This window comes from Oncorhynchus gorbuscha, linkage group LG22 (genome assembly GCF_021184085.1).
Source record: "Oncorhynchus gorbuscha isolate QuinsamMale2020 ecotype Even-year linkage group LG22, OgorEven_v1.0, whole genome shotgun sequence".
In the NCBI taxonomy this organism is placed as follows: Eukaryota; Metazoa; Chordata; class Actinopteri; order Salmoniformes; family Salmonidae; genus Oncorhynchus; species Oncorhynchus gorbuscha.
The window spans coordinates 21,858,561-22,002,739 of NC_060194.1; the positions used below are offsets into that span (position 1 = coordinate 21,858,561).

Genomic DNA, 144,179 nt, shown 5'->3' on the forward strand with positions numbered 1-144,179 from the left:
GAATTTAGCAAGAACAAGTTCTGAAATACATTTGTATAAATGCACACTGGAATGTCCTGCGTTTCTAGTATAATTGGTTTGAATGCTTTGTCCTAACATTGGAATAACCACGGTTTGTTTTGCTGTAGTAATAAATAAAAGCAAACTAAACAAAATAGGTGTATAAACAGGTTAATTAAAACTTCAGTGGGTCCCCTGGGTCCCCTGTGGGATGGTTGAGCTAACGTTAATGCGATTAGCATAAGGTTAGAAGTAACAAGAAGATTTCCCAGGATAATAGACATATCTGATATTGGCAGAAAGCTTAAATTCTTGTTAAAATAACTGCACTGTCCAATTTACAGTAGCTATTACAGTGAAATAATACCCTGCTATTATTATAGGAGAGTGCACAGTTTTGAACATGAAAAGTTATTAATAAACAAATTAGGCACATTTGTGCAGACATTTTGAACAGAAATGCAAATGGTTCATTGGATCAGTCTGAAATGTTTCACATACACTGCTGCCATCTAGTATCCAAAATCTAAATTGCACCTGGGCTGGAATAATACATTATGTCCTTTCTCTTGCATTTCAAAGATGATGGTACAAAAAAAAACATTTGTTTTGTCTTTGTATTATCTTTCACCAGATCTAATGTGTTAAATTATCCTACATCCATTTCACATTTCCACAAACTTCAAAGTTTTTCCTTCAAATGGTATCAAGAATATGCATATCCTTGCTTCAGGTCCTGAGCTACAGGTAGTTAGATTTAGGTATGTCATTTTAGGCGAAAATTTAAAAAAAGGTTCTGATCCTGTATCAAAAGTAAAAGTATAAATATTTTCAAATTCCTTATATAAAGCAAAACAGGTGGCACCATTTTCGTGTATTTTAAATGTACGGTTAGCCAGGGGCATGCTCCAACACTCAGACATAATTTACAAACGAGGCATGTGTTTAGTGAGTCTGCCAGATCAGAGGCAGTAGGGATGTTTCTGTCCTGCTAACCATTGAAAATGGAGCGAGTACTGTTGTGTGTCAGGGAAAATGCATGAAGTGAAAAGTACCAAATTTTCTTTAGGAATGTAGTGAAGTAAAAGTAAAAGTAAAGAAAAATATAAATAGTAAATTAAAGCACAGATACCCCAGAAAACTACTTAAGTAGTACTTTCAAGTACTTTACACCACTGAATCTAGGTACAGTAGGAACACATCATGTGATGTGTGTTATGACAGTGAAGAGACTGCTGCTCACTGGTTGAACAGGGCCCCTGCATGCCTAACATTTCTGCAGTGGGCTAGCAACGGGAAGATGGCTGAAGTGGATGCTGAGTTCGAATTAAGCACATCGAGTGAATTTGGTGAAGACGAATGTTCTAAATGGACAACAGTACTATCGAAAACTGGAACAAAAAGGAAGTTGTCTAAAATTGGAGTGGAGAATACATGTATGAATGATAATGAATTGTTTCTTGTTGAGTACATCCCGTATTTATGCTGCAGTAGTTTGTGTCGGGGGGCTAGGGTTATATCTGGAGTATTTCTCCTGTCTTATCCGGTTTGTGAATTTAAGTGTGCTCTCTCTAATTCTCTCTCTCTTTCTCTCTCTCTCTCTCTCTCTCTCTCTCTCTCTCTCTCTCTCTCTCTCTCTCTCTCTCTCTCTCTCTCTCTCTCTCTCTCTCTCTCTCTCTCTCTCTCTCTCTCTCTCTCTCTCTCTCGCCTGCAGCTATAGAACCCTGACCTGTTCACCGGACGTGCCACCTGTCCCAGACCTGCTGTTTTCAACTCTCTAGAGACAGCAGGAGTGGTAGAGATACTCTCAATGATCTGCTATGAAAAGCCAACTGACATTTATTCCTGAGGTGCTGACCTGTTGCACCTTCGACAACCACTGTGACTATTATTATTTGATCCTGCTGGTCATCTATGAACATTTGAACATCTTGGCCATGTTCTGTTATAATCTCCAGCCGGCACAGCCAGAAGAGGACTGGCCACCCCTCATAGCCTGGTTCCTCTCTAGGTTTCTTCCTAGGTTCTGGCCTTTCTCTGGAGTTTTTCCTAACCACCGTGCTTCTATACCTGCATTGCTTGCTGTTTGGGGTTTTAGGCTGGGTTTCTGTACATCACTTTGAGATATCAGCTGATGTAAGAAGGGCTTTATAAATAAATTTGATTTGAGTAATGATGCATATGTGGGAAACCTGTTTGAGGTGTGGAAAATGTGTGGAAAATTATGTAAGAGCTTTCGTCCCCAAACCACTGGAGTGTAAGAATGTAAACGATTGGGCCATGTTTCAAGTGTGTGCAGATGAACAGAGTATACTGAAGAACGATGATTAGAAGGACAACGGTGTTGCAATTGTGGTGGGGATCATGATCCTGAGTTCCTGGAGTTCCCTGTAAGGGTGAAGGAAATTGAGGAGCTAAAAGTTAGAGTGGTCAATTGAATGTCCTATGCAGAGGCAATCATTTTTGGGGGAGAAAATAAGTGATGCTAGTGAAGATAATGGTAGTGGATACACCAGAGCCTGTCGTAAATGTCTGCTGCCAGACAAAAAATAATCTGTGTGTTTAAAAATAAGGTATCGTTGCGTTCATCGCCACAGTTATAAACTGCAGAGCACAAGTCTCAAAGAAGTCGAAGAAACTGGCATTATTGTGGCTGCGGAAGAAAAGTTTTTGGGACTCAAGGATTTTACATCTGAAGACTTGCAAGGGGTACTGTCACCAGAAGACTCTTCTTCTTCTATGACATAATGGAATTCCGCAAACCGATGTTAAAGGTGCATGCCACCACCTCCTGTGCTGGAGTGTGTGGTAATCACAGTTTACAGCATTTCTAAATCCTCCTATTGTAAGGGGTGCGAACTGGCGGCAGGGAAGTCAGACGCAGGAGAGTCATAACTGTGTTTCCAACGGCGCAGTTTATTAACAAAACCCACAGGAAAACAGAACAATAAAATAAATGGGTACATCACCCAAACGCACACCAGGACAGACGTTCACAAGCACTTACAAAAAACAATCACCGACAAGGACATGAGGGGGAACAGAGGGTTAAATACACAACATGTAATTGTTGGGATTGGAACCAGGTATGATGGAAGACAAGACCAAACCAAAGGAAAATGAAAAGAGGATCAGCGATGGCTAGAAAGTCGGTGACTCGGCCGAACGCCGCTCAGACAAGGAGAGGGACCAACTTCGGCTGAAGTCGTGACACCTATGTAACTGAGTACTTCTGGGAAAATAAAAAAGAACCCTACTAACTTCTACTAGACCCTCCCCCATCCCCAAAATCCCTTCCAAACCACCCAAACCCTGTCCAACCTCAATGACCATACACTTCAATCGTTCCCTCTCCTCAACATACTTGCAACAATATAGCAACACATGCTCGACCATTTCATTGACCATACACTCCAGACAAATCATTCATGTGCTTGCCAACCAGACGTAATGACGACTTCAATGTATAATGTCCTAAGTGCAATCGAGCAAACACCACCTCTCCTTCCTAATCTGACTTTTGAATCTTGGTCCACCGACCTTCCTTTTGAGGGGATATAAATACCAGCCCTTGGGCTCAGAGTCCCATCTCTTATGCCACACATCTATCTTATGCCACACATCTATCAAAATGGCTCTGATCTTACATTTGGTCTCACCTCTACACAGTGGAATATTAATATCAATTATATCTTTTAGCTAACTGGTGTATAATGTCATTCCCTTCCACACCTGAATGTGCTGGGACCCAGCAGAATCTCTGTGTCCTTGGATCCATCTGTGAAAAGCAGTAAAAAAGCATAAAAACCTCAACCAATGTAATTGTCAACCAGTTTCCCTTTATCACTGACTTCTAGTGGGTCAATTTCTGCAACAACTTTTTGGTCCTGTAGGTACCACGTTGTAGCAGTGTGAAGCACACTCGTGCACATGCATTGGTCACCGCCTTTCAAGGGTGTTGCATTCTGGGGATTAAAAATAGTTTGACTTGTAGTAGCATTACAAAAATCATGTGATCAAAGGTCAAGAAGTTTTGACTGCAGTCAACTGCAAGTTTCTGCAATTGCTCTTCACCAACTTCATCCTGCAGCCATCGCCTGCATTGTGAGAGGCTCTTTTGTCAACCAATCATATGGTTGTTTTTGTTTGACCCACACAAATGTGACCAAAGACATGACTGAAACAGGAACCAATTTGTCGTGATTAATGTGTACAGTGGATATATACAAATACATTTGATATTTGAGGCTCTCTCTCAGTAACTGATTGTACAACGTGTACACACCTAATATTATATTATGATTTCAGTTTGTGAGTTTGTGATATGGAGTTAGATACAGGTAACTGCCAAAATAATGCAAACACTTGAGTAAATGAAGGATAAAAAGTGTATTGAAAGCAGGTGCTTCCACACAGTTGTGGTTCCTGAGTTCATTAATTAATATCTGTTCATGCTTAGAGTCATGTATAAAAATGCTGGGCAGGCCATTATTTTAGCTATCATGGCTATGCCCCCATAGAATGACAATGTCCCCATCCACAGGGCTTGAGTTGTCATCGACTGGTTTGATGAGCATAAAAATGATGTAAACCATATTCCATGGCTCTCAGTCACCAGATCTTAACCCAATTTAACATGTATGAGAGATTCTGGATCGGTACCTTAGACAGCTTTTCTTGTGGAAGAATGGTGGGGCATCCCTCCAAAAGAGGTCCAGACACTTGCAGAATCTATGCTAAGATGGATTGAAGCTGTTCTGGATCGTGGTGCCCCAACGCCCTATTAAGACACTTTATTTTGGTAGCTACCTGTCCATATTTATTTCAACATTATAAAAAAACATGTATTGTATTTCTTTTCACCTTTATTTATACAGTTAAGTCAATTATGAACAAATTATTATTTAGAATGATGACCTGCCATGTTGATGTGGGCCTTGCTGTTAGAAAACCAGTGTCCGACTTTCGGGTGTCGCAGATGCACCTCCCCCTATTTCACTCCTCGACTTTTATCTACAGTCGGTTGCTTTAGTCTTACCACTCAGACACGCCTTTTGTCTGCGGTGCTGCTCGTGGCAACGTCAACTTGCTGAATCTACCTGTGAATGATAAAGTCAATCTCAATGTGACCCGTCAGATTCAGAATCTTGAAAACCCTATTAGAAAGAAAAGCTTGAAAACCCCTTTTCATATTGGCCCCCCAAAAAACTAAAACCTGACCTGACCTGACCTGGGGGGCTCTGATGTTCCAGAACGAAAAGATTATAACCTTTATAATAAAGTTTGCATGCATTAGCGTCACTTCTGCGTACTGGCATAGAGCAGTAGAGGAGAAGTGTGCACACATGGGTAAAAAGGTTTGTAGCCTATGGTCCAGGCAAATTTAGGCTTTTTATAAACGCATTTCATGCAATTCTACATCCTTTTAGATGACTGGAGACTTTAGACGCATTTTTTTTTAAATACCTCACAAATTATGGAAATTACAGGCAATTGTACACTGACACACTGAGAATCTGTGATCAATAAAAAATGACCTTGTCTTGAATCCATTAATAGCCTAGACCTACAGTAGGTGTGTGTGGAGACACATATTGTACAATACGAGGATGAAATTATAGTGTAAAAAAGCTTCCCAGTTACACTGACTCACCCAATGATGCGCAGCTCATTCACCTGCAATGGCTGATGCCCTTGTGTCAAAAAACCTCTGTCTTGTTTTACTATGGAAAACAATGCTGTTCACTCAATAGGCCTATTTGGAAGTTGATAACATATTTGGTAGCCTACAGGCAGATTTGTTTTCTCTTTTCAGCAGGAGCCATTTGCTTCCCAATCTGTGTTTTCCCGCGATTGCATTTGAAATATTGGCCTGTTTTGGCTGCATGCTGTTTGTTCACTGACAGATTTGCACTGTGTGGCCAACTGTAAGCATGCCTTGTGATTGGGCTACACAGAATCAACAGCTACAATATTTGTTTTTACAAGTTATTGATCCTCTGTGGTTAAATTATAGGCCTACGGCTGGTGTAGTCTTCTGAATTATGTCCTTTATTACTGAACAGACTTAACTTTGGTAAATGTATTTACATTTTTCAGGGGTGCTGCGGCACCTCCAGCAATCTTCTCACAGCTATGATTCTATTTAAGCAATAAGGCCTGAGGGGGTGTGGTATATGGCCAATATACCACGGCTAAGGGCTGTTCTTATCCGCAACACGGAGTGCCTGGACACAGCCTTTAGCCGTGGTATATTGGATATATACCACAAGCCCCCAAGGTGCCTTATTGCGATTATAAACTGGTTACCAATTTTATATTTTGTCTTGCCCATGGTATACATTCTGATATACCACGGCTGTCAACCAATCAGCATTCAGGGCTCGAACCACCCAGTTTTTAAAAGGAAATAAATGAAGTGAAATGCTGGAGAGATGAGAGCTGCAGGCTCATGTCTATCAGAGCAGAGCGAGAAAGGGAATGTCATTCTAGTTCTGTGAGAGATACAGACGAGCACCTCTCTCACCACACCTCTATCTCACCACCGCAATAGCCACATGTTGGTCTATAGGCTACAATGTTGTGCAAACCATAAGCCCGGGCCGGCACAACTCAAATGCATTTTTTTGAATATCAGGCATCTGCCATAGTTCCTGCCCTTGGGATAGAAAGAACATTGCTTACTAACTTCAACCTTCTGCAGAGGCAATAAAGGCAGCAGTATCACTCCATAGGCAACAAAACAATTGTATAACTCCTCTTCCAATGCAGCGCAGTTCTAATCATACCTTCTCTGCACATCTGCCATAGTTCCTGCACTTGGAGTACCAATCTCTGCGTACCTCTCCCACACACAAGGACCAATATGTGAGCACCGCTCCAGATCAGAGTTCTAGAGCAACATCCAGCTTGGATTGCATGGGGTAGGCACTGATGTCTGACTCTGCTTCTCCCTCACAAAACCTTCTCCAAAGTAATAATATCTATTGAGGAAAGTGTTTTATAATATGTGGGTCATTCCACCAATTGAGTACCTTTTTGGGTAGTGCAACTTGGTATTTCACCATATTTTAACATTCTGTCGTAAAGATTACATGGTAATCTTACAAGATTACAATTTAATAAAGAAATATGTTTTCCAATCTCAAGAGGTTAAATACAAAAAAGGGTTGACTGTAAAGGGGGAATGGAAGCTTGTTATGTGCAACAGGGAGGGGCAATTGAATGCAAATTTGAAATTGTCTACCTATCGGTAAAAGGGTTGATGTTATGTTCGACCCGCTCAGTTTTCCACCATAAAACACCAGAAAATGAACAAAGATTAGAACCAGCTCACCTGATTTTACAATAAAGTTCAATGTTTCTTTTGACAAAAAATAAAAGCAATAGTTTCACCATATTAAAATGAGAGTTCAGTTCACGTAACTGTGTTGACCTTGTCATGAGGGACATATGTAAATAAATCACATTAAATAAATCATTGTCACACTCGCTAGCCTCAAACTCCCTGTCAATAATCAACCAAGGCGCAGCGTGCATGTAGTTCCACATCTTTTAATGACAGACAAAAAACCAAAAACAAACAGTTAAACATCAACGACCGTGGCGCAACCGATGTGCCCACAAACACACACGGAAAAATAATTACCTACAAAACACAGGTGGGAAAAGGATACCTAAGTATGGTTCTCAATCAGAGACAACAACAGACAGCTGTCCCTGATTGAGAACCATACCCAGCCAAAAACAAAGAAATACAAAATATAGAAAAAATAACATAGAATGCCCAACCTAGTCACACCCTGGCCTAACCAAAATAGAGAATAAAAAGCCTCTCTATGGCCAGGACGTGACAATAATAATCTTGAATTGGGGTTCAGTGGGTTAAAATCTTCCTAGAAATCACAGAGGGTGCACTGAGGGACGTAAGCAAGTCTTTATTTATATATATAATCAGATGTATTGAATTTTACATGTGGTTTATATTAAAGATAGAATCCGCAGTAGGGGAAATAGAGCCACTGTCAGTCCCACCGCCATTGTTATTGTTGACGAAGTGGAGGTGAGCGTCGTGCAACGTGGTGTTCTATCACTTGTGCAATGATGTCTGAGGGGAAAAACTGTTTGTTGATGCAGTAACATCTTTGTTGTTGTTCTATTGCAAAACGGACGAGGAATTCTCACCGTTAAGGATTCCAACTTCAAAGGAAACTTAATTTAATATAACAGGCTTTTAAAACTCAATATTGGTGCACATGACAGTCATGTGACAGTATTTACATATACGTGTGGAGATACTCAAAGGGTGTCCTAGCCTGTGGAATAGGGAGTGTGTATTGCGGGCGAATCTGCCTGACACTTGTCCTCTGTAGGCAGGTAACCAGTCTCTGAAGGAGGACTTGAACAAGGAGACTGCAAAGTCCAGGCACAGTGAGAGCAGTGAAAAGAAGAGGAAGTAACAAGCTGCACGCACAGTAGTAAAATGTTAATGTGTATTAACAGAAATGCTGAGAAATGGACTGGTGAAGCAAGAGTGGGCAGATTTACATCAAGGCTAACACAAGCAAAGATCTTTAGCGCGTTGCCCGGCTCTCACCCAAACTAGGGCTCTATTCAATCTATACTGTTGTGTCAGTATGAATACTGTTGTGTCAGTATGAATACTGTTGGGTCAGTATGAATACTGTTGTATCAGTGTGAATACTGTTGTGTCAGTATGAATACTGTTGGGTCAGTATGAATACTGTTGAATACTGTTGTGTCAGTATGAATACTGTTGTGTCAGTATGAATGTAGGAATCTGTTGTATGTGAATACTGTTGTGTCAGTATGAATACTGTTGTGTCAGTATGAATACTGTTGTGTCAGTATGAATACTGTTGTGTCAGTATGAATACTGTTAGGTCAGTAGGAATACTGTTGTATCAGTGTGAATACTGTTGGGTCAGTATGAATACTGTTAGGTCAGTATGAATACTGTTGTGTCAGTATGAATACTGTTGGGTCAGTATGAATACTGTTGTGTCAGTATGAATATTGTTGTATCAGTATGAATACTGTTGTATCAGTATGAATACTGTTGTATCAGTGTGAATACTGTTGGGTCAGTATGAATACTGTTAGGTCAGTATGAATACTGTTGTGTCAGTATGAATATTGTTGTATCAGTGTGAAAACTGTTGTGTCAGTATGTCAGTAGGAATACTGTTGTATATGAATACTGTTGGGTCAATATGAATACTGTTAGGTCAGTATATGAATACTGTTTGTCAGTATGAATACTGTTAGGTCAGTATGAATACTGTTGTGTCAATATGAATACTGTTAGGTCAGTCGTGTCAGTGAATAGGTCAGTATGAAATATGAATACTGTTGTGTCTGAATTGTTGTCAGTATGAATACTATTGTGTCAGTATGAATAATGCTGTATCAGTATGAATACTGTTGTGTCAGTATGAATACTGTTGTGTCAGTATGAATACTGTTGTGTCAGTATGAATACTGTTGTGTCAGTGTGAATACTGTTGTGTCAGTATGAATACTGTTAGGTCAGTATGAATACTGTTGTGTTAGTATGAATACTGTTGGGTCAGTATGAATACTGTTAGGTCAGTATGAATACTGTTGTGTCAATATGAATACTGTTAGGTCAGTATGAATACTGTTGTGTCAGTATGAATACTGTTAGGTCAGTATGAATACGGTCGTGTCAGTATGAATACTGTTGTGTCAGTGTGAATACTGTATGAATACTGTTAGGTCGGTATGAATACTGTTGTGTCAGTATGAATAATGTTGTGTCAGTATGAATACTGTTAGGTCAGTATGAATACTGTTGTGTCAGTATGAATACTGTTGTGTCAGTATGCATACTGTTGTGTCAGTATGAATACTGTTGTGTCAGTATGAATACTGTTGTGTCAGTATGAATACTGTTAGGTCAGTATGAATACTGTTGTGTCAGTATGAATACTGTTGTGTCAGTATGAATACTGTTGGGTCAGTGCATTCGGAAAGTGTTTAGACCCTTTACTTTTTCCAAATGTTATTACATTACAGCCTTATTATAAAATTGATTAAATTAATTTTTTCCTTATCAATCTACACACAATACACCATAATGACAAAGCAAAAACTGTTTTTTAGAAAAACAGAAATACCTCATTTACATAACTATTTAGAGCCTCTGCTACGAGACTCGAAATTGAGCTCAGGTGCAGCCTGTTTTCATTGATCATCCTCAAGATGTTTCTACAAATTTAATGGAGTCCAGCTGTGGTAAATTCAATTGATTGGACATGATTTGGAAAGGTACACAGTAAAGCAAATCGTAGCCTACTATAGGAAACAAAATGCCACATCTGCAGTAACCAAGCTTTCCAGCCACTATCTTCCTATGAGCCAGTTTCTATTAATATGAGTCTATTGATGCATCTTCATAAAAATCTGTCAGTTTTAGCTAGAGATACATTTTTTTTTGTTGTTGCATGGGCTGCATCTCAATCCACCGGATCCGCCTATCAAATCAAATCAAATGTTATTGATCACATACATATTTAGCAGATGTTATTGCGGGCGTAGTGAAATGCTTGTGTTCCAACAGTGCAGTAGTATTTAACAATACACAACAATACATACAAAGCTAAAATTAAAAGAATGGAATTAAGAAATATATAAACATTAGGACAAGCAATGTCGGAGTGGCATTGACTAAAATAGAATACAGTTTATAAATATGAGATGAGTAAAGCAGTATATAACATTATTAAAGTGCCTAGTATTCCATTATTAAAGTGGCATGTGATTCCATGTCTATGTATATAGGACAGCAGCCTCTAAGGTGCAGGGTTGAGTAACCAGGTGGTAGCCGGCTAGTGATGGCTATTTAACAGTCTGATGGCCTTGAGATAGAAGCTGTTTTTCAGTCTCTCGGTCCCAGCCTTGCTGTATCTATGTAGGCCTTCCGCATCTGCTGTAGAAGGTGGCTGAGCTACAGTGGTGTTTGTCAGACCATGAGACATCCCGAAAATCGGTCTTCTCATGAAAACATCTGTGAGTGTCCAAACGTTTTGGCGTACAAATGAATATGACCACTCTATGAAAGATGATATTTTTATGAACAGATTTTTGCAGTTTTGCTACATCCCCCACAAGTGTCATGGGACTCCTCTGAAGGTAACCCTGAACTGGTAGAAAGAAAAAAAATGAATGGAAGTATGGAGGTAATTTGGTGCCAACAAATAAAATAGTGTTAAATATTTGTCCAAAAAAACTTCTGAGCTTTCTTATATATCCCAGATATAGGACAGACACATCAACGTCTTGTTCCTTATGAAACACTTTTTGACTGTCTGTTTTGCCATTCATGAATCCATCATTCAATGTGTTTCTATGGGCAATAGTAGTAAAGGCCAAAATCAAAGTCAAATAGAATGTTTTGGGACAGAAAACCTGCAGCTAGGGTAGGATTATAGGCTAACCTGCACTGGCTCCTCTCTTCCAAGATGGTCAGGAACAGTCAGTGGAGGGGGCTGTGGATCCATTATCCTGGCAGCACTTGTTGAAGGGTGGGTAAGCTTAACACGTAGAGCTAGCTGCTGGGCTTGGCATCACTAGCCGGCTACCACCTGGTTACTCAACCCTGCACCTTAGAGGCTGCTGCCCTATATACATAGACATGGAATCACATGGGCTTGCTGCGGCTGCTCATCGCTCCCCTTCTCCCTTTGGCCTTGTATGGGTACTTTGTCAAAGCCAATTTCTGATTGAGATTATTGAAGTAAGCATATTGTTAGCTTAGCACAATTACTGGAAGTCTCCCACAGACATTCTAACTACTACAAAGCTGGGTGGGGTGGTTAGTCATTTATAGTCTTACAAGGCAATACATAGTCATCTAGATTGTATATATTTGTTTATTTTACTGATAATCATAAGAAACAAGATTTTATCCAATTTGTCATTCACTTTGCCGTTGGCGTCACAACATTGTGTTTGTTTCATTATGGCGTCTGTAAGCGCACCATTGAGACAGATGCAATCTGCTGGCTACTGTACCAGGAGACTTCCAACAATTGTGCTAAGCTAACGATATGCTAACTCCAATCATCTCCAAACTGCACACAGAGAAATAAAAATGGTATTCATGAGTTCATTTGACTCTGGGTATGTAGAAAAACAACCTAAATCTCGCAGAATCCCAGTGTTATTTGACCTGTGTCTTTTTTGACACGCAAAAGACACAAACGGCGTTCCATGAATTTGCTAGCTAACATAAGCTGACTCCTGACCTTCTTCTGCTTCAAAAAGTCCCGTGGTTGATGACGTTTCCCATTTCAACCAAGCTATTGTTTATTTATTTTTAAACACATTTTAGTGTCAACTTAACCCCATTAGCATCAGCTGATTGATGCTAGAGACAAAACCATTTGAACCAAAACACTTAATCAAAGATTTTAGATTTCATTAGAATAAATCCCTCCATAAGGCAGACATATTCAGGTCATACAAGCTAAAGGAAATAAACATCCACAAAGAAGATAAAGAACACAGATCACACACACACTCCTTTTCATGTTTGTGTATTTGGCACATCTTTGCTATTAGGGGACAGTGTGTATGAGTCTGTATTGTCACAACGTAGGCCAATAGTTTATCCACAAATCACCTCAGTAATTCATTATTTTCTGTCTTTTGTAATATTGCTATTCAGACTTTCATTAATTGGGCACACCATCCAAATGGTTATTCATGTTTGCTCTTCATCTCTTAAAGTCAGGGAGGCAGTTAGGTTTAAATTAGATCAGCAGGAAGAGTCTGCATCTCTGGAAAACATTCCCAAAACAACCATTTGGCAATGTGAGCCATGCAGCCACCCAACTAACAAAAATGATCTAGTATGTACTCCAATAAGCTTTGTTCATCTGTGTCTGCAGATGTGTAAACTTTTTCTTTCTCCTTTGAGTGGATATAAATTATGTTGATGTGCCAGGGTGAGCTTTCTGTAGAGACAAATGCCCATGTCTCTCTCCAAAATGTGAAATTTGACATAATTCAATAATCATCTCTACCTGACCAACTTAGAGCATTGCTCTTCAAACTATCACTGATGTCTGGCGAGGCAAAGGCTGTGTTTAGACAAGGCCAAAGGTAGTCATGCACAATCTGCAGTGCTGGGTTGAGTGGAAGGGGTCCTTCCCCAATCGCAGCATCATACAGATCGTCACATCAGAAATCATATTTTTTTTTAAATGACCTTTTGTGTGATGCAATATTTACAGTATAGGCAATAAGAATGATGCACTGCTTTACTACAACTGTGAAATGTTATTGAATTGTAATCATGTGTTCAACCCTATAATTTCACAAGAAACTTAACTCATGTAATGGCCATTGTTAACTGTAATAGTTCATCTTCCAGAGTAATCCAAGGTTACGCATTTTCAAACAAGTAGACCAAAAGAAATGCAAATGATGACATAACGCTTCTTTAATTTAGAGAAGGCACAATAGTTAAACACGTGTTTAGTAAGTACATACATTCTTAGTCAATCACATTCTTTTGAAATATCAACCACTGGATTAAAGATTCACAAATAGTACCAATCAAAATTCACAGCACTGGCACTTTGGTTATCACTTGTCTATTTTTGCTTAATTGTCTTCGACTCTTAAAACTTAAGCATTTGAAATAAGATGTGCAGTGGAGCTGCAGATTTCCAAGTACAGATTTATACATGTGTAACATTACAGTAGAATCACAAAAACATAAGTGCCACAGACTTTTGAGAAACATTAATTAGTGTGCTTTCAATGCTGGATCAAGTGTCGCTTTTTTATTTGCACTGTTGAATCCTTCATGCAGTTGGTCAGGAAATCCAGGCATCTCTTGGAGTACTCCTCTGGAAAGTCACGGAAATGGCTCACGTGGGCAGGGGTTTTGAAGTCAAAACTTTCCACAGACACCCCTTTCTCCTTTAGAGTCTTGACCATGAGCTCAACATCACTGTACCGAATCACTCGATCAGCTCTGGAGTACAGGTACAGCTGGGGCCAGGTAGGAGGGTGCTCCCGGATGGCATCGTAGTGGTTCTTGTGGATGTACTTGGTTATGGGGTACAGAACCACCCTAAGCAGGAAAACAGTTACAGCAAACAGTGCCAAGAGAACACACCTCAACATCACATTGATTTTGGGTCCCAGAGTGGCTGTAAGAGCCCGTAATGCCCCCCTCACATTTCCACTGCCTGGGGCACTGTCCACCACAGTCCCAACTATACATAGGGTACTGAACTGTTTATGACTGTGCAAGAGCTCAACAATGTAGCGGTACAGCATGAATCCCCCGTTGCTGAACACGTGGAAAAATATAGGGCTGTTTTCCACCTCGTAATCATAGAGTATCTCAAGTAGTTTGTGGGCAGTATTACTCAGCTCCTTGTAGCCAAATGATTCAGAGACGAATACTGTCTTCAAGGGCGCAGTATAACAAATAGTGACACAACCCTGGAACAAAGAGAGGGGGAAAGGTAAGTCACACATGAATAATGAAGTGGAATAATAATTTATTGAAATGACAGGAGACATTTACCACCACAATAATAGTTTTTACGCCAACCTGTTCGTTATAAATGGAGCTGTACTTGGCAAGATGTTTGTCTCTGCAACCAGCCCATCCCAGCAGTATGACAACTGGTTCCTTTGTTCCATGCCAGTGTCTTTCTAAAAGGAGAAAAACAAATCAGTTATCTGTTAAGTAAACTAACTGCAAAACCAGGAAAACGAATTTAGCTAGCTAGCAAGCAGTCTTTGAGTCAGTCCAATTCAGCTATAATTGAATTATGGATAAACCTGCCAGTGCCCACGTTAACGTTGTCTAAATAGCTCATGGGTCTGTCTGACAGCTAACGTTAGCTAGATTAGTGTTGTTAGCTAGCCTAATCAAGGCTAGATAAAGTGCTCACCCGAGATCAATGCATCTGGAAACACAATGTTATAGTCCATGCCATCATCTTCCATTCTGTAGCCGATTATATTACAGAACAATGAGCCCTTTTGCTATACGATTCATTTGGCTGATGCGCTGAACCTCAACGTTCTCGCAGGTTCGCTAGTCGCTACGGAAGTCAAGAGTTGTTCGTTCATTGTTTCTGATTGGTTCGTTTTCCCTTCACTATACATTCCAGTTCCATGTTCCTCCACCAGATGACAGCCAATGTCCATATTTGAGTTTTCAAGCTACAGTAGAAAACTAATCGAATATTTCACTCAGAATAACATGGGAATTATTTGACAACATTATGTAATCTGTGGAATAACAATTTTGTAATTTATTTCGTTTGACCAAAATATATTTAGAGGTGTACCCTGTACCACATTATGTGATGAGTGTTGTAAAATTAGTAGTGTGAAATGTGAAATAACTGTAGACTTCTAGAGTCAATGCATAGTAGAGGTAAATTAGTATTCACAGCTGGTGAAATTATTATATACGTTCAAACTACCATCAATATTCGAGTTAACACAGTCAAATATTGTACATTACACACACCCCATCAAAAACAAAAACATTCGTGTGTTGCATTCTTGTCCCTGAATGGAAGCCTCGGCTGTCAATCTGGACGTGAAAAAGGGGATCGCAGTTTAGAGGGAGTGTTAAAGGCGGTACATGGTCAATCGGCTGTCTGCACTGACCGTGCAGCATTACGGTGATATGGCCATTCATACCTCTTGCGCTTCGCAGATAGGCGCAGAGCTGTTGTGAAGGAAGTTGTCAAGAAAGTGAGTTTATGTTTAGGTTATACAGGACCTCCCGCCTTCACCGACCGTCAACCAATCATGTCCATGCGGAGCCATCCACAATGTTAAAACATTTAAGAGGCGCACAGCGATGCGGCACAGAGCTCAATATGTGCTTCTGTGTGTCTCTGGGTGCTCCGCAAAATTGCGTCACACCATCCGACCACATTTTCGGATCAAGCATAAATTGGCTCTTAGGGGAGCCAGTCAACACTGCGTAGCAGAGCTGTCAAACGACTGAACTGTCTTTAACCACTGCGATTGTGTTTTAATGAGAAAACAAATGCCACATAAGGTGTACCGCGAGTTTACATTTCGATTTGAGGTAAGCTATAATTCGTGTAGTTAAGAGTTACTTCGGCGTTGGCTGCGTAACTTCTCGTTTGTTCGCAAAGTGGAGTGGCTACCGTTAACTAGCTTCTCATCTTCTCTTGTTGACAAACTAAACTAAACGTTACCGAGACCAGCTAACTACAAGCAAGTTAACCAACTGGCCGCTACTAGCTCGTGCATGATGAGTAGACCGACTGGCCTGCAAACTATTGCAATGAGATGGAAGTAACTGGGTTTGGCCTGTCATTTCATCAAGCTGTTGTTGAAGAGTCCAACATCTCACCATCTTCATGACAAACGACAAGGTAGGAACTCTGGCTAGCTCTGCCAGCATGCGAAGTTTGCTTGCTAGGTAACGTTAACGTTGGCGGATGAAGCCTGCCACTCAGTATGTGTCCGTTTCGTAACTCATGTTGACGTGAGCTAGTTATAGTCAGCTAGTTTAGCAAGCTAAAATAAGCTAACTAACGTAATCACGGAAAGTAAAACGCGTGGGGTAAACAGACCAACATTTGTTGCAAGTAGTAGCTAGGTACCAGTAACAACAAAGTTACTTTAATTAAATAGTTTCAACGTTGTAGCTAATGCAGTAACTCGTTGTTTATAATGGAATATTGCACTGAACTAATCAAACGGCACGTGTTCAGATAATGCAGGCCAGGTGTTTGATTAACGTATTGTAGGTTATAAACAGATGTTATCAGATCAGAAGAAACTGGTCCCTCCCCTATGAACAAGACTGGGTCCACTGGGTCATTAATTTAACATGTCAGGTATGCGGTTGCTGCCTCGGATACCCATCCTTTACAGCTGACTGGGCTCTGATAGTATATATAGAATATAATCCATTGACTATTTCACAGCAGAATAGAAACCTAACTAAATGTTCTACCCTCAAACACTGAGCATCCCTCTTTTTCATGGTGATTCTTGATCTTGCGTTTCATCATAACCAGATGACCCTCGTGTTGGCGATTTAACAATAAACATATTTTATTGTAGCACATTTGAACAGCTGGATAGAGCACAAATACCTGGTGTCAGGCGAACACCGGGATGTCTAGGGCTTGACATTCAGGTAAAGATGCCAATGGCACACCGGACAAGTGCCAACCGAAAGCTACTGGCCCAAATAAAATGAACAAAATATTGTCCCGGGTCAGGATCTGTCAGGGAAGCAAATGATGCGCGCATAATTTAAATTGTAGGTTATTTTCTTTCATTTGGGCTGAGCAAGTAGCATACAAATTCAAGGTCTTTCAAATACTTTTTCATGCACTTAATTGTCATTTTTATTTGACTACAGTTTATATCTAATTGTTATAATAGCCAATATAAAAAACATCTGCATTAACACTTAGAGAATAATGCATGTTTTACCGCAACAGACTAGCGCAACACCCGAAACAAATGAAAGCGGCTACATCTCATAAACATTTATCAGAAATTAAATCACAGAATAATTATTTTGAGCAGTAGAACTTCTAAATCGGTTACCATAACTTCAAGGGCTTTAATTAAGGACCAAATAGCCTCGAGGAAATGTAAAGTTAGGCTATTTCATGAGTGAATTGCGCATGGCAAATATTCAACCATCAACTAAAACTGAACTTTTTATAGCTGGTTTGCATACCCATTCTTGATTATTGCCTTAGTATTTACTAGTATATATCATAACTTGGAACATCTTTCCCACCGCTGTTGGTGTCCTATCGAGTTGCTGCAATCTCAAATGAGGTTTTATTTGTGCGGCGCTCGTGTGATAAATCATCGACATGACGAACTAACAGTTTAATGAATTAATCCGTTTTTTTATCAGTTATATAGCCTAGATTTAAAAATAGCATTATTACAATATTTTGTCCAAGCGGGCCACTGACAGGGATGAGCAACTTGCCAGGAGGGTTCCCGGGCAAGTCGAGCCCTGATGTCCCATGGGCATTTCCATCGAAAAGGACCCATGAGCACAAACGTGACGTTCATAGGACCATATATCAAATTGGGTGTCAAATGGAAGCTTAGTCTATGCTTTTGGGAAATGAAGGCATAAAGATATTTTTCAACCATTTTCCGTTAAATAAAAATAAAATAAGTAAACTCTTTAATTTCTGGATTAACAGATGAAAAAGGTGTTTTAGCAAGAATCTACTAGAAAGCTCTGAAAAGGTATTCATCAAAACACAATGTTTACGTAGTCCCCTGCCAACTAACATCAACACTTCCAATGCATTCGGAAAGTATTCAGACCCCTTCCCCTTTTCTGCATTTTGTTACATTTTGATTTATTTCTTTACATTACAGCCGTACTGTAAAATGGATTAAAAATATAATACTAATCAATCTACACACACTACCCCATAATGACAAAGTGAAAACAGGGTTTTAGAAATGTTTATCCTATTTACTTAAGTATTCAGACCCTTTGATATGAGACTCGAAATTGAGTTCCGGTGCATCCTGTTTCCATTGATCATCATTGAGATGTTTCTACAACTTGAAGTCCACCTGTGGTAAATTAAATTGATTGGACGTGCTTTGGAATGACAAACACTTGTCTATATAAGGTCCCATAGTTGACGGTGCATGTCAGAGCAAAAACCAAGCCATGAGGTCAAAGGAAAAGACCGTAAAGCTACAAGACAGGATTGTTTCGAGGCACAGATCTGGGGAAAGATACCAAAATATTTCTACAGCATTGAAGGTCCCCAAGAACACAGTGGCCTCAATCATTCTTAAATGGAAGAAGTTTGGATCCACCAAGACTCTTCCTAGAGCTGGCCGCATGACCAAGCTGAGCAATCGGGGGAGAGGTGACAAAGATCCTGATTGTCACTCTGACAGAGCTCTAGAGTTCCTCTGTGGAGATGGGTGAACTTCCCAGAAGGACAACCATCTCTGCAGCACTCCACCAATCAGGCCTTTATGGTAGAGTGGCTGGACAGAAGCCACTCCTCAGTAAAAGGCACATTACAGCCCACTTGGGTCTCTGGTCTGATGAAACCAAGATTGAACTATTTGGCCTGAATGCCAAGCGTCATGTCTGGAGACAATCTGGCACTATCCTTACCATGAAGCATGGTGGTGGCAGCCTCCTGCTATGGGGATGTTTTTCAGCGGCAAGGACTGGGAGACGAGTCAGGATCGAGGGAAAGATGAACTGAGCAAAGTACAGAGAGATCCTTGAAGAACCTGTTCAGGACCTCAGATTGGGGCAGGTTCACCTTCCAACAGGACAATGTCCCGAAGCACAAAGCCAAGACAATGCACGAGTGGGTTTAGGACAAGTCTCTGAATGTCTTTGTGGCCTGGACTTGAACCTGATCGAACATCTCTGGAGAGACCTGAAAATATCTGTGCAGTGAGGCTCCCCATCCAACCTGACGGAGCTTGAGAAAAGTATTCAGTGCCAAGTGTTCAGACCCTTTGATATGAGACTCGAAATTGAGCTCATTTTCGCATCGTACCCAACAAGACTCGAAGCTGTAATCGCTGCCAAAGGTGCTTCACCAAAGTACTGAGTAAAGGGTCTGAATACTTATGTAAAATGTGATATTAGTGTTTGTTTTTTTCTAAACCTGTTTTTGCCTTGTCATTATGGGGTATTGTATGTAGATTGAGGATGTTTTAAAATTTAAAAAATAAATTATATGTATGTATGTATGTGTGTGTGTGTGTGTGTGTGTATATACATATATACGTATGTGTATGCTTTTGGTAATGGAATTACAAGGCACATATACATATCTTTAAGATCTTTAATCATTTCGCTCCCTGATGTGGAGGGAGGATAATAAATGTTCACAGAAGTAACAAGTAATGGTAGACCTGATTTAGTTAGTGATTTTACTGATATCAATTTTGTTTATGAATTATTAAGTGATTTAAAACAAATTGGTAACAGAATTACCAAAATATCCGTAACGGAATTAAATCAAATCAAATTTATTTATATAGCCCTTCGTACATCAGCTGATATCTCAAAGTGCTGTACAGAAACCCAGCCTAAAACCCCAAACAGCAAGCAATGCAGGTGTAGAAGCACGGTAGCTAGGAAAAACTCCCTAGAAAGGCCAAAACCTAGGAAGAAACCTAGAGAGGAACCAGGCTATGTGGGGTGGCCAGTCCTCTTCTGGCTGTGCCGGGTGGAGATTATAACAGAACATGGCCAAAATGTTCAAATGTTCATAAATGACCAGCATGGTCGAATAATAATAATAAGGCGGAACAGTTGAAACTGGAGCAGCAGCACAGTCAGGTGGACTAGGGACAGCAAAGAGTCATGTTTTTTATTTAATTTTTTATTTTACCTTTTATTTTACTAGGCAAGTCAGTTAAGAACAAATTCTTATTTTCAATGACTGCCTAGGAACAGTGGGTTAACTGCCTGTTCAGGGGCAGAACGACAGATTTGTACCTTGTCAGCTCGGGGATTCGAACTTGCAACCTTTCGGTTACTAGTCCAACACTCAAACCACTAGACTACCCTGCCAGATAGTCCTGGGGCATGGTCCTAGGGCTCAGGTCCTCCGAGAGAGAGAAAGAAAGAGAGGAGGAGAGAATTAGAGAACGCACACTTAGATTCACACAGGACACCGAATAGGACAGGAGAAGTACTCCAGATATAACAAACTGACCCTAGCCCCCTGACACATAAACTACTGCAGCATAAATACTGGAGGCTGAGACAGGAGGGGTTAGGAGACACTGTGGCCCCATCCAAGGACACTTACACTTACAATTACTGCAACTGAATTGGCTACAATGGGAAATCATAGTCACAAACCACAGTTGGGTCACCTGCTACTCTCCTCCCATCCACTGGCATACTGTGACGTTCAGCTCATTACGGTTTTCTTTCTTTCTATTGTCTGGTGGTCAAACTACGATTCACCGCACACAGTCGGAGTCTGGACAACCCTTCCCTCTACCTCTCTCTTTCCAGTTAATGTCAACTCTCACAGCTCTTAGTGACACCTACCCATGAGCCCCCTCTCTCTTTCCAGTTAATGTCAACTCTCACAGCTCTTAGTGACACCTACCCATGAGCCCCCCCTCTCTTTCCAGTTACTGTAACCAGCATCCTCACCCACTGAGAACCGGATGTCATTTACATTACATTTACATTTAAGTCATTTAGCAGACGCTCTTATCCAGAGCGACTTGCATATAATATACTACAGTGTATTAAACATGGCAGTAACTCAGTAGTAATATAATAGTGTATTAAACATGGCAGTAACTCAGTAGTAATATAACATACTACAGTGTATTAAACATACTGCAGTAACTCAGTAGTAATATAATATACTACAGTGTATTAAACACAGCAGTAACTCAGTAGTAATATAATATACTACAGTGTATTAAACACGACAGTAACTCAGTAGTAATATAATATACTACAGTAACTCAGTAGTAATATAATATACTACAGTGTATTAAACACGGCAGTAACTCAGTAGTAATATAATAGTGTATTAAACATACACTATTATATTACTACTGAGTTACTGCAGGATGTTATATTACTACTGAGTTACTGCCATGCTCAACACACCACCATATTACCACTGAGCCACTGCAGTATTAAACATGGCAGTAACTCAGTAGTAATATAACATCCTGCAGTAACTCAGTAGTAATATAATATACTACAGTGTATTAAACACGGCAGTAACTCAGTAGTAATATAACAGTGTACCAAACATGGCAGCAACTCAGCAGCAATATAATAGTGTATTAAACATGGCAGTAACTCAGTAGTAATATAATAGTGTATTAAACATGGCAGTAACTCAGTAGTAATATAATAGTGTATTAAACATGGCAGTAACTCAGTAGTAATATAACATACTACAGTGTATTAAACATACTGCAGTAACTCAGTAGTAATATAATAGTGTATTAAACATGGCAGTAACTCAGTAGTAATATAATAGTGTATTAAACATGGCAGTAACTCAGTAGTAATATAACATACTACAGTGTATTAAACACGGCAGTAACTCAGTAGTAATATAATAGTGTATTAAACACGGCAGTAACTCAGTAGTAATATAACATACTACAGTGTATTAAACACGGCAGTAACTCAGTAGTAATATAATATACTACAGTGTATTAAACACGGCAGTAACTCAGTAGTAATATAATATACTACAGTGTATTAAACACGGCAGTAACTCAGTAGTAATATAACATACTACAGTGTATTAAACACGACAGTAACTCAGTAGTAATATAACATACTACAGTGTATTAAACACGGCAGTAACTCAGTAGTAATATAACATACTACAGTGTATTAAACATGGCAGTAACTCAGTAGTAATATAACATACTACAGTGTATTAAACACGGCAGTAACTCAGTAGTAATATAACATACTACAGTGTATTAAACACGGCAGTAACTCAGTAGTAATATAATATACTACAGTGTATTAAACACGGCAGTAACTCAGTAGTAATATCAACATACTACAGTGTATTAAACACGGCAGTAACTCAGTAGTAATATAACATACTACAGTGTATTAAACACGGCAGTAACTCAGTAGTAATATAATATACTACAGTGTATTAAACACGGCAGTAACTCAGTAGTAATATAACATACTACAGTGTATTAAACACGGCAGTAACTCAGTAGTAATATAATATACTACAGTGTATTAAACACGGCAGTAACTCAGTAGTAATATAATATACTACAGTGTATTAAACACGGCAGTAACTCAGTAGTAATATAACATACTACAGTGTATTAAACACGGCAGTAACTCAGTAGTAATATAACATACTACAGTGTATTAAACACGACAGTAACTCAGTAGTAATATAACATACTACAGTGTATTAAACACGACAGTAACTCAGTAGTAATATAATAGTGTATTAAACATGGCAGTAACTCAGTAGTAATATAACATACTACAGTGTATTAAACACGGCAGTAACTCAGTAGTAATATAATATACTACAGTGTATTAAACACGGCAGTAACTCAGTAGTAATATAATATACTACAGTGTATTAAACACGGCAGTAACTCAGTAGTAATATAACATACTACAGTGTATTAAACACGGCAGTAACTCAGTAGTAATATAACATACTACAGTGTATTAAACACGGCAGTAACTCAGTAGTAATATAATAGTGTATTAAACATGGCAGTAACTCAGTAGTAATATAATTGTGTATTAAACACGGCAGTAACTCAGTAGTAATATAACATACTACAGTGTATTAAACACGACAGTAACTCAGTAGTAATATAATATACTACAGTGTATTAAACACGGCAGTAACTCAGTAGTAATATAACATACTACAGTGTATTAAACACGACAGTAACTCAGTAGTAATATAATATACTACAGTGTATTAAACACGACAGTAACTCAGTAGTAATATAATATACTACAGTGTATTAAACACTGCAGTAACTCATGTCCATGGATGTTGACATTTGTTCGGTCCACCCTGGCCTTGACGTTAGCGTCCACAGACGGACCGGACTGGACCGAATCTGAACCTATTATAGAAGCACAGTAGAGTACAGACAGTAAAGCAGAGTACAGTACAATGCAGTAGTACAGTATATTGTACTGAAATATACAGTACTGAACTCTGCTCTGCTGTATTGTACTACACTGTACTATGCTGTGATGTCCAAACTTGTGAAACATGAGGAGAATGACATTCATATCCACACTTATGCATATCTGTGTAGAATAGATCAGGTAAACATGATGTAATTCTGTTACCGTGTGTAAATCCACTTCACTTACTGTAGTTCAATAACCAAACTATATATTTTAAACTCAAGGTGCCATGTCATAGTTGGCATCCCATTCTCTCTGCAGACGTACACTACATGGCCAAAAGTATATGAACACATGCTCGTCGAATATCTCATTCCAGAATCATGGGCTTTAATATGGAGTTGGTCCCCCCCCCTTTTGCTACTATGACAGCCTCCACTCTTCTGGGAAGGATTTCCACTAGATGTTGGAACATTGCCGTGGGGACTTGCTTCCATTCAGCCACAAGCATTAGTGAGGTCAGGCACTGATGTTGGGTGATTAGGTCTGGCTCACAGTTGGCGTACCAATTCATCCTAAAGGTGTTTGATGGGTTTTGAGGTCAGGGCTTTGTGCAGGCCAGTCAAGTTCTTTGGAGATTGCGTGGTTGTGTGCTTTATTTTATACACCTGTTTGTGACATGTGGTTGAAATATCCAAATCCACTAATTTGAATGGGGTGTCCACATATTTTATATACTTTATAGCAAATATTTATGTTTTTGTCAAATGTGGTTGCGTAAAAGCAATAATAATAATAAATGGCATTTAGCAGACACTTTCATCCAATCATGCTTGCATACATGTTCCATATGGGTGGTCCCGGGAATCAAACCCACTATCCTTACTAGCGCCTTGCTCCACCGAGTTACAAAGGACCACTGCGATACCAGACTTTCCGCTTCGTGTTTTGCTTCCTTTCTTCCTAGTATTGTGATACTGGTATTGTGACCACACAATACCATTCATCCACAAAAAATAGTTTTTGTGTGTGTATATATATATTTTTTTTTTTCAGTGGAAATCATTATGTAGTCCTTGTGCATGGAGTTGTATGAGTTGTTAAACTTTGAAATTATTGTGGGTTTTTTTTGTCATACATTTTTAAATTGAAAAACTGATTTCAAAGTTTAAATCCGTTACCGTGGAATTACCCTCATCTGTAATTTTGTCATTAGTGGCCCATTGTAAAATTCCTCTACTTCCTCCAGTTCATTATAATTGAGACTGATTTATTGCTTTGGAAAAATGCATTATGTCCACACAAGCCTACAGTGCCTTCAAAGTATTCATACCCCTTGACTTATTCCACAATATGTGACCAGTTTGAATTCAAAATGGTTTCAGTTGAGAAAAGGAACCAGAAAATCTCACCCATCTACACTCAATACCCCATAATGACAAAGTGCAAATGTATTGAACATTAAATACAGAAATCTCATTTGCATAAGTATTCACACCCCTGAATCAATTCTTCGTGACCTGTTAAGCACATTGTTACTCCTGAACTTATTTAGGCTTACCATAACAAAGGGTTTGAATACTTATTGACTCAAGACATTTCAGCTTTTCATTTAACTTTTTTATTCTCTCAAAAAAATAAAATTCCACTTTGACATTATGGGCTATTGTGTATAGGCCAGTGACAAATCTAAATGTCATCCATTTCAAATTCAAGCTATAACACAACAAAATGTGCAAAAAGTCCAGGGGTGTGAATATGTTCTGAAGGCACTGTAGTTGTATTCTCACCAGCTACAAAATGTAGGTTGCTGCTGAGATGCTAGGGAGGGAGGGAGTGAGGGAAGACTGGTTCAGACTGGAGAAGTCATGAATTCACCATCTGCATTATTGATATGACGCTGTTAAGTGTTTCTGCTTTGAATGAAGGGAAATGTATAATTTTAGTGACATTTATGACTTGTTCTTGTGAACCCAGGCGACTAGGCCTAGCGGCAATTGAAATGGAAAAACAGCCCTCATATGTTATACATCCGTTCTGCTTCTGAAAAGCAGATTTACTAAAATAGCTGCTTTAAACATTCTTGGCAGACTGAGTCTGATCATTGTCATACACTTGCAAAATGGCAAGAAATGCCTTTAGTAATGGAGGAGGAAAACATCCTTTTAAGGGTACGGCTGGAGCAGCAAAAAGATCCCAGAACTAGTCCAGTAACTTTGGATGATTTCATTTCAGTTGTGTTCATTTGGGATTGGATGGGGGATGGGAATCACACACATTTGAATTAAGAATAGCATTCTTCTCCCAGAGTTTTTAATAGCTTCTCTCTAGTCTCTAACTCAAGGAAAGGGGAGGACAGCAGAATAATCCAGAGACCTCGCCTAGTTACAACCAGCCCATCGAGTAAGCTCAATAGACCTGTGCATGCTGGGGAAATCAGGGGTCCTTAACAAGTGCTGGATGCTTCAAAGTACTAGTGCCATGTGAAAGGTCATCCTCGCCCTCACTCAGTCATTTAAATCAAAGGACTTCTTCCTATGGTCATTACTCTGGGGTTATTATGTCTCCTTGTGTTCCTGTACATGCTCCCTTGTTCGTTTAGGATCCCAGTCTTGGGCTTTGGCTTTATCTTGGCTTAATCTCATATAATTGGACAATCTATCCCTATTAGAGCCATTATTTGTAGGCTTGTCAGACCAGAGGCGGGTTAGGACTCCTGTCATGTGTGTCTAAGTAGATTGATCTTGTGTGAAGTAATGCTTTTGTCTTAGTATTTGAAAAAAGTTGGAGGAAATGTCAGAGGAATGTGATAAAATAGATTAGGCTCATTATCCCCCTCATGACAGCACAGCTGTGTTCTGTTTAAATGCACGGAATGGTGATTTAAAAAACACACACACTGATTTATTATACTTCAGGGGTACATAAAACACCATGTTTTCCATGCAGATACTAGCTGAAACGATCAGTGTTTTCTGGCTTGTTATTTGTGTCCTGTGAACCACAAGCTTGTACTGTACATTCTAAACTACAGGAAAGTACAAATATTATTAGCTGGCACCAAAGCACACAATTTTCTCAGTCTGCCTGCTGAGAATGGATTTTGGTGTTTCCTTCCTCTTAGGGCTGTAAAGGGTTGCCAAGCAGTTATCGAAAATGTGAAACCTTCATGGAGAAGTCCCCCACAGAGTTACCAGTGAAGAGACAATGATGGATCGGAACAAGCGCAACTCCATTGCCGGCTTCCCCTCCATGAGGCCAGACCGTCTTGATGACCTGGATGGTGGAGGGGAGTGGGCCCCGTCTCAGGTGGGAAGAGTGTGCCCCTCATCCTACCGCGCCCTCATCAGTGCCTTCTCCTGCCTGACGCGCCTTGATGACTTCATCTGCGAGTGGATTGGCTCCGGCTTCTTCTCAGAGGTCTACAAGGTGGGTTTATGTTATGATTGACCTGAAATGCAAGAGTTTTATGGTAGGTAGGTGGTACTGGTAGGTAAATAGTAGATTGTGTGAGGACTGCTTACTCATTCATATCAACGTATGGTTTAGGCTAGGCTAGCAGAAAAGCTATGGTATGTCATCACCAGGATTACTTAAATATATAATCTCACACCCTGAGATGTCTCAGCCCTCATTCTGTTATTAAACCTCAGTGTGTGGTGCAGAATACAGTTAGCTAATACATTGAGCGAGTGACGATGAGACGGCAACCGACCAAGAGGACGTTTAATTTTTTAAATGTAACTAGGCAAGTCAGTTAAGAACAAATTATTTTTTACAATGACCGCCTAGGAACAGTGGGTTTAACGGTCTTGTTCAGGTCCAGAATGTCAGATATTTACCCTGTCCGCTCCGGGATTCGATCTGGCAACCTTTCGGTTACTGGGCAACGCTCTAACCACTAGGCTACCTGCCGCCCCTATCGCTATAGTAGACTAATAGCTACCATAGTAGACTAATAGCTACCATAGTAGACTAATAGCTACCATAGTAGACTAATAGCTACCATAGTAGACTAATAGCTACCATAGTAGACTAATAGCTACCATAGTAGACTAATAGCTACCATAGTAGACTAATAGCTACCATAGCGAGGTTGATGACGTAGTACCTATCTCGACTGTATCAAACTGGGAGAAGCTAGTTAAACTAATGTGAGCTAGCTAGGCTAATTGAGGCTGCAAAGCGTTTTTTAAAATTGCAAGCACATTTTCATCCTACAGTTACAAATAACAATCCGTTCAGAATATTAAGTAGTACTCTGCCTGTTGGCGTCTTAGTCGTTGTAGCCTATCGTTCTCCTTTAACTTTTAATTCTGTCACTTCCATTGATTAGATACTTTTGGTCATATAGTGTATATGGACACCTGTTTGTCGAATATCTCTTTCCAAAATCATGGATATTAATATGTAGTTGGTCCCCCCCCTTTGCTGCTATAACAGCCTCCACTCTTCTGGGAAGGATTTCCACTAGATGTTGGAGCATTGCTGCTGGTACTTGCTTCCATTCAGCCACGAGCATTAGTGAAGTCTGGCATTGATGTTTGGTGATTAGGCCTGGTTCGCAGTTTGTGTACCAATTCATTCTGAAGGTATTCGATAGGGTTGAGGTCAGGGCTCTGTGCAGGCCACAGTCAAGTTCTTCGCTTTGTGCACGTGGCTGTTGTCATGCTGAAACAAGAAAGGGCCTCCCCCAATCTGTTGCCATACAGTTGGAAGCACAGAATCGTCTACTCTAGAATGTCATTGTATGCTGTAGTGTTAAGATTTCCCTTCACTGGAACTAAGGGGCCTCGCCCGAACCATGGGGAAAAAAGCCCTAGACCATTGTTCCTCCTCCACCAAACTTTACAGTTGGCACTATGCATTCGGGCAGGTAGCGTTCTCCTGCATCTGCCAAACCCAGATTAATCCATCAAATTGCCAGATGGTGAAGATGGTGATTCATCACTTCAGAGAACGTGTTTCCACTGCTCCGGAGTACAATGGCAAGCTTTAGACCACTCCGCCCGACGCCTGGCATTGCGATCTTAGGCTTGTGTGCGGCTGCTCGGCCATGGGAACTCATTTTATGAAGCGCCCAACGAATAGTTATTGTGCTGACGTTGCTTCCAGAGATGGTTTAGAACTCTGTAGTGAGGGTTGTAAATCAAGGACAGGCAATTTTTACTCTCTTTCAGCACTCTGCAGTCCTGTTCTGTGAGCTTTTGTGGCCTAGCACTCGGCAGCTGAGGCGTTATTACTTCTAGATGTTTCCACTTCACAATAACAGCACTTAGTTGGCCCGGGGCAGCTCTAGCATGGTATAAATTTGACGAATTAACTTGTTGGAAAGGTGACATCCTATGATTGTACCACGTTGAAAGTCACTAAGCTCTTCAGGAAGGCCATTCTACTACCAACGTTTGTCTATAAAGATTGCATGACTGTGTGCTTGACTCTATACACCTGATAGCAACGGTGTACAGAAATAGCCGAATCCATTAACTTGAAGCGGTGTCCACATACTGTGTGTTATACATACTCACTCACTAGACATTGTTAATGTTGTAAATTACCATTGTAGCTGAAAACGGCTTTTTAAAAATTATTTTATTAATTATTATTATCGGTAACCATCACTCCTGTGTTCCAATGGCACGTTGTGTTAGCTAATCCAAGTTTATAATTTTAACAGGCAAATTGATCATTAGAAAACCCTTTTGCAGTTATGTTAGCACAGCTGAAAACTGTCTATGCTGATTTAAAGAAGCAATAAAACTGGCCTCCTTTAGACTAGTTGAGTATCTGGAGCATCAAATCAAATGTTATTGGTTACATGCGCCGAATACAACCGGTGTAGACCTTACAGTTAAATGCTTACTCATGAGCCCCTAACCGACAGTGCAGTTTAAAAAAATACAGATAAGAAAATGAGAGAAATGAAACTGGCAGCTTCAATAAATAGTACCCGCAAAACACCAGTCTCAACATCAACAGTGAAGAGGCGACTCCGGAATGCTGTCCTTTTAGGCAGAGTTCCTCTGTTCAGTGTCTTGTTCTTTTGCCCATATGAATCTTTATTTTTATTGGCCAGTCTGAGATATCTGGGCGGCAGGGTAGTCTAGTGGTTAGAGCGTTGGACTTGTAACCGAAAGGTTGCAAGTTCAAACCCCCGAGTTGACAAGGTACAAATCTGTCGTTCTGCCCCTGAACAGGCAGTTAACCCACTGTTCCTTGGCCGTCATTGAAAATAAGAATTAGTTCTTAACTGACTTGCCTAGTTAAATAAAGGTGGGAAAAAAATATGGCTTTTTCTTTGCAACTCTGCCTAGAAGGCCAGCATCCCGGAGTTGCCTTTTCTCTGTTGACGTTGAGACTGGTATTTTGCAGGTACTATTTAATGAAGCTGCCAGTTGAGGACTTGTGAGGTGTCTGTTTCTCAAACTAGACACTCTTATGTACTTGTCATCTTGCTCAGTTGTCCACTGGGGCCTCCCACTCCTCTTTCTATTCTGGTTAGTGCCAGCTTGCGCTGTTCTGTGAAGGGAGTAGTACAGTGTTGTACGAGATATTCAGTTTCTTGGCAATTTCTCGCATGGAATAGTCTTCATTTCTCGGAACAAGAATAGACTGACGAGTTTCAGAAGAAAGGTCTCTGTTCCTGGACATTTTGAGTCTGTAATCAAACCCACTGATTCTTCAGATACTCAACTAGTCTGAAGGCCAGTTTTATTACTTCTTTAATTAGGACAACAGTTTTTAGCTGTGCTAACATAATTGCAAAATGATCAACTTGGATTAGCTAACACACCGTGCCATTTGATTACAGGAGTGGTTGTTGCTGATAATGGGCCTTTGTAGGCCTATGTAGATATTCCACAAAAAATCTGCTGTTTCCAGCTACAATAGTCATTTACAACATAAACAATGTATTTCTGATCAATTTTATGTTATTTTAATAGACAAAAATGTGCTTGTCTTTCAAAAACCAGGACATTTCTAAGTGACCCCAAACCTTTGATCAGTAGTGTAACATGCATACATACAGTACCAGTGAAAAGTTTGGACACAGCTACTCATTCAAAGGTTTTTCTTTATTTTTTACTATTTTCTACATTGTAGAATAATAGTGAATACATCACAACTATGAAATAACACATGGAATCATGTAGTAACCAAAAAAGTGTTCAACAAATCAAAATGTATTTTCGATTCCTTAAAGTAGCCACCCTTTGCCTTGATGACAGCTTTGCACATTCTTGGCATTCTCTCAACCAGCTTCACCTGGAATGCTTTTCCAACAGTCTTGAAGGAGTTCCCACATATGCTGAGTACTTGTTGGCTGCTTTTCCTTCACTCTGCGGTCCAACTCATCCTAAGCCATCTCAATTGGGTTGAGGTCAGGTGATTGTGGAGGCAAGGTCATCTAAAGCAGCACTCCATTACTCTGTGGTCAAGTAGCCCTTACATAGCCTGGAGGCGTGTTGGGTCATTGTCCTGTTGAGAAACAAATGATAGTCCCACTAAGCGCAAACCAGATGGGATGGTTTATCGCTGCAGAATGCTGTGGTAGCCATGCTGGTTAAGTGTAGCTTGAATTCTAAATAAATCACTGACAGTGTCACCAGCAAAGCACCCCAACACCATCACATCTCCTCTATGCTTCGCGGTGGGAACGACGCATGCAGAGATCATCCATTCACCTTCTCTGCGTCTCACAAAGACAGTGGTTGGAACCAAAAATCTCAAAGGACAGATTTCCACTGGTCTAATGTCCATTGATCATGTTTCTTGGCCCAAACAAGTCTCGTCTTCTTATTGGTGTCCTTTTAGTAGTGGTTTCTTTGCAGCAATTCGACCAACAAGGGCTGATTCACATAGTCTCCTCTGAGCAGTTGATGTCTGTTACTTGAACTCTGAAGAATTTATTTGGGCTGCAATCTGAGGTGCAGTTAACTCTAACAGAGGTAATTCTGGGTCTTTCTTTTGATAGTCCCCATGAGAGACCGTTTCATCAGCTTATGGTTATTGCGACTGCATTTTAAGAAACTTTCAAATTGATTGAAATGTTCTGTAAATCAAATCAAATCAAATCCAATTTTATTTGTCACATACACATGGTTAGCAGATGTTAATGTGAGTGTAGCGAAATGCTTGTGCTTCTAGTTCCGACAATGCAGTGATAACCAACAAGTAATCTAACTAACAATTCCAAAACTACTGTCTTATACACAGTGTAAGGGGATAAGGAACATGTACATAAGGATATATGAATGAGTGATGGTACAGAGCAGCATACAGTAGATGGTATCGAGTACAGTATATACATATGAGATGAGTGTGTAGACAAAGTAAACAAAGTGGCATAGTTAAAGTGGCTAGTGATACATGTGTTACATAAGGATGCAGTCGATGATGTAGAGTACAGTATATACATATGCATATGAGATGAATAATGTAGGGTAAGTAACATTATATAAGGTAGCATTGTTTAAAGTGGCTAGTGATATATTCCAACCAACTGACCTTCATGTCTTAAAATAATGGACTGTTGTGCCATAATATGGACTTGGTCTTTTCCCAAATAAGGCTGTCTTCAGTATACCTTGTCACAACACAACTGCTTTAACAAGGCATACCTGTCAATTGAAATTAATTCCAGGTGACTACCTCATGAAGCTGGTTGAGAGAGCTTTGCACACTCTTGGCAATCATCAAGGCGACGGCTGGCTACTTAACACTTTCTTTTTCTTTTGGTTACTACGTGATTTAAATTTGTATTTTCCTATTTTTGATGTCTTCACTATTGTTCTCCAATGTCGAAAATAGTAAAAATAAAGAGAAACCCTTGAATGAGTAGGTGTCCAAACATTTGTGTGTGTGTGCATGCATGTATACATGTCTCTTTTTAAACGCACAGAGGCTCTGACTGTAGCCTATTGTCGCTTTGAGGACTTATGATTGGGCAACAAAAACCAGCTAAATGCACCACTCTCCACTTTCGTGAAAATCAAGAGCAGCGGCATAAATGATCCAATTTCTCCCTCGCGCACGCACAGCAGCCGCGTTCTGATATGTACAGGCCCTTCTGGATAAGTCAGTTAAAATGACACATACCCGTATCAATCAAATCCAACCCAAACCTGTGACATTATTTAGAATTCTGGATTGGGTCTCAGGTATTCGGGTACAGGTGAATCCGTGAACACCTCTAGCACACAGATACTGTGGCCGCTCCTTATTACATTGATCTAGGCTATTGTCTCACAATCGACTGATATGGGACGTGCGAAAAGCCCTTTATTTCCACGTCGCTCTGGTTACGACATGAAAATATAGAAGGGCTGAAGAGGTTTATGATGGCGACTAGACGTTAGGCTACAATGGCTGTCTAAGTGCTATATCGTCCATTACACTAACAACCTGCCAGGGTTGGTACTTCAACAGATATGGCTGTTGAGGTTAGATGTTCAACTCCTTTGCTGACATTATGAGGTCATGTTAGCTACGTTCACTTTTGGTGTAAGCCACAATGTAATTTCCTCCAACCAGTGTCAGCGCTCATGAAACTCAATTTTACTTTCAATGAGGGACTTTCAATTAGTTATAGGCTATAGACTTCAGCTTCACCTACTGAAAAGTCTGAGTCAGGGCATTCTATATTGATGTTGTCACAACCACCACAATGTCAGCACTTTCTATCTCATGCCTCTATCTTAGTCATACTATTTCCTTTCCATCTGTATGTATGAGTCAATGCATACTGATGGACTGGAAATAGAATTCAGATTTAGTTTCTTAGCTCAAACAGGAAACTAGCCTAATTACAGAAAGGAATAGAAGTGTTGCTATGTCTGGAGCTGTGATGCACAGTAATCTAATGGCCGCTTCAGAGCATGGCCACAGTAGTCTGCCTTAGAACTACTCAATCACTGCTCATTGGACTCAAAGGGTTAATGCAAAGGACCCAGTGCTGACTTGGTGGGGGAAGGGCAGCGTGTAGGGTCCTGCCCCAGGCTGCCTGAGGGGGCTGTCATCACACCATGTATTTTAGGGAGGGAATGCCCATCCAACCTGAATATGACTGGGGCCTTTACAAATAGTCCTTGTTGAACAAACCTTAGGAAAAAGCTTCCTTTATTCACACTCACATGTTCAACCATGTTTTAAAAGGTGCTGTTTAATCCTTGGGGCCATAATATTGTTATATTGCAGCTGTTTCCTCTCAAGTCAAAATTATGACTTCAGCTTTATTAGTACAACAATATTTACCCTCGTTGCCTCAAGACTTGCTTCTCTAAATGCTTAACGGACACAAATGTTTCCTGTGTAATGAGTTCCATATTTGTCTAAGCAAGGGGACAATGGATCTACATAAAATAGAATGATCTGTTTGTCTTCGACTGTGTGTCCTGTCTACAGGGCTAGGTATTGAGGCGGCTAGCTGGATTGATGGAACAGATTGGAGGTGCAGGGTCTTGCTGGGGCAACATTATGGGTCTTTGTTTGAGCCAGGCTGCACTCTCTCTCCTGGTGGGCAGAGGATGGGAGTGGGGGAGGTGGTCTAGAGGAGGCCATCTGCTGCCTGCTCCTCTCCTACAGGGAAGACTAGCTGCACCTTTTGTACTAGAACTTCAAGAGCGGCTGAAGAAGCACTATGAACTGGATACTCATCCAAGTGCTATGTAAATAAGGCCTAGATCGGCCTGCCTCCCTTTTCTGTACCTCAAACTTCCTTTTTATCTCCGCTCACCAACAAATGTAACCTGTAAACTAGCTATATAACCAGATAGGCATTGTATCTGTTACTGTACTCGCAGACCGACCTGAGTTGAGACTAACTTCTTATTCACTGGTTTCAGTGTCTTAATATTTCATCTGGAGGAAGTGAGCAGTAGCAGATACAGCTTATTTTTCTCACCCTGACTCATAACTTCCTGTGGTTGTTATGGCTTTGAGGAAGCAAATAAAACTATTTCCCAACGATCAGATTGATGTTTGTATTGTTGTAGTTAGAAAAGTGTTCTGCCTTCTCTGCCAAAGAAAAGGGTAACATTGTAGGTAGTTGTGATAGGCTAACACCTAGGCTACATATCACAACATTCATATTCTTGGCCTCGGCTCAGTATTCCTTCTAGTGCACCAATGTGTGGATGAAAGCCAGCCACTCATCTTTGATCACATTGGAGTTAATGCTGCAAGGAAGGCCAGTGACTGATCTAATTCACTGGAGAAATGGACTGTTTTACTTGCCGTTGTTAAGGTTCTGAATGTGGAAGGACATTCATTTTGCTGCAGAAAGAGAACCTTTCTCCATGATCTTGGAATAACGATAATAGAGAAGTGTCCCCATGATAAGGGAATATTGATAAGGGAACGGTAGTGTTAAAGAGAAGCATTCCAATAATGCCTAAATAACCGGATTGTTGTGTTCGTTGCAGGTACGCCACAGAGTGTCGGGCCAGGTGATGGCTCTGAAGATGAACAAACTGAGCAGTAACCGTGCCAACATGCTGAGAGAAGTCCAACTGATGAACAGACTGTCCCATCCCAACATCCTCAGGTGACCTCCAGGAAACAAAACATCTGTTCTACTACATTTTGGACAGTTGATTTTTTTTATTTTTTTTGGCACGGCACCATCCTCAATATTTTGTATAGTTTGAATATCAATCTGTCCTTTTGGAGAAACGGAACTAAAATGCCTTCTGCGATATTATACAATTCTTTTTCATTCTTGGTCAGTTACTGATTAAATTATCCCAGCTTTTTAATAACAAGCTCAAGGGGCTACTCAAAAAATGGCTATAATACAGGGCTGGAATATTCAGAAATGGTGTCATTTTCTTACTGACTAATGGTCTAATCCCCTTTTATGTGACTCTTAAGTCATTTGTGAATCCTTCATCTTTGAAAGATACTTTGATCTGTAGCTTTCTGTCAATGACGTTAGCCTCCCCTTTAATGGAATCAGTGGGGTAATAAATAATATGATGAAGTGGGTGGTTCGAGCCTTGAATGCTGATTGGCTGAAATCCGTGGTATATCAGAACGTATATCACAGGTATGACAAAACATTTATTTTTACTGTTCTAATTATGTTTGTAATCACTTTTTATAATAGCAATAAGGCACCTCTGGGGTTTGGTATATGGCCAATATTCCACGGCTAAGGGCTGTCTCCAGACACTGTGTTGCGTCGTACATAAGAACAGCCCTTAACCGTAGTATATTGGCCATATACCACACCCCCTCATGCCTTATTACTTAAAAATATGCCATTTAGCAGACTCTTTTATCCAAAGCAAATTACAGTAATACGTGCATACATTTTACGTATGGGGTGTGACCTTGGTCCTTCTGTAGCTCAGTTGGTAGAGCATGGTGCTTGTAACGCCAGGGTAGTGGGTTCGATTCCCGGGACCACCCATACGTAGAATGTATGCACACATGACTGTAAGTCGCTTTGGATAAAAGCGTCCGCTAAATGGCATATATTATTATATTATATATTATCTCTGCTGTTCCACAGTATTTAACAATGGATTTTCTGGAACAACATCCTGAGTTTTGAATTTCATTCACATGAATTCCCTTATGAGGAACAACCTTTCCCTTTTCACTTCTCACCAAAGCTGTTTATTTTCATATTAAGTTGGGAGCCTGCAAAATCGGCACACATACATATTTGACCAAACTCCTCATGATCGAACAAATAGTTTGGGATTTATTATTGTATGACAATGTTTAATGTTGTCATGGACAATAAAATGGAACAATCTGAATTTCCTATCCTCAAATGGATTAGGCTTGACCTAGGTTCTGCATGATACACTACAGAGCTCACATTCTGCTGTAGGTGGTGGGTAGGAAAGATGGTCTGTGTGTGCTGTGTTACAATCACAGCTTTGTGGCAGTTCTGTGGTGGTTGGCTGACGAGAATTCTGAGGGGTTCTTTGTCTTGAGAAACCCTCCTGTGAACCCTCTGCCTTGCATTTATTGGGTCATAACTCAGGGGAGCCAACACTCGCTGTGTGTACAGCCTGGCTCGTGTGTTAGGATATTCATACAACCAGTTTGTCATTTCCAAAAACAGACGGCCTTGACTGACTCCAGCCTCTTAAGATTTGGATGCAGTGGCTCCAAAAAAAGAGGGAGAAAAAGCGATGGAATGTGGGTCAGGAGAGTGAGCCTCGTTTCCCCTTAGAAATGACTTTCTTGTTTGCACTGCTCTTGTTGGGTCTTTTCTTCCAGTGCAGAAGTATTTAACCACCAAGAGATTTGTCATTTTGCTCTCGAAAGGACTTTGCTGTCGTCCTTGGGCCAGATAATTAACTTTTTTGAGCTACATATAGACCCACTCAAATCTTAAACTCTAGACCCCATAGCTTAGCTTTGTCATGACAACATGAGAAGAGCATAACAGGAGAGCCATAAATATGCATCCACCACATGTCTCATGGTATTTTGTGGTAAATCTACTGAACAACAATATAAACACAACCATTTCAATGATGTTATGGAGTTATAGTTTATATAAGGAAATGAGTCCATTTTAAAATAAATAAATTAGGCCCTAATATATGTATTTCCCATGACTGGGCAGGGGTGCAACCAAGGGGGTTCAAACTGTAGAACCCAGTTCCTACATTTGAATTAAAAAATGTATTTTATCAAACAAAACTATGCTACATTTTATCTTTGTAAATTGGACAGTCCAGTTAGATTTAACAATAATTTAAGCTTTCTGTCCGTATAAGACATGTCTATGTCCTGGGAAATGTTCTTGTTACTTACAATGTCATGCTAATCACATTAGTGCACATTAGCTCAACCGTCCTGTGGGGGGGGGCGATCCCATAGAAGTTAATTAAAGAACGAAATAATTGTCAGTTTCATTAGCTGTCCGGGTGGCTGGTCTCAGCCGATCCCGCAAGTGAACAAGCCGGAAGTGGAGGTCCTGGGCTGGCGTGGTTACACGTGGTCTGCGGTTGTGAAGTCTGTTGGATGTAATGCCAAATTCTCTCAAACGACGTTGGAGGCAGCTTATGGTAGAGAAATACATATTTGATTCTCTGTCAACAGCTCTGGTGGACATTGTTGTGTGGCAACTGCACATTTTAGTGGCTTTGTATTGTCCCTAGTACAAGGTGCACCTGTGTAATGATCATGCTGTTTCTTCATCTTCTTGATATGCCACACCTGTCAGGTGGCTGGATTATCATGGCAAAGGAACAATTCTCACTAACAGGGATGTAAACACATTTGTGTGCACAATTTGACAGAAATAAGCTTTTTGTTCGTATGGAAAATGTCTGGGCTTTTTTCTTTATTTCAGCTCATGAAATGTTCATTATACATAGAAACAATAACTGACTGATGTCTTTGTCTTCCTCTAGGTTCATGGGTGTGTGTGTTCAGGAAGGCCAGCTCCATGCTCTGACTGAGGTAAGAGGAACCACTGTTTTGTCTTTGACTTAGAGCCTTGTATAGATGGCCTACACCTCAGAAACATGACTGTACCGCTTGCTGTCGTGTTTCAGGTCGGGATGTTGGCACACTGTCGTCTTCTGTTTTTCCATCCACTCTATCATGGAATGTGATTCTAGAAACATGATGGGTTTTCTAGCATCAGTATAGGCCTAAATGCTTTTTACTTGTAATGTAGCTAATACTGTCATATTGCTCATTGAGTCCTGTTGCGGTATGGTCAGCTTGTTATGTAATGTAAGACTCAGGTAAGTATAACCCACTGAAAGGTAACCTCATAGCCATGATTATAATGAAAAGGTATTGTGAATTTTTATCCAGGGTTTTTCTTCAGGTGAACACTAAACAGTGCCACTTCGCCCAGAAGGACAGCAACCTGTAATCGAAAGAACCTTGTGTTTCCCTGCATAGTTTACATGTTAGCAAATAAAGCTGTGTTGATGATCTCAATGAAAAGCCAGGGGATGGGTTCCATTAGAGCTAAGGGTTATGTTTTATATTTCTGTCAAATTGTGCACAAAATAGCTTGACCTATCTGTGTGACTGAGTCGGCGTGTCCATGTAATCCAAATAGATAGCCCTGTGCTAATGATAAGCGTCGATTAGTAAGGGGAGTAGCTTTACGACTGACTGCCCCATCTGAGCCCAAGCACTCGTGTGAAGTGAATGATAGCAGGAAGTTATCCAATATGTGGATCCATGGAGATGAAGACTGGGAGAGAGGGGAACCTTCTCACACTCCAGTCTCCTGGGGCTGTGGTGTCAGCAGCCTCAAGCCAGGCTGTGAATACTGAACACATGGCATCATGGGGTTATGTTTTGCTGCTACTGCTGTATAAACAGAACTAGCTGCTAGCTACCAGCACTGTCTGCTCTGGCTGGATCCTGGCCTTAGCAACGGGCCTGACGAGTCTCCATGGTAGGAAATGAAGAGTCAAGTTACCGTGCAGCCACAGGCTTAGAGATGCAATCACTCATCAGGGCTCTACAGTGTGACAATTTTATTCCCACATATGTCTAAATATTTTGCTGTGTGACCTAGAATCTTAATTTAGGAGGACCAGTGTGCCTAGAAAAATTAAGGATTCTAGCATTATTACCTCATATTTTTCATTGTGTTTGTACATTTCTTAGTGTGCCTACATTTTTCCATTTAGAATCACTTGCTCTTTGTAAAAGCCCTGCTTCTTGTAAAGCCCTGCTCCTCCAATCAAAACACCCTTTGACTCCGCTGGCCCTGCCAGGGCCCATCGGGTTGGCACAGTAACCTCTGCTCTGCTTCCCACTGCCTGACAGACCTCGTTTACACATTAGGCAAAGACCGATTAGGAGCATTATAATCTGGGTAATCATGAGCCACTGGGGGGATTAGACCATTATTTGAAGCTGCTCGCAGTGGTCACAAGAGACAATTAATTCCCATTTCCTTTCTGGCTTTCTTAGCTTTAATTCAGGAAGGCTCAGGGAAAGCCTTGTCTTCAGCAAAGTGTATCAGCTAATGATTTCTAAGAGTTGCACCTGCCTAGAACAGTGTTTTATGCATGTTAGTTGTTTTGAATATTGTCCAGGCCTAGGTTACGATCTTCTAAGTAATATGACCTTTTTCAACATTAGACCGGTCTTCTCTTGAGATTTAAGTCATGTTTAGTTTTACTGAAAGATATGAATTACCACAATGTTTGTTAAAATTATGTATTTTAGTGTCTCTGCTGCTATGGATACTTAGGGTAATATGGATGATCTATCCCATTAACTTTTTTCTGTCAATCAATCACTGTGGGTGAGTCATTGATGGAAGGCAGTAGATTACTAGACAGAAAAAATAGTCTAGTCTACCCTTTCAATGTAGTTTATTGTGGTTAAAATCTAAGAAAAAAGGTTGTGTTTTATTTTTTATTTTTTTATTTAACCTTTATTTAACCAGGTAGGCTAGTTGAGAACAGGTTCTCATTTGCAACTGCGACCTGGCCAAGATAAAGCATAGCAGTGTGAACAGACAACACAGAGTTACACATGGAGTAAACAATTAACAAGTCAATAACACAGAGAAAAAAAGGAGTCTATATACAATGTGTGCAAAAGGCATGAGGAGGTAGGCGAATAATTACAATATTGCAGATTAACACTGGAGTGATAAATGATCAGATGATCATGTACAGGTAGAGATATTGGTGTGCAAAAGAGCAGAAAAGTAAATAAATAAAAACTGTGGGGATGAGGTAGGTGAAAATGGGTGTGCTATTTACCAATAGATTATGTACAGCTGCAGCGATCGGTTAGCTGCTCAGCTAGCTGATGTTTGAAGTTGGTGAGGGAGATAAAAGTCTCCAACTTCAGCAATTAAAAAAAAAAATATATATATATATATTTTTATTTTTTTGCAATTTGTTCCAGTCACAGGCAGAAGAGTACTGGAACGAAAGGTGGCCGAATGAGGTGTGAGATACACCTGCTGGAGCGCGTGCTACGGATGGGTGTTGCCATCGTGACCAGTGAGCTGAGATAAGGCGGAGCTTTGCCTAGCATGGCCTTGTAGATGACCTGAAGCCAGTGGGTCTGGCGACGAATATGTAGCGAGGGCCAGCCGACTAGAGCATACAAGTCGCAGTGGTGGGTAGTATAAGGTGCTTTAGTGACAACGGATGGCACTGTGATAAACTGCATCCAGTTTGCTGAGTAGAGTGTTGGAAGCAATTTTGTAGATGACGTCGTCGAGGATCGGTAGGATAGTCAGTTTTACTAGGGTAAGCGTGGCAGCGTGAGTGAAGGAGGCTTTGTTGCGGAATAGAAAGCCGATTCTTGATTTGATTTTCGATTGGAGATGTTTGATATGGGTCTGGAAGGAGAGTTTGCAGTCTAGCCAGACACCTAGGTACTTATAGGTGTCCACATATTCAAGGTCGGAACCATCCAATGTGGTGATGCTAGTCGGGCATGCGGGTGCAGGCAGCGATCGGTTGAAAAGCATGCATTTGGTTTTACTAGCGTTTAAGAGCAGTTGGAGGCCACGGAAGGAGTATTGTATGGTATTGAAGCTCGATTGGAGGTTAGATAGTACAGTGTCCAATGACGGGCCGAAAGTGTATACAATGATGTCGTCTGCGTAGAGGTGGATCAGGGAATCGCCCGCAGCAAGAGCAACATCATTGATATACACAGAGAAAAGAGTCGGCCCGAGAATTGAACCCTGTGGCACCCCCATAGAGACTGCCAGAGGACCGGACAACATGCCCTCCGATTTGACACACTGAACTCTGTCTGCAAAGTAATTAGTGAACCAGTTCTGTCAAGTAACATATTGTTTCTCAATAGGGAATCTATTTAAGAAAATAAAATTATGCAAATATTTTCTGATTTTGTGCACCTCCGCTTTTATACAAAGTCAGGTGTCCATGAATAGACCGACAGGTATGATTTGAACAATAAAACAGGTGTTAAACATGGGCTTTTCTACACAGAACAAACTCCATCATCAACTTTTCTGACGACAAAACAGTGGTAGGCCTGTTTACCAACAATGATGACAACCTATATGGTGTAGGTGAGAGCCCTGGCGAAAGCCCTGGGAGTGGTGCTAGGAAAATAACCTCTCCCTCAACGTCAACAGCAGAGAGCGCACGCCCCCACCACATCGAGGCCACAGTGGAGAGGGTCAAAAGCTTCAAGTTCCTCAGCATGCACATCATGGAGGACCTGAAATGGTCCTTCCACAGCGCCTCTTCAACCTCAGGAGACTAAAGAAATGTGGCTTGACCCATAAAGACCCTCAAACTTCTGTCGGGTTGTATCCGCCTGGTACGACAACTACACTGCCCACAACTGCAGGGCTCTCCAGAGGGTGGTACGGTCAGCCCAACACATCACCAGGGGCACACTGCGTTCCTTCCAGGACAGCTACAGCACCTGGTGTCACAGGAAGGCCAAGAAGAGCCGAGCCACGACCTGTTCATCCATCTAGAAGGAGGAGAGACTGTACAGGTGCATCAAAGCTGAGACCTGATAAACAGATTCTGTCTCCAGGCCATCAGACAGTTAAATAGTCACCACTAGCCACCCAGCACCCTGCCCTGAACCTTAATCACTGTTCTAGCCAGCTACCACCCAGTACCCTGCCCTGAACCTTAATCACTGTTCTAGCCAGCTACCACCCAGTACTCTGCCCTGAACCTTAATCACTGTTCTAGCCAGCTACCACCCAGTACTCTGCCCTGCACATTAGAGACTGCTTTGTTCTATGTACATAGTCATTGAACACTGGTCCCTTTAATCATGTTTACATACTGTTTTACCCACTTTATATGTATAAACTATATTATAGTTATGGCTCATCCTATATAACTACTGCTGTACACCTTTCCTATTAATATACTGTCTACACACCATTATACACTCAGTGGCCAGTTCAGTCACTTAGCAATGACTTGCTATATAAAGCTAGCAAAAAGGCATCCGGGCATTCAGTTACTGTACAATTGAACGTTAGAATGGGCAAAACAAATGCCGTCCGTTCACAAACGACCCATCACTAGGCTACACCAGTGACTGTATGGGGCTACGCTGACGAGTCACTTTAGCGGTCACCGGCAGGTCTCGACGTGGGCTTAGACTCCTAGGATAATACAAACAAGATCTTTGGTTTACATGTCCTGATGCCATGGACATATAACTACGTTTGTATGATTCATGAATTGAAAAGCAGGATATAGGAGATTTGACTTTATTCAGTCTGTCTGACACCTTTTATGAACTACTCAGCACAAGCTGTTTGGTCTTCCAATCAAATAACAGTAATAGCCTATATGACCACCGATTCTGTGGCTGGCTAAACACGCAAAAGAGAATGTAAGTGAATGTGCCAAAAATAACACCGGTACTGAGCGGCAGGTGAGACAGCAGACCGGCAAACCAGAAGTTTGGCTTTGACTGAAAGGGGCCTGTCATCGCTGGCTGTCACTGACTGTGCTATCAATAGATCACTACAAGATGCATATTGTTCATTCTAGTGGAAAAAGGCTGTACAGACTTTTCTGACTAGCCAATTTAAACATTTTAAATGAAAAGAAGCCTAGTTTAATGAAGTGGGGAAAAAGTAGCCAGCTGAAAATGTGTTTGTTATCGTCCATTTAGCCGACAGCCGGTGCTTGTGGAAGACATTGCTAGATTTGTTTCTCCATCAACATATCCTGTTTAGTCACATTTTCACTGCCTGGGTTCTGCCCTTTTTATCCTCCAGTCCTCTACTCTTGCTCTCTGTGTTAATGGCCTTCCCTTCTCCAGGTTACCTTGTCAGGGTTTAGGGTGGAGGTGAGTTGATGTGGCCTTGTAACCTTACTTGTGTGCCTAACTTTTGGCCTTGGCTCATTCATCTGATCTGGAGACTGTCGCCTCAACCCACAGGGTACATGGAGTGGATCATGTCCGCACTGACCGACTGGCAGCAGGATTTGTCTGGGCTTTACCCCTGTGAAGTGGAGCGCTAGGCTGGCAGACGACGGATGCGGGGGGCTACAGAGGAATTTGTAAGGCAAACAAGCTGTAATCCTCTCCTGCGTCTGGGATTGGTTTGGGGATGGGCTGCAGGGCAGGGGGAGAGAGTATTACATTGCGGTGGCCTTTCAGCGCATAAGACCAAATGACGCGCACACACACACACACACACGAGTTGGTGTGTTTCTAGGTTGACTTATTATTAGGCCTACTTCCAACATTCTACCTGAACAAAGGTAGAAGACTGCAGCACAAGTCAAATGTGTGTGATGCTTTAACCTCCGCTTTGGGCGGGCTAAATTCCATTGAAAGGTTAAGCTGTTAAAGGTACAGGCTAAGGGAGTTTAGTCTTCGTTCACATACATCATTTATTTACAGTTCCAACTGGGTGAAGACAGACTTGTTTTGACGAATATTCTCTTTTCTAGAAGTCCTCAATGTATTCATTGACAGTTTGCCAAGAAACCTAAAACACACCAGTCTAGAATCACAAGGGAGGCCCAGAGAAGTCTGGTCAGTCCAGGGACCCCAGTCTCTCTTTTCGTGACCCTTATCTACTTTAATTTCTCTCCGTAGTTATTTTCCAAATGTTTGTTTTGTGGATGGATTAATCATTCTACATGATATAGGTTAGGCTAGTTCTGTGTGGGACAGCCAAGCCTCTTCCCGAGCCAACAGAGCTACTTTTAAAACTACTGAGTGGATTTCCAATTCACTTATCTTTTTCTGCAAGCAGGCAGTCTTGTCTGTCATTGTCCTCAGCTGTGCTTGGCATTAGCATCAATCTATGTTTAGAGCGCTCAGAGTAAGTCGATTGACTTTGACCGGTCTTCCTGAATGGGGCGGGACATAGCCCCAAATGACCAACAGGATGCTGTAACAATGTCTGTACAGAATATTACTTCATATCTCAACTCATGTAGAGTATGTACACGATAGTCATTGAATTCAATAGTGTACATTTACTGATAATGTGTAATTTTTCCTACCCAGCTTTTGCTCACATCAAGGTGAAAGCCTGTGACAGAGGACAACTTTCTCCTGAACTTTCATTTGAAACCTTCCTAAATTGTTCTGTTTTTCCCCCTCTCGACCTTTCTGCAGTACATCAACGGTGGGAACCTGGAGCAGCTGTTGGACAGCAACAAGCCTCTGAGCTGGGCAGCCAGGATCAAGCTGGCCTGTGAGATCGCCAATGGCCTGGGCTACCTGCACTCCAAAGGCATCTTCCACCGGGACCTCACCTCCAAAGTGGGTGGCAGTTGACTGTGGGTGGATGCGTCCGAAATGTGGTGCACTGTTTCCTTTCCGAAACAGAGAGAATAGATCTAGACAGCATTTATATACAGTAACGTGTGTTCCAGTGCATTTTCTTCAAACCATAGGAGTTGGGACCTGGTTTCCATGCAATAGTACTTGACGTTATTGTGATTCTCTGGCTGTATCGGTTTCTTGTATTGCGGGTTGAAACTGAGCCACGTGGTGCTTTGATTCATGCAGGGTGTAAACCTCTTTGACTTGAATCTAATCAACCAACATGTAGTACATCAAGTTAATTTGTGATTCAGTTCATGTATGACTGACTGAGCATTCACTGACACTTTCCCTTTGTAAATGTCAGTCATTTTAGAAGCTCATAATGGAATTTGTGCTCACTGTTTGTCCTCAGAACTGCCTGATCAAGTCCGATGAGAACTGCTACACTGCAGTGGTTGGAGACTTTGGTCTCGCTGAGAAGATTCCCAACTATGAGTAAGTCATTTCCACGGTAACGGTTATATATTAAACAGGGGCCAGTGCTATACAAACACAATGTTGGTTTACATTCATTGCTTAAACAGTTTTTAGCACGATACATAAGATTTAAGATCAGGACTGAAATTGAATCCCACAGTTTAATTATTATTATTATTTTTTTTTAACTCTAAAAAGAAAATCAAGATTTGCTCCTTTGAGTCCAGTGAAATGTCTCTAGTGAATGAATGTGGGGCTGGGAGGTAAAGGGATGGACAAGTGCCAGTAGGGGGAGGGTCATTTGATTAGGCAGGAACATGAAGTACTGTTTTGTAATAAACTGGTGCTCTAGGCTAATAATACCAGAGCAGGTTAAGAAGGCCGCTCTCGTTCTCTCTCCAGGCTATGACTTCATTATTACATATTAATCTGATGAAGAATCGACCTGCTTTCATAACAAATATTTTGGCTTGTCTGATAATTGTTGTGATAAATATTGCAAAAATAGTCCAGTTTTGTTTTTTAACCTTTTTATTTAACTAGGCAAGTCAGTTAAGAACAAATTATTGTTTTCAATGACTGCCTAGGAACAGTGGGTTAACTGCCTTGTTCAGGGGCAGAACGACAGATTTTTACCTTGTCAGCTCTGGGATTCTATCTTGCAACCTTTCGGTTACTAGTCCAACGCTCTAACCACTAGGCTACCTGCCACCCCGATCTACTGTAATGAATTGCATTATTCCCTCACCCAAAAGGCTTGTAACCTCCAGTCTAATGTTTATCTTCCTGTACTTGTTGTGCCTGCAGTGGTGAGGGGGAGAAGCTGGCGGTGGTGGGCTCTCCCTTCTGGATGGCCCCTGAGGTGCTGCGAGATGAACCCTACAATGAGAAGGTATTGGTATTTTATTAAGATCCCCATTGGCTGTTGCAAAAGCAGCAGCAGCTTTTCCTGGGGTCCACACAAAACATGACATAATACAGAACATCATTAGACAAGAACAGCTCAAGGACAGAACTACATACATTTTTATAAAGGCACACGTAGCCTACATATCAATGCATACACACAAACTATCTAGGTCAAATAGGGGAGAGGCGTTGTGTTGCTTTATCTGTTTTTTGAAACCAGGTTTGCTGTTTATTTGAGCAATATGAGATGGAAGGAAGTTCCATGCAATAAGGGCTCTTTATAATACTGTATGTTTTCTTGAAATTGTTCTGGATTGGGGGACTATGAAAAGATCTCTGGAGCGATAATTGTGTGTGTCAGCTGTCTGTAAGTTGACTATACAAACAATTTTCAACACATTGTTTCTTATAAAAAGAAGTGATACAGTCTGTCTCTCCTCAACTCTTAGCCGAGAGAGACTGGCATGCATAGTATTTATATCAGCCCTATGATTACAATGAAGATGAAAACGTGTCGTTCTGTTCTGGGCTGCAGCTTAACTCGGTCTTTCCTAGCAGCACCGGACCACATGACTGGACAATAATCAAGATTAGACAACTAGAGCCTGCAGAGCTTTGTGTAGTGTGGTGTCAAAAAAGCAGAGCATCTCTTTATTACGGCTAGACCTCTCCACATCTTTACCATTGAATCTATATGTTTTGACCGTGACAGTTTACAATCTAAGGTAATGCCAAGTCATATTTTTTTCTCCTCAACTTGTCCAACAGCCACACCATTCATTAGCAGATTCAGCTGAGGTCAAGAATTTAGGGAATGATTTGTACCAAATATAATGCTCTTAGTTTTAGAGATGTGCACTACCAGTTTATTACTGGCAAACCATTCCAAAACAGACTGCAACTCTTAAAGGGTTTCAGTGACCTCATTAGCTGTGGTTGCTGATCCATTATATGGTTGAATCATCAGCATGGACACACATGCTTTGTTTAATGCCAATGGCAGGTCATTGGTAAAAATAGAAAAGAGTAGAGGGCCTAGAGAGCTGCCCTGTGGTAAACCAAACAGATCCATAGATGATGCAATCTCTATTGCACTTCACACTACCATTTCCCACCTGGACAAAAGGAACACTTATGTGAGACTGCTATTAATTGACTACAGTTCAGCGTTCAACACCATAGTACCCTCAAAGCTCATCACTAAGCTAAGGATCCTGGGACTAAACACCTCCCTCTGCAACTGGATCCTGGACTTCCTAATGGGCCACCCCAGGTGGTGAGGGTAGGTAGCAACACCTCTACCACACTGATCCTCAACACTGGAGCTCCCCAGGGGTGTGTGCTCAGTCCCCTCCTGTACTCCCTGTTCACGCACGACTACATGGCCAGGCACAACTCCAACACAATCATTAAGTTTGCAGACGACACAACAGTGGTAGGCCTGATCACCGACGACAATGAGACGGCCTATAGGGAGGAGGTCAGAGACCTGGCCAGGTGGTGCCAAAATAACAACCTATCCCTCAACGTAACCAAGAATAAGGAGATGATTGTGGACTACAGGAAAAGGGGGATCGAGCACATCCCCATTCTCATTGACGGGGCTGTAGTGGAGCAGGTTGAGAGCTTCAAGTTCCTTGGTGTCCACATCAACAACAAACTAGAATGGTCCAAACACACCAAGACAGTTGTGAAGAGGGCACAACAAAGCCTATTCCCCCTCAGGAAACTAAAAGGATTTGGCATGGGCCCTGAGATCCTCAAAAGGTTCTACAACTGCAACATCGAGAGCATCCTGACTGGTTGCATCACTGCCTGGTATGGCAATTGCTCGGCCTCTGACCCCAAGGCACTACAGAGGGTTGTGCGTACGGCCCAGTACACCACTGGGGCTAAGCTGCCTGCCATCCAGGCCCTCTACACCAGGCGGTGTCAGAGGAAGGCCCTAAAAATTGTCAAAGACCCTAGCCACCCCAGTCATAGACTGTTCTCTCTACTACCGCATGGCAAGCAGTACCAGAGTGCCAAGTCTAGGACAAAAAGGATTCTCAACAGTTTTTACCCCCAAACCGTAAGACTCCTGAACAAGTAATCAAATGGCTACCCGGACTATTTGCATTGTGTGCCCCCCCCAACCCCCCTCCCCCCCCCCCAACCCTTATTTTACGCTGCTGCTACTCTGTTTTTCATATATGCATAGTCACTTTAACTATACATTCATGTACATACTACCTAAATTGGGCCGACCAACCAGTGCTCCCGCACATTGGCTAACCTGGCTATCTGCATTGTGTCCTACCATCCGCCAAACCCTCTTTTATGCTACTGCTGCGCTCCGTTCATCATATATGCATAGTCACTTTAACCATATCTACATGTGTATATACTACCTCAATCAGCCTGACTAACCGGTGTCTGTATGTAGCCTCGCTACTGTATATAGCCTGTCTTTTTTTTCTGTTTAACTTCTTTACCTACCTTTTTTTGCACTATTGGTTAGAGCCTGTAAGTAAGCATTTCACTGTAAGGTGTTGTATTTGGCGCGCGTGACAAACTTTGATTTGAGATGCTTCCATTAAAGAAAACCCCTTTGAATTCTATTAGATAGCCATATTGTGGATTCAGAGCAGAGGTTGAAAAGCCATAGCACTTAAAGGTTTTTCAAACAACCAGTTATGGTCAATAATATCAAAGGCTGCACTGACATCTAACAGCACAGCTCCCACAATCTTCTTCTCAATTTCTTTCAACCAATCAGTCATTTGTGTCAGTGCAGTACATGTTGAGTGCCCTTCTCTATAAGCAAGCTGAAAGTCTGTTAATTTGTTTACAGAGAAATAGCATTGTATTTGGTCAAACACACATTATTTTCAGTAGTTTGCTAAGTGCTGGCAGCAAACTTATAGGTCTGCTGTTAGAACCAGTAAAGGCCGCTTTACCACTCTCGGGTAGCAGACTGACTTTAGCTTCCCTCCAGGCCTGAGGACAAAGACTTTCCTCTAGGCTCAGATTAAAGATATGCCAGATAGGAGTGGCTATAGAGTCAGCTACCACCCTCAGGAGCTTTCCATCTAAGTTGGCAATGCCAGGAGGTTTGTCATTTTTCATGGTTAACAATTATTTTCCCACCTCTTCCACAATAACTTTACAAAATTCAAACTTGCACTGCTTTTCTTTCATTTTTTTTTATACATTAATATAATTACTCACTGTCATGGGCATTTCCTGCCTATGTTTGCCCACTTTGCCAATTAAATAATTGGCAACATCAAATGGTTTTGTGATGAATAATGGTTTTGAATTTGTCTTTCTGCCCATAATTGAATTTAAAGTACTCTAGTTTTTTCCCATTCAATCTTTATATCATTGATCTTGGCTTCTAATAAAGAGTCTTATTTTTGTTTAGTCACATCATTTCTCCATTTGCAGTCAGTAAGCCATTCAGATGTATGGCCAGACTTACTCCTTTTGCCCCATCTCTTTCAACTATACAGTTTTTCAATTCCTCATCAATCCATGGAGCCTTAAGGTAGGTGATCTCTAACCCTTGACCTCTACTCTTGACAGGACTGGACAGGACTACTGGTCTGATACACATCAACCCCTCAAGCTAAGAACTCATCTCAAACGCCTGTCTCTTTGTTTTCTTCCGTTTCCAGGCAGATGTGTTCTCCTACGGTATTGTCCTCTGTGAGATTATTGCCCGAATACAGGCCGACCCTGATTACCTTCCTCGCACTGAAGTGAGTATTGCTCCATTTCCTCAGTCCTCCTCATCCCCTTGATACATCACATTACATAAGACTCATATCTGGGATTTAGTTGAAATTAATTTCCTGCCTGACCTCTCTCTCTCTCTCTCTCCCCACTCCCTCCATGATAGAACTTTGGCCTGGATTATCATGCCTTCCAGCACATGGTAGGAGACTGTCCTCCTGACTTCCTGCAGCTGGCCTTCAACTGCTGCAATGTAAGTAGGCCCTCAATCTCTCCATTTTCCCAAAACACAACTGCTTCCAAAATCTTTATTCCCTTGTGTGGAATAGAAACTAGAAACACAATCTGATCGAGCAGTACCCCTGATCTTGTTTGACCTGGCTGCTGTACCCCCCCCCCCCCCCCCCACTCCTCACCATGTCAGTGTCCACTTTCTCCAGATGGACCCCAAGCTGCGACCCTCGTTCCCTGAGCTGGTAAAGAGGCTGGAGGAGATCCTGTGTCGGCTAAAGGCCGAGGAGTCTGAACGAGAGAGGATGCCCCTCTGTGGGGACAACGATAAGAAAACCATCCCTAAAGGTGATGCCTCCAACCTCCTATCTAACCCCTACAGAAGCCTGACTGCCATGGCAGTGACTCTGTGTTATGAAATAGCATATCATATGCACGATCAAAACCATAAACATCACCACCTAACAAACTCCATAAAACAATACAAACTGTGTAAAGATGCCCTCCATTTCCCTTCAATGTACATTTCTACAGCCAATGAAAGCTTGCCTCGCATGCCTGCCATGTTAGCCCGCAGTCCTGCACACCGCAGTCATTGACACGTAATAGCTGCATGGTGCAGACCAATGGTTTCTTGGAACCAGGAAGAAGCTGGTGTGCCTCCCAAATGGCACCCTATTCCCTTTTGTAGTGTAATACCTTTGACCACAACCCACACTATGTAGGGAATAGGGCGCCATTTTGGATGTACCCCAGGTCTACTCTAAATAGGTCCAGTTGCAAGCCAGGGATGTCCTTTCCCTCCCAAACCCTGTCCCAAATAGTCCCCTGAGTCATTTCCTCTACTTTTAATGATGCACAGTGTCTGCTTGCAGGTTCAAGTTGCCTTACAATTTAGCACGAGGTAAATCTCTAACCTCTTGAGTGTTTCGCAATCACCTGATTCTGTGAAGTAAAGAATAAGATACAGTACGGTTATTTGTTGTTAGGTGGAAACCACCATGTATCCTTTGAGTAGGTTGTAAATAATTTGTATTTCCTCAGATCCTATTTCAATTCTAATTTGGTTCAGGGGCCATTTGGAATGTTAGGGCATGGCTTTGTTTTTGTTTAGCTGGCTTTCATTCCTTGGCCAGTCATTTCCTCTTCACTGTTTGTTTACCTTCTGGATCTACTTTCTCTGAGGCCCAGTCCACTTTAGTATTTCTACTTTATCTTAATTATTTGCATGTATTTCCCATAATGTTTTGCCCTATGCCATTTACTTCAATGTAAGAATTTGACTGTGCCTCGTTTATTTTTATATCTTTGCATATATTGCCCCCTGGTGGCTACATTGGGAATGAACACTTCAAAACAATCATGTGTTGTGTAGTAGAGATTTGACTTGTCTCGCTCTTTGTCTCTTTCTCTCTCTCTGTCTCTCTCTGTCCAGGTGACAAGGTCCAGGGGATTAAGAGGTTGAACCCGTTGGATCTGGAGGATGATAAGATCTCTCCCAAGTCACCTCGTCCTCGCCGCAACATCTGGCTGTCCCGCAGTCAGTCAGACATCTTCTCCCGCAAGCCCAGCCGGAAGGTCAATGTCCACGACCCCTACTACAACCCGGGCCCCAGGGCTGTACCAGGGGCCCGCAAGATCAACCCCTTCAATGCCCGCGAGGACCTGTGCGGAGGCAAGATCAAGTTCTTCGACGTGCCCAGCAAGTCTGTGTTCTCCCTGATGTTCGACCTGCACTCTCCCCAGGATAATGTGTTCTCCTCTGGGACCCAGATCCACTCTGGAGCCCACATCCACCCAGGTATGTGGCAGGAGACCTGGTTTACTGGCAGACAGTGCCGCTCTCTGCCCGCCTCCCCCCAGCTGGCCCTCTTGGATGGCTGCTGCCCCCTTTCTGCCACTTTCTCCAAGTGTGACCCGGCACAGCTGGGCCAAGAGGTCCGACAAAAGGTGCTCAGCGCCTGGGCCGGGAAATATGCTGTGATGGAGATCCCTCCATACTGTGGAGGGAAAGAAACAATGGAGGAGAACAGAGTAGATGGGAGCGGGTCTCTCTCTCCCATGCCCAGTGACCGTACAGAGGCTATGGACTGTTCTAGCAGCCAAGGGAGTCCAGAGGAGGACAACGTCAAAGACAAACATGTCTGCTGCCCCATGCAGGCCCAGAATGGAGGCCCAGTGAAGGACAGTAGGAATGCTGTGTCTGAGGAGATGGAGGCTGAAGACCAGGAGGACATGCAGCTGCAGAGCACTCCCTATCCAACTGTCACTATCAGCCCAGCCACAAACCAAGACCATCTGAATCCCATCATACTGGTGCCTTGTACGGCCCCACACTCCTCCACAGAACTGCCCTCTAAGTGTGACATCATCTAGGCCTTAAACAGGTCAAGGAGAAAGGGAGCCTTGTTGTGAACTCGTTTTTAACCTAGAGAGACACTACTCAGATAGGAATGATGTGTGATGATGATCAATGCTCTGCATATATTCTTGATTTTTTAAAGATTTCTATTTAATATACTGAAAAACGTGTATTTTATTTCTTAAAAAGGCACCCCTAAACCAGGGGTCTCATAATTCGTTGAGGTTCTGTGTGTATGCTGGTTTTAAATCACTGCCTTCTCCTTGATATTCAATGGTATGGTGTTTATCTTCTGCCCCATGTGGAAATGTAGGAGAGTAGATGCATATGATATAAAAGTAACACTTCTAACACTTAATAGGGAGAAAGGGTTGAATTCTGAATGAAAAACGGCATACTTCACTGTCTTTCCAACATTGAGACCCCCACCCCTGCATCATCTTGATTAGTGGTATTTCTGTATTGTACAATGGTGCCTGCCAGAAAGGAGAGCGAGAGCGAGACCATATCAAGGCTAGTAAAATTAGTGTGGTTCACCAGACTAGAGATATCTTATGGAGACTAAAAATAAACTGCTCTTAAATTTGCGGTAAAACCAAATACTGTTTGTGTAAATGTGCACGCCCACGTGCACTGGAAATGGTTTGTATGTACCTTTTTAACATTTCTGATTTAAGCGTTTGGTTTAACCTGAGTGTCCAAACATTGGGAACTGCTGTTTCCATGACAGACTGACCAGTTGAAAGCTATGATTTCACCTGTTAAATCCACTTCAGTATAGATGAAGGGGAGACGGGTTAAATAAGGATTTTTAAACCTTTAGACATTGTGTGTGTGTCAGAGGGTGAATGGACAAGACAAAATATTTAAGTGCCTTTGAACGGGGAATGGTAGTAATTGCCAGGTGTACCAGTTGAGTTTGAGTGAACTGCAACGCTGCTGGGTTTTTCACGCTCAGTTTCCTGTGTGTATCAGAATGGTGCACCACCCAAAGGACATCCAGCCAACTTGACAACTGTGGGACGCATTGGAGTCAACATGGGCCAGCATCCCTGTCGAAGGCTTTCGACACCTTCTAGAGTCCATGCCCTGACAAACTGAGGTTGCTCTGAGGGCGGGGCAGGGGGGTTATTCTATGTCCGTCCTCCATCATGAAAAATGATGGCTTCATGATTGATATGTGTTAACTTGTGGAATTAGGTGTGGCTTGAATGTGGGATCACATGTTGAGGTGGGTCCTATTTTGGCCTTAAGTTGAAAGCTCTTGGGTATAAGGAACACCAGTTGGCATGGATGGATCACACACACACACACACACCAGTTGGCATGGATGGATCACACACACACACACACACCAGTTGGCATGGATGGATCACACACACACACACACCAGTTGGCATGGATGGATCACACACACACACACACCAGTTGGCATGGATGGATCACACACACACACACACCAGTTGGCATGGATGGATCACACACACACACACACACACCAGTTGGCATGGATGGATCACACACACACACACACCAGTTGGCATGGATGGATCACACACACACACACACCAGTTGGCATGGATGGATCATGGATGGATCACACACACACACACCAGTTGGCATGGATGGATCACACACACACACACCAGTTGGCATGGATGGATCAGTTGGCATGGATGGACACACACACACCAGTTGGCATGGATGGATCACACACACACACACACCAGTTGGCATGGATGGATCACACACACACACACACCAGTTGGCATGGATGGATCACTCACACACACTTTGGTTCACTACTCTCTTGGCACATGTTTTGGTCTACTGAAATATTCCTGTCTAACCACTTTAATAGGAAATTGCACTTGAAAGGAAAACATTTGAACTTTATCACAATTTCTATGCAATAAATGTAAACTGCATCAGGATAATTTTATCTATTTTGATGTAAAAATCAATATTCCTTTTTAGGTCTTACTATTTGAGGTGTGTGTGGATGCCATGGTGTGATGTTATCCTTTGTTGGTTCCTCAGTCTTGGCTGATGTATGAACATGTAACGGGATCTGTCAGGCAAAGCTGAAGAGCTTACAATTCAATTGTTTTTTACGTTGATAAAGAACATGTGTCCGGAATCGTTTTTTAAAATAAATGGCTAACTTTAGCTTCTTATGCTTATTTCAGTGTGATCCTATGAACAGTCATACCGAGTTCACTACAGGCTGATGGGGACTAATGTGAAATCGGCTCACTTTTCCTGTCAAACCTCACATCAAGTTGTTTAAGACACAAATTACCATGTTTGTCATAACCAAGGAAAAGCCTTTTTATTGAAACATACTGTATCAAACATTTAAGATGTGCAACAGCATGTCTAACTAAAAAGGCTTTATAAACGAAGAATACATTTGGTTCCATTGAATGTTTATACAGTTCCCTCTGCTTTGCTTGCCACACTGCTAGAAAAGCTTTTTCCCCACACAATGTCCATCTTGTGCATGTGAGCCTTGGAGGACTTGGAGAAGGTGCTCTTGACAATATGCATCGGGACAGATTTGCCACTGAGGTAAACTTTGTTCAGGCACTCAGGGAGCCAGGACTCTGAACACGGTGGCTCACCCACTCTCTCTGTCAGAGTGGCGGCATAGGAGAAGATGTAGCCGGTCATGAATGCATCGAACCCTGCCCGGTGGGAACCTCCTTCCAGCTTCTTCCTCTTGGACTTTTCTTTCTTCGCTGCATCAGATGTGGCCAGAGGCTCTGACACATCATTGCCTTCCACCTTTTCTTTGTCAGTCTTAATTTCTTGCTCTGCGACTCCGTTGCCTTCCACCTTTTCTTTGTCAGTCTTAATTTCTTGCTCTGCGACTCCGTTGCCTTCCACCTTTTCTTTGTCAGTCTTAATTTCTTGATCTGCAGACACAGCCTGTGGCTCTGCGACTCCGTTGCCTTCCTCTACCTTCTCGGTTACCATTTTCTCACCGCTCTCTGACCCCTGTACCGGAGTCCCATCTACCTGCTCTGTGGCGGGGGGAGGTTTGCTGTCAGGGATCAACTGGTCCGGGCCCTGCTCTCCATCCTTCAGCTCCATATGGACCTGCTTATTCTCAGAGGCACCTTCAATGTCCACGTTTCCCTGAGAAGAGTTTTTTCTTTTCCTCTTCCGTTTCTTTTTCTTTTCCACCTGGTTTTTTTCATCGTGCTGGATGATGAGGTCAGTGTCATGTGACAAGGGACACTGTGACCCATTGGGGCACCAACCGTAAGCCTGCAAAATACAGAATGTTAAGTTAACAAAATAGAGAACTTGGACTTATTATTTGTATGGCAGCACAGCCCCTGAAGTAACTTATCAACTGTATAAAAGCATTCTCTTATCTTGCCAACCCACATTGTCACACCTGAGGAGCAGAGGTTCTGTTGTCTTTACAGGTCTGATATCTGATTGGAGGTTAACTTTTGAATCCAAACAACTCTGATGCTTATAAAAGGGTCTTTCACTTTTTTGTTCCTGAACTGATGTGCTGCGATACCTACACTTTCCCATGAGCCATGGTGCACCTCTCTCACTCAACATGCTTTGTAACTTAGGCTTTGCCTTGTATGTGAACCCATTCAAGTTATTAAATAATACTTGCTTTGATATTTGCTCCTCATTACCATTCCTTGATTTTAGTCGGCCAAATGCATAATACTTGGGTGCACAAGGTTTACATAGTGTCTAGCATATGGCTAGTTATCTTATGTAGGCAGATAATTAATTGAATGGGTTAATTGCTTAGTCTTATTATGAGCTGCATGTGTAAAAATAAAATACTTAAATATTACCCCATTACACATGTGTCAGCTGAAGTGTAACAGGGTCATAATGCAGGGTCATAATGCAGTGTCAAGACACCATTGTTCAGATTCAGTTTTATTATTATTAGAAAAATAGCTTGGTTATTGCATAAGAGTCCATGAAGTGCCCCAGTTCTGATCATTATGGCAAACATTTTTGGGATCCTTTAAAACAGAATCTGGGGATGCCTACAAGTTTAAGAAGTGATGTACTTACAGAGAAACGCTGGCAGACATTCAGCGGTCCCTCCAGGCTAGACCCGGCCAGGCAGGGCCTGAAGTCCACATAGCTGGACAGGTGGCCTGAGTATTTGCAGAACTCCAGGAACAGATGGTGCCCATTACCACCAACCTCAAGAGACTTCATGTTGTCCAATTTACTGTGGGGAAAAAAAGAGCACCAAAAATACTGACTACTTCCTTGAATGTGTGGGTATTATGGGTATGTGTCATGTTTAGTTTACTAACCATTTCTTGTAGGCATACTCCAGGTAAGAGGCAGCAAAGCGCAGCTCATACTCTGTGGCGTACTTTGTGTCATATATCCCAGCTGGGAACATCTGGGACAGGTCAGCAGTGAAAGTGCCAAGTTTATCTGGCAGGTGGGCATAGAAGCACTGATACAGGAACACCATGTCGATTAAGCCATTGTGTAGAACCAATGGCTTGCGAGCACGCAGGAGTTCCACAAACAGCATCCGCATGTTTATTCCATTGGAATCCCCTCCCTGGATACAAGAAAGGAACAGAACTCTGGATCACTTCACCACTTAAATGTAAAAATAAGGAATAGTCCAGGATCTATGGCGGATCACAACTTTATCTCACCTTGTCATTGCCCTTGAGATAAGGGACACCCTCAGCATATTGTTTGTTGAAGTCAAATCCATGTTGCACCAGGAACTGCACAGATTGTGGTTCAATTACATACTCCTCACTGCAGAGCAACGTCAAGTTGTACACCTGAACAAGGTACGTATCATCATCCTGCAAAGAGATATAATACATCAAATAAAACCATGTAACATTTTATGTTAAGCTTTCTGAATGTCAGAATGTGCAAAGGATACATTTACCTTGTTTTCAAGTTTCTTAAAGCAAGCAAACCCAAGGGAGAGAATGGAGCGTGTGCGAGCTGCATTGCATATGGCTTTGTAACGGTCCTCTATGCATCTTAAAATTAAAACAGAGATCTAATGTAAAACTTGAGATAGCATAGTGAAAGTACATTGGATAAACCCAATTGAATTAAATCCCTTTTTGACCACATCCCTTTAGACTTAAACAAAACGTTCCATACATGTTTGCCTGTGGAAGAAGTGGTGAGAAAGTGCATTTTTGGACCTGAATGACAAAACATTGTCTTCATCACCGGAAAAGATAAACGGTTGAGTTTGATCATTTAATCAAAATAGTATCAAATGTTATTTGCATATGTTTAGATCCTATTTCACATTGGAAGTTTTTGTGTTGTGCCCGCCATCAGCTGAGACAGCATGCTCTTGAATACAGGGTGGCTGTCCTTTCAATCCTATAAATACATTTCATAGAATGGAACTATCCCTTCAGACCACAGCAACTTAGCTGGTATACCATCGAAATGTAAATTGAATTGAAATTTGAACATCTAATTAGTACAACAAAGATCACCTCCACTGTCGAATATCAACTTAAATCATGTATTTTCTATGATCTATATTTCAAAGGGTTTCCTATGGAGGTTTGATAGTATAATTTAAAGGAACAGATATGCCCATTCAAGTCAACATTCTCTGATGTATGGACCTCCATCTTTGTAGTACCCTTTTAAAGTTGACATTTCAATGTTATTCCCATTTTAGTTCATTTATCAGCCAAAACATGACACCCACCCTGTATTCAAGAGCATGTTGTGTCTGAACTGATACTGGACACAATAAAACCCTTAGATGATGTCAAATAGGGTATAAGCTACAACATATGCAAATATGAAGAAAAATAGGAATGTACATGTCTTTTGTAAATAGACTTGAAGTTAATGAAAAAAGAAAATACTTATAGAAAATAGTTTGACAACCCTGTGTATAAGTTTTTAAATTATATAAATCTCAAGCCTATTGAAAAGATGGATGTCCCATGGTATGGTATGCAAAATGGGTCAACTTTGAGCACCTTTATCTCTAGAATGTGTTGGCACTCAGGTCCAGAGTCGCTTTCTAAAAACTTCTACAATTGGCAAAATGCATGGGAGGTTTTGTTTAAATCAAAAGGGGTTCTGTCAAAAAGTGACTGAATTCAAATGGATTTACCCCATTAGCTACATTAAATAATGAAGAAAAACCCAGAATCAACTATACTCACTCTGCCAGCAGAGCTTTTCTGCTTCCAAGCCCACTCAATTCCTGAAAGAAAACATGCAGACATTATATGACATTAGTGTCAATGGGCTTACATAGAGACGTAAAACCATCAATGTACCCACAGTTGTTTGTCTGCAAAGCTCGCTGTAACACTTACTGTATCCAGTGCAATGAAGGAGGCTGTCTTGATTGCAAGGACCATAGCAGGCCACAGTTCTTTGAAATTATCATTTTGCACATCAATAACAGGGACTATCATGGAGGATGTCATAGCTAACTAGTTAATATATGGAACACAACCAAAATGTTCAACTCAGTGTAAGCTAGTTAGCTAACTGAACACGGGGAGTGATTAGACTTATTGAGTGATCAGGGAGCTCATTGCAGGAGGTTTTCGGTTGTCCAGTGAAAGCTTCCTGTTCACTACTATGCGTTATTCTTCGTCTGTTGAGAAACGAATCAATGCAATCCGACAATCGTTTTCAGGGAGGAAGACCCAAATTCTTGGCAAGAATTACGCGCAGCTGTAAACATCCAACCGTTTAACGTGGTCTGAATGGGTCCTTACAGATTGTACACCAGCAACACACTAAGGACCCCAGTAGGAGTGGACAAAGTTTTCCAATTTAAAATGTTAAACATTCGTTTTTACCATCCTATAACCATCCTTTCAATATGGGGACGATGTTGACTAAATATATATTGTATATTTTGTTAGTCTGCATAAATCGAAGGATACTGGAGGATACTTTATAGTTATCTGGAAGAAATAATTGAAACATGCAGTCACATGGGCAGCTCAAACCCGTGACGTTATCAAACAACCGTTGAGGGCAGGTGCGCCATTTTGGCTCAAACAAAGTCGGAAATAATTTACTTTGCAATTTAATATTATTTGGCATGCTAACATCGCTTAATACTTGTGTGAACCTTTGTGATGATAAAATATCTTATGTGAGCTCATGGTTCAACCATGTTCTATTTAGTTTTGTTTCCTATGAGAACAAGTGTAAAGTTCTGGTAGCCTTCGCTAGCTACAAGCTAGCTCTGTTTGATTGGAATGCAAGTAACTGGGGCTATAGTTCGCTTGCTAGCTAGCTGCATGCAGCAGTTTTGACTTGTTAGCGCGATAGGTATGGGTGGGTGTTCCGCTCCAAATTGCTCAAACTCAACAACCATTGGGAAGCAACTATTTCGTTTTCCAAAAGAGCCTATACGCAAGAATAAATGGCTTGTAAACTGCCGGCGTAATTTTGTACCAACTCCACATTCCAGACTGTGCCAGGCAAGTTTATGGGTGACTAATGTTAACCTTTACTGGCTAGCTAACGTTAGCTAGTTTGGTCCACCAGTCAACAATTCCCAACTCCAAATTAGAACAAAACATGTTGACATGTTTGTCTACACTTTGAATATTATAACTTATTTGACTTAGTGCAATATATAATGCACCAAGAGAAAATACATCGATATTTAGCCAGCTAATCCTACAGCTATGTCTTCTTGCAGGACCATTTTGAGCTGAGTCAGTTTGAAGAAATAGCCAGGTCGCCAGCAGGGGGAAAGAAGCTGAAACCAAACGCTATCCCCACTCTTTTCAGTGTGAAAAATCCACCTTATCCCATCACCCCACAGATAGTGCTACCTTTCAAACCAGAGCCAGGTAACTACTTTTTTCTTTATTTCTCAAAATCACAACATCTGTCAAAATAGATATTGACACATTATCAGATTGTTGAATACTGGTAGGCCTAATGCAAATGTTGGTCCAGTTGTGCTAACAACGTTTTTTAAAACTGTTAGTTCCTGATTGTAACAGTGGATCAAGTGAGTGATTCAGCTGTGTTGTTAATGTTCTCTGTATACCTAGTAGAGAGAGATCTGAATGTGGGGGATCATGGATATGCACGGCGGCAACCAACTCTGGGCATGGAGGAAGATGCTGATGAACTACACAAGGCAGAGGAACGTCCCTGCACCCATTGTCAACCTTACAAAACCCTGCTGGAACAAGAAATTCAACACACTGCCAGACTTCAGAAAGAGGTTTGTTGGTAGCTCCCTTTTCCCAACTAATTTCAAACGATTGCCTCATATTTCCTAAAAACATCCTTCTCTAGTCAAATCTTTTCAGTGTAAATTATGTGAAATTATACAATGGACCCTTTACACTTTCAGTCATTAGAATTTTCTCACAGAAGAACAACATAGCATTTTGTGAGAATCTTGGAAAAGATAACACCTCCTCAACATGTTAACTTGTGTGCAGGCTGAGGAAATGAAGAAGAGGATGTTCAAACTGGACAGAATAGAGAGGGGCCTCCAGACATTTCTGTATGAAGACCAGATCCGTGCCCTGACCCTGACCAAGCGTTCCCGGAGAGCTGTGTGGTCCCACGAGACAGTGCTGAAGGCTCGTAAAATCCGATGTGCAGTCGGTGCCAAGGGTTATGAATTCCTTCGGGAGTTAGGCTACCCTTTGCCCTCTTATAGAACTTTATGCAACCGCCTGGAGGAAAAAATCATGGTGACGACAGCCATGGGCTGTGATGAGCTTGCAGAGCTTGGTCTAGGAATCATATCTACATGTGACAGTCCAGAGGGAGATGGGGACAATGAGGAGGCTTTCATTGGAGTGATGTCATGACTCATGAATGAGAGATTTTTGATCAATTTGTTTGACTTTGTGTTTCATTTTGAAGAATGCAAGGCAGAATGACAGGACAATATAACAGAGACTGACGACAGCTAGTAGCCCTATGCGGTGAAGAACATGTGGAACCATATGTACAGTGGGAGATGTTAGTGTTAAAGCGTTTTTGCTTCTGGACTTGATTTCACAAAAGTTTTTTTTAAATTTTTAGAATGGTTTACTCATGCTAAAGAATTTGGTGTTTTATTTTGGGAATGAAACATAAGCTCCTTCAAAACAATAAAGAGCAGCAGTCATCTGCCTTAAAGCGGCAATCGGCAGTAGAAACAATAACAAAGCGTCCTCCCCGCCCCTGGCTCAGTAAAAAGCTGAGCGATGGGGCTGGAGAAATTTGATCACTCAAATTCATAGACCTATAGATGCAAGGATTGACCATCCATGATATCAAAATTATAGTTTTAACAATGTTTTGAGGCTATATAGTGTTACATTTTCTTTGTCTACAAATATTGGAGTAAAACAAGCTTATATTTGGAGTTCTAATGGGGTTTGACAGTTGAAGTAAGTTCATGAGACATAAGTGATTCTTGAAGAATATCAATGAGTACACATCATTAATTTCTAAGTCCAAAAATGGATGTAGCAACTGCTGATTGCTCCTTTAAGCTTTGAAGCTGCAATTTCAAATCACCTTTGTGCTCGATGTGAGGTCATAATTCAGAAGCTACGCTAAATAATATGTTGTGCACCTTTTTTCTTCAGAATGTTTGACAAATGCAAAGGAAGAGCAGAATTTTTACCCCTGTTTGCAGAGTTTTTAGTCGCTCTTCATTGTCACTTATGTTAAGTGGACAAATTGGAGGATTCGTTTGTATTTTCTAATGGGAATCTGTTTAGCTGCATTTGGAAACTGCAATGCAGTATGCAGCCTTTGGAGAACTGTGGTAGCTGCATTGTATACTGGCTGGTCCCCCTGATCTTAGGCTGAATAACCTGAGGCTTCTTTTGTTACAATCACTAATGGGATATTAGCCAGCAAGCAGAATCTCTGGGTGGGAGGAGGGTTGTAGAAAACACTAAAGAGGCAGGAGAGTATGCAGTACCCTGATCAAAACAATGGTACTGTATAATAATAAAGAAATCTATCTAGTAGGGCTGGGAATTGCCAGGGACCTCATGATACAATATTATCACAGTACTTTGGTGCTGATTCGATGTTTGGTATTTTATTAGAATCCCTTTAGCTGTTGCAGCAGATACTCTTCCTGTGGTCAACACAAAACATGAAATGTGAAATAATACAGAACATTAATAGACACAAAAAAATGCATACTTAGCCTACATATCAATACATACACACAAACCCTCTAGGTCAAACAGGGTAGAGGCGCTGCTTTATCTGGGTTTTTCTTTTAGATTTGCTGTTCATTTGAGCAATATGAGATGGAACGGAGCTCCATGCAATAATGGCTCTATATAATACTGAACCGCTTTCTTGAATTCATAAAAGATTTGGGCACTGAAAAGACCCCTGGTGGCAATGTTTCTTATAAAAAGAAGTGATGCATTCAGTCTCCAACTCTTGGTCAAGTGTTCCAAACATATCACTCATATGTCTTCTGCAAGGGGACAAGAAAGAGACTTGAGAAAACAAGTTTTGATCAGTCATGGAAATAAAAGTGCTGAAAACAAATTGGCTCCCTATTTAAAAAGAAGATGGAGAACAAGCTATGAATAAGAAATACTAGAGTTTTGGTGCAGGTACAGTCAACCGGCGCAAATATAGTATTGCAATATTGTCTAAATGATACATCGTCAAAAAAATATACCAATATGTAACTCAATTTTTTTTATCACTACTATCAAGTAGGCTGCCTATGTTTGTGGCTTTTGTTTTTTTGTGATGTTGAAGTGTTCACTTTTATCAACAGTGTGAAACGTTGTTTTGCAAAGGAGACCATACCATACTCAGTACTATAACTATACTAAACAAAAATATAAATGCAACATGTAAAGTGTTGGTCCCATGTTTCATGAACTGAAATTAAAGATCCCAGAAAAGTTCCATACGCACAAAAAGCTTCTTCCTCTCAAATTTTGTGCACAAATTTGTTTATATCTGTGTTAGTGAGCATTTCTCCTTTGCCCAGATAATCCATCCACCTGACATGTGTGACATCAAGAAGCTGATTAAACAGCATGTTCATTACACAGGTGCACCTTGTGCTGGGGACATTAAAAGGCCACTCTAAAATGTGCAGTTTTGTCACACAACACAACGCCACATATGTCTCAAGTTTTGAGGGAGCATCCAATTGGCATGATGACTGCAGGAATGTCCACCAGAACTGCTGCCAGAGAATTGAATGTTCATTTCTCTACCATAAGCTGCCTCCAACGTCGTTTTAGAGAATTTGGCAGTACGTCCACCCGGCCTCACAACCGCATATCACATGTAACCCTCCAGCCCAGGATGCCACCTCTGGCTTCTTCACCTGCGGGATCGTCTGAGACCAGCCACCCGGACAGCTGATGAAACTAAGTAGTTCTGTCTGTAATGAAGACCTTTTGTGGGGTAAAACTCCTTCTTATTGGTTGGTTCCTAAGCGGGTGGGCCAATGCCCTCCCAGGCCCACCCATGGCTGAGCCCCTGTCCAGTTATGTGAAATCCATAGATTAGGGCCTAATGAATTTATTTAAATTGACTGATTTCCTTGTATGAACTGTAAATCAGTAACTGCATGTTGCATTGATATTTTTTGTTCAGTATAGATACTATGAAACTGATTCATGAAACAGGAACTATTCTGTTGACATATCATATTTGGATTAGTATTAATATAGCGCTCCTCTGGAATGTTTTGACCTTTGAAAAGCCATGCCCATCACCCTGTAGATGTACTTTTAGCCTGTACTGTACTTTGACCTAATCATTCAGGGTAGAAAGAGCGTTGCTATGGTCAAAATCAATTGCAGTGTTTTTCCAAAATTCTGAGAGCCAAAAGAAGTGCAGAAAAGACGCTTCTGATTTTTGTTACTCCAAATATGAAAAGACCTTTGGTGCTGAAGTTATTTGGAGATCTCAGAATCAGACATGCTACTTGTAGACGTGCCTGTATGCTACACATTTATTCTACTCCCACACAGTTGGACCCCTGACCCACTTCTTGGTAAACCTTGCTGAATTGTGATCAATGATTCCGCATTGTGGATAATGTTGTTTTTGAAGATTTACACAACCCTTTTTGTTCTATAGTTTTCCTGTTTTGGCATTATTTGTCAGCCATCACACACAGTATATGAGCATGGAATCAGCATGGAATGAGCATGGAATTCAGTGCCTTGGATCTGGTGTCTATAACATTCATTAGAATACAATACCATTTGACAAATTTTCCTGACCATTAATTACATTATCCAAAAATGGAGCCTCATAGAGAAGAAAACATATCTGGAATTGACAGGTTAGTGTTGGGTTTCACAACCCTCTTACCCTAAAGTAAACACTGGCTTACTTTGTTTGTTTTGGGGGCAGTGCTTACCTGAGATAAGGGCTTAAAAACAGCAGCGTAACATTGTATTGCTTAGTTGTGTGAAGCAGAAGATAGGCTCAACAAGGACAGAGGTCAGTCCAGGTATCATGTCATTCAGTAGTCCATATTTTGCATACTGTATGTAGCAGAGACTATGGCTATGTTCCTTGCTAGTGATACATACGGAGAGTTGTAATGACCATCACAACTGACAATGAACTTCTGACATCGGCCTCTCTCTTGGAACTCTTTTTAGGTGAGGTTTGGAGGACATGATGCAGGGTCTCTTGACTCTGTGGCTGTGTGCTGCTCTGCCAGGGCTCCTATGCGCATCGCCTCTGTTAGTAGAAGGGGACAATGATGCCTCCAAGATCTGCAAGCCTGCACCGCACTGGGAGATCAAGGGCCATGGGGCCCCCATGAAGGAGCTGCTGGGAAATGTAGTTGTTCTGGCTCTGCTGAAAGCAAGCTGACACTTCTGCCGCACGCAGGCCTCCAAGTAAGAGAGAAGTCTTCAGAATCTGTCTTGCATAACATTACTGTAAACCTACTGCAACATACTGTTATTATACCCCTGTGCAAAGATTTGGTATAGAAATCAGTAAGATGTAATAATAATGTATTTACAAACAAATGTATGTAAAGTTGTTGATGTAATGCTGCTGGTGATCCATTTCAGATTTATTGGGAGCAGCCTTCCCAAACAGTAGAGAGAAATGATCTGAATTATGAAAGAATGGGAAATGAGTAAATAACGCCATCTAGTGGCACCTCGTCATGACTGATTTGCCATTGTCCTGTTGCTGCTGAGTAGACTAGGAGGCCTGCGTGACAAGCTGCTCCGCAGCAACCTGACAGATGTTTCGTTCCTCATCGTGAACGAGAGGGAGGCCCAGTCCAGAGCCATGTACTGGGAGCTGAAGAGGAGGGCCCCCCCGGGCATCCCTGTCTACCAACAGGCCCCGCTACAGGACGACGTCTGGGAGGCCTTGGATGGAGACAAGGATGACTTCCTGGTATATGACAGGTAATAATGGAAGGTAACACTCCCGCTATTACCTCGCTTTCCAACCAAGGTGAAGAAATTGAGGCGCAAAAACACTGATGGACCATGATAATGGTGAAATGCCTTGGTTTTACTTAAAGGTCCAATGCAGCAGTTTTTTTCTCAATATCAAATGATTTCTGGGTAACAATTAAGTAGACCTACCTCATGGTGATTGTTTTCCATTAAAATGTTAACTTGAAAAAATAGCTTCTTAGCAAAGATACATTTCTCCAGGAAGAATTTTGCTAGAACTGTCTGGGAGTGGCCTTGAGTGGGGAGGGGAAAACTGAAAACGAACAGTTACTGGCAGAGGTTTGGAACTCTCTTTCTTTTTGGTCTATTAACTAATTTACAGACCAAAACACCATCCCACCAAAACATACTGACATTTCAGTCTTTTTCAGTCTTTTTCAGACATTTCAGTCTTTTTAAACAGCTCTTACACTAACAGGGCATTATCATCATTGTCACAATTTCACTATTTTGGGTCTTAAACAATAAATACGTCATTTTTTCAACTTCCACTGTCCTCCAAGAGTAACTGAATTACTTCTTCACTTCAATATGACTGGTAAGAGCCATCAAAGAGGGCCAAAATACTGTCATGTTGTTTCTCAAAATGATACATCTCTCATGAATAAGGAATGGGCTTGTATTGATGGAAGGAAACCCGTCAGCCCTAATCTAAAGCTTACCACTGCTCTTTGACTTTAATGGTATGAAGTATCTATCAGGTTGTATTGAGACATTTTCTATCTACAGAGATCTTTAGAACTGGTGTGACACCTCATTCGTGTGGCCATGTAATGTATCTCTCTCCTATCCCCTCCACTCTCTGACAGATGTGGGAGACTGACGTTCCACATAGTCCTACCCTACAGCTTCCTCCACTACCCCTACATAGAGGCAGCGGTCAGAGCCACCTACCACAAGGACATCTGTGGCAACTGCACCGTAAGTGAAAGCACAATTATTAAGGGAACTGTAGACATTTCATTTTCAGTTTGGCTCCTCAAATGAAAACACTACTGTCTGCAGAAGTGCTCCATAGATATACAATTACTAGAACAGGAAAAAAAACCACAGACTCTTCTCTTTCTAGTAATTCTCTCTCTATGATTTGGCCTAATAATAATAAAGGTTCTGATTAGTAAACCAAATAATAGAGATCTCTCTGCGGATCTCCTAGGTGTATTTTTAGCTTGTACCTATTTTGTTAACTTTAGTTTGTTCTACTCTTTTACAGGTGGACTCCAACACAACCTCCTCAGCTGGGTGGAACAGCACTCAGAGAAACGAGACACTGAGCAGTTCAGAGATGCGTGTTGACGAGACAGACACTACAGTGAGGTCTATTGATGTCGATCCCGTCAGCCACCCAGTTCCAAGTGATGGACCCCAGATGTCGTCTGAGGGGGGTGGTAACATGTCACACATACATCATCAGTACCCCCACCACCACCAGCAGCAGCAGCATCAGCACCACCACAATCATGGGTCAGATGCAGATAAATAAGACTCCAATTAACATTGTCTGCGTCGTTTCTTAGACGAGTAATTGTTCATTCGCATGGTGGTGGTGGTAGCTTGTGTCATTTACTTGACAGTCCAAAAAATAGTTTTGTATGAATTAAATTTGGTTTTGTCTGTGCCTGTCAATTGTGTCTGATAAGGCAAACCTGTACAGTAAACTGGAATTATTTAGGCCCTTGAAATACAGTATGTCTTCCCTACATGTAGTCTGGTGACAGGTCCTGCTCTCCTCTGCAGTTTATGAAGTCTGCAGGTCAAACCCTACGGAGGTGTCTGTAGATAGATGCTGTGCTAAGGAAAGTTGGATTGACAATCACCGAACCCATGCAGGGCAGTGTGCTGGACTTCAGGGTATACTTGTCAACATCTTGACTATATTTCCTATTCATTTTGCAACTTTCATTTCATGTATGTTTTCATGGAAAACAAGGACATTTCTAAGGGACCCCAAACTTTTGAACGGTAGTGTACATGATATATACGTTCCAGACTCCGACATAAGATTTATGTTCCAGGTTTCTGGTTGTTCACAATTAAAAGTATGATTATGTTGTTGTATGAATGTAATCAAAATCATTTCAATATGTGGTGTTTCTATGTTCATAAAGGGTGGGGCAGGGTAGGTTTATTTTGCTTGTCTGGAGCAGTGTTGGGGAAAGTATCCAACTGTCATACTTGAGTAACAGTAAAGATACCTTAACAGAAAATAACTCAAGTAAAAGTGAAAGAACAGTAAAAAACCCAGTGAAAAAACAGTAAAAAACTACAAGTAAAAGTGAAAGAACAAGTAAAAGTGAAAGAACACCCAGTAAAAAACTACCAAGTAAAAGTGAAAGAACACCCAGTAAAAAACTACCAAGTAAAAGTGAAAGAACACCCAGTAAAAGTCTAAACGTATTTGGTTTAAAAGGAAAACTTAAGTATCAAAAGTAAATGTAATCGCTAAAGTATACTTAAGTACCAAAAGTAAAAGTATAAATCATTTCAAATTCCTTGTATTAAGCAAACTAGACGGCACCATTTTCAAATGTTTTAAAGTTACGTATAGCCAGGGGCACGCTCCAACTCAGACATAATTTACAAACAAACATGTGTTTAGTGGGTCCGTCAGATCAGAGGCAGTAGGGATGACCAGGAATGTTCTCTTTATAAGTGTGTGAATTAGACAATTGTCCTGTCCTGCAAAGCATTCAAAATGTGTACTTTTGGGTGTCAGGGAAAATGTATGGAGTAGAAAGTACATAATTTTATTTAAGAATGTGGTGAATTAAAAGTAAAAGTTGTTATAAATATAAATAGTAAAGTAAAGTACAGATACCGTACCAAAAAAAAAGACTTAAGTAGTACTTTCAAGTATTTTTACTTTTAAGTACTTTACACCACTGGTCTGGAGTTACTGACAGTGGATACAGGGAGGAAACTGAATACATCAGCAAAACTTAAAAAGTAGAACAAATAACAGGTACATAAAGTGATCTAAGACAAGTACCCAGGGCAGACAGGAGTAGGGACTTCGTAATGCAGTTTGGATCTAGTTGTCACGGTCGTCATATGGAGACCAAGGCGCAGCGTGGTAAGCGTACACACTTCTTTATTAAAGTAAAAACACTGAACAAACTATACAAAACAACAAAATTAACTGTGAAGCTAATATGAAAAGTGCAGAACAGGCAACTTAACATAGAATAAGAACCCACAAACTAAGGAATATGGCTGCCTAAATATGGTCCCTAATCAGAGACAACGATAAACAGCTGCCTCTGATTGGGAATCAATTCAGGCCACCATAGACCTACATAAACCTAGACTTACAAAACCCCCTAGGCAACACAAAAACTAACATACCACCCTCATCACAACCTGACCTAACCAAAATAATAAAGAAAACAAAATAACTAAAGGTCAGGGCGTGACAGTACCCGTGACAGTACCCGTGACAGACTCCCGGCCGCAAACCTAACCTTGTCTGGGTGGGCATCTCACCTCGGTGGCGGCTCTGTTTCTGGATGCCGCTCCCCTTCTTTATACTGATCCCTCCGCCTTTGTAGCACTGACCTGTAGATCATTGCTTGAGGCTCTGGACTGCGGATCATTGCTGAAGACCCCGGACTGCGGATCGTCGCTGAAGACCCCGGGCTGGAGACCCCGGGCTGGGGACCGTCGCTGGAGACCCCGGGCTGGGGACCGTCGCTGGAGACCCCGGGATGGGGACCGTCGCTGGAGACCCCGGGATGTGGACCGTCGCTGGAGACCCCGGGATGGGGACCGTCGCTGGAGACCCCGGGATGGGGACCGTCGCTGGAGACCCCGGGATGGGGACCATCGCTGCGTGGATCATCGCCGGAGGCCCCGTGATGGGGCCCGTCGTTGGAGGTTCCGGACTGTGGTCCGTCGTTGGAGGTTCCGGAATGGGTACTGTCGCCGGACGCTCTGGACTGGGTACTGTTGCTGGACGCTCTGGACTGGGTACTGTAGCCGGACACTCTGGACTGGGTACTGTCGCCGGACACTCTGGACTGGGTACTGTTGCCGGACGCTCTGGACTGGGTACTGTAGCCGGACGCTCTGGACTGGGTACTGTCGCCGGACGCTCTGGACTGGGTACTGTCGCCGGACGCTGGACTGGACTGCCAGGCTCTGGACTGGGTACTGTCGCCGGACGCTCTGGACTGGGTACTGTCGCCGGACGCTCTGTACTGGGTACTGTCGCCGGACGCTCTGGACTGGGTACTGTCGCCGGATGCTCTGGACTGCCCGAGGCGCACTGGAGGCCTGGTGTGTGGTGCCGGCACTGGTGGTACTGGGCTGGTGACACGCAACTCAGGGCGATTGCAGGTAGCAGGCACAGGATGTACTGGACTATGGAGACGCACTGGAGGTCTGGAGTGTAGAGCTGACACAACTCGTCCTGGCTGGATGTTTATTTTCGGGCGCTGGCACAGGACGCACTGGGCTGTGCAGACTCACCGGAGACACAGTGCGCAGAGCCGGCCCAAGGGGGTATACTGGAGACCAGGAGCACTGTGCTGGCACTTTCCTTCTTGGATGGATGCCCATTCTAGCCCGGCCAATGCGAAGAGCTGGAATAGAGCGCACCGGGCTATGAATGCGAACTGGAGACACCATGCGCATCTCTGCATAACACGGTGCCTGATCAGTCACACGCTCCCCAAAGTAAGCATGAGGAGTTGGCTCAGGTCTCCAACCTGACTCAGGCAATCTCCTCGTGTGCCCCCCCCAAAAAAATGATTGGGGCTGCCTCTCTGGCTTCCGTGCTAGCCGTGTACCCTCATATCGTTGCCGTTCCTCCATTCTCCGGTATTTCTCCTCGTAGTATCACCGTTCCGCTTTCGCTGCCTCTATCTCCTCCTTAGGACGGCGATACTCCCCCGGATGCGTCCAGGGTCCTGCTCCATCTAGTATCTCCTCCCATGTCCATTTCCCCAATTAACTCTGCTCCTCCTTTTCACGCTGCTTGGTCCTTATTTGGTGGGTTCTTCTGTCACAGTCGTCATATGGAGGAGACCAAGGCGCAGCGTGGTAAGCGTACATCTTTATTAAAGAAAAAACACTGAACAAACTATACAAAACAACAAAACGAACCGTGAAGCTAATATGAGAAGTGCAGAACAGGCAACTAAACATAGAATAAGAACCCACAAACTACCCAAGGAATATGGCTACCTAAATATGGTCCCCAATCAGAGACAACGATAAACAGCTGCCTCTGATTGGGAATCAATTCAGGCCACCAAAGACATACATAAACCTTACAAAAACCTCTAGACATACAAAATCTCCTAGACAATACAAAAACTAACAAACCACCCTCGTCACACCCTGACCTAACCAAAATAATAAAGAAAACAGAGATAACTAAGGTCACGGCATGACACTAGTCTGACTCTGAGCTGATGAACAACTCTGTTGCTCTATCACTGATGTGCCAGAGAAGCGGTTGGTGAGCGGAATTAGTTGAATGAGTCCTACCTTGCTCCTACTGACCTGTGAGCCATACATTGTTAATGAGCAGTAGGGCTACATCTCACTGTCATTAAGTGTTTGACTTGGACTGAAAAAGGTGCCAGTACTGGTGTTACTGACCTGTGAGCCATACATTTAACAATGTAGGGCTACATCTCTGTGTCATTAAGTGTTTGACTTGGACTGAAATAGGTGCCAGTACTGGTGTTAGGTGCCGGTACTGTTTATATTTAGGTGCAGGAGCTCCACAATACTTTTGAGCTAATATTCTATGAAGAACTGGAGCTCAAGCATTAGAACATTTGTGGTGCCGGAGTACTGGTGAGCTCCTGTCTAAATCAAGCACTGAGCGTCAATATTGTTTCATCTTTATGTAAACTCATAGGCTATTTCCTAACTAATAATAGGTCAATGTTACTGTTTGTGTTTGGACCTAGGCCTATATCTATTCACTATTCTTTGAAACCATACATTTATTCAAGTTAAATAGCTTCTCACAAGTGGGCAAGGCATGAAATAGATAGCCTAGGGCTCGGCTATAGGCTAAAATACCATGCACAGCAGGTGGATTACCTCATTGCCGCGGGGGGTGATGGTAAACAACAATTCAGCTCCCTCATATCGCCATCAACACTCAGAGAGAATGCTGCGTTGGATGGCGGACATTTTCAACCATGGTTAGATGGTTTGCGACCATCAGATCTGCAATTTGTGCATTCCGGTCGATGAGTGCAGCCTACGAAGTAAGTTCTGTTAATCTCGCACCTGAATATAGACAATTACAGCCTATTATAAATTACTTTCGTATGACAAAATCAGTTAGGCCTAGCCTAAATAGTTATTTTGTCATTTCTAAAATGAATGTCCCTCTAGTCTAGACTGTAGTGGTATAACCAAGGGAAATACCTTAATCATTTGATCATCACCATTATCATCATCTGCACTATTCATGCCGACACCTTGTTATTTCATAAAGAGCTATACACACTTCTGTGAGAGAGAGAAAAATCATAAAAGTGTAACTCTTGTAGGCGACAGAGTTAAAATAAAGAAGAGGTTATCCGAGATTCAATATGCTGTGCCGTTGTGTAAGGGATTTCCTAAATCCTCCTGAAGCAGGAAGCTAAACCTGCTTTAGCTTATCCAGCTGGCCGACTGATTTGAGTAGCCTATCAACAAAACACCTCAGATACAGTATTTCTGTGCGTGTTTTGCAGTTGCAATTGTGACCCTTTTCATAATTGACCAATCTGACGTTAGGTGGCAGTACTGTCGCTTTCATAGACATCCTTCTGAAATCTGCTGTATGAGTTATAAAATGTCAACTTCTAGGAGCAAATAATTCACACCAACTATTTGGATGGCTTCATCAGAGTGAATATTTACTTCATATAATGTAAAGTGATAAAATGCATTTAACTCATCATATAATGCATTTTTTGCAGCGTTTAGGGATGGCCACAACATGGCAGAAAATCCTACTGTTCTACCAAGGGGTGCTAGATAATGGAGGTAACTGTGCCCAGCTTCTAAAACCAGACCGTGCTGACTGAAGTTACCAGTACAAGACCAACATACGTGAATCATTGCTTCACCTATCCATTTTCTTATCCTATAGTAATGCTGTCTCTGTGTGCTTTCAGACAAAAGAACTGACAGCTGGTTGCTGGTGTACTCACCTGTGCCAATCACTTGCATCTTCCTGTGCTACCTGCTCCTCATATGGGTGGGCCCCAAGCTGATGGCTCAGAGGCAGCCAGTCAACCTCAAGCCTGTGCTCATCATGTACAACTTTGCTATGGTCTGCCTGTCTGCCTATATGTTCTATGAGGTATGGAAACACTGGAAAGCATGGATAGCTTGTAGCTATTTTACTCATATCGGATGTGCTGTGGATCTATTGTACACATTACAGTACCTATCTATGTCCTTGTTATATAGTGTATGTGTAAATAAGTGATGATGAGTAGCTATTTCTCTACCTGTAAGCATATAGTATTTTAATGCATTTTTACTCTCTCCTCAGTTCACAGCGTCATCCTGGTTGGCAAACTATAGTATATTATGTCAGCCTGTGGACTACAACACCAGCCCACTGGCAATGCGGGTAACTCATATCCACTGCAATGCTTTGCAATTGCCTTAATGTACATATACTGTGTGTAAATGATTTCTAATCTTAACCTACTGCTCAAATGTATCTTCTATGTGTTCTGAACAGATGGCCAAGGTCTGCTGGTGGTTCTACTTCTCCAAAGTCATCGAGCTCAGTGATACTGTAAGTACACTTCAGGGATTCTACTACTGTTGAAGCAAAAACGGTTTGCTCTTATTACATCTCTTCTATCAAGACATCTTTAATGCGCTGTCTTCTGTCCATGTGACTGTAGATAATTGTGTTTCTTGTCATATTCTTGTATATCTGTCAGGTTTGATAAATAAATGAAATATGACACGTCTCTTCCAGCTTTTCTTCATCCTGAGGAAGAAGAACAGTCAGCTGACGTTCCTGCATGTCTACCACCACGGCACCATGATCTTCAACTGGTGGGCTGGGGTCAAATACGTGGCAGGAGGCCAGTGTAAGGGTTGTCACATTACTACAGCCGAGACGGTGATTCATTTACCCGGTGCTAGACCCAGACAATTATGTCCTATATGTAACCGTATGGCACTGCACAATCTATTTCTTGTGTCTGCTTCCTGCTCAGTCTTGGTTGAAATAATGATTGGGCTATTCATACAGGACTTGTTCTGTAGGAGACATACGGTGCACACACCCACACATTGAAATGCACCTGACATTTCAATGACTCTGGAACACATGCCGTGATACCTACAGTGTCCTGGGAACTGTTCCACGCCCCTGCTATTTGAAAAAGACATTTGCAGTGGTCAAAGGAGTGATCAAAATAGACCAGCTAGGAACAGAACGGCAGGACTAAGACACGTTTTTGGCACTAAGATGCTGTATAATTTGTTTAAAACGGCGGTGAGTTTGCAGAAAACAGCTGGCGAAGCATCTTAGTGCAGCATTTGCCCTCCTTTAGGTTTAAAGATAGTCAACACAGCCTGGCTATTTATTTTCACATTGCATGTACTTAGATGGGCAGATAGTTAGTTACGCCTTGAGAGAAAATAAAGGATGAATCAAAGCTTTAGAAACAAATGATAAACAACTGACCTTGTAATAAATGAAGAACTGCTGTAAACGGATAACTGAATGAATCGCCCATTCTCTGTGTATTGTGTGTTCTCCTCCCTCCAGCCTTCCTTATAGGCCTTATCAACTCATTGGTGCACGTGGTGATGTATCTATACTATGGGCTGGCAGCGATGGGGCCTCACATGCAGCAGTATCTGTGGTGGAAGCGCTACCTCACTTCCCTGCAGCTGGTGAGTAGAGTGGCCTTGATGCAGGGCCTCTGCTACAGTATGGCCTCCAAAATAGCACCCATACAGTACATTCACTAGAGTCGAGATAATACAAGAAATGCACATGTACTTTATATCCTGTAGGGGATTTTACCCTAAGAACCTCAAAGTGCTTTAAAACCCCTTTAATGTTAAGTCCCCTATATTACCGGTTCTGGGCTGGTTCTGACTGACATGTTGGTATGCAAAGCACTATGTGAACTTCACAGGGTCCAGGTCCTTATATTGGCAGAAAGCCCCATCCGTCTTGTCTCCACTACCACTCTGTCAGCAGGGCCTGACTTGAAGTATACGTTTTCATACCCCACATTAGCATAGGGAGTGACATGTCACATTTTCTGGCTTATCCAGACAAATAATAGATTTGCTCTCCCTCTGAGCAACTGAGACAACATATTAAAGGGGAGAGTTGAGCGATTTCAGGTATCGTGGTTTTATCTCACTGTGATATTCTGAGCCAGATTTAGAACTCTCAACATGAAAACATTGTAAATTATTTAATAGAATTGAAACACGACCACTTTCTTTTGGTCACTGAGGGACAACATCACTTTGTGTGTAAAGCTGAAGTTGTAACGAGTCTGCAGCAATTCGAATGGCGTTGCTCAGAGGAGGCTTGGCAGAAAATGCTCTGTCTTCAGTTACTATACATGAAATGGGGTCACATTTGTACTGTCACTAAATATGATCATATTTATTTTACAGTTAAAATAAATATTAAATATCATAGTAAGTTGTTTCTAATTGTTTCTTATTTATTTATTTAGAAAGCATTTCAGTAATTTCAAGAGCTATTCCACTTGTTGAATATACAGTACCAGTTTGGAGAAATGAAAATATATTTTTGATTTTCGATTCTTCAAAGTAGCCACCCTTTGCCTTGATGACAGCTTTATACACTCTTGGCATTCTCTCAACCAACTTCACCAGGAATTATTTTCCAACAGTCTTGAAGGAGTTCCCACATATGCTGAGCACTTGTTGGCTGCTTGATGGTTTTTGTGACTGACCTTCATGTCTTAAAGTAAAATGGACTGTCGTTTCTCTTTGCTTATTTCATCTGTTCTTGCCATAATATGGACTTGATATTTTACCAAATAGGGCTATCTTCTGTATACCACCCCTACCTTGTTACAACACAAATGATTGGGTCAAACGCTTAAAGAAGGAAAGAAATTCCACAAATTAACTTTTAACAAGGCACACCTTTTAATTGAAATGCATTCCAGGTGACTACCTCATGAAGCTGGTTGAGAGAATGCCAAAAGTGTGCAAAGCTGTCATCAAGGCAAAGGGTGGTTACTTTGAAGAATCTAAAATATAAAAATATATTTTCATGTCTTTAACACTTTCTTGATTACTGCATGATTCCATATGTGTTATTTCATAGTTTTGATGTCTTCACTACTTTATGTAGAAAATAAGAAAAATAAGAAAAACACTGGAATGAGTAGGTGTGTCTAAACTTTTGACTGGTACTGTATATTTTTATAATATTTGTAATATTTACTTGAGCTTGTGTCCTCAAAAGTAAGTACACTTCAGCAATGTATAACTATGTTTAACCAGACTTTCCTAGAACTATGCAGCAATTAACTAGTTATTGTTTATGGCCATCTCATAAAAAATAATTACTTTTGGGTATGTCTATTTCGGCAGAAATCTACATTTTGCATTATCAGCTGGAGTCCTTAATTGAAACAATAACAAAGCTGTCTTCCCACCTGTGTTTTGGTGAAAAGTTGAGGGATGGGCCTGGAGAACAGGAACCACTCTCATATTCAAAGCAAGAGCTATGTATGCAAAGACGGACTATCCATGATATCAAAAACATAGTTTTAGCCATGTTTTGAGATCATCACTGACCTTATTAACCCTGAAGCCTTACTGTAAGACCCCCGCTAATAACGGTTGTGTGAAGACAATAGGATCATACTGCATGTACTGTATGAAGCTGCATCAGTGCTGAATACGTGAAATGTTTTTATGGGCTCTACAACTATGTACTTTCAATGTGGTCACACTAGAAGCCCACAACTGAGCTTTCTTCTTATTGTCACTGGTTATGTTGATCCTCTGTGACCCCAGCTCCAGTTCTTCATAGTGACCATCCACACCAGCTACAACCTGTTCACTGACTGCGACTTCCCAGACTCCATGAATGCTGTGGTGTTTGCCTACTCCCTCAGCCTCATCGTACTCTTCAGAAACTTCTACTATCAGAGCTACCTCACCAAGAAGAGCAAACAGACATGAGACACGGATGTAGAGGCAATTATTACTTTTATTAAATTGATCATGTATGTTTTTTAAATATTTATTGACCCTTCACGTTTAAGTAAAGCAGGTCTCTATCCGCTGGACATAAGCTTCTGTTTGTTTCTGTTCCAGCCTCCCCTCCAACCATTAGGGTAACACACACACACACACACACACACACACACACACACACACACACACACACACACACACACACACACACACACACACACACACACACACACACACACACACACACACACACACACACACACACACACACACACACACACACACACACACACACACACACACACACACACACACACACACACACTCAGAGAGAGCTAGCCCTCTCCCATTCCCTCCCATCCCCCCTTAGGTCATTAGGGATGAAGTCCCAGACACGCTCTGGCGACTCTGCCAAATTGAAATAAACCTGAGCAGGCCTCCTACTCTTCACTGCACTTATTTATCTAATCTCTCTCTGTGACACTTCATTTGTCTTTGGAGTCATTGGCTGAGAGGTTAGCCAATCGCAAGTCAGCTGGCAGTCTAAAACCGCACCCTGTGCCCCTCCTACTCTCTCCCTCTCTGACTCTGTTCTGTGAGTCCCAATAACTCAACTAGGTGAACCAAACAAGTGTGCTCGCATACTCCCTTAGAAGACTTTTGCTTGAAAAGAAAAAAAGTGGCAATAGTACTGTTTGTCCACCTTGAGATGCCGTAGCCAGTATACACTTCCTCAAATTAGTCCGAATTGATCTAAGATAACTCAAAAAATCTAAAATTCATTTAGATGTTTTTCATTTAGAAGTCGCAAAGATGTTTGGTGCAGTATTTGTCAAGTGAACTATTTTTTGCATGAAAACAAGTAATCTATCATTGTGAATGACAACAAACACTTGAAGAATCCCTACTGTTGACCAATGAGGAGTAGACTTCAGCTACCGAAATTCTGCTTGCCTCACTCATTTTTTTTGTTCTTATGAACAGCCGAAGAACCTTTGCTAAAGAACAAAACGAACAAAAACGTCACAAAATGTCTTTATAATATTTGCACAAACTGTTTGCACAAACTGTTTCGGGTGCAAAGCCTGCAGACGCCTTTAGCTGATCCTGTTTCCAATGTCTATTTGAACCATTCAAGTGAGGATAACTCCGAGGGGTTTCCATCTTATGTCACTACTTTATGACTTGTGAACAGTAAAGCCTAATTTCATTACTGAAACTGATAAGCCTGTTTCCATTCCTTCTTTGAAAGTCCTTAAAGTCGAGTGACAATTAGTGCCTGTCCGTATAGTGTCACCATTGACTGACTGTTCTAGTTTTCCATCCTGGGTGTGTAACTCTCGCTATTCATGGGTTCTGGAAAATGACGTAGCTTGTATTGCAGTGCATGTGCTCAGTCTGTTGTGTTGAATTGCATGACAGCTGTCTTTTAAAGAAGCATTTCAACAACAATCACTAAGAGTTCAGTCATGCAGGCACTGTGACTCATTTACATTTACATTTAAGTCATTTAGCAGACGCTCTTATCCAGAGCGACTTACAAATTGGTGCATTCACCTTATGACATCCAGTGGAACAGTCACTTTACAATAGTGCATCTAAATCTTAAAGGGGGGGTGAGAGGGATTACTTATCCTATCCTAGGTATTCCTTAAAGAGGTGGGGTTTCAGGAGTCTCCCCGGAAGGTGGTGATTGTCTCCGCTGTCCTGGTGTCGTGAGGGAGTTTGTTCCACCATTGGGGGGCCAGAGCAGCGAACAGTTTTGACTGGGCTGAGCGGGAGCTGTACTTCCTCAGTGGTAGGGAGGCGAGCAGGCCAGAGGTGGATGAACGCAGTGCCCTTGTTTGGGTGTAGGGCCTGATCAGAGCCTGGAGGTACTGAGGTGCCGTTCCCCTCACAGCTCCGTAGGCCACCATTGGGGCCTACCATGACTCGTGTCATGACCAAGGACTGAGGGGCTTTGTGGCCCCATATAAAGTAGCTGGTTTGAAATGTCTCTGGTACACACTTAGCCAGCAGCATACCACCCTGTATCCCACTGCTGGCTTGGTTCTGAAGCTAAGCAGGGTTGGTCCTGATTGGTCCTTAGATGGGAGACCAGATGCTGCTGGAAGTGGTGTTGGAGGACACGTAAGAGGCACTCTTTCCTCTGGACAAAAAATATCCCAATGCCCCAGGGCAGTGATTGGGGACATTGCTCTGTGTAGGGTGCCTCTTTTGGACGGGATGTTAAACGGGTGTCCTGAATGTCTGTGGTCACTAAAGATCCCATGGCACTTATCGTAAGAGTAGTGGTGTTAACCCCGGTGTCCTGGCTAAATTCCCAATCTGGTCCTCATACGGTCACCTAATCATCCCCAGTTTACAATTGGCTCATTCATCACCCCTGTAACTATTCCCCAGGTTGTTGCTATAAATGAGAATGTGTTCTCAGTCAATTTACCTGGTAAAATAACGGTTAAATAAAAATAAAATAGAAAAAAAGGTGCTATCTAGAACCTAAAAGGGTTCTTTGGTTGTCCCCATAGGATAATCATTTTTGGGTTCCATGTAGAATTATTTTTGTGTTCCATGTAGAATCCTTTTTGTGGTCCATGTAGAACCCTTTCCACAGAGGGTTCTACATGGAACACAAAGGGGTACTACCTGGAACCCGAAGGGTTCTACCAGGAACCAAAAAGGTTTCTCCTATGGGGACAGCAAAAGAACCCTTTTGGAAGCCTTTTTTCTAATAGTGGAGATACAGCTGTGTAGAGTTACAGACCATATCCTGCTGGTGAGATGGCTGCTGTTTTCCTCGCAAGTATGAGTGTCACATCTCATACCCCACAGCTTATTGCCAGATGCACATTTGGACATATTTGTCACTGGAATCAGCTTGCAGTATTGCTCTGGGGGCATGTGTCCTCTCCCAGCAATATATTGCTGTCAGTCTTCAATCCCAGCCATCCAACACCACATGCCTGTGCTGATGTGTTTGAAAACAAACCCTTGAGTCCCCTTACTCCTAAGAGCACATTTTCATGTCTGTACGTTGTGTTCACACAAATGCCAGATAAATAAATGATAGCCAGTATTTTCCACCACTCTCAGTTTAATCAAAGTTTGACACAGCCGACACTCCTCCTTGGCTCTCTAAGCTTGTCACATAATATCTGACAAGATGTCCTCCTGGAACTTGTCTTTTAATGGGACTCGTCTGGGAGAATGCAGTGGTCTACAGCCACGTTGATTTACAGTAGGGGCCTCCCCTCCTCAACGTTCATCCACTGACTGTCTTGAGCAATAAACAAGTGACAGGTTCCTGGGTGTGTAGTTAAATGTCACTTTCCCCGTGAGACAGGAGATGAAGACCATCCTTTAATGCCACTGTCACTTTAAGTATCGGAGGCTTCCTCTGCTGCTGCCGTTTGATAAGGGGAATTGAAAGTGGATGAAAGCACATTCATTTGTGGTGAGAGAGAGATTGGAGGGAATGATAATCTCTCCCCTAACTCCCCTCTGTTTCTTCCTTTCTTTAGTTTAGCATGTCGTGGTTGTGGCTGATATTAAGGGATCCATTTTACCTTCAGTGGCTGGTGCCAAATGGTTTGGGATTGAGCAAGGGGTCATTTGAATCACCTGTGTCCAGTCCTCAGCTACTCTATGCTGTTCTAGGTATACTGACAAACACCCATACCCACTCTTCCACATGAAAAAAATATATGTTAGTTGTCGAAACGCTTAAACTCTAACCAAGATGCGAACTCATGTTCACAAGTCTCTCACATCTAGACATGGCGACATTATCTTCTAAAAATGTCTCACAGATCAACAAAGGTACACCACTTATGGCAGCGAGAAGGAAACACAACACAACCACTGATAACAAGAGAAAGTGATGATGTAGAGTCACTTATAAGTTAGTTTGATAGTCTCCCCAGTAACAGCAAGTAGCACCTTGTCTGTACACTGTAATTTGTAATCCCTTAAAGTGGGGTGAGCCCTCCTTAGCCGGGCCAGTCGGTAATCACAGAGTCAGTGAGAGGGGCTGGGGAACGAGCGGCTGATGATGGTGCTTGAGGTGAGCGACTGGTTTCAGACAAAGAGGGTTAACAAGAGGGTGAGCAATCTCAGCTAGTGCTTTCATTTAAGCCTCTTGTTTCAGCCAATCAACCAGCTCGCACTCGTAAAGGGGTCAGTATAGGGCGTAAGGTATGTATGAGAGTTCTGAAGAGGTTTATACAGACATGGAAGGAAAGGATGGGAAATTGTTTTGTTGAAACAAGAGTTAATCATTTGGTTCCTAATGGAAGCGGCCTAATGTGTGTGGATATCCCTACACACACACACACACACACACACACACACACACACACACACACACACACACACACACACACACACACACACACACACACACACACACACACACACACACACACACACACACACACACACACACACACACACTGTCTTGTTTAACTAACCTTGTGGTGACACTCAATTTATAAACATTCTAAATCCTATTTACCTTAACCCCATAACCTAACCCTAACCCCATAACCTAACCCTAACCCCATAACCTCAACCTAACCCCATAACCTAACCCTAACCCCATAACCTAACCCTAACCCCATAACCTAAACCTAACCCCATAACCTAACCCTAACCCCATAACCTAACCCTAACCCCATAACCTAACCCTAACCCCATAACCTAAACCTAACCCCATAACCTAACCCTAACCCCATAACCTAAACCTAACCCTAACCCCATAACCTAACCCTAACCCCATAACCTAACCCTAACCCCATAACCTAACCCTAACCCCATAACCTAACCCTAACCCCATAACCTCAACCTAACCCTAACCCCATAACCTAACCCTAACCCCATAACCTAAACCTAACCCTAACCCCATAACCTAACCCTAACCCCATAACCTAACCCTAACTCCATAACCTAACCCTAACCCCATAACCTAACCCCATAACCTAACCCTAACCCCATAACCTAACCCTAACCCCATAACCTAACCCTAACCCCATAACCTAACCCTAACCCCATAACCTAACCCTAACCCCATAACCTAACCCTAACCCCATAACCTAACCCTAACCCCATAACCTAACCCTAACCCCATAACCTAACCCTAACCCCATAACCTAACCCTAACTCCATAACCTAAACCTAACCCTAACCCCATAACCTAACCCTAACCCCATAACCTAAACCTAACCCTAACCCTATAACCTAACCCTAACCCCATAACCTAACCCTAACTCCATAACCTAAACCTAACCCTAACCCCATAACCTAACCCTAACCCCATAACCTAAACCTAACCCTAACCCTATAACCTAACCCTAACCCCATAACCTAAACCTAACCCTAACCCCATAACCTAAACCTAACCCCATAACCTAACCCTAACCCCATAACCTAAACCTAACCCCATAACCTAACCCTAACCCCATAACCTAAACCTAACCCCATAACCTAACCCTAACCCCATAACCTAACCCTAACCCCATAACCTAAACCTAACCCTAACCCCATAACCTAACCCTAACCCCATAACCTAACCCTAACCCCATAACCTAAACCTAACCCCATAACCTAACCCTAACCCCATAACCTAACCCTAACCCCATAACCTAACCTTAACCCTAACTCTAATTATATCTTAACCCTCTAATTCTATCTATCCCTAAACCCCTTCGAAATAGCATTTGACTTGTGTGGACCAACAAAATGTCCCCAGTTTTTTGTTTCCAGGTAGAACCATTTTAGGTTCTATGTAGGACCCTCTGTGGAAAGGGTTCTACCTGGAACCAAAAATGGATCTTCATATGGTTCTCCTATGGGGGCAGCTGACGAACCCTTTTAGGTTCTAGATAGCACCTTTTTTCTAAGAGTGCAGAATAATTAATCTGGCAAGAATGGCCACTTTCATCAGGAAACATGAAAACCTTATCAACATTTGTGTTAATACACTGTGTATCTGCCAGGCTGTACCTTTTATGGGTGTCTGATGAACAATACAAAATGGCTGCCCAAGGGCTACAAAGGCTCCTAGTCTAGCATTGTTTACCTTTTGTATAACCCTCATAGAAGAGTGAGACTAATAACCTTCAGCCACCATCAGTCTCCAGCGACCTAATATCTGGTTTGAATAGGAATCTAGCCTGCGCTGAATGGATGGTTTGTCTGTGACTGATGTTCTCTAGCTCTCTGGTCTCATATAGAGATGACTTGACCTTTATCAGTAGTGCTGTAATGCAGCACACTGCCTGGCCTCCCTCTGTGCTCAAATTGTAATCAGCAGCTGTGCTGTCAGGTTCAATTCCAATGTGCAGACAGCCTACCTGTCACATACACTCCCACACATATACAGACACACATACACAGACATAGCAAACACGCACACACAAACACACACTCACAGTTCTTAAAGTGGGCCCTTATGTACCCTGTAGACTTAGCAAATCATCGTAAGATGGACACAGCTACTTTGTGGTTTACTGACACAACCGTGATGCAGAGCCTCCTACCACAGACACAGTGGGCCCTCTTTGATATTAACACTATATTTGGTTAAAATATTCCTCAAATGCATCTCGCCACTGCCCTCTAGTGAGATCAGAGGCCATATCAAGCTCATTGGAATTGGTCTAGTGGTCTATACCTGCTTATAAACTAGTCTTATAAACTCACCCATATCATTGTGACTGTACATCAAATCGTTCTTTTACAACATATTCTGAGGGGAATACTATCTCCTTGCAAGGTCATTCTAAGGTCAGTCCGAAGGCTTGATAGCTTTACATGACATCTTTAGAGCACTAAGTGTGTGTGTGTGTGTGTGTGTGTGTGCGTGCGTGTGTGCGTGTGCGTGTGTGTGTGTGTGTGCGTGTGTGCGTGTGCGTGTGTGTGTGTGTGTGTGTGTGTGTGTGTGTGTGTGTGTGTGTGTGTGTGTGTGTGTGTGTGTGTGTGTGTGTGTGTGTGTGTGTGTGTGTGTGTGTGTGTGTGTGTGTGTGTGTGTGTGTGTGTGTGTGTGTGTGTGTGCGTGCGTGCGTGTGTGTGTGCGTGCGTGTAAGGGAGCTGTGACATTCACTTCATTTTCAGTGGAATCACACAGAGTCAGTTAGTTGGGGTCACTGTCCCTCTTATGTGTGATAGATCTGAGAAAACATTTGTTTTGATTGGATGTCTGAAATAAGCACTTATATTTCCACTATCCAGTAACCATCTAGCCATCAAATTATCAGTTGATTACTCAATAATGTGTATAAAGTTATACTAAGAATAGATATGAGGATTTCATTGATGTACAGAGACCCTGGCTGTAAGTTCCTACTTTCACTTACACATGACCTTTTGCAAATTTGCACTTGATGCTCAGTCATGTCAACCCATGCCAAAGGTTGTTGCATATTTCATCACAAAAAAACAGTAAGTGTTCGGTTGGCCTCTCTGGTTGTAGGGCAGATTTTCTGTGTTAAACTGGCCCTCTTTGCCTACCTACTCACCACCCCACCTTGGGTCCGGCTGTCCTTCTCTACATTATTCAGAGCCACAACGCCAAGTTACAGGGCTGTATTTCCCATGTCTTACATTTCAAATGATTTTCCAAGCATATTTCACTTGACACAAAGACAAAGGACCCGGCACATTTGTTTCTCTCCTTTTCCTCGTAATATTAAATATTAATGCCAGCATAATTTCACAGACTCCCGAGTACCAAGGAGCGGGAGAGTACAGCCCTGTAGTCATCAGTGACTTCAGTTCTTTTTCCTAGAGGTAAGAAGTTTGTCAAAATACATTTTGAGATGCCCCAGCAACAGCACAGTATTTACATTTACATGTCACATTTTGTTCATACTGTATATGGGGGGCTATTTAATATGAAGCTCTAGTCTGTTCTATAACATTTGCCTGGGTGTTTATGTTTATCTTTGTTTGTGTGTATTACCCAGTCCTTACCTGGACCAGAACAACACAGAGAGATGGCAGCAGAGTTTGCTGGTGCATGAGTGCAGTCACAGTGCATTGCAGTGGCAACATTTATACAAACCATTATTCATGCATTGTGGAGACCCCGCTCCCCACAATACGTCAAGACACTTTAACATCAAAGGCACCACACATAGTCGCCTGGCTCCCGTAGGAGCGTACTCTTTTGATTCTCTTCCCCCCTCTCCCTCCACTGTCTGCTGAGCGGTTCCCCCTGGCCCCTTGCTCTCCCCAGCCCCCTGTTCTCCTGCTCCCTGGGTCACCTAGCGCTTAAAATAACCGTGCCAAGGACCCGCTACGTCTTCTCCTCAGCCCACTCCTCCAGTGAATTACACAGCCGTTCCACGTTATTAAACATGACACTCAACCAAGATAATGAAGCCTTTCTTCATCTCATTTGGAATCCTAATCTAATTTCTTTGATTAATGGGCACTGATCTGCATATCAAGGGCTCTTGTTAATTTCTCTGGCAAATCCCTTTTTATGATGCGCTCGCAAAACAAAATAAGTATCTGTCTTAAGAATCTCTCTTTCCCTACCCCTTCTTTTCCACATGAGAGGCTTAATGGGGAAAGGGAATGGGGCTGGGTAGCAGGCTGATTAGATGATGGCTCCAACCACCATCCCCTCCTCCCACTCAAGACAAGACAGGAGAAGAGAGAATCTGCCATGTGTTTTGGTCAAGTTCAAGTTTATTTGTCTGATGTACAGGATACGCATGGTATACACTGTTGAAAGAAATGCGACAACAATAACAAATAAAATATATGATTTTTTGTTGTTGAATGGTCTTGGCCTCATTTGTCCTCTCTGTGCGGTAGTACTGCTCTGCTGCATTGACCATTATATCAAGGCACAAGGCGAGACCCAAATGCAGACACAGGAGGCAGATGGTTGGAGTCTTACAATGTTTATTAATCCAAAGGGGTAGGCACGAGAATGGTCGTGGACAGGAAAAAAGGTCAAAACCAGATCAGAGTCCAGGAGGTACAGAGTGGCAGACAGGCTCGTGGTCAAGGCAGGCAGAATGGTCAGGCAGGCGGGTACAAAGTCCAAAACCAGGACGACGACTAGAAAAAGGAGAGATCCAGGTATAAATATTTACAACTTTCTTCGCATCGCATACATTTTTTGGTATAGATTTTTTATTTTACTTTATCTTCAAAAACACTCCTGCAACCCACCTCACCAATGTATATATTTTTTAAAGGAAAGTATTATTTACCTCAAATCTGTAATCCTCCATAGAAGCTAACAAGAAGCTAGCCAGAAGCTATCCCAGAAGCTAATTCAGAAGTTAGCCAGAAGCTAACCAGAAGCTAATCAGAAACTAGTTAGCTTCTTTACTGGCTAATCATTATATTTAGCTAACCATGGTTTGTGGTCATCAGCTATCCTTTAGCTCGAAAATCTATCGCCAGTTTTGTATGGCGCGGCTCAGACCGGAACATACCGGACCTATTTTTCTCTCCATGTCCCCGGATTTCAACCGCTAACTCTGGACATTTATACCTGGATCTCGCAGCTAGCTAGCTGCTAACCGTGTGACTATCGGCTTACGTCGATTCCGGAGCAAACATAAATTATTCCGGAGCTAGCCAGCTGAAGAGTTCCATCAGTCACTCCTGGGCTACAATCACCTATCCGGACCCGTTTTACTGCCAAGGCGGAGCCCCACCGGGCCTTCACAACTGGACTACCGACGTTATCTACCCGAGGGAGTTATCCGGCTGGCTCCTCCGTCGCGACGTTACCTGAACGCCCATCTGCGGTCCGCTAATCATTAGCTGTCTTATCGGTTGCTATCTGAATAGACCTATTGGACAATTTATTTATTTTTGTTAAAATTTTTCTTAGGCCTCTATAACTATATCTGTTTTGTTTTTTTTTGCAAATTGGGTTGATCCCCCCTACCACACGGAACCCCACTAATCCTACCGAAGGAAACGCACGAGGTGGCTAAAAACAGACCTCCATCCTATGCTAGCTTGCTACCGATAGCCCGGCTAGCGGTCTGAATCGCCGTGACCCTAACCAACCTCACTACTCACTGGAACCTTTTGATCACTCGACTAAGCATGCCTCTCCTTAATGTAAATATGCCTTGTTGTTCTGGTTAGTGTTTATTGTCTTATTTCACTGTAGAGCCTCTAGTCCTGCTCACTAAACCTTATCCAACCTATTAATTCCACCACCCACACATGCGATGACATCTCCTGGTTTCAATGATGTTTCTAGAGATAGTATCTCTCTCATCATCACTCAATACCTAGGTTTACCTCCACTGTATTCACATCCTACCATACCTTTGTCTGTACATTATACCTTGAAGCTATTTTATCACCCCCAGAAACCTAATTTTACTCTCTGTTCCAGACGTTCTAGACGACCAATTCTTATTGCTTTTAGCCGTACCCTTATCCTTCTCCTCCTCTGTTCCTCTGGCGATGTAGAGGTGAATCCGGGCCCTGCAGTGCCTAGCTCCACTCCTATTCCCCAGGCGCTCTCTTTTGATGACTTCTGTAACCGTAATAGCCTTGGTTTCATGCATGTTAACATTAGAAGCCTCCTCCCTAAGTTTGTTTTATTCACTGCTTTAGCACACTCTGCCAACCCGGATGTTCTAGCTATGTCTGAATCCTGGCTTAGGAAGACCACCAAAAATTCTGAAGTGTTCATCCCAAACTACAACATTTTCAGACAAGATAGAACTGCCAAAGGGGGTGGTGTTGCAATCTACTGCAAAGATAGCCTGCAGAGTTCTGTCCTACTGTCCAGGTCTGTATCTAAATGATTTGAACTACTTTTAAAAATCCACCTCTCTAAAATCAAGTCTCTCACCGTTGCCGCCTGCTATAGACCACCCTCTGCCCCCAGCTGTGCTCTGGACACCATATGTGAACTGATTGCTCCCCATCTATCTTCAGAGCTCGTGCTGCTAGGCGACCTAAACTGGAACATGCTTAACACCCCAGGGTTCAATTCTTGGACCGACTCTCTTCTCTGTATACATCAATGATGTCGCTCTTGCTGCTGGTGAGTCTCTGATCCACCTCTACGCAGACGACACCATTCTGTATACTTCTGGCCCCTCTTTGGACACTGTGTTTTAACTAACCTCCAGGCAAGCTTCAATGCCATACAACTCTCCTTCTGTGGCCTCCAATTGATCTTAAATACAAGTAAAACTAAATGCATGCTCTTCAACCAATCGCTGCCTGCACCTGCCCGCCTGTCCAACATCACTACTCTGGACAGCTCTGACTTAGAATACGTGGACAACTGCAAATACCTAGGTGTCTGGTTAGACTGTAAACTCTCCTTCCAGACCCACATCAAACATCTCCAATCCAAAGTTAAATCTAGAATTGGCTTCCTATTTCTCAACAAAGCATCCTTCACTCATGCTGCCAAACACACCCTTGTAAAACTGACCATCCTACCAATCCTCGACTTCGGCGATGTAATTTACAAAATAGCTTCCAATACCCTACTCAACAAATTGGATGCAGTCTATTACAGTGCAATCCGTTTTGTCACCAAAGCCCCATATACTACCCATCATTGCGACCTGTACGCTCTCGTTGGCTGGCCCTCGCTTCATACTCGTCGCCAAACCCACTGGCTCCATGTCATCTACAAGACCCTGCTAGGTAAAGTCCCCCCTTATCTCAGCTCGCTGGTCACCATAGCATCTCCCACTGTAGCACACGCTCCAGCAGGTAGATCTCTCTAGTCACCCCCAAAACCAATTATTTCTTTGGCCACCTCTCCTTCCAGTTCTCTGCTGCCAATGACTGGAATGAACTACAAAAATCTCTGAAACTGGAAACACTTATCTCCCTCACTAGCTTTAAGAACCAACTGTCAGAGCAGCTCACAGATTACTGCACCTGTACATAGCCCACCTATAATTTAGCCCAAACAACTACCTCTTTCCCTACTGTATTTATTTTATTTATTTATTTATTTTGCTCCTTTGCACCCCATTATTTTTATTTCTACTTTGCACATTCTTCTACTGCAAATCAACCATTCCAGTGTTTTACTTGCTATATTTTATTTACTTTGCCACCATGGCCGTTTTTGCCTTTACCTCCCTTATCTCACCTTATTTGCTCACATCGTATATAGACTTGTTTATACTGTATTATTGACTGTATGTTTGTTTTACTCCATGTGTAACTCTGTGTCGTTGTATGTGTCAAACTGCTTTGCTTTATCTTGGCCAGGTCGCAATTGTAAATGAGAACTTGTTCTCAACTTGCCTACCTGGTTAAATAAAGGTGAAATAAAAAATAAATAAAAACTAGAGGGATATCTTCAACCACCAACTTACCATCCTGAGACAAGGTTGAGTAGCCCACAAAGATCTCCGCCACGGCACAACCAAAGGGGGGGCGCCAACCCAGACAGGAAGACCACGTCAGTGACTCAACCCACTCAAATGACGCACCCCTCCTAGGGACGGCATGGAAAAGCACCAGTAAGCCAGTGACTCGGCCCCTGTAATAGGGTTAGAGGCAGAGAATCCCAATGGAGAGAGGGGAACCGGCTAGGCAGAGACAGCAAAGGCGGTTTGTTGCTCCAGTGCCTTTCAGTTCACTTTCACACTCCTGGGCCAGACTACACTCAATCATAGGAGCTACCGAAGAGATGAGTCTTCAATAAAGACTTAAAGGTTGAGATCGAGTTTGCGTCTCTCACATGGGTAGGCAGACCATTACATAAAAATGGAGCTCTACAGGAGAAAGCCCTGCCTCCAGCTGTTTGCTTAGAAATTCTAGGGACAATTAGGAGACCTGCGTCTTGTGACCGTAGCGTACGTGTAGGTATGTACGGCAGGACCAAATCGGAAAGATAGGTAGGAGCAAGCAAGCCCATGTAAATTTTTGTAGGTTATCAGTAAAACCTTGAAATCAGCCCTTAACTTAACAGGAAGCCAGTGTAGGGAGGCTAGCACTGGAGTAATATAATCACATTTTGAGGTTCTAGTCAGGATTCTAGCAGCCGTATTTATCACTAACTGAAGTTTATTTAGTGCTTTATCCAGGTAGGCGGAAAGTAGAGCATTGCAGTAGTCTAACCTAGAAGTAAAAAAAAAAAGCATGGATACATTTTTCTGCATCAATTTTGGACAGAAAGATTCTGATCTTTGCAATGTTACGCAGATGGAAAAAAGCTGTCCTTGAAACAATCTTGATATGTTCATCAAAAGAGAGATCAGTTAGCCTAATATGATCCACTGTCACTAGCGATCATCAGGAACAACCACACGAACGCAGAGGAAGGAATGGTAAACTAACAATGGAATGGAATGATCCAAGATGTATGGAAACTAGTACTAAACTGACAAGTTCTAAATGTCTGTGGGTATAACTGATGGTGGCTACTGATAGTGGCTAATATTTAACATGGCACAAATCTGCTAAAAATACAGTGAAAAGTCTGGGCATAAAATTAATATCTTCTAGAAATCCTAAATCAACTCGGTAGGTTTGGCACTATACTGTCATTTGCGTATGGCTACAGAAGCCTATAGCTTGGGTCTCCAAATGTCATCCCTGCAAGTTATAAGGCCAGCATTTCATAAACTTGTGGAAAAGGTTGATAATCCTTCAGTTTTCTGCCATATGACTGGTTTGACATTTGTCTCTAGCGATCTAGCGATTTAAAACAATTGTCATTTATATTTATAATCCCCTTATCTAAATGGGTTACTCATTTACCCAGCTCTTATCAATAGCTCTTATCAATTTGTAAATTACAGTGCATGGAGAATGGTGTTATTTCTATAGGAAAAAATATATAATTTCATTGTGCGTAAAGCTGGTGTAATTATGATGGAATCAAACCAAGGTCAGAATACGACGTATCTGTAGACACACCTCCGTCTTCAATTCATTGGATCCCTACCCCAAACAAATAGCCAAATTAAGTTCAAGGTCAGAATACGCATAGCAATAAAAGGGAATTATGTCCAATTTACACATGCTTAGCTCAGGTTGGAATTCCCCCCATAGTGAATAGAGGACCATATGGGACTCAACCCATCATGTTTCTCAACTTTCGCAACTGCAGCTAGAGTGCTTCTCAAATGGTTGTTTTTTTTAAAGCCACCTACACAGTACATGTCTACCTCTGCATCATGCATTACTGTGGGCTTAGAAGAAATGTCAGGAAGGGTTTCGGAATTGCACGGTGGTATTAGCCAGTGGCAGCAGCTAATTTGTTGAAGACGTGAGGTGGTTGGAGTTATGATATGATGCTAAGTTTTCAAACTACCGGTATTTTCTTTGAGAAGATATATAATGTGATCTGTGCATTTGAAAAACAGCATAAATACACCTATTTCACTTTTGCATGTCAAAAAGAAGGACCACTACTGCACATCCTGCCACTAATTTGAACAGATGAACAAAAGGGCACCAGGGTGAACGCAACAAGCATGCAGATGCATGAAGTGAAAACACATTATCTTACTAGGGATAGCTAGCTAACATAATGTCAGAAAGCATGATGCGCTAGCCAGTTAACTTTCATTCTGACATAACTTAGTCAGATATTATTTTAGAACTACTTGAAATTGGCATGGGCGCTAACTAGCTTGCAAGCTACCAGCTAGCTATGGCTAGCAAGCTGCTTATCAAAGGTAGATAACTGGTTAATGTGATAATGCTTTGTGATACACCTGGTTTTATGCTGTTTTAGTCCACACAACATGTTGCCCGGTCACCTACAGTAGAACATTGTGAACCCGGGGGAAACAATAAAATTGGCCATGCTTTGTTGTCCTATCAGATAGGAGATGAGAAGGTTCTAGCTAGTGTATCCCTCTGTCATTCAACTCTTATTGTCACGCCCTGACCATAGAGAGCCTTTTTATTCTCTATTTTGGTTAGGTCGGGGTGTGACTAGGGTGGGTAATCTAGGTTGTTTTATTTCTATGTTGGCCTGGTATGGTTCCCAATCAGAGGCAGCTGTTTAGCGTTGTCTCTGATTGGGGATCATATTTAGGCAGCCATTTCCCCACTGTTTTTTTGGGGGATCTTGTTTATGTGTAGTTGCCTGTGAGCACTCCATAGCTTCCCGTATCGTTTATTCTTTATTGTTTTTTATGCGGTTCACTTATAATAAAAATGTTGAACCGATTTCACGCTGCACTTTGCTCCGAATGTTCTTACGACGATCATGACACTTATTGGATGTAGTTGTCCCGTTTATGGATGTAGTTGTCCAGTTTATCGGCTCCAAGGCTCCCATGACTGCTATGATTATTTATTTACAAGTTATTTACAATTTGCTTTTTACTTTAGCGCCATCTGTGCCTGATAGAGCAGGTCTAGTCTCACGTGCTAGATTGAAGTAAGCTGTCTGGCGTAAGAGACTACTTTCAGCATATCTGACTACCACTCAATTTTGCTTCTCCCCACTTAGAAACAAAGACTCAAGAGGGTAGTTCCGGTGGTCAGGTCTGTACAATGCTGGTCCGACCAATCAGAATTCATGCTCCAAGACTGTTTTTATCACGTGGACTGTTTTGGGTCACCCCTGGGAGTAACATCAATGGATACGCTGATTCATAAAGAAATGCATAGATGATGTGATACCTATAATGTCTTTCAAAACATACCCGAATCAAAAACTGTGGATTGTTGGCAGACTTGTAAAGAAACTGAAGGAGAGAGATGCTGCATACAAACACGGTAAGGTGACCAGGGATGGGTGTATGGTTAAACAATACAAATACAACCTACGCAGATAGATCAAGATGGCGAAACACAAGTATAGGGACCAGGTGGAAGAGCAATTCAGCGGGTCGGATACAAGGCGTATGTGGCAGGGGCTCCTAACGATTATGGATTACAAAAAGAAAGCCATCCACCAACACCGCCCTTCTGGATGAGCTAAACATCTTTTTCTCACACTTAGAGCAAAACAACTACTGAGCGACCGAGGAGAGCATCTGAGGTCAACATATTAACAGACCCCACGGAGGATGTGTGTTAGTCATTCAAACCTGTTAACCCTCGCATCCCTAGCCATGCCATCAGATCATGTAGAGATCAATCTTTCTCTTGCTCAGGTCGCTATCCCCACCTGCCTCAAGATGTCCACTATCATCCCCATGCCCAAGAAAGGGAAAGTAACTGAATGATTACCAACCCGTAGCATTCACTTCCGTCGTCATGAAGTTCCTTCGAGAGGCTAGTCAAAGACCACGTCACCTCCTCCCTCCCTCCCCGACACTGACAGATCCACGGATGACACAGTCGCCATTGCACTGCACACTGCCCTCACCCACCTGGACAACAATAATGCATATGTGAGGATGCTGTTCATTGACTACAGCTTGGCTTTCAATATCATAGTGCCCTCTAAGCTCACCACAAAGCACACAGCCCTGGGACTGAACTCCTCCCCATGCAACTGGGTCCTGGACTTCCTGAAGTACCGCCCCTAGGTGGTGAAGGTAGGCAACATTACCTCCTCCACACTGATCCTCAACACGGGGGCCCCACAAGGGTGTGTCCTCAGTCCCCTCTGGTACTCCCTGTATACCCACGACTGCATGGGCTCACACATATCCAACTCCATCATCAAGTTCGCTGATGACACGACAGTAGTAGGCCTGATTACCAACAACGACGAGGTGGCCTATAGGGACGGGGTAGGCACTTTAACTGTATGGTGCCAGGTAAACAACCTCTCCATCAACATCAGAAAAACAAAAGAGCTGATTGTGGACTTCAGGAGGAACCAGGCTGGACACGCCCCCACACTCATCAAAGGGGCCATCGTGGAGATGGACAAAAACTTAAAGTTCAGCGTACACATCTCTGAGGAGCTGAAATGGTCAAACCACAAGGACACTGTGGTGAAGAAAGCAAAAACTTTAGGACTGGCCAATAGCTTCTACCCCCAGAACATCTGGCTGCTGAATATTATCATGTTGAATAGCCACCACTAGCCAGTTACTGCTCCCACCGTCCCCCATCCCTCCCACTCCCCCGCACTTCCTACCGGTCTTCCCCCCCCCTGCTGCTCCCCCTATGGACATTTCCCACCCCCCTCAATGGATGTTTACCCTGACCCCACCCCATTGGACATGTATCTTTGTGCACAGTTGTTAATATGTATATACAGCATTATTATCGTCATGACGTTGCCCTGTTGGGGAGGTTTATGACCCCCATAAATACCTTTCCCCCTTTTTCTCTCCACTCTACAGAATGGACTGTTGGAAAGCCCTTCGTTAACATAGAGAGAGTATTGGAACATCAACAGGTTGGGGAAAATAACTATCTTTATGTAATCCAACCAGTTGAAAGTGTCCGTGGTACTTAAAGAATATGATGTCAGATCAGATGTCGTCTGAGACATTATTACTGATGATAGGACGACATAAACTGTATCTTGGAAAGTCTACACATTCTAGTTATCAGATTCACATGGAATTATTGTGAAATTTAAATGTTTAAATATTAAACTATTTGTGAAAGATTAAATGTAATTTTAGTTTTTAAAATGAGAGAATTGTTTTCATAAGTAAAATATGCTCAATCAGTGGTTACACCCACGTGAATAGGCATTGGTTGGAAATGATGAACCAAACCCTTTTCTACATTTCTATAAGAGCCCCCATGACCCAATTCACGGTAAACTAAGCCAACCTCAGCATGAGCTCTGGTTGCGAATGGTTGAATGACAACCTAACGAAATTAACATTGTGTTCCCGATGACGTTTAGGACTGATGTCCATACGTTTAAAAGGGCGAATTTCAACATGGAGGAGACGATCGCCATGCTGGAAGGATGAATTTCGACTATACCAGCCAGAATATAGCATGAGCTTATAGTATGGCAACTTGGTATGAACTTTGAACTATTATTCACGAAAGAAGTGATACATGCAGTCGTGGGTGAACAGAGAGTACAGGAGGGGACTGAGCACGCACCCCTGGGGAGCTCCAGTGTTGAGGATTAGCGTGGCAGATGTGTTTGCTACCTACCCTCACCACCTGGGGGCGGCCCGTCAGGAAGTCCAGGATCCAGTTGCAGAGGGAGGTGTTTAGTCCCAGGATCCTTAGCTTAGTGATGAGCTTTGAGGGTACCATGATGTTGAACGCTGAGCTGTAGTCAATGAATAGCATTCTCACATAAGTGTTCCTTTGTCCAGGTGGGAAAGGGCAGTGTGGTGTGCAATAGAGATTGCATCAACTGTGGATCTGTTTGGGCGGAATGCAAATTGGAGTGGGTCTAGGGTTTCTGGGATAATGGTGTTGATATGAGCCATTACAAACCTTTCAAAGCACTTCATGGCTACGGACGTAAGTGCTATTTAGATAGGTTTCCTTTGTGTTCTTGGGCACAGGGACTATGGTGGTCTGTTTGAAACATCTTGGTATTACAGACTCAATAAGGGACATATTGAAAATGTCAGTGAAGACACCTACCAGTTGGTCAGCACACGTCCTGGTAATCCGTCTGGCCCCGCACCCTTGTGTATGTTGACCTGTTTAAAGGTCTTACTCACGTCGGCTACGGAGATTGTGGTCACACAGTCGTCTGGAACAGCTGATGCTCTCATGCATGTCTCAGTGTTGCTTGCCTCAAAGCGAGCATAGAAGTCATTTTGCTCATTTAGTAGGCTTGTGAGTTTATTCAGAAGACAACAGCTCTATAAACATTCTTCCGTGGTGCCCCAACTTCCTAGTTAATTACATTTACATCATTAGTTTAATCAGGTAATATAAATTACAGAGAATTGATTTGATAAAATAGCATGTCATATATCACTTAATCCATAGTAAAGACACAACATTATATACAGTATTATTATAAACAAATTTTATTATATTTATATTGTTTTATTTGACTTTGTCATGCACTGTTGGAGCTCATAGCGCAATAATTTCACTGTACTTTGTAATCACATCTGCAGCCCTGTACACGTGACAATAAACTCTCTAAATATAAAAAAGGAGACTAGAGCACACAGAAGTTCAAACTTTGTGCTGTTATAATTTATGATATGAAATCCTGCAATTTTATTGGGGCTGTTCCCCCCGTTATTGGTGCAGTTCCCCCAAAAATCAATCCAAGCAATGTTCACACGGCGTATGCACCCACAGAGGTGGCGCTGCGGTAGCTGGCAGTCACTAAGGAGCAGAGTAGTAAGTAACTGAACAGCTTGTTTTGAAACAGAAACATGTACACATTTACCACACTTTGATTAACATTAACATATATATATATATATATATATATATATATATATAGTATATACAGTGCATTTGGAAAGTATTTTGTCACGTTACAGTCTTTTTAAAAATGTTTTTTTTACACCCCCTTTTCTCCCCAATTTCATGGTATCCAATTGGTAGTTACAGTCCTATCCCATCGCTGCAACTCCCATACGGACTCTGGAGCCGTCCGTCCTCCGAAACACAACCCCGCTTAACCCAGAAGCCAGCCGCACCAATGTGTCGGAGGAAACAGCGTACATCTGGCGACTGTTTCAGCATGCACTGTGCCCGGTCCGCCACAGGAGTCGCTAGTGCGCGATGGGACAAGAACATTCCTGCCGGCCAAACTGTCCCCTACCTCGGACAACCCTGGGCCAATTGTGTGCCACCCCATTGTTCTCCCAGTCGCGGCCTGCTGCGACAGAGCCTGGACTCGAAACAGGATCTCTAGTGGCACAGCTAGCACTGCGATGCAGTGCCTTAGACCACAGCATCACTCGGGATGCGCTGTCACTTTACAGTCTTATTCTAAAATGTATTCCATTGTTTTTTCCTCATCAATCTAGGTACCCCATACTGACAAAAACGTTGTATTTTTTTATTTTAGCAAATGTATTAAAAAAAACTGAAATATCACATTTACAGTTGAAGTTGGAAGTTTACATAAACTAAGGTTGGAGACATTAAAACTTGTTGATTAATGATTCACTGTATCACAATTCCAGTGGGTCAGAAGTTTACATACACTAAGTTGACTGTGCCTTTAAACAGCTTGGAAAATTCCAGAAAATGATATCATGGCTTTAGAAGCTTCTGACAAGAAGAAGAAGAAGAAGAAGAAGAAGCTTCTGGCTAATTGACATAATTTGAGTCAATTGGAGGTGTACCTGTGGATGTATTTCAAGGTCTACCTTCAAACTCAGTGCCTCTTTGCTTGACATCATGGGGAAATCAAAATAAATCAGCCAAGACCTCAGAAAAAAACTGTAGACTTCCACAAGTCTGGTTCATTCTTGGGAGCAATTTCCAAACGCCTGAAGGTACCACGTTCATCTGTACAAACAATAGTACGCAAGTATAAACACCATGGGACAACGCAGCCGTCATATCGCTCAGGAAGGAGACACGTTCTGTCTCCTAGAGATGAACGTACTTCAGTGTGAAAAGTGCAAATCAATCCCAGAACAACAGCAAAGGACCTTGTGAAGATGCAGGAGGAAACAGGTACAAAAGTATCTATATCCACAGTAAAATTAGTCCTATATCGACAAAACCTGAAAGGCCACTCAGCAAGGAAGAAGCCACTACTCCAAAATGACCATAGAAAAGCCAGACTATGGTTTGCAACTGTACATGGGGACAAAGATCGTACTTTTTGGAGAAATGTCCTCTGGTCTGATGAAACAAAAATAGAACTGTTTGGCCATAATGACCATCGTTATGTTTGGAGGAAAGCCGAAGAACACCATCCCTACCCTGAAGCATGGGGGTGGCAGCATCATGTTGTGGGGGTGCTTTGCTGCAGGAGGGACTGGTGCACTTCACAAAATAGATGGCATCACGAAGGAGGAAAATTATGTGGATATATTGAAGCAACATCTCAAGACATCAGTCAGGAAGTTAAAGCTTGGTCGAAAATTGGTCTTCCAAATGGAAAATGACCCCAAGCATATTTCCAAAGTTGTGGCAAAATAGCTTAAGGACAACAAATACAAGGTATTGGAGCGGCCATCACAAGCCCTGACCTCAGTTCTCCTATAGAACATTTGTGGACAGAACTGAAAAAGCGTTCTGACTCAGTTACACTAGCTCTGTCAGAAGGAATGGGCCAAAATTCAGCCAACTTATTGTGGCAAGCTTGTGGAAGGCTATCCGAAACGTTTGACCCAAGTTAAACAATTTAAAGGCAATGCTACCAAATACTAATTGAGTGTATGTAAACTTCTGACCCACTGGGAATGTGATGAAAGAAATAAAAGTTGAAAGAAATAATTATCTCAACTATTATTCTGACATTTCACATTCTTAAAATAAAGTGGTGATCCAAACTGACCTAAGACAGGGGATTTCAACTAGGATTAAATGTCAGGAATTGTGAAAAACTGAGTTGAAATGTATTTGGCTAAGGTGTTTGTAAACCTCCGACTTCAAATGCACATAAGTATTTAGACCCTTTACTCAGTACTTTGTTGAAGCACCTTTGGCACCGATTACAGCCTAGAGTCTTCTTGAGTATGACGTTACACGCTTAGCTGTAACGGTCATTGTTGCATGAAGAAGGTGTGGACCAAAGTGTAGCGTGGTACGTGTTCATGATTTTTATTTGACTGAACACAAAAAGACAAAACAACAACGTGAATAAATGAAACCGAAACAGTCCTGTAAGGTGCAGAAAACACTAAACAGAAAATAATAACCCACAAAAAAGCTACCAAAGTATGGGAAAAAGCTACCAAAGTATGGGAAAAAGCTACCAAAGTATGGTTCTCTATCAGAGACAACGATAGACAGCTGCCTCTGATTGAGAACCACACCCGGCCAAACAACAAAGTAATACAAAACATAGAAAATGAACATTGAATGCCCACCCAAGTCACACCCTGGCCTAACCAAAATAGAGAATAAAAGCCTCTCTATGGCCAGGGCGTGTTATTAGCACACCTGTATTTAGGGAGCTTCTCCCATTCTTCTCTGCAGATCCTCTCCAGTTCTGTCATGTTGGAATGGGAGCATTGCTGCACAGCTATTTTCAGGTCTCTCTAGAGATGTTCGATTGCGCTCTGGCTGGGCCACTCAAGGACATTCAGAGACTTGTCCTGAAGCAACTCCTGAATTGTCTTGGCTGTGTGCTTAAGGTTGCTGTCCTTTTGGAAGGTGAACCTTCGCCCAAGTCTGAGGTCCTGAGCACTCTGAAGCAGTACTTTGCTCCGTTCATCTTTGCCTCGATCCTGTCTAGTCCCCCAGTCCCTGATGCCGATAAACATCCCCACAGCATGAGGCTGCCACTACCATGCTTCACCGTAAGGATGGTGCCAGGTGTCTTCCAAACGTGACACTTGGCATTTATGGAAAAAGAGTTCAATCTTTGTTTCATCAGACCAGAGAATCTTGTTTCTCATGGTCTAAGAGTCTTTAGGTGACTTTTGGCAAACTCCCAAGCGGGCTGTCATGTGCCTTTTCCTGAGGAGTGGCTTCTGTCTGGCCACTCTACCATAAAGGCCTGATTGGTGGAGTGCTGCACTTCTGGAAGGTTCTCCCATCTCCACAGAGGAACTCTAGATCTCTGTCAGTGTGACCATTGGGTTCTTGGTCACCTCCTTGACCAAGGCCCTTCTCCCACGATTGCTCAGTTTGGCTTGGCAGCCAGCTCTAGGAAGAGTTTTGGTGGTTCCAAACTTCTTCCATTTTCGAATATTGGAGGCCACTATGTTCTTGGGAACCTTAATGCTGCAGAAATGTTTTGGTATCCTTCCCCAGATCTGTGCCTCGACACAAACCTGCCTTGGAGTTCTACGGACATTTCCTTTGACCTTACAGATTGATTTTTGCTCTGACATGCACTGTCAACTGTGGGACCTTATATAGAAAGGTGTGTGCCTTTCCAAATCAATTGAACTTACCAAAGGTGGTCTCCAATAAAGTTGTAGAATAATCTCAAGGATGATCAATGGAAACAGGATGCACCTGAACTGAATTTCGAGTCTCATTGGGTCTGAATTTTTGTGGGGCAAAGCATTCTAAAAACATGTTTTCACTTTTTTATTTATTTATTTAATCCATTGTAGAATAAGGCTGTAATGTAACAAAATGTGGAAAAAGTGAAGTGGTCTGGATATTTTCCAAAAGGCACTGTATATATATATATATTTTACTGTTGAAAAAGCATTCCAGGTGACTACCTCATGAAACTTGTTGAGAGAATGCAAAGGGTGTGCAAAGCTGCCATCAAGGCAAAGGGTGGCTACTTTGAAGATCCTCAAATATAACATATATTTTGATTTGTTTCACACTTTTTGGTTACTACATGATTACATATGTGTTATTTCATAGTTTTGATATCTTCACCATTATTCTACAATGTAGAAAATAGTTTTTTTTTAAGGACCAATCACAAGTGGGGCGCCGCCCCTAACGCCCTAATGGGCGAGCCACCACTGGTATTAGCACATTGCTATAGTGTCACAAATTCTACATTGTGCAACAACAGCAAGGCTGGGAGCAATGGCGGATGTAGCCTTAGACCGAGAGGGAGACAGGGAGACTCAAGAATTTCAGAGATTTCTAAGCATGCAGAAAGGGGGTAGGGCGGGGGAGCTGGTTCCCCCTCAGGGTGAGCTGAACTGGGAAGAAAGGCAAATAAACACAGAAGCTAGTCAGTGTGACAATACCAGCCTCTCTCTCTCTCTCTCTCTCTCTCTCTCTCTCTCTTTCTCTCTCTCTCTCTCTCTCTCTCTCTCTCTCTCTCTCTCTCTGTTGAGCCTGTAATTATCATCATACTCTGTAGCTCTGCTCAATCAATCATGGTCATTCTCTCAGCCACCCACCCCTTGAGGAACACTCCATCAAAACCTTTTGAATGAGTTTTGCTGTTGGGCAACAAAGAGACATAGAGAGAGATACAGAGCTAGAGAATGTTTTTGAAAGTGTATAATCTAGAGTTCACTCTCACTTCCCTGCCTTGCCACTCTCTCTTTGTCTTCCTTTCCTTCACGTTTATGTCTGTCCATCCCACTGCGCCTAAACCGTCAATGCATCTCTGTGAATCCCTGGCTTGCCAATAGCCTGGGTGATCAGAAATCAATCCCTTTCGCCGCTGCTAAAATAAATACGTGTGAGATCACTGGGGATGTCACCAGGGGCTCCCCACAAGCCAGACAAACCAGCCGTTTGTCTTCTCTCAGCCTCTGCAGCAATATCTCCCTAATCCATGGCTTCCAGCCAAAGGCACAATAAGTTCATTAACCAGCTCATTCCATCAGCACCTCAAAGGAACTTTAAAGCAAGCAATCCCTCATTTATGGGTTAATTAATAAGATGGGGAATGGTAAACATCATAAGAATCTATTTGCCAGACTAAAGCTGTATTGGGGGAGGCCTTGGGAAAAAGCTCTTCCGACTGATTAAGATGATCCCGGAGACTAAACATGGACACATTTGCTCTGACTGCATCCCTCTCCAAGGTGGATATTGTTTTGAAGTTTAATGGGAAGGTTCACTTCCCAATAGCCACATCAACACAATTAAATCATTGTATGCTTGGGAAATTAGGTTGTCAAATAGCAAGCAGAATTCCCATTTGGGAAGGCAGACTGTAGTGTACAGTGAGTGCTGCAATATGCCTGCAATCTCCAATTGTCTTTGCAGACAAGCGAACCCAATTGACTGCATTATTCTGCTGTCGTGATTGGTTCTCTGCTCCTCCATCTTGGCAGCTTGACATCAGTAGAGGAAGAGTGACATCCAAATACACCCACTCTGTGTTTGTCTGTCCAAAATGGTTCCATTTTCCAGCAGCCCTGTATCATCTGCCTCAGCTACTATAGATCCACCAATGATGACAGACAGACAGACAGATCATTTTATAGTATCACACAAGGCTACCATAGGTGACCATGATAGCAATAGGCGTCCATGATGACAATGTCAGACAGAGGCTGTTGTGCCCCAGTCTCTCTTATGAGCAAGGGTGTCTATCTACACTCCCAAAAGAGACAGTTCCAAATTACCATGAACTACAGGCTCCAAATTGTGATTACAATCGTGCAAGGCTAAATCATTCTGCTGTTGGAGGAAATAACCTGGCTTAGATAATGAACAGATGAAGCTTCGACGTGATTGGCACTTTGAGCATAAATAACCATGGTAACCGAGTAATTGCCATAAAGTTCTCTTGTCTCAGAAATAGCGGTTTGGGGGAAAAAGGGAGTCAGAAATGAGTCCTTGCTCAGTTTAACTTATATATCATTGTATGCATTGTGACCATTTATTTGTGTCACAAAGGACTGCAGTGGCGCGCTCTCTACATGATCCTTTCTCCTGGCATTAAAGAAGGACTTTTATATCGAGGGTTATGATTATGAAATGCTTTTCTTTTGAAAAGGAATCAAATCCCAACTTAATCCACAGATAACACTTGTATAGGCTATGGAAATAATGTATTGTACTGGCACAGCATTCAATCTGCCTACATGAAAGGTGTCCTTATTTTCCAAAATGGCTTCTCTTAAAATAAAAAATATATGTAATGCTGGGAGTGTTTTTTGTCTCTTAATTTCCTTTGGGATATTTTTTTTTCTCCACATTTCAAGGAGAGGTAACAGAGGTGGTAGTGCTACTACTACTAGTAGTAGTAGTAGTAGTAGTAGTAGTAGTAGTAGTAGGCCTAGAAAAGGTTATTCTTACAACCTAGCTATCTGTGTTTTTGACTGGTGTGGCCACTGAGGTAAAATAAGAACAAGACTGCATCCAACATGATCAACTTTTGTTTTCAACGTAATCTAAACGGCATACGCCGTTTGGTGGTTGCTGACATTTTTCTTATTGTGATTACTCCACCTGCGCACTAGCACTCTGTGCGCACTGGACAGACAGCAGTATTGTGAGAACATGCGGACAGCAGAACAAGCCAACCAGCACTTCCCTGGCTAGCTGGCGTCATGACCTCAGAGCATGAGTATAAAATGTTAACATCTTTGGCTGTAAGTAATGATGAAAGAAATGTTGGGCCTCGGCAACTATAATTTGAATAATTGAATGGATGTTTTGTTCTCAAATGGACTTCTCTGTGGGTCCGTCAATGGGAATTGTCTTTCTCTGCCGTGATTCAGTTAAACTGCAGTACATAAGCAACACTGTAGGTGCAGTCCAAAGCATGCTTCCATCCTCTGGCACCTTTGGTATGGCAGTTGTAAGTATTATGAGACATTTAAATTTAAAGGGCAATTCCATCACTTTTCAAACTCATTTTCATTGTCTCCAGCACAATGCCAGCTTCTACATAAGTGAAAACCACACATTTCTATGTTTTGTAGAAAAAAATATAAAGTTAAATAGTTCTACTGGATGACCATCAAAAGTTAAAACACTTTAAAAACAGTGATTTTCAAACACTATGAGATTCACAGGGATGTGGGGAGCAAGAAAATAACCTCCCTCTGGCTAAAAACTTGTTGCAGGTTTGAAAACCACTGTTTTTCTTACTTTTAATCATACCCTGTGATATCACAGAGACCATATTTTAGGATCTTTCTTCTTATCTCTTTATCCACAGATCATAGAAACATGCGATTTTCACATATGTAGACACTGGTATGGTCCTAGAGACGTTGAATATGAGGTTGAAAAGTGGAAAATAATTTACCTTTAAGTACTATTCTTTATCAAGAGGTATTAGAGCAGTTCTTTATTTAAAACTACCAGCAACACCAGTTTCCTCTGCCTCATGCCGTTGGCAGGTGGAGTGACACAGTTGTGCCATAAGATGTCATATCGATCGGGTCTGAGCGCTCATTTCCCAGGCAGGTTGCCTCCCCCTGCTCTGTCTCAATGCCAGGACATTTAATGCGGGGAGGCAGGAGGAATTTTCTGATTAATAAAGATATTATGCAAATGTACATTCCCTGCCTGCCTTGCAGCCCTGAGGTGCGGGGGATCGCAAGGCATGTTGTTCATAATGTGCGCCAAAGGAATGACAGTAGTTGGAGGTAGATGGTGAAATGACGAGTAAGCAAGGTGCCATATATGTTAGAATGTTTTTCTTGGAACCAAACTACAGTGCATTCGGGAAGGATTCAGACACCTTGACTTTTTCCACATTTTGTTACGTTAATTTAAAATTGACTGAACCATTTCACCCCTCATCAATCTACACACAATACGCCATAATTACAAAGCAAAAACAGGTTTTTAGAAATGTTTGCTAATTTATTAAAGATATAAAACTGAAATATCACATTTCACATTAGCATTCAGACCCTTTACTCAGAACTTTGTTGAAGTACCTTTTGACAATGATTACAGACTCAAGTCTTCTTGGGATTGACGCTACAAGCTTGGCACACCTCTATTTGGGGAGTTTCTCCCTTCTCTGCAGATCCACTCAAATTCTGTCAGGTTGGATGGGGAGCGTTGTTGCACAGCTATTTTCAGGTCTCTCCAGAGATGTTAGATTTGGTTTAAGTCTGGGCTCTGGCTGGGCCACTCAAGGACAATCAGATACCTGTCCCGAAGCTAATCCTGTATTGTCTTGGCTGTGTGCTTAAGGTCGTTGTCGTGTTGGAAGGTGAACCTTCGCCCAAGTCTGAGGTCCTGAATTCTCTGGAGCAGGTTTTCATCAAGAATCTCTCTGTACTTTCTCCTTTCATCTTGGCCTCAATCCTGACTAGTCTCCCAGTCCCTGCCAGTGAAAACACCCTCACAGCATGATGCTTAACCTGAGGGATGGTGCCAGGTTTCCTCCAGAGGTGACACTTGGCATTCAGGCCAAAGAGTTCAATTTTGGTTTCATCACACCAGAGAATCTTGTTTATCATGGTCTGAGAGTCTTTAGGTGGCTTTTGGCAAACTCCAACCGGGCTGTCATGTGCCTTTTCCTGAGGAGTGGCTTCCGTCTTTCCACTCTACCATAAAGGCCTGATTGGTAGAGTGCTGCAGAGCTCTGTCAGTGTGACCATTGAGTTCTTGATCACCTCCCTGACCAAGGCCCTTCTCCCTTAACTGGCCAGGCGGTCAAATCTTGGAAGAGTCTTGGTGGTTCAAAACTTGTTCCATTTAAGAATGATGGAGACCAGTATGTTCTTGGGGACCTTCAATGCTGCATAAATGTTTTGGTACTCTTTCGCAGATCTGTGCCTCAACAAAATCCTATCTCGGAGCTCTACGGACAAGTCCTTCGACCTCATGGCTTGGTTTTTGCTCTGACATGCACTGTCAACTGTGGGACCTTATATACAGTTGAAGTCGGAAGTTTACATACACCTTAGCCAAGTACATTTCAACTCAGTTTTTCCCAATCCCAGTAGAAATTCCCTGTTTTAGGTCAGTTTGGATCACCACTTTATTTTAAGAATGTGAATTGTCGGAATAATAGTAGAGAGAATGATTTATTTCAGCTTTCATTAATTTCATTACATTCCCAATGGGTCAGAAGTTCACATACACTCAATTAGTATTTGGTAGCATTGCCTTTAAATAATTCAACTTGGGTCGAACATTACGGGTAGCCTTCCACAAGCTTTCCACAATAAGTTGGCTGAATTTTGGCCCATTCCTCCTGACAGAGCTGGTGTAACTGAGTCAGGTTGGTAGGCCTCCTTTCTCGCACACACTTTTTCAGTCCTGCACACAAATATTTTATAGGATTGAGGTCAGGGCTTGTGATGGCCACTCCAATACCTTGACTTTGTTGTCCTTAAGCCATTTTCCCACAACTTTGGACGTATGCTTGGGGTAATTTTCCATTTGGAAGAACAATTTGCGACCAAGCTTTAACTTCCTGACTGATTTCTTGAGATGTTGCTTCAATATATCTACATAATTTTCCTCCCTCATGATGCCATCTATTTTGTGAAGTGCACCAGTAACTCCTGAAGCAAATCACCCCCACAACATGATGCTCCACCCCCGTGGTTGGGATGGTGTTCTTCGACTTGCAAGCCTCCCCCTTTTTCCTCCAAACATAATATGGTCATTATGGCCAAACAGTTATATTTTTGTTTCATCAGACCAGAGGACCTTTATCCAAAAAGTATGATCTTTGTCCCCATGTGCAGTTGCAAACCATAGTCTGGCTTTTTTATGGAGGTTTTGGAGCAGTGGCTTCTTCCTTGCTGAGCGACCTTTCAGGTTATGTCGATATAGGACTTGTTTTACTGTGGATATAGATACTTTTGTACCTGTTTCCTCCAGCATCTTCAAAAGGTCCGTTGCTGTTGTTCTGGGATTGATCTGCACTTTTCACACCAAAGTATGTTCATCTCTATGAGACAGTGTGTCTCCTTCCTGAGCAGTATGACGGCTGCGTGGTCCCATGGTGTTTATAGTTGGGTACTATTGCTTGTACAGATGAACGTGGTACCTTCAGGCGTTTTCTCCCAAGGATGAATCAGACTTGTGGAGGTCTACAATTTTTTTTCTGAAATCTTGGCTGATTTTTTTTTTTTTCCCCATGATGTCAAGCAAAGAGGCACTGAGTTTGAAGGTCGGCCTGGAAATACATCCAAACGTACACCTCCAATTGACTCAGATTATGTAAATTAGCCTATCAGAAACTTCTAAAGCCATGACCTAATTTTCCAGAATTTTCCAAGCTGTTTAAAGGCACAGTCAACTTAGTGTATGTAAATGTCTGACCAACTGGAATTGTGATACAGTGAATTATAAGTGAAATAATCTGTCTGTAAACAATTATTGGAAAGATGACTTGTGTCATGCACAAAGTAGATGTCCTAACCGACTTGCCAAAACTAGTTTGTTAACAAGACATTTGTGGAGTGGTTTAAAAACAAGTTTTAATGACTCCAACCTAAGTGTACGTAAACTTCCGACTTCAACTGTAGACAGATGTGTGCTTTACCAAATCATATCCAATCAATTGAATTTACCACATGTGGACTCAAATCAAGTTTTAGAAACATCTCAAGGATGATCCATGGAATCAGGATGCACCTGAGCTTAATTTCAAGTCTCACAGCAAAGGGTCTGAATACTTACGTAAATAAGTTATTTCTGGTTTTTAAAATCTTTAATCCATTTGCAAAAAAAATTACAAATACAGTTTTTGCCTAATCATTATGGGCTATTGTGTGTAAAATTGCTGAGATAGTTTTATTTAATCCATTTTAGAAAAAGGCTGTAACGTAACAAAATGTGGAAAAATCATGTGGTCTGAATACTTTCCCGAAAGCACTGTATTTCAGGTATTGGCCACAGGCTGCTGTAGGAATGTTCTCTTCCATCTCTTTCATACTATACTATACTCTTTTCAACAATAACCACCACTCTTGCTTCTTGCCCGTACTGCTGCGCACATTGGTCTCATTCCATCTGTGATCTCTGTTTCTTCAAGGCTGGACTGGAGGTGCCATTCGTTCCTGGCTGGACACTACAAGCACATTTAGAAAAGACGAGAGACAAATCTTGTTTCTAGCATTTTCTCTTAACATGTTTGTACTCCCATTTCCCAATTTTTCATCGTTTGACCCCCTCCCACCCGCCAACCCACCACAGCTGGCCATGCTTTCTCAGTAAGACCCAGGCTTTCTCTATTATTACCATGCTTGCCTGGAGTCCTTTGACCCCTCCTCCTCTGAGCAGCCGGGCGTCTCGCATCCAGGGCCATGGGCCACCCGCTCACTCCATCATAGCTCCCCACTTAGCTCTCTTGTTGTAATCCACTCTCATAAATTTGTCCAGTGGGACTGTTGACCAGGGCCAGGGGCTGACTGGTAACTCTAGCCCAGTGGCCAGCCTCCTCCTGGGGGACAGTGGAGGTCTTTGTTCCCCTGTCATGCCTCACATTCCCAGAGCAGCCATGGGTCCCCTGGAAGGCAGAGTTCATGGGGAGGGACACAGTGCCATAGCCTCATAATTACCAGACTGATTCCATGGTAGCGAACATTCACGTAAACTCGCGAGATCAGGCAGCTCGCGAGGCTTAACAGACCCATTCTTCTACACCATGGTTTCCAAATCCCGCCCCCAGGCATACTCATTGAGAGTAGAGCAGTGATATGGCTCAAGCCCTCATTAAATATGGCAGTTTCAGACAATGGCTTTTGACAGAGGTGCTTGAAGGTGGTTGTTACACCCCTAAGGATTCGATTGAAAGACATGACGCATCTGGATTGGAGTGAGGTGGGGACAGTGAAGGGTGTTTAAAAGACAGAAAGAAAGGTCAATGGTAGGAGGGAAATTATATTGTTGCTATTTGAAGACACAACAGTTGATGTTTTACGTAAAATTGTGAATTTAGCTTAAAGCTGTAAAAAAAGAGAGGACAAAAACATACTAATATTATCATAGAGTGTAACATTTGACTGTCCACATTAAATCGACAGTAAAAAAAAAAGATAACATCTGATAGTAAGGTACATAAAACCTGATAGTACACAATGTGTTTTTCCGTTCCCTGAGAGGAAAAGGACAATCTGAGACAGAGCCCCCTGGCCGCTGTTGTTCCCCCATCCAAAGGAATTGGAGCGGACACTTCAGGCTAGGCCATGATGTCCCCGTGGAGGATTTGTTTAATGGACGTTTGGTGTAGGAGTACATCCCCCGAGGGACACTGAGCTGTAACAAATCTCAAGGACGTGCTCCAAAATATGACATTTACCCGCTGCTGGCATCACAAATCATTCACACCAGGATGTACTAACCAGTGCACACAGATCCAACCAACCGGCACCGGAAAATACATCCCCCTCCAGGACCACGCTCTCCTTTCTCCCTCTTTTCCCCTCCAGGACCACGCTCTCCTTTCTCCCTCTTTTCCCCTCCAGGACCACACTCTCCTTTCTCCCTCTTTTCCCCTCCACACTAGCCCACAACACACAGGATTTATTTCTGCACCTCTCGTTTCTACTAAATACCAAGTCTGATGATGGACAGGTTCCTAATTAGAATTATTGACGTGTTCTTAGTGATTTAAGGCCAGGTGAGACAAGATGTTCCGTTCAAATATGTTTAGTTCATAGCTGTGTGATTGTGAAGTGAACGTCTAGCTATACAAATACAAAGCTATACAAATAACATACAGTACCTGACGGTCAGTGATTATTCCAGCTAATGAAAAAGGTGAGGCTTTGACAAGGCACTGTATTGCACACAAATACTGGGCTCTGTTGGAGGATGGACTGTTAGGGAAGTTAGCCCAGGGAGGGAGGAGGAGATGGGACGAGGGTGATCCAGAGAGGTGGGTGGGTAAATGTTTCTGATGTGGACAGGAATGAGTTCCGACAGCTAGACTAAGGATGGAGGAAGGAGCTTATTTCACGGCTGATTTGTTTTAATATCTGGAGCAACAGCAGGAGGGAATGTGGGGTAGAGGGCTATGGAGAAGGGTATCGAAGCCAGGCACTGGGAGAGAGAGAGGGGATTGGAGATGTGGTGGGAGGGAGGGACAAGGTAGATTGTTGAAGAAGAAGAACAAGTTTGAGGTTTTATATAACAGGTAACTTAAGAGAAGGGAACATGAAAGGAGCCAGGTGATCATGGCTATAGAAGGTGAGAGGCTAGAGAGAGAGATAGAGAAAGAGAATAAGAGAGGGATGTTTTTCTCTGGAAGAGAACAGAAAAGAGAGATCAGATGGACTGAGAATGAATGAAAGGATGAGAACAGGAGAACAAGTGGGGGGGGGTAGAGTCTATGAGGTGTAGGGTAGAGGCTATGAGGTATGGGGTAGAGGCTATGAGGTGTAGGGTAGAGGCTATGAGGTGTAGGGTAGAGGCTATGAGGTGTAGGGTAGAGGCTATGAGGTGTAGGGTAGAGGCTATGAGGTGTAGGGTAGAGGCTATGAGGTGTGAGGGTAGAGAGGCTATGAGGTGTAGGGTAGAGGCTATGAGGTGTAGGGTAGAGGCTATGAGGTGTAGGGTAGAGGCTATGAGGTGTAGGGTAGAGGCTATGAGGTATGGGGTAGAGGCTATGAGGTGTAGGGTAGAGGCTATGAGGTGTAGGGTAGAGGCTATGAGGTGTAGGGTAGAGGCTATGAGGTGTAGGGTAGAGGCTATGAGGTGTAGGGTAGAGGCTATGAGGTGTAGGGTAGAGGCTATGAGGTGTAGGGTAGAGGCTATGAGGTGTAGGGTAGAGGCTATGAGGTATGGGGTAGAGGCTATGAGGTGTAGGGTAGAGGCTATGAGGTGTAGGGTAGAGGCTATGAGGTGTAGGGTAGAGGCTATGAGTTGTAGGGTAGAGGCTATGAGGTGTGGGGTAGAGGCTATGAGGTGTAGGGTAGAGGCTATGAGGTATGGGGTAGAGGCTATGAGGTGTAGGGTAGAGGCTATGAGGTATGGGGTAGAGGCTATGAGGTGTAGGGTAGAGGCTATGAGGTGTAGGGTAGAGGCTATGAGGTATGGGGTAGAGGCTATGAGGTGTAGGGTAGAGGCTATGAGGTGTAGGGTAGAGGCTATATGGGGTAGAGGCTATGAGGTGTAGGGTAGAGGCTATGAGGTGTAGGGTAGAGGCTATGAGGTGTAGGGTAGAGGCTATGAGGTGTAGGGTAGAGGCTATGAGGTGTAGGGTAGAGGCTATGAGGTATGGGGTAGAGGCTATGAGGTGTAGGGTAGAGGCTATGAGGTGTAGGGTAGAGGCTATGAGGTGTAGGGTAGAGGCTATGAGGTATGGGGTAGAGGCTATGAGGTGTAGGGTAGAGGCTATGAGGTGTAGGGTAGAGGCTATGAGATGTAGGGTAGAGGCTATGAGGTGTAGGGTAGAGGCTATGAGGTGTAGGGTAGAGGCTATGAGGTGTAGGGTAGAGGCTATGAGGTGTAGGGTAGAGGCTATGAGGTGTAGGGTAGAGGCTATGAGGTGTAGGGTAGAGGCTATGAGGTGTAGGGTAGAGGCTATGAGGTGTAGGGTAGAGGCTATGAGGTATGGGGTAGAGGCTATGAGGTGTAGGGTAGAGGCTATGAGGTGTAGGGTAGAGGCTATGAGGTGTAGGGTAGAGGCTATGAGGTGTAGGGTAGAGGCTATGAGGTATGGGGTAGAGGCTATGAGGTGTAGGGTAGAGGCTATGAGGTATAGGGTAGAGGCTATGAGGTGTAGGGTAGAGGCTATGAGGTGTAGGGTAGAGGCTATGAGGTATGGGGTAGAGGCTATGAGGTGTAGGGTAGAGGCTATGAGGTGTAGGGTAGAGGCTATGAGGTGTAGGGTAGAGGCTATGAGGTGTAGGGTAGAGGCTATGAGGTGTAGGGTAGAGGCTATGAGGTGTAGGGTAGAGGCTATGAGGTGTAGGGTAGAGGCTATGAGGTATAGGGTAGAGGCTATGAGGTGTAGGGTAGAGGCTATGAGGTGTAGGGTAGAGGCTATGAGGTGTAGGGTAGAGGCTATGAGGTGTAGGGTAGAGGCTATGAGGTGTAGGGTAGAGGCTATGAGGTGTAGGGTAGAGGCTATGAGGTATAGGGTAGAGGCTATGAGGTGTAGGGTAGAGGCTATGAAGTATAGGGTAGAGGCTATGAGGTGTAGGGTAGAGGCTATGAGGTGTAGGGTAGAGGCTATGAGGTGTAGGGTAGAGGCTATGAGGTATGGGGTAGAGGCTATGAGGTGTAGGGTAGAGGCTATGAGGTGTAGGGTAGAGGCTATGAGGTGTAGGGTAGAGGCTGATGAGGTGTGAGGGTAGAGGCTATGAGGTGTAGGGTAGAGGCTATGAGGTGTAGGGTAGAGGCTATGAGGTGTAGGGTAGAGGCTATGAGGTGTAGGGTAGAGGCTATGAGGTGTAGGGTAGAGGCTATGAGGTGTAGGAGAGGCTATGAGGTGTGGGGTAGAGGCTATGAGGTGTAGGGTAGAGGCTATGAGGTGTAGGGTAGAGGCTATGAGGTATGGGGAGCTGTGTTCTAAGGGCTGAACGAGGTGATGTCAGGTGATAGTCAGGCTCAGAGAGAATCAGAGGAGAGCAGCCCTTTGATGCGATCAGAGGTGAAGAGCAGAAAGGTGAAGAGCACATGAAAGGCCCCAGAGCTAAAAGAGAGAGAGAGCGAGAGAGAGTGAGAGAGAGAGAGAGAGAGAGAGAGAGAGAGAGAGAGAGAGAGAGAGAGAGAGACAGAGAGAGAGAGAAATAGTAGAGCGAGAGAGCGCTCTACCCTGATAGAGGATGACTAGGAGAGATCACGCAGTTTTTGCATATTACCTGCCTCACCAACAACATCCCATTAGCATGTTGCTGGCACAACATCTAAAATACATCTATGCAGTAATATAAACCAAAATATCATCTTGAGTTAAAAGAAAGAATTATGAGAAATGAAATCAGCAGGAAAGTAATTGTGGTTTGCCTAAGAATGAGCATGGACATTGATAGGAGCTGATTGCTGCTTCTGAGAATCAAAGTGAAGAGGAGAGGAATGGAATATTAGCAGTCCTGCTTAGCCAAGCCCAGTATGGAGGGACGAGCCCAGAGCCAGGCTAACAGGTCTGTGATCCATGGGTAACATCTGTCAGCAGGATGCAGCTTCCCTGCTGACAATACCATGGATCACAACCTGGCAGCTTCTAGTTAACGCTACAGTCTAAATCTCTACAGTCTAAATCCCTCTGCGAGTTGGGCATCTCCGGCGCGGCCCACGCTTGGATTGCGTCCTACCTGACAGGTCGCTCCTACCAGGTGGCGTGGCGAGAATCTGTCTCCTCACCACGCGCTCTCACCACTGGTGTCCCCCAGGGCTCTGTTCTAGGCCCTCTCCTATTCTCGCTATACACCAAGTCACTTGGCTCTGTCATAACCTCACATGGTCTCTCCTATCATTGCTATGCAGACGACACACAATTAATCTTCTCCTTTCCCCCTTCTGATGACCAGGTGGCGAATCGCATCTCTGCATGTCTGGCAGACATATCAGTGTGGATGACGGATCACCACCTCAAGCTGAACTTCGGCAAGACGGAGCTGCTCTTCCTCCCGGGGAAGGACTGCCCGTTCCATGATCTCGCCATCACGGTTGACAACTCCATTGTGTCCTCCTCCCAGAGCGCTAAGAACCTTGGCGTGATCCTGGACAACAAACTGTCGTTCTCAACTAACATCAAGGCGGTGGCCCGTTCCTGTAGGTTCATGCTCTACAACATCCGCAGAGTACGACCCTGCCTCACACAGGAAGCGGCGCAGGTCCTAATCCAGGCACTTGTCATCTCCCGTCTGGATTACTGCAACTCGCTGTTGGCTGGGCTCCCTGCCTGTGCCATTAAACCCCTACAACTCATCCAGAACGCCGCAGCCCGTCTAGTGTTCAACCTTCCCAAGTTCTCTCACGTCACCCCGCTCCTCCGCTCTCTCCACTGGCTTCCAGTTGAAGCTCGCATCCGCTACAAGACCATGGTGCTTGCCTACGGAGCTGTGAGGGGAACGGCACCTCAGTACCTCCAGGCTCTGATCAGGCCCTACACCCAAATAAGGGCACTGCGTTCATCCACCTCTGGCCTGCTCGCCTCCCTACCACTGAGGAAGTACAGTTCCCACTCAGCTCAGTCAAAACTGTTCGCTGCTCTGGCTCCCCAATGGTGGAACAAACTCCCTCACGACGCCAGGACAGCGGAGTCAATCACCACCTTCCGGAGACACCTGAAACCCCACCTCTTTAAGGAATACCTAGGATAGGATAAAGTAATCCTTCTCACCCCCCCTTAAAATATTTAGATGCACTATTGTAAAGTGGTTGTTCCACTGGATGTCATAAGGTGAATGCACCAATTTGTAAGTCGCTCTGGATAAGAGCGTCTGCTAAATGACTTAAATGTAATGTAATGTAAATACAGCCCTATATGATCACAATGTGGCAGCTCCTCGCTAACATCACTACAATCTGAATGCAACACAGCCTCATAGATCACAACCTGGCAGCTCCTGACAACCCTGACAACCTCTGCACAGGCCGATAGAGTTGGTTCCAATTCACTCTGTACGCCTCTGTCTTGGCCCTAACCCTTCGATGTTTGCAGATCTGAAGACTCTGGATAGGTATAAGTAATGCCGCGGTGGATCAATTTGGGGTCCCGTGATGCTCAGTTGGTAAAGAATGGCGCTTGCAACCGCCAGGGGTGTGGGTTCAATTCCCACTGTGGACCAGTATGAAGAAGTTAAAAAATGATGCACTCACTACTGTGTTGCTTTGGATAAGAGTGTCTGCTAAAATTGCTAAAAAATGTCAACGATTACAAAGAGAATTGGGAGCAGCTGATAAACTACCATCAAACTCACGAGGTACATGTGTGGATTACAACTCTCATTTTGAAAGGAAACGCAATTATTCTGCCCGTCGAGCGGTGAATGTCTCAGTACTCGTTATCCGGTGCTTGTGTTGTAGTTTGAATCATCCTTTGATTGCCAGATTTACACGCAGGATCCTTTCAAATAGCGCTCTGCCCCAAGAGCACTCACTCTGTTGGAGCATTGTTTGGAGGAACCCACTGAAATGTCCTCCCCATCTACCGTCTACTTTGTCTCCCGTTGCAAGTGGGCCTGTCGAAAGCCATTTTAGACTGTAAGCACCTATCCCCTTTTATGCATGGCTGTTGATGAAAGCCAAAGCAGTGGGCTTGTGCGAGAGAGGGGTCCGTGAAGAATACTCCACATACAAAGAATACTTTTACATAATACAGCGCCTCAGTCACAAACCGTTGTCGTTGCTATTGGGCTAGCAGCACATGAATTGATGTCGCCTTATTTGGCAAACAGCATCCAATTTTTCTTGTCCTGTGTCCTCTACAGTGACAGCTGCTCCCAATGGCACCTGCTATGGCCTCCTGCCAATTTATTGTACATCTGGTAGGTGACATCATTGTGTCCCGCGCTGTCGTAGAGACAAAGTAACGTGTCACCCACCACAGCAAAGAAGGCTCTCTCTTCCTACCCCAAATTGAAGGGCAAACAACCTCCCCCTCATCTTCATCGGAGACGGGAGGCAGTGCAGGGAGTTCACTGCCATATGTGTGGCGGTTATGGTCTAGAGCAGAGGTATTCAAGGTAGGGGTCACAACTCCGAGTGGGGTCGTGGGAGAACTGCAGTGAAGTCCAAAAATTAAGAGTACAGATTATTGTATGAGACAATATACAAAAGTTTTTGAGAAAGGTAATAAAAAAAATGTATTTTATTGAGTAAATGTATTCATTGGTTTCTTTTCATTTTGATAAGAGAGGAAATGTATTTGTTGATGTACTAATTTTAAGGCGGAAAAAAAAATGTGTTCCCTGGAAATTCTGCCAAAAGAATTGGGTCCCTGCTGAAAAAGTTTGAATGTCACTGGTCTAGAGGGTACAGTGTGGGTAGTAGAGATGGCATTGAGTGCAGGGAGTGCAGTGTGTGTATCAGTGCTGTCAGAGAGAGAGAGAGAGAGAGAGAGAGAGAGAGAGAGAGAGAGAGAGGCCACTTTGTGTGCAAATATTTCTCTGTCCATTGACAAGCTCAGAAATAATTACTCCCTTGCAAATGTGCCTGAATAATTTGCTCGATTACCCTCTCTATGTAGACAAGCACTTCCCGCATGGCAGAGCTCAATGGGGGGAGAGGAAAAGGATGGTGAGATGTTGGCTTTTGGGAAGTTGTGTAGAAAGAGAGAGAGGAAGCAGTGCCTGTGACTTCAGGGGACCTTCTTTGTCAAGTTTCTTTGAGCAGGGTTACATGGGTGTTCTACGTGCATGCATGTCTGCGACTGCGAGACTTTGTGTGTCTTTCTGTGTGTTGTATATGCCACAGCTGTCCACGCAGAGTGTGGTGTCGCTGGTGCTCCAGTTAGCTAATCATCCCTGCAGTCTCCACTCACAGTGGTGTCATTACTGAGCATTCCGCATGGCTGGCCAACTAACAAACAAACTGTGAAAGACATTAAGGGGAGAAATCCAAATTTGCCTCGCTAAAAAAAGCCCTCTTCTGAATCTCTGTGGAAAAAAAGGCTCCCCACTTGTTTTAATATGGACTATGGAAGAGCAAAAGCTTTCATAATTATCTATGATTGGTCACTGCGTCTATGATCATTTTCATCCTCTGTTTTGTAAACAAAACAATTTTGACTTTAATATCTTGAGTACCATGAAATTACCCACCGTCTGCACAACACAATGTGATGAGGTATTTGGACAATGTCAGCTCTCATTCCAGGTAGCAGGCCTGTGATTTTCAGCAAACCGTTGGTCGTATCTTCCCAAAATGGATCGAGTCTATTTACACAGCAATGGGTTACACTTAATTAAATAATTCTAAAGTGAGTTTCACATGATGCACAGGAGAAGTGCAGAGGCTCGAGGAGTGCTGATTGCTACTAAGTTCAAATTCCAACTAATTTGAACTTTCCAACTCTTCCACCCCCAACAGCTAACTAAAAGCCTTGCACAAATAATGTCAAAACTACATTACTCCATAGACAAAACTATCACTAGTCTCTCCCCTCTCCAGACAAATGCCAAATGTCTCAGTAAGTTTGTCATTTCATTAGGTCAGAGGTGATCATGTTCATTACTACAGACCTATTCACAGTCCTCTGACTCGGGCGTGCCCGAATACTTTGTTTCATCACAGCTGATGGATGTGGACCTCTCTCCCTCTCTCTCAGCCGAGGTGGCTGTTTATTGTTAAAGCCCAGCTCCATTTTTCAGCCAGGCACTTGGTTTATGTTTGTTACCAGAGGAGTCTCAACAGAGAGCAGGTCGTGAAGATGGTGCCATGAAACAGCTGGGCCAAAGCCAGGCCTCTGTCTCTCTGTCTAGATCAGACAGTCATGGTGGTGGGATTGTGGTTTGTATCAATATTATCTACCCACAGAACTGCATGACTGTGCCCTCCTGGCCTCTCTCTCTCTCTGTCTCAATCAATTATGTTTTTTAAAGATACTACCCACAGAAAAGGATGCCAGGTTTCAATGTCAGGCTATCTGGTTTTGTTTATGACAATGATTACACACCACTGGAAACACTACATTATACAGGCTCACTTGAAGACCTGGCACTACCCCTGCCACTGGTTGACTTGGGTTTTGACCCTATGATGCACTACCCCCTCCCTATATTCTGATTGCCTATGTTTAGCCAACAAAATCAAATCAAATCAAATGTATTTGTCACATACACATGGTTAGCAGATGCTAATGCGAGTGTAGCGAAATGCTCGTGCTTCTAGTTCTGACAATGCAGTAATAACCAATGAGTAATCTAACTAACAATTCCAAAACTATTACCTTAGACACACAAGTGTAAAGGGATAAAGAATATGTACATAAAGATATATGAATGAGTGATGGTACAGAGCGGCATAGGCAAGATACAGTAGATGGTATCGAGTACAGTATATACATATGAGATGAGTAATGTAGGGTATGTAAACAAAGTGGCATAGTTTAAAGTGGCTAGTGATACATGTATTACATAAAGATGCAGTAGATGATATAGAGTACTAGTATATACGTATACATATGAGATGAATAATGTAGGGTATGTAAACATTATATTAAGTAGCATTGTTTAAAGTGGCTAGTGATATATTTTACATCAAAAACCATCAATTACCATTATTAAAGTGGCTGGAGTTGAGTCAGTGTGTTGGCAGCAGCCACTCAATGTTAGTGGTGGCTGTTTAACAGTCTGATGGCCTTGAGATACAAGCTGTTTTTCAGTTTCTCGGTCCCAGCTTTGATGCACCTGTACTGACCTCGTCTTCTGGATGATAGTGGGGTGAACAGGCAGTGGCTCGGGTGGTTGTTGTCCTTGATGATCTTTATGGCCTTCCTGTGACATCGGGTGGTGTAGGTGTCCTGGAGGGCAGGTAGTTTGCCCCCGGTGATGTGTTGTGCAGACCTCACTACCCTCTGGAGAGCCTTACGGTTGTGGGTGTAGCAGTTGCCGTACCAGGCGATGATACAGCCCGACAGGATGCTCTCGATTGTGCATCTGTAGAAGTTTGTGAGTGCTTTTGGTGACAAGCCAAATTTCTTCAGCCTCCTGAGGTTGAAGAGGCGCTGCTGCGCCTTCTTCACGATGTTGTCTGTGTGGGTGGATCAATTCAGTTTGTCTGTGATGTGTACGCCGAGGAACTTAAAACATACTACCCTCTCCACTACTGTTCCATCGATGTGGATAGGGGGGTGTTCCCTCTGCTGTTTCCTGAAGTCCACAATCATCTCCTTAGTTTTGTTGATGTTGAGTGTGAGTTTATTTTCCTGACACCACACCCCGAGGGCCCTCACCTCCTCCCTGTAGGCCGTCTCGTCGTTGTTGGTAATCAAGCCTTCCACTGTTGTGTCGTCCGCAAACTTGATGATTGAGTTGGAGGCGTGCGTGGCCACGCAGTCGTGGATGAACAGGGAGTACAGGAGAGGGCTCAGAACGCACCCCTGTGGGGCCCCAGTGTTGAGGATCAGCGGGGTGGAGATGTTGTTACCTACCCTCACCACCTGGGGCGGCCCACTGGAGTCTAGCTTAAAAGAAACACTCCATATCAGTCATGAATGATGGTGGCAGGTAGCCTAGTGGTTAGAGCATTGTGCCAGTAACCAAAAGGTTGCTGGATTGAATCCCTGAGCTAACAAGGTAAACATATGTTATTCTGCCCCTGAACAAGGCAGATAACCTACTTTTCCCCGGTAGGCTGTCATTGTAAATAAGAATTTGTTCTTAACTAACTTGCCTAGTTAAATAAAGGTTATATAAAATAAAAATGATCCATACCCCCACTGCTCTGCTCACTCTCCTCTGCTGCCTTCATTAAGTGGGGTGTGTGTCAGTGAATGTAAACAGTTGTGAGGGCTTGGCTGTGTTGCTATAGCCGACACACATGCAATGTAGGCCTAATCAGTGATTTGGATACACAGTGACAGGTCATCTGGTTTTTAGATCAGAGGTCATAGAATTCAGGAACTGGTGGAACTGGTGGAAGAAAAGAGTAATAGCTGAGACCACTACCTTAATGTGTATGTTTTTATCTACCAGCTAAAGCTTTCATATTGCCTATCCCATATGTTCCAACCTGGGCTATGGATGAGCCAGACAGACGCCATGAAGCTGCGTGGTGGGACTGAGAACACAGATCTAATAGCTCGCGTGGTCTCCATGCCATATGAGAGGAGAGGGGGGAGGGTCCTCATTCAGCTGAATAGCAGGCTGAGTGATGCTGCTGAGTGATTGGCTGACTCGAGGTGTGTGTAGCAGAGTGGAGAAAAAAGAAGGCAGGCTCAAGGGAAACAGAATGAGTGTACGCAATCTCTAATTAAAAAGAGCGATGAAGGCTGACACACCTTGGTCGACTCGTGTTATCAGTCATTAGTGAGAGTGCAGCAGATTATGAGAGGCCGTGACCCTGTGCTACAGTGGATTGCCTCTCTCCCTATACACATCTCCTTTTCTCCTTCTCGCCCTCTAATATTACACCCCATACCTGGGATGGTTGCATGGCTGAATAAGGGAGCTTAGAGAATAATCCCCAATACTGAAATCAACAATGATAGAATTCCAGGAAGGAAAACACAGCTCTACTATCCTGTTTTTCTGGATGTGTTACTACTCTCCAGTTGCATTCTGCATTCTAGCTGGGCCTACGCTACCTCCCACATAGGTTGCCTTGTCAAATTGATACCTCCACCAATCTGGTGCAAACCATCTGGTGGTATATTCAGCAAACAATGGTCTCATATGAAATGGCTGAGGGGGCTGGGGGGCTGAGGGGGCTGGGGGGCTGGGGGGGGGGGGCTGGGGGGCTGGGGGGAGTACCTTCATTGGGTGCAGTGGTCCAGAACACTGTGTTCAATCAGTAACCCACCCACCACTGGTCATTGACAGGACCAGGCAATTCTAGCCCCTCCAGCCCCCTCCAGAACCATGCTACTGTTACTCTCCATTAACAGGGGAGGGGGGGAGGTAGGAGGGGGGGGGGTGGTTGGTTATGGGGCAGGGTGTACCAGTGAGTCTCTCGTGAATTGTGTATGATTTAGGATAATTCATGTACTGCACTTCTAAGTGCATTATGTTAAGCGTCCCTGGTGTAGCTCAGGTGTAGCTCAGCTCAGCTCCTCCCTTTAGCTATCGCCACCTCTCAAGCCCAGCCTCCAGGGCCCAGATTCACAAAACACTTCTTATGCAAAAACTTAAGAAGTTTCTTAAGAAAAAAAAAGAAGTTTATTAGATAGTTCGTAATTCCTCAACAATATCTTACAATTTAATGATTTTCTTACAAACTCAAATATCTTCTTACGAATCTTCTGAAGATTGTTGTTGCCAAGCAACCAATTTAGCTAGTTATCTAGCTACCAATGGCAATCATGTTAGCATATTTCATGCTGAGATTTCTGTTCGAAAACATGTTCTTGGGTTTAAAGTAATCAATACTGAAACTTTCAGATGAAGTTTGTGAGTGAATTACATGTTCAATTGCTTTCATGAGCTTGTTCTCGCACTGCCCAGAGTTTAAGGTTTAGCTATCTTGGAATGAAGAACTTTATATTCAAGAATCAAATTTCTTCTTATCTTTTTGCTTAAGGAGAAACATAAGAAATAGCACAGTAACATTTCCAAGAACCTTTTTGAGCAATAGCAACTTTGCTTAACTTTCTTCATAAGTCTATAGTTAAGGAAAAAATTTCAGTTAAGAAGAAAAATATTATTTTAAACGTTTTGTAAATCTGGGCCCAGGCCTCCAGACCCTAGCCTCCTCCTCCATGATAAAGGCAGTGGCGGTAGGCGGTAGGAGGGAGCAGGAGGGGCGCTGCCAGCGTGCCGTGTGTCGCCCCTCACCGCTAATGCCCTGTCTGGTTGTGGCAGTTACCCCAGATCTCTGGAATAACCTTCCCTAACTGTCAGCGTGTATTTGCTTGTAAATGAAATTTTCACAGTGCTGACTGTTTCTTGTTTGTTGTGCTTTTGTTGACAGAGGCCTCATTTTCAATGTTTACTCAAATAAAAATGAATAATTTTTTCAACCTGAGACTCATTGGCCTTGGCTCATTTTCTGTGAAGAACATGTAAAATAACACATTTTCATTGATTGTACACTGTGCATCCCCCTACACATTTATATTGCATATGTAGTGTTCGGATCCACTGGACCCAAGGGTAATAAAAGTGTGGAAAAGTGTGTGTGTAGGTGAAAACAAGTACAAATTTATCAAAAAGGTATGCTGTGTGCCTTCACCCTGTCTTCCTCCTCCCTGGGCCTGCTGTTTCAACATAGCACCAAGAACCTGTCTGCCTCCCTGCCTGTCTGCCTGTCTCCTGTCTTTCTGGCACTCTATATTTACCCTTTGTAGTGTGTGAAACTAAATAATGTATTGCGGGAACCTTCACAATGTTATTACAATATATTATTTCAATACACTGTAAAAAAGTGCTGTATTTTCCCACACTCTACCCCAGCCAGGTGCAAATTGTGAGAGGGACACATCAAATAAATAGCTTTGCATGTGTGGCTCCAGGACCAGCCCGTCAGCAGTCAGCCCCAGGACCAGCCCGTCAGCAGTCAGCCCCAGGACCAGCCCGTCAGCAGTCAGCCCCAGGACCAGCCCGTCAGCAACCAGCCCCAGGACCAGCCCGTCAGCAGTCAGCCCCAGGACCAGCCCGTCAGCAGTCAGCCCCAGGACCAGCCCGTCAGCAGCCAGCCCCAGGACCAGCCCGTCAGCAGCCAGCCCCAGGACCAGCCCGTCAGCAACCAGCCCCAGGACCAGCCCGTCAGCAACCAGCTCATCAGCAGCCTGCAGGAGGGGAAATATGGATGTAAAAAAATTGTGAAATTAAATGGTGATCTTGCCCAAGGAATGAGCCATCCTGCATGGCTGCCAATGGGATAAGGATGCAACCAGGGCCGACGCGGATGGTGGTTACTCATGGACAGGACATAAAGTCTTCTTTTGAACTGTTCAACCCAGACACCATCCAGGAAATCATTCTGGACTGCACTAATTTGGAGGGAAGGCATGTTTTTGGAGAGAGATGGAAGGAGATGGATCAAACTCATTTACATGCATACTTTGGGGTTCTTATCCTTGCTGGTTTTTTCAGATCCAATGGGGAATCCACAGAACCCCTGTGGGATGCAGAAACGGGCAGATAACTTTTCCACATTATTTCCACTATTATTCGCTTCGATAACCGAGACACCAGCTGAGAGACAAGCTAGCTGCAATCAGGTCAGTGTGGTACAAGTAGGTGGACCGCCTTCCCCTGTTCTACAACCCTGGGCCAAACGTTACTGTTGATGAGCAGCTTATGCCATTGAGGGGCCGCTGCCCCTTCAGGCAGTACATACCATCTAAACCCGCAAAATATGGAATCAAGATCTGGGCTACCTGTGATGCTACTTCATCATATGGGTGGAACTTGTAAGTGTATACGGGGAAGCCAGATGGAGGAGCCCCTGAGAAGAACCAAGGGATGCAGATTGTCCTGGCCACGACATCACATTTTACTTCACACAAGCTGGGACATGATCTCCCGAAGAAGAAGCTGACGATGGTAGGAACAGTACGAAAATTCCTCTAAGTTTGTGTTGACGGCCGACACGTCCCTAGTATCCTACATGCCAAAGAAAGGCAAACATGGTATGCTGCATAGGGATGGTAGAATCTGTGGCCAGGAACATCAAAACACAACAATTATAATGGATTACAATGCCACAAAAGGAGGGGTGGATCATTTAGAGAAGCTGGTGTCTGAATAGAGCTGCGGCGAAAAAAACCACACTGGCCACTTGCGATGTTCTTCAACATCTTGGACATCTCGCCATATAACGCGTTTGTCATTTGGTTGGGGTTGAACCCAGATTGGAACAGAGGGAAGCTCCAGAGGAGACGGCTCTTTCTTGAGGAGCTGGGTAAGGCATTGGTAAGACCTCAACTCCTGAGAAGAACACCAGCTTCTGCAGCCATCGTGAGGAGGATTCAGGAGGAGGATGCTGGTGCCCCATCCGCCCGACCCACAGAACCAACAACTCCAATACCGGAAGTAAGTGTGAGTGATGATGTTGCATGTGTGCGTGTCTGACTAGCCTACATTGGCCTGCTGTAGCTACAGTATATACGCGAGTGAGTGAGTGAGATTTAGTACGTTTTTTCATCATTCTAGATTGCAGCCGGTAGCAACAAAAATAAGCGCTACGATGTGTGTGGATCCAAGAAGGACAGGAAGACACAGTACACATGTAACGGTTTTCATGACTTGAAGGAGAGGCGGACCAAAGCGCAGCGTGGTTATTTTGATTCATGTTTTAATAAATCACTTCACATGAACAAACTAACAAAAACAAGAAACATGAAAACCCAAAACAGTCCTATCTGGGGCAAACACAGAGACAGGAACAATCACCCACAAACACACAGTGAAACCCAGGCTACCTAAGTATGATTCTCAATCAGAGACAACTAATGACACCTGCCTCTGATTGAGAACCATACTAGGCCGAAACATAGAAATACCCAAATCATAGAAAAACAAACTGATTGCCCACCCCAACTCACGCCCTGACCATACTAAATAATGACAAAACAAAGGAAATAAAGGTCATAACGTGACAACACATGCATAAAGTGCAATAAATAAAATACATTTGCAACACACACACAGTCAAAATCTGTCCCTCATGTTGTGTGTAGACCGGCCTTAATTTGTGTTCAATGGGGCTCATTTATCATTTCCATAAAATACTGTATTTGTCCTTCCAATTTGTTCAGTTCAAAGCAATAAACATCAATAGTGATAAAAACCTTGTTTCATTTATAATTTATTCAAGATAAACATGATTTATTTCACCCATATCTTGATTATAATTTGATTTTTGTTTACAAAAATCACATTATCAAAAAAAAACGAATGATCAAAAAAAACTTGTATTGATAAATGTGATCTAGCAGAGGTAAATGGTAAATATTAACCAAGTATCCTGTCCAAGTATGCTTGTATTTTTAAGTAAATTGTTATGGCTGTAATGTTTTAAAAACCCAATAATGTTGTGGGTCCATCAGACCCGCAAACATTGGGTGAATAACAAAAACATGAACCCAACGCAAGGGTTAAACAGAATGATCATTACACAGGTGGACCTTGTGCTGGAAAACAATAAAAGGCTACTCTAAAATGTGCAGTCACACGACACAATACCACAGAAGTTTAAAGGTTTGAGGGAGCATGCAATTGGCATGCTGACTGCAGGAATGTCCACTAGAGCTGTTGCCAGAGAATTTCATGTTAATTTCTCATTCTAGAGAATTTGGTATGTCCAACCAGCCTCACAACCGCAGACCATGTGTAACCACGCCAGCCCAGGACCTTTACATCCGGGTTCTTAACCAGTGGGATGATGTGAGACCGGCCACCTGGACAGCTGATGAAACTGTGGGTTTGCACAAACTGTCAGAAACTGTCTCAGGGAAGCTCATCTGGGTGCTTGACCTGACTGCAGTTCGGCATCGTAACCAACTTCAGTGGGAAAATGCTCACTTACAATAGCCACTGGCACGCTGGAGAAGTGTGCTTATCATGGATTCAACTGTACTGGGCAGATTATAGACAGCATGTATGGCGTCGTGTAGGCGAGCGGTTTGCTGATGTCAACGTTGTGAACAGAGTGCCCCATGGTGGCGGTGGGGTTATGGTATGGCCAGGCATAAGCTACTGACAACGAAACAATTTAATTGTATCAATGGCAATTTGAAAGCACCTAGATACCATGATGAGATGCTGAGGTCTATTGTCGTGCAATTCATAAGCCGCCATCACCTCATGTTTCAGCATGATAATGCTTAAAATGTCCCAGTTCTTCCAAGGCCTGCATACTCACCAGACATATCGCCCATTGAGCATGTTAGGGATGCTCTGGATCGACGTGTAAGATAGAGCGTTCCAGTTTCCCACCAATATCCAGCAACTTTGCACAGCCATTGAAGAGGCCTGGGACAACATTCCACATTCCACAATTAACAGCCTGATCCACTCTATGTGAAAGAGATGTGTCCTACTGCATGAGGCAAATGGTGGTCACACCAGATACCGACTGGTTTTCTGATTGACGGCCCTACTTTTTTTGAAAGTATCTGTAATCAACAGATGCATATCTGTATTCCCAGTTATGTGACATCCATAGATTAGGGCCTAATGAATGTATTTCAATTGAACTGTTACTCAGTAAAATCTTTGAAATTGTTCCATTTTATATTTTTGTTCAGTGTATTTTCGGCAGTAGACTGTGTCAATTACATGAAAATTTAAACAATTCAAACCTCTGTAGTCGAGGGGCTTGAAAGAGTCTAAGGGCTTTATTCAATCCATCATGCGGAAATTCAGTGTTACAACGTGATTTAAATTTAAACGCAATGTTCCTGTGCTAGCAGAGACTGCATTCACGGTACATGCTGAATATGTCGGCTCAACTGGAAAGGACCTTCACATTTCTATCACACAATCTGTAATGCTTCAGCGATACAGACTGAATAGAGCCCTAACTCAGGAAGATCCATTTCAGGCTATTGTTTGTCTTTTCTCTCAGCCTCCAAGGTAAAAATCGAATCCATGGAGGATCTCTTCAAAAGAGGAATGTCTATATCCTTTTTTGACAAATAACAGGGTTGGACAATGTCAATATCAACACAGAGGTAGAATTTGTCAAAGGTCACTTGCAGTTCTGTGGACATAAAAATGGGTGAGGACAGCATGCAGATACCAGTTGGCAGAATTTAGTGAGTATGTGCTTAGTGAGTATGTGCGTAGATTTTAGATTACAAAAATAATATAAAACTAGTCTACTGAAAATATAATGTTTCACTAGAACGACATGTTTTTTTTAATTCAGGTCTGAACCTAACCTTGTGTTTCAGGCATAGATACCCTTTGGATTCCTAGGCTACAATTGAGATGTGGCCAACAGAATGTGAGGAAAGTCTTGCCTGCACTAAATATGTGAACGTTCTGAATGTTCATACAGAACTTATATTGGAAAACTATTATTAAAAGGTGCACATTGCCCTTTTTCATTTAACTAGGCAAGTCAGTTAAGAACAAATACTTATTTTCAATGACAGCCTAGGAACAGTGGTTTAACTGCCTTTTTCAGGGGCAGAACGTCAGATTTGTACCTTGTCAGCTCAGGGATTTGATCTTGCAAACTTTTGTTTGCTAGTCCAATGCTCGAACCACTAGGCCATCTGCCGCCCCCATCAAATGTATCATCTTCAGCAACGTGCCAAGATCAACATATGTGAAAATGGTTGGTTTCTATGTTTTGTAGTCAAAAAGATAAAAGAAAGGAAGGGGGAAGGGGGATGCCTAGTCAGTTGTACAACTGAATGTCTTAAACTGAAATGTGTCTTCCGCATTTAACCAACCCCTCTGTATCAGAGAGAACTGTTTCCGATGACATCATCCGGAGACACTGACGACATCACCTGGCGGCATCACACTTGTTTTTCCTGACGAAAAATAATGACAATAACAAGATGAGATGCCCCGGAAAAAAACGATTACTATTACAAATTACTTTTCATTTTAGTTGACAAGTGTAACGAGATGAGAATTCCATGTGAGACTAATGGACATTCAACTTGACATGAAATCTCCTTTTCATCTGTTTTGTCCAATCATAAGCATGCATGGTTTAGCATATTGTTTCATGCAATCCTCTCATTGGTCTATAACGTCTTTCAGTCACGTCTGCTGCTTAAGCAAAGCTGGCAGGCAAACACACACAGTCCCAGGAGGTCACTAGTCTCTTTTTTGAACTGATATGCAGCCAGGACACTTCAATTGTAGTTTACCTCAATTAGAAACAACCATGCATTTGATCACATTTGCTTTCATATAGGCAGGCCATTTTTGCTTGATCACATCAGAAGCTATGTGCGCTGTTATTTATCTGTCTTGTCGCTCTCACGGTCTGCAAAAGTAAGTTGTGGTTGCTTCAGAACATCAGAACAGCGATTACTCACCTCAAACTGGACATAGATATTTCTTTAACGAGTCCGACGCGAAGGATATATCTGCTTTCTCGAGATCAGGCCCAATCCCCATCACTAGCGTGAAGAAAAGATGGAATAAAAGGGGGCAGAGGTCGGGGTGCCTTGTGAGAAATTGGAGGCGAGTAAGTAAACCTCCACTACCATCCGTACTATTGGCCAACATTCAATCATTGGGAAATGACCTGGATGATCTATGATTAAGACTATCCCACCAGTGGGACATTCAAAACTGTAATATGTGGCTCACCACCTGGATTCCCTCTTATTCAAATGTGAAATGGTGTTTCTTACATTGGATAAATGTAGAGACACAGAGATACGAAAAAGTATATCATACGCTGCATTTGAGGAACAATGGGAAAGTAATTCTGCTTTGTAAGTTGATGAATGTTTTGGTATCTGGAGAAGAACTCTTCTTTGTCTACACCCATTCAGCATCGTTCACACCCTCTTAAGCTTTAGCCCCATCCGTCTCGTTTCGCATCTTGGAGCGCACACTTGATGCACACTTACCTCTGAATAACATGAAAACAGCCTCGTTCAAAAGAACTCTGTTGGCAACAATTTCATTATGCTTTAATAATAACGTCCGCCAGGGAGCCAGCCAGCTAACGTTAGCTAGGTAGCTAACAGTACACTTTAGCTTAAGACATATAGCTAATTAGCTAGGGAAACAATGAACCTAGCTAGGTAAACAACGTTTAAGATCACACACGTCATGTAACGTAAGCGAACAATCTGTTATGCAGGTGAATGAGGACCCAAAAGCGACTTGGCGAAAACAGAGTCTTTAATCCAGTAAAGGAAATATGCAATACTCCTAGACAAATATTTACTCCTAGGTAAATAAAGCATAAAAAACAATTCCACTCGTAATGACGAGAACAGACTGGAGACTCGAATCATCTCCTCTTTAAAGTTCTGGTAATTGTTAGAACAATCAGCCCTTGCCTCCCAGATAGCTGTGCCCCACTCTCGAGCCCGGCCAGTAAGGAGTGATATGACGTAAGCAACCCGAGCTCTCTCTCTAGAGTATGTGTTGGGTTGGAGAGAGAACACAATATCACACTGGGTGAGAAAGGAGCGGCACTCCGTGGGCTGCCCGGAGTAACAAGGTGGGTTATTAACCCTAGGTTCCGGAGGCTCGGCAGACCAGGAAGTAACAGGTGGCACGAGACGAAGACTCTGGAACTGTCCAGAGAGGTCGGAAACCTGAGCGGCCAGGTTCTCCACGGCATGACGAGCAGCAGACAATTCCTGCTCGTGTCTGCCGAGCATGGCTCCTTGGATCTCGACGGCAGTGTTACGAGCGTCTGTAGTCGCTGGGTCCATTCTTTGGTCGGATCCTTCTGTTATGCAGGTGAATGAGGACCCAAAAGCGACTTGGCGAAAACAGAGTCTTTAATCCAGTAAAGGAAATATGCAATACTCCTAGACAAATCGGAGCGGTAAATAAAGCATAAAAAACAATTCCACTCGTAATGACGAGAACAGACTGGAGACTCGATCATAAACTGTAGGTTGCCTCGGGAAGGCACTAGACCATAGCAGACTCAGACACCTGCTCACCACGCAGCATCTGAGGGAAACACGACACGACAGGGCGATACAAAGACACAGCACGGTGAACAATATACAAGGATCCGACAGGACAGAAACGGAAAACAAGGGGAGAAATAGGGACTCTAATCAGGGGAAAAGATAGGGAACAGGAGTGGAAAGACTAAATGATTGATTAGGGGAATAGGAACAGCTGGGAGCAGGAACGGAACGATAGAGAGAAGAGAGAGAGGGAGGGAGAGAGAAAAAAAGGGAACGAACCTAAAAAGACCAGCAGGGGGAAAACGAACAGAAGGAAAAGCAAAATGACAAGACAATATAAGACAAAACATGACACAACCAGCCAGCTAACGTTAGCTAGTTAAACAACAATGAACAAAGTGCCAACAATGCCACAGTGCTGGGAGCTAACAAACCAGGTGCAATGTTAACTAGCTAACATTAGGCTCTAACTAGAAAAGTAACGGCTCTGGGAAACGAATAACAACGTCACATAGGGAGCCAGCCAGCTATCGTCAGCTAGCTAGCTAACAGTACACTTTAACTTGAAATGAAACCACTTTCTGTCAAAATTAGAAATGTGTAATATCTGAAAATGTTGCTAGCTAACACTAGACTATCTTACCTGTATACATCATCATGCATGATGGACGCATCTCCCTCTCAGGAATGCCATGGTTGCCCTTAGTTTGAAGATGTAATCTGGAGACAGGTGTTTTCTCCATCTCTTTAGCTATTATACTCTAATTCCACTGATTTCAAAACTTGATCCTCCAGAAAGTGGAGAGCAACACGTATGCAGCTCAACTACACAATATATTTTTTATAAAGCCGTGTTCGACAGGATTACCAACACAGACTGATGAGCTCAAATAGACAGAAGCCTTTAATATGGCAGACCAATCAAAAGTCCTCTCTCTACATGTCCAGCCCACTCATTAGCCAATCATGGCTAGTGGGAAGGTTGCTCCCTTTTTCTGTGGCTTATCCAACAAGGCTCGGAATTTAACAATTGTATTCGTATTTACAGATGACATACAAGTTTGTTAATGAGGCACATGTTATTAATAAGGCATTTCGATTTTTAAAAAGCCATTACGTTCAAACGGCTCTCCTGTGAAGTCGTGACTTGCCACATACGCCCAGTTTCCTGAATCGGGTCACATATCTTATGTTTCACAGAGTCGTGGCTGAACGACGAAGAGGATAATATAGAGCTGGCTGGGATTTCCATGCATCGACAGGACAGAGCAGCTACATCTGGTAAAACAAGGGGCGGGGGTGTGTGTCTATTTGTCAATAATAGCTGGTGCAAGATGTTTAACATTAAAGAAGTCTCGAGGTATTGCTTGCCTGAGGTAGATTACCTCATGATGAACTGTAGACCACACTATTTACCAAGACAGTTCTCATCTATATTATTCGTAGCGATTTATTTACCACCACAAACCGATGGTGGCACTAAGACCACACTCAACCAACTGTACAAGGCCATAAGCAAACAAGAAAATTCTCATCCAGAAGCGGTTCTCCTAGTGGCCGGGTACTTTAATACAGGCAAACTTAAATCTGTTTTACCTCATTTCTACCAGCATGTAACATGTGCAACCAAAGGGAAAAACAGCTTTACTCCACACACAGAGACGCTGTCACGCCCTGACCTGAGATATCTCTGTTTTCTTTATATTTTGGTTAGGTCAGGGTGTGACTAAGGTGGGTACGCTAGTTTTTGTATTGTCTAGGGTTTTTTGTATGTCTAGGGTTTTTGTAGGTGATTTGTATGCCTATGGTGACCTGATATGGTTCCCAATCAGAGGCAGCTGTTTATCTTTGTCTCTGATTGGGGATTATATTTAGGTAGCTCCTTCCCTTTGGTGTTTGTGGGATCTTGTCTATGTGTAGTTGCCTGTCAGCACTCGGTTTTTATAGCGGCACATTTCGTTTTGTTATTTTGTTAGTTTGTTCAGTGTTCATTCTTTAAATAAATAAGAATGTACGCATACAACGCTGCGACTTGGTCCGATTCTTATAACGAACATGACAGACGCATTCAAAGCTCTCCCTCACCCTCCATTTGGAAAATCTGACCATAATTATATTCTCCTGATTCCTGCTTACAAGCAAAAACTAAAGTACGAAGTACCAGTGACTCTCTCAATACGGAAGTGGTCAAATGATGCGGATGCTACTCTACCGGACAGTTTTTCTAGCACAGACTAGAATATGTTCAGTGATTCATCCAATGAGGAGTATACCACCTCAGTCACCGGCTTCGTCAATAAGTGCATCGACGACATCGTCCCCACAGTGACCTTACATACAGTACATATCCCAACCAGAAGCCATGGATTACAGGCAACATCCGCACCGAGCAAAAGGCTAGAGCTGCCGCTTTCAAAGAGCAGAACACTAATCTGGACGTTTAGAAGAAATCCTGCTACGCACTTAGATGAACCATCAAACAAGCAAAGTGTCAATACAGGACTAAGATTGAATCCAAGATTGAATCTACACCATCTCTGATGCTCGTCAGATGTGGCAGGCTTGAAAACTATTACAGACCACAAAGGGAAACCCAGCCGCGAGCTGCCCAGTGAAGTGAGCGAACCAGATGAGCTAAATGCCTTTTATGCTCGCTTCGAGGCAAGCAACACTGAAGCATGCATGAGAGGCACCAGCTGTTCTGGATGACTGTGTGATCACACTCTCCATAGCCAATGTGAGCAAGACCTTTAAACAGGTCATAGAGCCTCAGGGCCAGGCTGATTACAATGACGTGTACTCAAAGCATGCATGGACCAACTGAAAAGTGTCTTCACTGACATTTTCAACCTCTCCCTGACCGAGTCTGTAATACCTACATGTTTCAAGCAGACCACCATAGTCCCTGTGTCCAAGAAAGCGAATAGTAACCTGCCTAAATGATTACCGCCTCGTACCACTAACATCGGTAGCCATGACGTGCTTTGAAAGGCTGGTCACAGCTCACATCAACACCATCATACTGGAAGCCATAGACCTGCTCCAATGCGCATACCGCCCCAACAGATCCACAGATGACGCAATCTAAATTATCCCAAAGTGCTAATATTGCTAATTGTTTGCAGAATGTTCAATCTAAGGACACAAAATCACTTAACTATCCCTTATATGTATCACAGATTTAGAAAAATCCATGCAATGTTTGTTAGGGTCAGGGTTAATGAGTAGATTGACAACTGGTAAAAATATAGGTTTTTATAAATATACGTATTCCAGTGCTTGTGAATTTCAAAATTACATATAAAATCAAAAGAGATGAAAATAAGCATGATGTTTTGTAAAACAAATGTTTTAATTTCTCCAGTATGTGAAAGGTAGGTGAATTGCAACAGGACTAGGCTGCAATCAAAACAAATCTACCCCCTACCCCGCATTACATTTCCCCATAACATCGCAGACATGGGGTGTTTGAGCCTTTTACTTTCCGTTTTGGTCCATCAGCTTCAACAAGCTGTAAAAACTATATTTTTGTTATTGATAATATATTTCACAGCGATTTAGATGGCACAGTGATTCACGAAACTATTCAGTGCTTGTTTTCTCCCAAACTGAAATGAAGTGAAAAGTGGAGAATTGTAGCAACCAGGAAATGACGATTTCTACATTGGCCTCTCAAGCTAGAGAAATCAATAGGCAATCACAATACTGGCAGGTAAGTAATACTGTGAAACACTATCATTCCACTATTACTGCACACACACAGTATTATGGATAAAAGAGTATGGAGGCTATTGACTTTTCAATAACAAGGAAACAATATGCTCAATATATGGGGATTTATATCACTATTCAAACATTACACACAAATCCATCATCAACATATCAATTGGTTGTAACAGAAAGTCTAGAAGATAATGAACAAGCAAGATAAAAAAATCAACATAAATGCTAATTCACATCAATGAAAAGATAATACATGATAAACAATAATGTTGATAGAATAGCGCAATAGAATACTTTTAAAAAATGAATGAATTGTATATTTAACAGTTGTCTATTGTAAATGCAGCCCAAGCACTACCTCCCCATAAAGTAGTTCCACCTCAGTAGACAAAAAGTAAATAAAGACAAAAAAATAAGTATTGTTCAAAATAATCTGATTGGAATCTGGGACACTGAGTGTACAAAACATTAGGAACACCTTCCTAGTATTGAGTTGATCCCCTTTTTGCCCTCAGAACAGCCTCAATTCGTTGGGGCATGGACTCTACAAGGTGTCGAAAGCGTTCCACCATGTTGACTCCAATGCTTCCCACTGTTTCCCACTGTTGTGTCAAGTTGGCTGGATATTCTTTGGGTGGTGAACCATTCAGTGTTGCAGTTCTTGACACACTCAAACCGGTGCGCCTGGCACCTACCACTATACCCCATTCAAAGGCACATCAATATATTGCCTTTCCCATTCACCCTCTGAGTGGCACACATACACAATCCATGGCTCAATTGTCTCTCGGTTTGAAAATCATTCTTTAACCTGTCTCCTTCCCTTTATCTACATTGATTGGTGGAATTAACAGGTGACATCAATAAGGGATCATAGCTTTCACCTGGTCAGTCTTTCATGGAAATAGCAGGTGTTCCTATTGATTTGTAGACTCCGTTTATAATTCATTAATTTATTACATTTATTTGAATCTATTTAGGTGAGTCTCATTGAGATATTCATTTTTTTCAAGGCCCTGAATATTCAAGATCTAAGCTATGTTTTATGATCTCTACTAACCTAACATATGGAAAAAAATGTAAGATAGTAATAAAATGTACCATCTAGCTATTTAATTTAGTATTTTAGGACCCCTGTAGGTACAAAAACTGCTATTTGCCCATAGAAACTCATTGAATAACACACACACACACGGCAAAAAGAACATGCACATTCTTGAGTCTCAGCTTTTTATATTTTTCAAGAACCATTTTCGGGATCCTCAGAAATACCGCCCTTCCTCAGCCCCCATCCACCACAAAGGCTAATGGCCGTCATCATACATGGAATTGAATCAATAACACGCTGATTAAATCACATATTTCCACGCGGACATGGCACATCGACATTGATGGATGGCAGTAGAGTAATATTCATTGTATACAGCAACCCTTTTTTTCTCTCTCAGCCTCTTCAAACATCCTAATGGTGTAGTAGCTTCCTACATGCTTCATGGTCATCTTGCTATCTTCCTAAGTAGCTCAATGACCTGGGAGTGATTCTCGTTGTTGAAGACATGATATCCCACGATTTTCTGAAGATATAAGTCCCCTTTCACATAGTCTTCAATTGATTTCTCCCCCAGTAGATGTCCATATGTAAATAGCACCATTGCACACTTTTCTGCCTGTTCACTTAAAATTGTGTTAAGGATCTTCACTGTTCCCTTCTCCCGTGTGCTTCTACCCAACGGAAGGACAATCAGGAACACATGTGGGCCAGGAGTAGAGAAGGAGAAGCTCTGCCAGTACCTCTTTGATATGCTTGGTGTCAAACACACCCGGAGTGTAAACAACAAAGACCCATCCACTACACCTTTCACAGTCCTAAGAGTTCTATTGTGGTTGATGCTAGTGGAGGTGTCCCATTCTTTCTTCCATTTGTCGAGTGAAGACTATTAAACTGAAACATCACCCCAATTTTTGCAGAGGTTCCCTTGCTTGTGCCAGCATACGTAGCAATACACTAAGCTGCATTTTCAGTTTCACACTGCGTCTTGACAGCAATGACATAGCATTTATGGTCTGCAGAATATAAACTTTGAGAAAACTAACAATGACTTTATGAATCAATGTAATTATTTAAGAAACAAGGAGACCTACACTTTTGATCAATAGTTGACACTAGTCGTAGTTACTGTTCTTCCTTACTTGTGCTGAAGGTTGTTGACAGAGGTTGACTTCTCTCCCCATTTTCCAGCACAGTCCAGACAGTCATACAGTACTCCGAGGCAGGCTCTAGATCTGAAAGAGTGATACTAGTTGAGAATGTGGTAGTGATGTTGTCCAGTGGTTCGGTCCCTGGACAGGGGTAGGAGATCTGGTAGTGGTTTTTCGTTTCTTTGATTCCATCTGACTGGCTCCAGCTCACAGTAGCTGATGTGGTGTCCACCGAGTCAACATTTAGCTTATCTGGTGCAGGGATTACTAAGGGAAAATACATTATTGTCAGTGCTACAGTAACTCTATTACTGGAAAGGTATAATAAAGCCATGGCTTAACATGTATTTCCAATTGCTTTTGGTATAGGAAGAAATAAGCTAAAACAGGACAGATGTCGCACCGGTAAAGAGATGATGTGTTGCCATAAGGTGAGGGAGATCTCTTACCTGTAACGATGATTTTAGAGACAGGTTTACTCTGTTTCCCATTGTTCAGCAAAGTTGAGACACTGACAGTGTTCTCAGTACCAGGTTTCAAGCCAGTTAGTTTTTTTTGTGGCAGACCTCAGTAGTGTCTGAACAGAGATATGTTCTAGGGCTAGAGCAGGAAATTAGGAAGCACTGTGGGAATGTCTCCATTCATTGAACCTTGGACTGAGATTGAAGGAAGTATTTTCCAAATGATATATCTTTAAGTCTCTGGATGGGACCACTACAGCAAAAATCAAGATTTGGTTTTGATGTTAATTTTGACAGATGAGTCCATAACAATATCTATCCTATGACACAACTTAGTAGGTAAGTAAGTAAAACGTGACTAAACCAAACACACAGATGTACAGTTGAAGTCGAAAGTTTACATACACTTAGGATGGAGTCATTAAACTTGTTTTTCAACCACTCCTAAAATGTCCTGTTAAAATTTATTGGCGCACCTATCCCGTTAGCGGGATCATTTTCGGCAACATCCGCTGGATTGCAGAGCGCCAAATTCAAATTAAATTACAAAAAATATTTCATTTTCATGAAATCACAAGTGCAATATAGCAAAACACAGCTTAGCTTGTTGGTAATCCACCTGGTGTGTCAGATTTCAAAAAAGCTTTTCGGCGAAAACTATCCAAGCGTTTATGTTAGGATATCTCTCTCAGCAGACAAAACATTACAAACAGCTAGCAGCAAAGTAGATTGGTCACAAAAGCCAGAAAAGCAATAAAATGAATCTCTTACCTTTGATGATCTTCGGATGTTTGCACTCACGAGACTCCCAGTTATACAATAAATGTTCCTTTTGTTCCATAAAAATTCTGTTTAAATCCAAAAACCTCCATTTGATTGGCGCGTTATGCTCAGAAATCCACAGGCTCGAGCGGTCAAGACGGGGCAGACGAAAATTCCAAATAATATCCGTAAAGTTCGTAGAAACATGTCAAACGTTTTTTGTAATCAATCCTCAGGTTGTTTTTACAATAAATAATTGATAATATTTCAACCGGACCGTAGCTTTTTCAATAGGAGTGAGAGAGAAAATGTCTGCTCCAAGCTTCTTGCCCATTCAAAACTCTCCTGGCACCCAGCCATCCACTGATGCAATGTGATCTTTCTCACTCATTTTTCAGAATAAAAGCCTGAAACTATGTCTAAAGACTGTTCACACCATGTGGAAGCCATAGGAAAAGGAATCTGGTTGATATCCCTTTAAATGGAGGAAGGCATGCAATGGAACAGAGAGGTTTCAGGAAAAACAGCACTTCCTGGTTGGATTTTCCTCAGGTTTCCGCCTGCAATATCAGTTCTGTTATCTTCTTGCGGTGACCCATCCCGGATCCGGGATCGTGACTACGGCTCAAGCTCATTACCATAACGCAAAATGCAAAAAAATATTCTTAGAAATATTTAACCTCCACACATTAACAAGTCCAATAGCTCAAACGAAAGATAAACACCTTGTTCATCTACCCAGCAAGTCAGATTTCTAAAATGTTTTACGGCGAAAACATAGCACATATTTATATTAGACCACCACCGAAACAAAAGACGAGAGGCAGCCATTTTGTCCCAGAAAATTTAAATTATAAAAGCAGCATAAATCATTCACTAACCTTTTGAAAATCTTCATCAGATGACAGTAATAGTACATGTTACACAATACATTTTTTTTCTCAATAATATGCCATTTATATCCATAAATCTCTGTTTACAATGACGACATTTTAAAAAATGCTACTCAAATGTTCGGGGAAATGATGATAGCTCCGACAGATAACGTCAGATAACAAGCAATAAACATGACTAAATATACATGTTCTACATATAGTTACAAAGATACACTTCTTCTTAATGCAACCGCTGTATTACATTTATTTTTAACGTTACAGAATTCGGTCACTGGCTATACAATGAGACGGCGCTCAGATATTAGCAGTATGTCTCCTCTACGTTTGGAGTCCACAGAAACCCAAAATAACCACATAAATATTCCCTTACCTTTGATGTTCTTCGATCAGAAGACGTAGAAGGAGTCATACTTACCCAATACATCGTTTGGTTTCATGTTGTGTGTCTCTTTATTAGCATATGCTAACAGCTTCAGCTGAAATGCACCCAAAATGACTTCTGGTCCCGCACTCTTGCGCATCAAAACTTAAAATGTACATATTATATGTCGACTAAACTGGTCAAACTATGTGCAGAATCGAGCTTTATGGTGTTTTTAACATGTAAAACAATGATCAGCGCGAACAGACAAACCGCCTTCAATTGCTGTTACTTGGAAAAGAAAGTGCCCCAAATCGGCCGCGCGCAATAGAGTGCATGTATTTGAGAGTGACACCAACATTTTCGCCCGCCAAACGACGAGGGCTCGCGGGATTCTCACAATGAACGTGCCATTTGAAAGCAGGCTTCGCGCTGAACACATACATACTGTTCCCAGATCGGTAGCTGCCTGGGAAGGGTGGGGGCGATGACGTCAAAGTTGACCCAAAGTTGACCCAAGCACTTCCTCCAAAGGGGGCAGTATTGAGGCCTAGTCTTAAGAGGTTATACTCACAGACAATATTTTGACAGTTTTGGAAACTTTAGAGTGTTTTCTATCCTAATCTGACAATTATATGCATGTTCTAGATTCTGGACCTGAGAAATAGGCAGTTTCATTTGGGTATGTTTTTCATCCAAACATCAAAATACTGCCCCCTACACTCAAGAGGTTTTAACAAACTATAGTTTTGGCAAGTCGGTTAGGACATCTACTTTATGCATGACACAAGTAATGTTTTCAACAATTGTTTACAGACAGATTATTTCACTTATAATTCACTGTATCACAATTCCAGTGGGTTAGAAGTTTACATACACTAAGTTGACTGTGCCTTTATTAAACAACTTGGAAAATTCAAGAAAATTATGTCATTTCTTTAGAAGCTTCTGATAGGCTAATTTACATAATTTGAGTCAATTGGAGGTGTACCTGTGGATGTATTTCAAGGCCTACCTTCAAACTTAGTGCCTCTTTGCTTGACATCATGGGAAATGCTGTGGGGATATACTACTATAGACACCCGATCAGGCCCAGCTCTCCGTTATTCGCTGGAAAAGGAAACTGAGGTTTCGCGGAAAGAGATTAGGGTGCCTTGTGAGGATCAGAAGACGAGTGGCTAATCTGCCTGGAAAATAAATGGGCCAAACTGAAAACACCTATATCCTACCAACAGGACATTAAAAATGGTAATATGTTATGTTTCACCGTTGTGGCTGAACGATAACATTAAGAACATACACCTGACGGGTTATACACACTATCGGCAGGACAGAACAGCAGCCTCTGGTAAGACACGGGGTGGGGACCTATGCACATTTGTAAACAATAGCTAGATATATTGCACGATATCTAAGTTAGTCTCAAGGTTTTGCTCGCCTGAGGTAGAGTGATAAGCTCTAACTCTACCTCAGATAAGCTGTAGACCACACTATCTACCTAGAGAGTTTTCATCTGTATTTTCATAGCTGTCTACACAACACCACAGACCGAGGCTGGCACTAAAACCACACTCAATGAGCTGTATTCCACCATAACCAAACAGGAAAACTCTCATCCAGAGGCGGCGCTCCTAGTGACCGAGGACATTAATGCAGGGGAACTTAAATCAGTTTTACCTAATTTCTATCAGCATGTTAAATGTGCAACCAGAGGAAAAATCATTCTAGACCACCTTTACTCCACACGCAGAGACGCGTACAAAGCTTTCCCTCTCCCTCCATTTGGGCATCCATTTGGGCATCAGAGCATCAGCTTCACCAGATGACTGTGTGATCACGCTCTCCGCAGTCGACGTGAGTAAGACCTTTAAACAGGTCAACTTTCACAAGGCTGCAGTTCCAGACGAATTACCAAGACGTCTACTCCGAGCATGCGCTAACCAACTGTCAAGTCTCTTCATTGACATGTTCAACCTCTCCGTGTCAGAGTCTGTAATACCAACATGTTTCAAGCAGACCACCATAGTCCTTGTGCCCAAGAACACCAAGGTAACCTGCCTAAATGTCTACCAACCCGTAGCACTCACGTCTGTAGCCATGAAATGCTTTGAAAGGCTGATCATGGCTCACATCAACATCATTATCCCAGAAACCTTAGACCTACTCAAATTTGCATACTGCACCAACAGATCCACAGATGATGCAATCTCTATTGCACTCCACACTGCCCTTTCCCACCTGAACAAAAGGAACACCTATGTGAGAATGATATTCATTGACTACAGTTCAGCGTTCAAAACCATAGTGCCCTCAAAGCCAAGGACCCTGGGACTAAACACCTCCCTCTGCAACTGGATCCTGGACTTCCTGATGGGCCGTGCCAAGGTGGTAAGGGTAGGTAACAACCCATCCGCCACGCTGATCCTCAACACGGGGGCCCCTCAGGGGTGTGTGCTCAGTCCCCTCCTGTACTCCCTGTTCACACATGACTACACGGCCAGGCATGACTCCAACACCCTCATTAAGTTTGCTGATGACACAGTGGTAGGCCAGATCACCGACAATGATGATATAGGGAGGAGGTCAGAGACCTGACGTGTGGTGTAAGGACAATAACCTTTCCCTCAATGTGATCAAGACAAAGGAGATGATTGTGGACTACAGGAAAAGGATGACCGAGCACGCCCCCATTCTCATTGACGGGGCTGTAGTGAAGCATGTTTTTTAAGGGCAAGGCAGCTCTAACCAACATCTCCAATCTTGTCTCATTGATTGGGCTCCAGGTTAGCTGACTCCTGACTCCAATTAGCTTTTGGAGAAGTCATTAGCCTAGGGGTTCACATACACATATTTTCAACCTACTCCTTGAATGTTTAAATTATGTATTCAATATAGTCAAATATAAATGAAATAATTTGAGTGTTATAAGTTTAAGCACACTGTTTGTCTATTGTTGTGACTTAGATGAAGAACAGATCAAATTGTATGACCAATTTAGTCAGAAATCCAGGTAATTCCAAAGGGTTCACATACTTTTTCTTGCCACTGCATATCATTGTGAAGGGTGAAATGAACTCTGTCACGCAGAAATGGGCCAGGGCTATTATGTTTTACGTGAAGATGGCATACCCAGTGCTCTTCCAAACCCTGAACAAATGTGAATAGCACATTGTTTACAAATGTCATTACTTTGTCTATTTTGCATGGCCCGCCAGCCCTCTACTGGCACCCTGGGTGATGCAGGAGAAGACAAGGGAGTTTCACAGGGCCCTCATAAGGGCATAAAGGAGGAGAAGTGGTATGTGGATCAGAGAGCTCTGGGGGTATGTGGACATCAGCGTTGTGATGGAACTGTCTGAGCTACTGGCGTTGGCCAGATATATAGTTACGTTCATTTTATTGTAAACTATAGGCTGATCTGCTCCAACTTATTTGTATTCTTTTACATATGGCATTTGTAAATAGTTCTCTAAAGTTGTCTGCTTGTACTGGCCTCCTACTTGTTTTTTTCTTCTTCTACACAAATACAATCAAGACCTCCAGTGGTGTCAGGTTACATACTGACTGCTGCTGGTCCACTGTCCATCCGTTTGACATTTAACATTGTTGCCCTGAGGGACACGATTACAGGGTATATGTACAGATTAGTTTGAGAGTTACAGAGCAATAATATCACAACCTGCAAGCTTGTATGGAATACATACAAAATGTTAAAATACAATAGCTAAAGGCTTTATGCATTAAAACATTAGTCCGTTCGGCTGAGTGGCACATGGGCCGAACATTGCACAGATTGAGCAATGTTTGTTGACCCCTCCAGAGATTGAACCGTTTGATGAGCTGAGCTGGTGATCCCTCTTCTCTGTGCCTGGGGGCATAGAGGAAGGAGGATAATATGGTCATAGGGAGAGTTACTGGGTGATGAAGGGTTTCCCTAGCCATGTTTCCCTAGCCATGTTTCCATAGCTATGTATCCCTGAACACGGCTACTAGAATTTTGACTAAAACCCAAAACTTTTATCATATTACTCCAGTGCTAGCCTCTCTACACTGGCTTCCTGTTAAGACAAGGACTGATTTCAAGATTTTACTGCTAACCTACAAAGCATTACATGTGCTTGCTCCTACCTATCTTTCCGATTTGGTCCTGCCGTACATACCTACACGTACGCTACGGTCACAAGACATGGTCTTCCTGTCCAGGTTGGCACCCCCCCTTGCGTTGTGCAGTGGGGGAGATCTTCGTGGGCTATACTCGGCCTTGGCGCTTGTAACGCCAGGGTAGTGGGTTCGATCCCCGGGACTACCCATACGTAGAATGTATGCACACATGACTGTAAGTCGCTTTGGATAAAAGCGTCTGCTAAATGGCATATATTATTATTATATTATATTGTTTTCGGATGGTCTCTGGATTGTAAGTTGGTGGTTGAAGATATCCCTCTAGTGGTGTAGTGGCTGTGCTTTGGCAAAGTGGGTGGGGTTATACCCTGCCTGTTTGGCTCTGTCCGGGGGTATCATCGGTCGGGGCCACAGTGTCTTCCGACCCCTCCTGTCTCAGCCTCCAGTATTTATGCTGCAGTAGTTTATGTGTCAGGGGGCTAGGGTCAGTCTGTTATATCTGGATTATTTATCCTATCTATCCGGTGTCCTGTGTGAATTTAAGTATGCTCTCTCTAATTCTCTCTCTTTTTCTTTCTTTCTTTCTTTCTTTCTTTCTTTCTTTCTTTCTTTCTTTCTTTCTTTCTTTCTTTCTTTCTTTCTTTTGGAGGACCTGAGCCCTAGGACCATGCCTCAGGACTACCTGGCCTGATGACTCCTTGCTGTCCCCAGTCCACCTGGTCATGCTGCTGCTCCAATTTCAACTGTTCTGCCTGCGGCAATGGAACCCTGACCTATTCACCAGACGTGCTACCTGTCCCAGACCTGCTGTTTTCAACTCTCTAGAGACAGCAAGAGCGGTAGAGATACTCTGAATGATCGGTTATGAAAAGCCAACTGACTCTTCTGAGGTGCTGACCTGTTGCACCCTCTACAACTACTGTGATTATTATTTTACCATGCTGGTCATCTATGAACATTGGAACATCTTGGGCATGTTCTGTTATAATCTCAACCCGGGACAGCCAGATGAGGACTCGCCACCCCTCATAGCCTGGTTCCTCTCAATGTTTCTTCCTAGGTTCTGGCTTTTCTAGGGTGTTTATTCTAGCCACTGTGCTTCTACACCTGCATTGCTTGCTGTTTGGGGTTTTAGGCTGGGTGTCTGTACAGCACTTTGTGACATCAGCTGATGTAAGAAGGGCTTTATAAATACATTTGATTGGTTGATCCTCCTATTGGGACAGGCGAAGAACCCATTTTTCTAAGTGTATTGCGCAACACCCAATGCTATTCCTATTAATTATTCTGGATACAATGACAACAAATCAGATACTGCAGCCTACTGGCTTCTTCACGCTATGAATCCACCCTGTATCCCACTGCTGGCTTGCTTCTGAAGCTAAGCAGGGTTGGTTCTGGTCAGTACCTGGATGGGAGGCCAGATGCTGCTGGAAGTGGTGTTGGAGGGCCAGTAGGAGGCACTTTTTTCCTCTGGTCTACTTTTTAAAATCCCAATGCCCCAGGGCAGGGGACACTGCCCTCTGTAGGGTGCTGTCTTTCGGATGAGACCTTAAACGGGTGTCCTGACTCTCTGAGGTCATTAAAGATCCCATGGAACTTATTGTAAGAGTAGGCATGTTAACCCTGGTGTCCTGGCTAAATTCCCAAGCTGTCCCTCATACCATTACGGTCACCTAATCATCCCCAGCTTACAATTGGCTCAGTCATCCCCCTGCTCTCCCCCTGTAACTATTCCACAGGTCGTTTGCTAACCTGCAGTTCTCCCCTTGTTTCTCTCTCTCTCTCTCTCTCTCTCTCTCTCTCTCTCTCTCTCTCTCTCTCTCTCTCTCTCTCTGTGGTTGGAGACAGATGTGCTGGAGTCAAAGAAGATCCATACCAGCTGCAAATCGTCCCATAAATCAAGACCCCTACATATACTCATTACTGCCACCTGCACTCTGCCAGATTGTAATCTCTGCTGTTATCCTAGCCTTTTGTTTGTTCTCAAGATCCTATTGCTCTGCTGTGCTTGTTTCCCTGCCTCACACCATTTTGTCCTCTCGTTGCAGTTCCCGCTCTGTCTCTGACTCCTGTCTCCTGTACCACATCTCACCACCCAACCACCTAGCTCTGGACTTCACTCTCCACCATTGCCTTGGATTCCCCTCAGGACCTGTTTACCCTGTTCAACTCAGTCAACTTCAACCTCACTCTACACTTCTGTTTTTCCTGCCACTCATCTGCACTACTCAGGTTCTGCACTCCACATCTCTCTGTGTACAATAAACTTTTTCATGCAAAACATTTTTTTTTCAAATTCTCATCCATTCTAATGCAATAATGCTAACAGTAGTGTTAGCGGGAGCGTGAGTTAGCTAACAAGCCCAACACACAGTAATTATACACAATAGACCACAAAACGTAGCTCCACATAATGACACAGATCTCAAGGCACTTACGTTTAGATGCCCGCACAATTAAACATCAGACATACAGGGATTCAGTCCACAGGAGGGAAAGTTGAGCAGGAGGGTAAACTGTAGAAGTTCTCATCAGGATGGGGGAAAGTACGTTTAAGACCACACAGTGTGCTGGTGTCATAGGCTGCGTTTCAAACTCATAAAAGACATACCCTCCCCCACTTACCCTCGCCTTATGCCCTTGGGGGAATCCCCATCACCATCTTGGCCATCGGTCCAAACGATTAGCCAAACAAGGGAACTTCGCAAAGTAAGCCCCTTGGCCCTAATTTGCGAGTGTACAATTATGTTCACTTCGTGGCCTGAAACGCCCCATACTTCAATTTGTGATGAAAACTTAAACTTATTCATGGATTTAATGTGTGCCTGTGTTGGCCACATAGGCTAAAGACAAATCGGCATGCATGCATCCAATCCATTTAGTCAGGCAATGTCCACATGATTTTAGAATGTAATAATAATTTGAATATCATGCATTGCCAAGGCCGAAAAAGAACAACCTAATTCTTAAAGTGGTAATGGCCTACAATTTCTGCATGTTTTTTTTGGGG

General features: G+C 42.6%; 6 protein-coding genes across 11 annotated transcripts; 4 read left to right on the forward strand and 2 right to left on the reverse strand.

The window, feature by feature from the left end:
- Positions 1-13,471: 13,471 nt before the first annotated feature.
- Positions 13,472-15,189, reverse strand: LOC124009814 (transmembrane protein 53-like). Its single transcript, XM_046321996.1, has 3 exons — positions 14,964-15,189; positions 14,618-14,721; positions 13,472-14,505 (listed from the first exon to the last, which is right to left on the reverse strand). Exons 1-3 carry the CDS (start codon positions 15,016-15,018, stop codon positions 13,810-13,812), a joined length of 855 nt encoding a protein of 284 aa, XP_046177952.1. The 5' UTR covers positions 15,019-15,189; the 3' UTR covers positions 13,472-13,809.
- A 548-nt stretch (positions 15,190-15,737) lies between these two features.
- On the forward strand, positions 15,738-53,179 carry LOC124009749 (dual specificity testis-specific protein kinase 2-like). Its single transcript, XM_046321893.1, has 12 exons — positions 15,738-16,123; positions 16,266-16,436; positions 26,805-27,109; positions 35,104-35,225; positions 38,062-38,110; positions 44,744-44,890; positions 45,309-45,391; positions 46,181-46,265; positions 49,942-50,025; positions 50,166-50,252; positions 50,440-50,578; positions 51,666-53,179. The coding sequence occupies exons 3-12, from the start codon at positions 26,888-26,890 to the stop codon at positions 52,604-52,606; spliced, it is 1,959 nt and encodes a 652-aa protein (XP_046177849.1). The 5' UTR covers positions 15,738-16,123; positions 16,266-16,436; positions 26,805-26,887; the 3' UTR covers positions 52,607-53,179.
- A 1,221-nt stretch (positions 53,180-54,400) lies between these two features.
- Positions 54,401-59,358, reverse strand: LOC124009628 (target of EGR1 protein 1-like). Of its 2 annotated transcripts, XM_046321623.1 has the most exons (8): positions 58,934-59,358; positions 58,778-58,818; positions 57,514-57,610; positions 57,266-57,424; positions 56,906-57,165; positions 56,655-56,817; positions 55,482-55,865; positions 54,401-55,430 (listed from the first exon to the last, which is right to left on the reverse strand). In XM_046321623.1, the coding sequence occupies exons 1-8, from the start codon at positions 59,045-59,047 to the stop codon at positions 55,023-55,025; spliced, it is 1,626 nt and encodes a 541-aa protein (XP_046177579.1). In that variant the 5' UTR covers positions 59,048-59,358; the 3' UTR covers positions 54,401-55,022. The 2 variants fall into 2 exon arrangements, with proteins under 2 accessions (XP_046177579.1, XP_046177578.1); XM_046321622.1 differs by having other exon boundaries at positions 54,401-55,865; positions 58,934-59,357.
- A 226-nt stretch (positions 59,359-59,584) lies between these two features.
- On the forward strand, positions 59,585-63,494 carry LOC124009629 (THAP domain-containing protein 2-like). 2 transcript variants are annotated; one of them, XM_046321625.1, is made up of 4 exons: positions 59,585-60,061; positions 60,286-60,439; positions 60,650-60,822; positions 61,046-63,494. In XM_046321625.1, exons 1-4 carry the CDS (start codon positions 59,912-59,914, stop codon positions 61,421-61,423), a joined length of 855 nt encoding a protein of 284 aa, XP_046177581.1. In that variant the 5' UTR covers positions 59,585-59,911; the 3' UTR covers positions 61,424-63,494. The 2 variants fall into 2 exon arrangements, with proteins under 2 accessions (XP_046177581.1, XP_046177580.1); XM_046321624.1 differs by having other exon boundaries at positions 59,587-60,061; positions 60,647-60,822.
- Positions 63,495-64,963: 1,469 nt separating this feature from the next.
- LOC124009800 (selenoprotein Pb-like) lies at positions 64,964-68,125 on the forward strand. Its single transcript, XM_046321977.1, has 5 exons — positions 64,964-65,054; positions 65,219-65,461; positions 65,777-65,989; positions 66,853-66,964; positions 67,257-68,125. The coding sequence occupies exons 2-5, from the start codon at positions 65,235-65,237 to the stop codon at positions 67,524-67,526; spliced, it is 822 nt and encodes a 273-aa protein (XP_046177933.1). The 5' UTR covers positions 64,964-65,054; positions 65,219-65,234; the 3' UTR covers positions 67,527-68,125.
- Positions 68,126-69,102: 977 nt separating this feature from the next.
- Positions 69,103-86,018, forward strand: LOC124009955 (elongation of very long chain fatty acids protein 4-like). 4 transcript variants are annotated; one of them, XR_006834339.1, is made up of 10 exons: positions 69,103-69,116; positions 72,973-73,039; positions 73,171-73,358; positions 73,554-73,634; positions 73,749-73,805; positions 73,995-74,109; positions 74,796-74,923; positions 77,051-77,233; positions 84,948-85,018; positions 85,195-86,018. XR_006834339.1 is itself a non-coding variant. In XM_046322217.1 (8 exons), the coding sequence occupies exons 1-8, from the start codon at positions 72,202-72,204 to the stop codon at positions 77,216-77,218; spliced, it is 873 nt and encodes a 290-aa protein (XP_046178173.1). In that variant the 5' UTR covers positions 71,162-72,201; the 3' UTR covers positions 77,219-77,325. The 4 variants fall into 4 exon arrangements, 1 of the variants encoding a protein (XP_046178173.1); XR_006834338.1 differs by lacking the exon at positions 69,103-69,116 and adding an exon at positions 70,246-71,083; XR_006834337.1 differs by lacking the exon at positions 69,103-69,116 and adding an exon at positions 71,161-72,270.
- Positions 86,019-144,179: the final 58,161 nt, after the last annotated feature.

Coding starts and splice junctions, on each gene's coding strand:
- LOC124009814 (XM_046321996.1), bottom strand. CDS start 15,018: ATGGAAGATGATGGCATGGACTATAACATTGTGTTTCCAGATGCATTG. Junction 14,722..14,963: donor TCCAGATGCATTGATCTCGG/GTGAGCACTTTA, acceptor TTCTCCTTTTAG/AAAGACACTGGCATGGAACA. Junction 14,506..14,617: donor GCTCCATTTATAACGAACAG/GTTGGCGTAAAA, acceptor TCTTTGTTCCAG/GGTTGTGTCACTATTTGTTA.
- LOC124009749 (XM_046321893.1), top strand. CDS start 26,888: ATGATGGATCGGAACAAGCGCAACTCCATTGCCGGCTTCCCCTCCATG. Junction 44,891..45,308: donor ACCGGGACCTCACCTCCAAA/GTGGGTGGCAGT, acceptor GTTTGTCCTCAG/AACTGCCTGATCAAGTCCGA. Junction 50,253..50,439: donor TGGCCTTCAACTGCTGCAAT/GTAAGTAGGCCC, acceptor CACTTTCTCCAG/ATGGACCCCAAGCTGCGACC.
- LOC124009628 (XM_046321622.1), bottom strand. CDS start 59,047: ATGACATCCTCCATGATAGTCCCTGTTATTGATGTGCAAAATGATAAT. Junction 57,611..58,777: donor AGAAAAGCTCTGCTGGCAGA/GTGAGTATAGTT, acceptor TTTAATTTTAAG/ATGCATAGAGGACCGTTACA. Junction 56,818..56,905: donor GAGTATGCCTACAAGAAATG/GTTAGTAAACTA, acceptor TTTTCCCCACAG/TAAATTGGACAACATGAAGT.
- LOC124009629 (XM_046321624.1), top strand. CDS start 59,912: ATGGGTGGGTGTTCCGCTCCAAATTGCTCAAACTCAACAACCATTGGG. Junction 60,062..60,285: donor CACATTCCAGACTGTGCCAG/GCAAGTTTATGG, acceptor GTCTTCTTGCAG/GACCATTTTGAGCTGAGTCA. Junction 60,440..60,646: donor ACCTTTCAAACCAGAGCCAG/GTAACTACTTTT, acceptor CTGTATACCTAG/TAGAGAGAGATCTGAATGTG.
- LOC124009955 (XM_046322217.1), top strand. CDS start 72,202: ATGGTTAGATGGTTTGCGACCATCAGATCTGCAATTTGTGCATTCCGG. Junction 73,635..73,748: donor CCAGCCCACTGGCAATGCGG/GTAACTCATATC, acceptor TGTTCTGAACAG/ATGGCCAAGGTCTGCTGGTG. Junction 73,806..73,994: donor TCATCGAGCTCAGTGATACT/GTAAGTACACTT, acceptor CGTCTCTTCCAG/CTTTTCTTCATCCTGAGGAA.